Source organism: Arachis ipaensis, chromosome B4 (assembly GCF_059453495.1).
Source record: "Arachis ipaensis isolate K30076 ecotype BB chromosome B4, ASM5945349v1, whole genome shotgun sequence".
Lineage (NCBI taxonomy): Eukaryota > Viridiplantae > Streptophyta > Magnoliopsida > Fabales > Fabaceae > Arachis > Arachis ipaensis.
Genome location: NC_142439.1, coordinates 134,683,504 through 134,827,682, shown reverse-complemented (window position 1 = coordinate 134,827,682; position 144,179 = coordinate 134,683,504). Strand labels below are relative to the sequence as shown.

Below are 144,179 nucleotides of genomic sequence, written 5' to 3'. Positions count from 1 at the left end.
AAGAGATAGAGAAGAGTTTTCATTAGAATGTAGAGATCTTTTGGAAAAAGGAATTATAAGATTAAGTAAAAGTCCTCATGCGGCTCCAGCCTTTTATGTCGAAAACAATAATGAAATTAAAAGGGGAAAACGAAGAATGGTTATTAACTATAAAAAGATGAATGAAGCAACTATTGGTGATGCTCATAAACTTCCAAGGAAAGATTCTATTTTAGAAAAAATCAAAGGAGCAACTTGGTTTTCATCTCTTGATGCAAAATCAGGATATTGGCAGCTTCGTTTAGATAAAGAAACAAAGAAATTAACTGCTTTTACTTGCCCAACAAAAGAATCAACAAGTGTGTTACTCTATGAATGGAATGTATTACCATTCGGATTAAAACAAGCCCCAGGTATTTACCAAAGATTTATGGAAGAAAATCTAAAAGAGTTAAATGAATTTGTTTTAGTGTATATTGATGATATACTAATTTTTACAAAACAGGATAGAGAAGATCATCTTCAAAAATTATTAATAGTTTTAGAAAGATGTAAAGAAAAAGGATTAGTTCTTAGCAAAAAGAAAGCAAGAATAGCAAAACAAGAAATAGAGTTTCTTTGATTAATTCTATCTACTCAAGGAAAGCTAAAACTTCAACCAAATGTCCTAGAAAAGGTAAATTTATTTCCTAATAAAATAAAAGATAGAAAACAATTACAAAGATTTTTAGGATGTATAAATTATATTTCTGATCAAGGATTTTTAAAGAATATAACAGAATACACTAAAAGCTTATTTCCAAAAATAAGTACTAAAAAAGAATGGAAATGGGATGAAAAAGATAGTATGCAAATTCAAAGGATTAAAGAATTATGTGAAAAACTTCCAGAACTTTATATTCCAGAAGAAAATGACTTCTTAATAGTAGAAACAGATGCTTCAGACATAACCTGGTCAGGATGTCTAAAAGCTAAGAAAGCTATAAAAAGTTTGGAACAAGGAAAAGAATCACTAGATTCTAAAGATTCCCTAAAGGAATTACTTTGCAAGTATATTTCAGGGACTTTTACTCCAACAGAACAGAGATATACCACTCATGAAAAGGAAACTCTAGCAGCAATTAAATCTCTTAAGAAATGGAAAATTGATTTACTACCAAGAGAATTTACATTAAGGACAGATTCAAGCTACCTAACAGGTTTCATACGATATAATTTAAAAGTTGATTATAATCATGGACGATTGATACATTAACAAGAGAATGGAGTTCGTCTACAACGCATTAGATCAAGAAATTCAAAAATATGAGCAAGAGCTCGAAAAATGCAAGCATTGTCAGCAAATAAGGACACAGATCCAATCCCTCAAGAAGGCCATCAAAGCAATGAAATCAACACAACAAGCAGAAACATCAGAGTTCAGCCAGCTAAGCATGGTGGACAAATCAGGTGAAGAAAAAATTTCAGAAAATAAAACAATTGCTGAAATCATTAAAAAATCCACCCAAGATAAAAAATATTATGTAATTTATAATGGCCCCATGAAAGGAGTATATGATGCCTGGGAAAAAGCAGCACCATTCACACACCAGTCAAAGATAATTCATAAAGGAGGGTTCCTAACACTGGAAGAGGCAAAGAAATCCTTCAAGGAATATGAAGCTCTCCATCCAGAGCAAACCCTAAAAAGAGCAGATAAAGCTCCAATTCAAACCCAGAGAACAGGGATAATAAGAAACATTCCTACAAGGGCTGAAATCAAGGAAAAGAAAAGGGTCTGTAGATCTAATCTCAGAGAAACCCTTAACATAGTCCTGAATTGGACTGAAGAAAAAAGGGCAATTTTGGGATATTATCCTGTTGCCAAAGAACAGCTAACAAAGCTGGTTATATTTCCAGATGCTTCCCCATCTGACACCTATCAGTTTTTCCAGTATGGATTAATTGATACAATCTTAATTTTTAATGATCTAAAAATTATTAGTGAGTTTCCTGCAGGATTCGTTGATGCAGTAAAGAGATTTAAAAATATGATTGACAATGTAAATCCAAGGGATATATCCCTAAAATTTACAAACAGTCAACCTATTTTTAATGAAGAAGAAGAATGCTTGGTTCCAGCACACCAAGTAATATTCATGTCCGTCTTCCCAGGAAATTTTCAACCAATTGATCAAATTCAAGATTTAACAATTTACAGTCATGAAGGAAGGCTAGCCAGCACATTAGCAAGGGTCTTTGAAAGAACTCAAAAAATAACGAAGGAATCTCACACAAGGATTAATTATAAAAGTAGAAATACTCTGCTTGTGTCCAGTAAAAGAAATGAAATTGAAGAAAGAGAAATGAGACTCTTGGTAGAATTTGAATCAGCATTCTACAACTTATCTGGACTTTTAGAAAAGCTCCCTGAAAGGATAAAGAGGAATCTTTGCTATTTGATAAAAGACAGAGAAGACCACAAGTGCCAGCTATGTGCCTCAGAGTTATCTGAAGAAAGCAATAATGAAACGGAATCAACTCACATGATGAAGGAAGAAGACAATACATCTGACGGTCACATGATAAAAGAAGAGGACAGCACATCTGAAGCATCTCTCAACATTATTGCATAGTGACGTAAGCACTTAGGTCATAGAGCACCAACAATGTAGCTGGTGAAAGAGAACAAACAATGACGTAAGCAATGACATCATAAGAAGGGTAAGGATGGGAATTGTCCATCAAACCCAACTATTATAAATAGGCTGCTTAGGCAATTGTAAAGGCATCAGACAATAGGAAGCAGGAGGCTAAGAGTACTCATATGCTAGGAGAGTAAGGAGGAAGCTGCCGAGGCGATCCTATAGTCTGAGGAAGAATCCCCTTAGGGAAAAATAGTTCTAAACTCCCATTTGGAGTTAGTATCTACAATCTCTCCTCTGGAGATAAAAACCCCTTATGTAAAATATACTGAATAAAGGAAGTTTTTCTCCAGAAAGGTACATCTTCATTCTAGTCTTTCAATTATGAATTATTTAGAAAGTTTAGAATTAACAGAAGAATCTGATTATTATAGATTAACTGCTTTATTAGATAATGAAAAGCAGGCTGTTCTAAAAACAGAATTAAATCTCAAATCAAATGAAAATTTTAATAAACAAAATCTTTTAAAAGAAGTTTTTAACAGAAAAAATATAATATACTATGGAAAAATTCAACTTGAAGCTCCTATAAAAATAAAATCTGCCAATGGAGAACTTGAAATAGCTTTGATAAATAATGAAGAATTGAGTAAACAGATTGAGAAAATTAAGGATCAACAAAAAAGATCTAAAATTGGATGGATTCATATTAGTACTATACAAGTCTTAATTAAATCTACGTATATGAAAGGAATTAATTCACCAATAAGTTTAGCAATCTGTGACAAAAGAATTACTGATGACCCAATAGATCAAATAATTGGAATTGTTCATGGAAATTTGGCAAACGTAAATGTTAAATTTAATGCCCATCTTGGATATGCTATACCTTTATCAACTGAAAATCTTGGAAGATCTGTAAGTTTAGCTTATAAATTTCATAGAAAGAATCTAATGGAACAAGATGATGAACCATTTTCAATTACATATGCAATAAATTATGCTTTAACAAATAGCCATCATAGTATAATATTTAAAAACAGAGAAAGAATTTATGTCGATGAATTATTTCAGAAAATTGTAAAAACAGAAATACCAAAATATAAAGCTATTGAAAACTCAGTTCTATTACTAAAAGAACCATCAGGAAAATTGGTTTCATCAAATTTTCAAATAAGAGAATCTAAAATTAATAGTCCCTTAAGTTTATCTAAGTTAAAGATTAAAGAAGAAGATTCTGAAATAAAAGAATTAACAAAAAAGGTCGAAAAATTAAATGAAACCCTAAATACTAAATTATGACAATAAATAAAGAAGAAATATATGTAACTTATCAAGATAAGAAACAAGAGCTCTTTGAAAGAGAAAATCGTTTGACAGTTCTCTGAAATAAATCAAAGAGCATTTAAAGCTCTAAAAATAATCTATGACAAGTTAAAAAGAGAAGTTGAAGAGTTAGAAAAATTAATAGAATCTCTAGAAAAAGTGATGAAGCAATGATAGAATTTACAGAAATTCTAAAATAAATAATGAAGCATACAAAAATTGAAAGACCAGAAAATAAAATAAAAAGAAAAAGAGCGAAAAAATTAAAAAGTAAAATAAAGGAGTATAAAAAGAAATTAAATAATCTTCAGATCGAAATTGATGACCTTATAATAAAAAGGATAGAAATAAGAATAAATATAAACAAGTTGGAGTTAAACTTAAAAAATTTATAAATGCCTGGAAAACCATATTATGACTTAAAAGAATTAAAGCTGTTAAAAGAAAAAATGGAGAATGAGGTTGAAAAATTAAAAAGATATTTAGAAACAACGGAAAGTGTAGAAATAAAAGAAGTTTTTGAAGATTTGAAAAAATATATTAAAGAAAAAGACAAACAGATAAAAGATTTTATAAACAATAATCCATGCAAAAAAGAATATTATAAACTAAAACAAGATTAAAAAAACTATAAAAATGAAATCAGAATTATAAATACTAGTAATAATAGAAATTTTCAACATCTTCAAATCTATACACATTATAAACATAAAAGAGTTAAAAAATTTTCAACATCTTCAAATCTATACACATTATAAACATAAAAGAGTTAAAAATTGGTATCAGAGCCAAGTTAACGATTAAGGGTAACACTTTCTCTTTAAGCAACACTTTTAGTGATACGCTTTTAAACCAAATAAAAAAAAAATCTGTAAATCTGTACCAAAATGCATCTGTACACTAGATGGACCCATCATATAATGGTATGAATACACTATTTTTAAGCACAAATCAATTGAAGTTATAATTGTCGAAAACTGAAGAAGTGTAATAGTGTATCTTAATTTTTAAAAATATTTAGATGATCCATATTCCGACAAACAATGTCATCAACATAGTAAAATAGTTGTTTAACAGAGACATAAATGGAGCTTTTGATGCCTTCTTAACTACTCTTATAGAACATCTGCTCTAGTGTCTTCTAGTATGCCTTTTGATGCAGAAAACTGGGATTTTTCCTTTTTATATTTGGTGTAGTTTGAGCAAACCATTAGTACTTGACAAATGAGTCAAACAATGCATCAAATTCATATTTAGGCATTCATCAAATTGAATAGAAACAAACATTGCATACACTTATACAAGCAGGACCTAGATTCAGTTAAACATTGTGGGAAAACAATCTATTCCACACTAATTATTTAACAAAAACAATAACAACGTTACCGTCTTGGATCCATACCGTAGAATTTCTGTCAAAGTTTATATCCGGTTGTTCACAACCTAACTAAATTAAACACTAATCATAAGTTAATACGAGTCTTGCGAAACCAGTAGCTAGACATCTATGAACTAGCCGGTGAAAACTCAAACTCACATGAAATTAATAGTTAAAAGTGGTCAAATAATTTGACTGATTTGATTAAATTTTTATTTAACAATTATCAGTTATTAATTTCAGGTGAGGTTGACTGTACCTGAGTTTTCACCCTAGAAATTGGTTATTTAAAATAGTAAAATGCAGATATCATTCATTCACATCAAACAAGAGTAATAGAAGCTCTAGAGATTCTAGGAACCTTGGATAAATCTTGTAAGATTTTGAACCTTGCTTCTCCCACTAAGTATCTTATGCTGCATATGGCCATTTTCAGTAGAACTCTTGCATTCTGCCTAAAATTCATAAAAGATTAGAAGATAAAACAACATTTTAAGAGAAAAAAATACCGGAAAAAAATCATTAATCTCCACAAATCAGAGTCCGAAGCAAAGGGCAGAACCCGAGCAATCTTACTCACAAACCCCATTCACAATCAAACTCAGAAAACTCCATGTGAACTAGATTGTGAAACGTGACGAATGTTCTAGAAACATATTCCTATGACATGAGCCATGTTGGGTATATGAGTAAGAGAAGATGACAAAATCTTATATTTATGTAGTGGTTTCAAGGCACGATTAGATCGCTTTCTTTAGAGAGATATTTGTCCCCACACTTAGTTGCTATAGGGTTGATGACAATACTCTCCCAGGATACAATGAAACCTAAGAATTTCTTAATTAGCAATAGTAAGAAATTCTCAACTCTCTTGAACAAAGAAAATCTCTTAATGGTTGAGTAAATTGTACACTTAGTACTTTTTTTTCTGAAATAGTGGATAAGGACTTATTTATACATATTGTACGTAGCAATTATGATTAGTTACGTATACAAATGGTTGTGTCTTTTCTATTGCCAATAGATACAATGTTTTGAACATATACAACTCTTAAAGAGTTGTGTCCCTTTAGCCAATAGATACAATATTTTGAACACACACAATCCTTAAAAGGTTGTGTCCTTTCAACCAAATGGTACTAAACGGCTAGTAACCGTTTATTAATATTAATAATATTAATAATAATATCAATAATATTAATAATATTAATTAATCAAATTTGTAAATACCCTTCAATCCCTCACTATTTACAAAATTTAAATGTCATACAAGTATATGCATAAAGAATGTGTCGCTAAGATTAAACATTCTTTTAGTGTAAATTTTAAAGTTCTAACGAAGTAATAGGTATCTAATCGATTAAACCTATACTCCATATGCTAGTACCAAAAATCACACACATTACTTATACCCTCCAAGTTCAAGAGTTTACAATTTTAAGCACTTATATGGCCTTGTGCTCATCCCGGTTTCATGAATATTTACGAGAATAAAACCTCTAAAATTCTCGATTAGAGCGGCACCACTCTTATATTCATATAGGTGGAATCTTTTGATAGATAATATTATCATTCCATTAAGAGTTTAAACTCACCCTCCTAATTTATTGTAAATAGCACTAAATCCTATACCTTAGTGCTCCAATTGCTAAATAACTTGTTATTACCCATTAAACCTTGAAACTAGTGGTCTACTAGAATAAGGTTGGGTTCCCATCATTTAGCAATAATAGGTTTTAATCCCATTTTAGCAGTAGTTTCTTTGATTTTATCCCTTGACAAACCTTTAGTCAAAGGGTCTGCTAAATTTCCTTGAGATCTTATATAAGTAATGGTAATTACACCATCATCTATTAGTTGCCTCACAAACTCATGTCTCAAACTTATATGTCTAGACTTTCCATTATAAACCTTGTTATATGCTCGAGACATGGTTGATTCACTATCACAGAAGATTGAAATGGCTGTCGTCTGCTGTGGCCACAGCTTTATATCATATAACAAATTTCTTAACCATTCCGCTTCTTTACCTGCGGTTGATAAAGCTACAAACTCAGCCTCCATAGTAGAATGTGTAATACATGTTTGTTTCTTTGAGGCCCAACTTATTGCTCCACCACCTATGGTGAAAATCCATCCTGAAGTGGATTTGTTATCACTAAGATTTGTAATCCAACTTGCGTTGGAATAACCTTCTAAAACTGCGGGATAATCACTATAATGTAATCCCAAGTTTATGGTTTTCTTGAGATAACCAAGAACTCTTGTTATAGCTTTCCAATGTTGATTGCTAGGCTTTCCTGTAAACCTTGATAATTTGCACACAGCAAATGCTATATCAGGTCTAGTACAATACATTGCATACATTAAACTTCCTATAGCACTAGCATATTCTAATTGTGCTATAGGTCTTCCCATGTTTCCTTCTAATTTAAGATTAGGATCATATGGCCTATTGGATTCTTTAATTGTGAGATGATCAAACTTTTCCAATGCCTTTTTAATATGATGAGATTGACTTAAAGTAAAGCCAACTTCATTCTTATGCACCTTTATGCCTAATATTGTATCAACTTCATTCAAATCCTTCATCTTGAATTTAGAAGTTAGATACTCCTTTGTTATACGAATTCCTTCTAAATTTGTTCCGATGATCAACATATCATCAACATATAAACAAATAATTACTCCATAATCTTTAGTAAATTTTGAGTAAATACATTTATCCGCACTATTATGTGAGAAGCCATTTGATAACACCACTGAATCAAACTTCTCATGCCATTGTTTAGGCGCTTGTTTTAGCCATACAAAGACTTAATTAATTTGCAAACTTTCTTTTCATTTTCGGGTAGCACATAGCCTTCCGGTTGCTCCATATAAATTTCTTCATTAAGATCTCCATTTAAAAAAGCCGTTTTAACATCCATTTGATGTATATGAAGCTTATGTATGGATGCTAATACTATAAGAGCCCTAATAGAAGTCATTCTTGCCACAGGTGCGTAGGTATCAAAATAGTCTAGACCTTCTTGTTGTCTAAACCCCTTGGCCACTAACCTTGCTTTAAAGGTTTGTAATGAACCATCAGTGTTATACTTTCTTCTAAATACCCACTTACATCCTATAGGCTTTGATCCTGGAGGCAAATCAACCAAGACCCAAGTACTGTTAGATAATATTGAGTCCATTTCATCGTTTATTGCTTCTTTCCAAAAAGCAGAATCCCTTGAAGCCATAGCCTCTTTGAACGTTTGAGGATCACCCTCTATGTTCATCACAATAGGAATCTTGTTTGTTACAGAATTCCTAGTTCCTTCTACCAAAAAGGTGATAGCCTGAGAAGAAATAAAATCTGGACCCAAGTCCTTTTCTTTTCTTACTCTCAAGCTCTTCCTTGGTTCAATCAACTCTTTGTCGTTTAGACGTTTATTATTTTGATTATTTATTTCTTGTGAAATATTAGTATCATTTTGGAGATACTCTGAATTAGAAGTTGAATCATTGATAAATTTATTTTCAATAAATTCTACTTCTCTTGATTCAACAACTACATTAGACACTAAGTCTAATATTCTATATGCTTTAGAATTTTGAGCATATCCTATAAAAGCGCCTTTTATGGCTCTTGGCCCAATTTGGTTCTCTTTTGATCGGGAACTCGATAAAAGGCTAAACACCCCCACACTTTAAGATAATTTAAATTAGGTTTCCTTCCTTTCCAAATTTCATAAGGAGAAACCTTTCTATATCTTGATGATATCCTATTATGGATATGACATGATGTCAATAATGCTTCACCCCACAAATTGTAAGGCAATTTTGCATTTAGTAACATTGAATTAACCATATCCACTAAGGTACGGTTTTTCCTTTCCGTCAAACCATTTTGTTGCGGAGTATATGGAGCGGAAGATTCATGCACAATACCATGTAATTCACAAAAGTGATCAAATTCATTAGAAAAATATTCTCCACCTCGATCACTACGAAAAACTTTTATTTTCTTATTATCCATATTTTCTACTTCCATTTTATATTTCTTAAACATTTCAAAAGCTTCATCTTTATTTCTAAGCAAATACACATAAGTAAATCTAGAACAATCATCAATGAAGGTTATAAAGTATCTTTTTCCTCCTCTAGTAATATTGCCATTTAGTTCACAAATATCACTATGAATCAATTCTAATAAATGTGTATTTCTTTCAACCTTAGGAAAAGGTTTCTTAGTAATTTTGGATTGTATGCAAATATCACATTTCTTATTAAAATCCTTGTTACTAAGATCAATATAGTTATTCTTTTGCATATATTCAATTGATTTGTAATTTAAGTGTGCTAATCTACTATGCCATAAATCACAAGAATCAACAACATACAAGGAAACATTGACTTTATTAATACTAAGTTTAAACATGCCTTCAGTACAATATCCTTTTCCTATGAATACATCATTCTTAAGCAAGATCACTTTATCGGATTCCATTACAACTTTGAATCCTTTCTTACACAAGAGACTAACAGAAACTAAATTTTTTCTCAAATCTGGAACATGAAGTACATTTATTAAACTTAATTTCTTTCCAGATGTAAAATTTAATTCCACACTTCCTTGACCACAAACTTTGGCTGAGTTATCATTGCCCATCAAGACTTCTCTATTGTTCACTTCTTCATATGTTTTGAATTGGTTGCGATCATTGCAAACGTGAACAGTAGCCCCAGAATCTAACCACCACTCAAGTGATTTTCCTTGTGTTGCTATGTTGACTTCTGTAACCATGCCAATATGCATGTTTTGTACTTTTTCTACAACCATAGCAATTAGATCCTTCTCTTCCACTAAGTTGGTCTTTGATGCTTCCTTTTTCAGAAGTCTACATTCTTTGATATAGTGTCCTTTCTTGTGACAATGATAACACTCTCTTTGTCTCTTCTTATCTTGCTTTGAATCTTTAGAGAACTTTCTTTTCTTCTTATTGATGTTATTTTCATCAATATGATTCACTTTAGAACTTTGAGAAAGATACACAGCATCACGTTTTCGAGTTTCCTCCTCTATACGTATATGCCTTAGTAATTTCTCAATTGTGAAGTCCTCACCAAGATGTAAAAGTTTCTTCCTATAACCATTCCAAGATGAAGGTAATTTTGAAATAATTACTCCAACTTGTAATGATTCAGGGATCACCACTTGTAGATCACGAAGTCTACTTACAAGGATTTGTAATTCATGAATTTGATCCATGACAGGCATAGTATCATTCATAATAAATTCAAAATATTTCATCATGATAAACTTATCTGTTCCTTGTCGTTCGGTATTGTACTTTTCTTCCAAAGACTTCCAAATCTCTAATGGTGATTGAATTGACATGTAGAGATCATAGAGTCGGTCGGATAAAGTGTTGAGGATATGACCTCGACATTCGAAAGTATCTTCATCACGTTTCTTCTTCAATTGAACGATCTTTTCTTTCTCTTCCGGTGTGACGTTTTCAGCGGCATCGACAATTGGTGTAGTCTTTGGGTCAATCACATATGCAAGATTGAGAACCGAAAGAAGAAACATCATCTTGTCTTTCCAACGGTTGAAGTTCGTTCCATCAAAGCGATCTAATTTGACAAACTCTTGATTCATGACCTTGAACGTAGTGTTTTGATCTTGTGCCATCTTCAAGAAATATCTCTCTAAAATTATTGGGTATATGAGTATGAGGAGATGACAAAATCTTATATTTATGTAGTGGTTTCAAGGCACGATTAGATCGCTTTCTTTAGAGAAATATTTGTCCCCACACTTAGTTGCTATAGGGTTGATGACAATACTCTCCCAGGATACAATGAAATCTAAGAATTTCTTAATTAGCAATAGTAAGAAATTCTCAACTCTCTTGAACAAAGAAAATCTCTTAATGGTTGAGTAAATTGTACACTTAGTACTTTTTTTTTCTGAAATAGTGGACAAGGACTTATTTATACATATTGCACGTAGCAATTATGATTAGTTACGTATACAAATGGTTGTGTCTTTTCTATTGCCAATAGATACAATGTTTTGAATATATATGACTCTTAAAGAGTTGTGTCCCTTTAGCTAATAGATACAATGTTTTGAACACACACAATCCTTAAAAGGTTGTGTCCTTTCAACCAAATGGTACTAAACGGCTAGTAACCGTTTATTAATATTAATAATATTAATAATAATATCAATAATATTAATAATATTAATTAATCAAATTTGTAAATACCCTTCAAGCCACATATTGGAAAATACAGAAGCAAAAAGGAAGAACGGAACAGGTGCGAGTTGAAGAATAGGGCAAACAGAACCATCTCTGATTTGCAAGGAGGAGGAGTTGATGTGTCTGTTGAGGATGGTGAACGGATATTCCTGTGGAGGAGGAGGCTGAGACCCCGCAGCAGCCTCGACGGATTTTGCCTTCGGAGCCATGTTTCAATGAATCACGACGCTGCGATTGCTTTTGATTTTAGCTGCTTAGTGTTTCAATGGAACATAGTTGCGCCTTCAAACTTCGGCTCGGGTTGTGGATCTCTTGGTTGATAAGTAGTTTTGAAATTCATGTAAAAGTTTCCTTTTTATCTTTAATATCAAAGATGTAGTTTTTATATTAATTTAATTTAACTTTTTTATTTTATATTTACTCTTTTTTAAATTAATTAATTTTTACTTTTACATAATTATAAGGGCAAAAAACACAATTAAGCCAAGGGAGGAAACAAATTACATGAATCAGTCAAACTGAAAATAGCTTCACGAATCAGCTAAAGCACGTTACTATGTAATTCGAACTAGCTGGATTCGAACTACATTAACATGTAATTCGAATCAACATAACTCGAATTATAAAGGAATACGTGATTAACCTAATTCGAATCAACATGGTTCGAACTACCAGCATAATTCGAACTAGGTTAGTTCGAATTACACCGTGAACGCTTCTCCAAGTAATTCGAACCTAGTTGGTTCGAATTACTCACAATTTGCCTCAAATAGTAATTTGAATGGGGCTGGTTCGAATTACATAGATTTCGGCTATATAAGGAGTTCGAATCAACCTCATTCGAATCACTTTTCCATTCTCATACCCCACCAAATCCCAGAGAAAACGACCCAGATTCGATCCGACAAAGACTCGAATAGAATACTCAGCCGATGGGGACGATCCGAAAAGGCTATATCGGTTGGACGGAGTTGCTCATATAGTCGGGGTCATCAATGACGAGGTTAATAGATAGAAAATTTTGTGCTAGCGGTTTATCTGAGTTAGTGGTTTTGCATGCGGTTTTAGTAGCGGTTTATGTTAGCGGTTTATCCTAGTGGTATTGCAAGTGGTTTATTTTAGAGGTTTTGCATGCGGTTTAGTTGGTGGTTTATGTTAGTGGTTTTTATTAGTGGTTTTTGTTAGTAGTTTTGTATGCGATTTTGTTGATGGTTTATGTTGGCGGTTTATTTTGGTAGTATTGGAAGTAGTTTATTATGTGATTTTGTGTGCGGTTTATGATAGTGGTTTTGCATGTGGTTTTCGTAAGTAGATTTGTATGCAGTTTATGTTAGCAGTTTAAGCATGTGGTTTTGTTGGCGGTTTAGGTTAGGAGTTTTTAGTTGTGGTTTTTGTTAGTACTTTTGTAACCGGTTTTGTTGATGATTTATTTTGGCGATTTATTTTGGTGGTATTGGAAGTGGTTTACTATGTGGTTTTGTAAGCGGTTTATGATAGTGGTTTTGCACGTGTTTTTCATAAGTGGATTTGTTTGTGGTTTATGTTAGCGGTTTAAGCATGTGGTTTTGCTACTGGTTTGTTATATTGGTTTTGCATGTAGATTCTGTTAGTGGTTTCCATAAGTGGTTTCTGGTGTTAGTTATTTTTGTCACTGGTTTTCTAAGTGGTTCTAATAATGCTGTCCATGTAATGCGCAGCCACAGCGATGCATCAGGAGCATGCAGCGGCAGCAGGGCATGCGACTCGATGAGCGGTATGTTCTGTACTTGCAGATGACCGGATTATACCATCTTGCGAGGCTGAACTATAGATGGTTCTGGTTAGATGAGCCCCTTGTTAGTGCCTTCGTCGAGCGGTGGCGTCTGGAGACGCACACCTTCCATATGCCGTTCGGAAAGTGCACGATCACACTTCAGGACGTGGCGTACCAGTTGGGGTTGCCAGTGGACGGACGTTATATCAGTGGTTGCCTTACAGATTTCCAGATATACATCCAGGGTGGCCGTCCAGCTTGGGTGTGGTTCCAGGAGTTGCTTGGAGTGATTCCTCCTCCGAGCCAGGTTCAGAAGTTCGCAGTTAACTGCACCTGGTTCCAGTAGACTTTTGGAGAGTGCCCCGAGGGAGCCGATGAGGAGACTGTGCGGCGCTTTCTTCGTGCCTATATCATGATGTTGTTGGGCACTCAGTTGTTCGAACAACCACGATCCTTCGTTCAGCCAAACCAACCAATCTACACCAAGACCCTTGAAAGGCGTCCATTCGGAGGGACGGGAGCTAATAGCGCCAAGATCATGTAGGAGCTTAGGCATAGAGTACAAAACCTTAAAAAGGAGCTGGCAGCGAGGAGTCGGTCCCACAGGGACGTCAGCCGGTCCCGCGGAGACGCCAGCCGATCCCGCACCCGCTCCCCCTCCCGAAGATACGAGAACCAGGAAAGGAGCTTGACAAAGCGCGAAGACGAAGCGCAAACACAGGCAACCTCACAACCTACCCAAGGTAGGTCCGAAAGCCGTGGCGAATCCCAAAAGGGAAAAGCCAAGAAACGGCTAGAACCCGTCATCATGGGAGCCACCCCTTTCCACCCCTCGATCTTCAAGGTCCGGCTTCCGAAAAATTTCGACAAGCCAACGGACATGAGATAGATGGGACTAAGGACCCTCAAGAGCACCTCACAACGTTCGAGGCGAGAATGAATTTGGAAGGGGTAGGCGACGCGGTCAGGTGTCGAGCATTCCCTGTGACGCTAGCCGGCCCGACGATCCGATGGTTTAATGCTCTGCCACAAGGATCCATCACGGCTTTCACGGACATCTCCCAAAGCTTCCTAGCTCGGTTCACGACACGCATAGCCAAGGCAAAACACCCGATTAACTTGCTAGGGATTACCTAGAAACCCAGAAAGCCGACCAGAAAGTTCCTAAACAGGTTCAACGATGAATGCTTGGAAATCGACGGCCTTACGGACTCGGTTGCCAGTCTCTGCCTAACGAACGGCCTGCTAAACGAGGACTTTAGAAAGCACCTCACCACCAATATCGTCTAGACCATGCAGAAAATTCAAAAGGTGGCTAAGGAATACATCAATGATGAAGAGGTGAGCCAGGTTGTAGCAGCCAATAAACGGAAGCTCTCCAACACGTCAGTTCGGCAAGCCCCTCAGGTCGATAGATATAAGGAAGCTCCCAAGGACGGGACCTTGGCCAAGCAACCCAAACAACCCCCACGAGTAGGGAGGTTCACAAACTATATGCCACTCATGGCGCCCATAGTGGAAGTCTACCAGCAGATCTCGGACAAGGGAATCCTATCCAGACCTAGGCCGTTGAAAGAGAGAACGGGAGGCAGCAAAAGCCTTTACTGCGATAATCACAAGGGGTTCGATCACAAAACCCAGAACTATTTCGACCTCAAGGACGCGTTAGAGCAAGCCATCCGAGAAGGAAAGTTGAGCGAGTTCTCCCGGCTCATCAGAGAACCGAGGAGACGGGAACGAGAACGTTCCAAAGAAGATCGTAGCCGAACTGTCAAGGCAAGATAAGAACCCATAGAGAACCCCGACAACCCCCCAACTTTCGTGGTCAACATCGTGGTTGGGCGCGACAATCCCCCCAAATCCAAATCAGCAGCAAAAAAGGATTCCTGGATTCTATCCATCTCGACAGGAGGTCCCGCTGCCCCAAGTAGAGGTCCTCCCATGATATCCTTTGGTCCAGAAGATCAGTAGTTTTATGATCTCCCCGAAAACTTCCCATGGTAATCACGGCAATGGTCGGGACGGGGTTAGTCAGACGAATTCTCGTTGATACAGGAGCCGACTCCAACATCCTATTCAGAAACGTATTTGACGCCATGGGACTCAAGGAGTCTGACCTCAAAAATCACCAACACGGGGTCATGGGGCTAGGAGATAACTACATAAAGCCCGACAGGATGATCTCTCTCCCAATTTGCCTAGGAGCCGGTGACACCAGGAGGTCGGTTATGGCGGACTTCGAAGTCCTCAGAGACTCCACAGCCTACAACATCATTCTGGGGAGAAAGACCATCAACGAGTTCTCAGCCGTAATATGCACTAAATTTCTAACAATGAAATTCGTAACGGACAAGAGAACCGTTGGCACCATTAGGGGAGACTTAGAAGCAGCGGTCGCCTGCAAAAACGCCAGTCTCTCTCTAAGGAAAGAGTCTAAGAAGGCAGCCAGCATATTCTTAGCAGACCTGGACATAAGGATGGAGGACAAGCCGAGGCCAGAACCAGAAGGAGACATGGAAAAGTTCCAGATTGGAAAATCGGCAGAGCAGTTTACCTTCGTAAATAGAAACCTGCCTCAGGAACTCAAAGGCCCCCTCATGGAGGTTGTAAGGGCAAACGACGACCTCTTCGCATGGACACCGTCAGACATACCGGGCTTGGATCCCGAAGTCATGTCCCACTGGCTAGCCGTCAAACCAAATGCCAAACCAGTAGCCCAACAGCGAAGAAAGATGTCTAAATAAAGGGCTAATAAAGTCGCCAAACAAACAACAGGGCTACTAGAAGCTGGGTTCATCAAAGAACTCAAATACTTGACGTGGCTGTCCAACGTCGTCCTCGTCAAAAAAGCCAGCAGGAGGTGGAGAATGTGCGTCGACTATTCCGATTTGAACAAAGCATGCCCTAAAGACTTTTTTCCCTCCCCAACATTGACACCTTGGTGGACTCGGCGGCAGGGTATCGTTTCCTCAGCTTCATGGATGCGTACTCCGGCTATAACCAGATCCCGATGCACCGATTTGATGAGGACAAAACAACATTCATAACACCAGGAGGCACCTATTGCTACAAGGTAATGCCATTCGGATTGAAGAACGCAGGGGGCACCTATCAAAGACTAATGAGCAAAGTCTTCCACGACCTTATCGGTAAGACAGTAGAGGTTTACGTTGATAACGTCTTGGTGAAAACATCAGAACTGAGCAGCCTTATTGACGACCTCCAAGCTGTCTTCAAAGCACTAAGAAAATTCAAGATGAGGCTCAACCCACTCAAATGCGCATTTGCCATGGAGGCCGGAAAATTCCTTGGCTTCATGATAACGCAAAGAGGGGTAGAGGCCAACCCAGACAAGTGCAAAGCCATCCTCAAAATGACAAGCCCTGGGTGCGTCAAAGATGTGTAGCGACTCCCCGGGAAGCTCACGGCTCTATTCTGGTTCCTCGGAGCCTCGGCAGAAAGGGCCATCCCATTCTTCAACCTAATGAAGAAAGGAATCACCTTCGAGTGGACCCCGGCATGCGAAGAAGCGTTCAACCATTTCAAAACGATACTCTCAGAACCCCCGTGCTCAGCAAACCAAGAGAAGGAGAACCTCTGTACTTATACCTAGCGGTGACCACACAAGCCATGGCGGCAGTCCTTGTCTGAGAAGAAGACAAGACTCAATGCCCAATATACTTCATCAGCAAAGTACTCCAAGGGGCGGAGTTGAAGTACACCAAGTTGGAAAAATTGGCTTACGCCCTACTAACCTCGTCTAGAAGGCTAAAACAGTACTTCCAAGGGCACGTGATCATCCTAAGAACCAACCAGGCCATTCGGCAAGTCCTCCAGAAACCCGACCTTGCGGGGAGAATGATGGCATGGGCAATAGAGCTGTCCCAATATGACTTGCACTATGAACCCTGGCAGGCAATCAAAGCCCAGGCGATGGCAGATTTCCTGGTAGAGGTCACAGGAGAGGCACCCGACATACCGAACACACGGTGGAAACTCCACGTTGACGGAGTGTCCAACCAAATGTTCGGAGGGGCTGGGATCATTCTCGAGAGCTCGGTAGGAGTAGCGTACGAGCAGTCGATCAAGTTTGATTTCCCAGTCTCCAACAACCAGGCAGAGTATGAAGCATTGATAGGAGGATTAATCCTAGCTAAAGAGGTCAGAACGTCAAGGATAGAAGTTAGTAGTGACTCTCAGATCGTCACATCCCAGATAAACGGCAGCTACCAGGCCAGGGACACACTACTACAAAAATACCCAGAGAAGGTAAAAGAACTATGCAAAAGCTTTGAGGAAGTCGTAATCCAGCATGTTCCTAGAGAAAGAACGCCCGAGCAGACCTCCTCTCCAAGCTAGCGAGCACCAAGCCTGGGACGGGGAACAGGTCCCTAATCCAAGGGCTGGCAACTGAACCAGCAGTCATCTTATGCGCAACCCATACACCAAGGCCCCCCTCATGGATAGACCCTATCCTCCGATACCTGGAGCACGGCGAAACACCCCAAAACGAGAAGGAAGCACAAGCCACCAGGAGGGAAGCCCCCAAATATATGATCACACAAGGACAGTTGTACAAGCGAGGGCTTCACCAACCCCTACTCAAATGCCTACTCCCTGACCAGACGGACTACGTCCTAAGCGAAGTCCATGAGGGGTGTTGTGGTCACCATATTGGAAGAAGGTCGTTGGCGAGAAAGATCATCCGGGCAGGGTATTACTAGCCCACAATGATGTCGGACGCTCAGGAGTTCGTCAGAAAATGTAAAAAATGCCAAGAAAACACTAACTTTCATAAAGCTCCACCTGAGGAACTTAGTCTGATGATGGCACCCCGACGGGAGTCGACCTCTTAGGGCCATTCCCACCCGGGTCAGGACAAATAAAATACTTGATAGTAGCCATAGACTACTACACCAAATGGGTAGAAGCCGAACCGCTAGCCAGCATATCTTCAGCAAACTGTCAAAAGTTCATGTGGAGGCAAGTAGTTACCAGGTTCAGAATCCCAGAATTCGTCGTATCAGATAATGGGACACAATTTACCGACAAGAAGTTCAAAGAATTTCGCTCAGGACTAGGAATCAAGCAAAATTTCTCCTCAGTCGAGCACCCGCAAAGCAACGGCCAGGTAGAAGCAGCCAACAAAGTCATCTTAAAAGGGCTAAAAAAACGACTTGAAGGGAAGAAGGGTTCATGGGCAGACAAGCTAGGCTCAGTCTTATGGTCTTACAGAACCTCCCTCCAATCATCTACCGGCAAAACCCCCTTCCGACTTACATACGGGGTCGACGCAGTCATCCCAATCGAAATAGGGGAGCCGAGTCCAAGATTACTTCTTGGAGGAGGAAACGAGGCAATCGAGAAAGACCTGGTTGACGAAACAAGATAGATGACACATCTGACAGAGACAGCAATCAAGCAAAGGATAGCCCTAAGGTACAACGGCAAGGTACTAAAGAGAAGCCTCGGGGAAGGCAACCTGGTCTTATGACGCAACGACATAGGACAGCCAACCCCGGGAGAAGGTAAGTTGGCCGCAAACTTTGAAGGACCTTACAGGGTAAGAGAAGTCCTCGGCAAGAGTGCATATAAGCTGGAGAGGTTGGATGGAAGCGAGGTGCCAAGGACATGGAACATGGCAAACCTAAAAAGGTTTTACTTATAAGAAAAGCGACCTCATGACCTGATGACCCCGCCACAACCACTAATTTTCCTTCCATTTTTCTTTATTTCTATTTCTTTTAATTATGTATTGCATCACTCCTTTGTTTTATGTTCTACATATGCATATACAATAACTTTGTATTTTGCAAGACATACGCCAATACGACAAAATGACGAGCGGTCGACCTAACAAAAACCCGGGACTGATCACCCCGGGAACCAAAGGGACCCAAAAGCTAAAGCGCAACTTAAAAAGCAACAAGCGACGAAAATGATAAATACCATAAAAATGGTAAACCAAACATAAAAAAAAAAGGCCACGACGGCCCGGATAAGCAAAAACGATAAAGTAAGCAAAAGCCACGACGGCCCGAGCAAGCAAACAATAACAACCATAAACGGCTTAGTCAAAATAAAGTACCAAAGTATTCATTACAATCAAAAGGCGCCTTAAAAAGGCCCAAAAGTAAAAGCAAGAAATTACAAGAAGCAAGGCAAAGAATACAAAAGCTGAAGAGAGGTATCCATCTCAAGGCTTGAGGATATCAACGGTCTTCCCGTTCTCAACCGTCTTGAAAGCCCCAACCTGAGAAAGATCGAGGTCGGGAGCCAACACAGCCACCTGAAACTTAATCCCCACATTGGTCAGCTTCATGGCCTCCCGGGCCCCCTTTGCAATCTTCTTGTTTTTCTTCTTCAGGGTGGCTACATCCTAACGAGCAGTCATTGTCGAGCTCTCTGCCAACTTCAGCTTCTCCTCCAAATCCTTGACCTTCTTCTCAGCAGCGGCAGTCTCAGCACGAGAAGCATTCAAATCTTTCATCAAGGTGAGGTCCCGCTCCACCAGCCTATTGATCTCTTTAGCATCCTCCTCAGCCTTTTCCTCCTGCTCAGTCAACTTTGTCTTCAGAGACTCCTCCCGAGATCTCGAATCTGTCAGATCCTTCGGAGAGTTTCGAAGTTTCCCTTCCAAGGCATGAATATTTCCCAAGACAAGTTCCACCTTCTTGGCGAAAGTGGCAACCCAGAGAAGACTGCGATAGATCCACCTCGCCTGACCTACAAGGTCGGCATTCCGGAAGAACTCTTCAGTACCATGAAGCAATTGGGACTCAATAAAATCCCCAGCATCGAAGTTCTTTTCCATAACAGAAAGGGCCTTCCCCGAGTCCCGCTTCCTCTTCTTCGGGTTGCCAACAATCTGCAGGTCGTCGTCGCCAGACCCCAGATCCTCCTCCCCAAAGGGGACCTCCTCCTCCACATTTGGGTTCCCTGGGGTGTTCTCAGGAGGAACCTCAGCTGTCTCCACCTGACCTTGGTCAGCCCCGTCGACCCGACCACTACCCTCCCCAACATCTTCCTGACTATGATCAGCCGAAGGAGTCACCGAGGAGTCCTCATCACCACCCTGAATGAGGTTCATCAACTCAGCCATGGTAGTCTTTTCGCCAGCCATGGAAACTGCAAGCAAAAGGCAAAGATGTGAGCAATAGAAAAGTAAAACACTAAGCAAAAAGTGCAAGAAAAGTGAACTCACCAACATATGACCGACCGGTCTCCCGATCCCCCATAACCATATGAGGATTAAGATTTTTCTCGTCAAAAATGGCCAACAAGATGTCGGCGATATTACGCTCTTCCGAGCTCAACCAATCATAGGATATTTTTATTAAATAATCGGACCCCGTTCCAAAGCTCCAGTAAGTCGAGATCCGCCTTTCCCCCTCGGCAGTGAGCCAGAAGGGTTGATGGCCCTCGACTGGTTTGACCTTAAAAAAAGTTGACTTAAAACCATGAAAGGAGTCCTAAAAAAGGCCAAAGATCCTGCGACCTTGTTGAGCCCTGAAGGACATATACCCCCTTATTCGTCTTCCCCTCCCGAGAGGGGCTCGTAAAAAGCAAAAAGTAGAGGAAAACGATCACAGAGATCGGGAGCCCCAGATACTCACAAACCATCTCGAAGCATCGAATGGCAGCCCAACTGTTCGGGTGCAGTTGCGACGGAGGAACATCACACCGATTTAACAAACCCATGACAAAAGGAGAAAAGGGTAAACAAACTCCCAAGATTGTGAACATGGGTTTATAAACCCACAACCAGTCAACAAATCGTGGAGATGCCAGGTTCTTTTGACAGACATGCTCCCGATCAGCAGGAATATAAACTTGGTACAATGCTTCCTCGGGACCACCTCCACACAAGAGCCCAGCCTGGCGCAGATCCTGGAGGCTCTCCCGGGTGACCTTGGAGGGGGTGTCCTTCACATCGGAAGTAACCCAGGCATAATGGTCAACGAAATCGGCTAGCGGCTGTTGAGCCAGGTTTGGAAGTACGGGGCATTCAGCCATACCTACAGCGGGAGCACCACTTAGTCAACACAGGAGGTCGGGAACCCTAAAAACAGTAAAAACAAACTACAACTCCCTAAACCACCCCCTAGGCTCCCCTACACTAACCCAGAGCTTAGGTAAAAGATAAGAAAATACCCAGTGGCGCCCCTCTAAAAGAAGAAGAAGCAAAAGCAAACAAAAACCCAGGCATGCAAAAGGAAAAACGTGCAAGGGGAAATACATAAGAAGGCTGTGGCGATGTCCGTGTGCCACCAGCAAGGTCGATGCCAGTGGCGCGCATCTGGGCTTGGTACATCTCCATCTGAGCCTCCATACGCAGCATCTGCTCTAGCAACTCCCTAAACTCCAGCCTGAGCTCATCCGTAGAGGTCACGCGGATGAGGGTTGCACTGGTAAAGGTTACGCTAGAGCTCCTACACATGTAGCCTCAAATCCACGCCTTCCTCGGGCTGGATGGTTTGACTGGTGGCGAAGCCTGACAACGGCCTCAACGTCGAAGTGCAGAGGTTGCTGGCGAAGAATAACTTCATCTCGTATACGCAGTTCTTGTATGGGACTAAGGCAGTCTTGCGCCAAACCGCATCGGAGTCGACGACTAAAGTCATAGAGCCATCGGCGGCGTCCTCCCCACTTTGTTGAGATTGCTGAGTCGCGGCCTCTAGTTTCAGTATATAGGACTCCTGTACAATTAACATAAGTTACTGTGATTAATAAGACAGATATACAATTAATCTCTAATAATTTTATTGCAGAAGATAATCAGATGTATGTTTACTCACATAATGGTCCTCACACCGCTACTCAGCAAATCTCACTTTGTTCTCCTTTAGTGTGTGGGTGTACTTGAACGTCTCCGTCAATGTGGCCTCGTGGTCCAATGACTTCGACTACACAAGTTGAATTAAAATACAAAATTATTAGAATGCCTAGTAATGATATCCAAAACAAATAAATAACGAAGTTATTAACAATATTAAAGAAACTACATACCAGCTTGGCCTTGGTCTTCATGAAGGTTGCCGAGCCATCGGTGTACTTGGACGACCTAGTCGATGCCCTCTTAGCTCTGTTAGTGACAAGCCGATATGACTAAACCCCGTATCGGTCTCCCAATGAGCTAACAGGCCCTTCTTTACCTCTAGTAAGAGCCATCCCGTCTGGTGGTCCCGCCTGTGACGAATATCATCCAGCATCTGCTGGAGCCGCCGACCTATTCTATGGTTGAATATCTTTCAAATGACCAGGTTGTGCTCTGCATCCTAAATGAAATGCAGCTGCAACAAAGAAACTTTATAATTAGTTAAGCAAGATAGATGATATAAACTAGTTAAAATGGTTTGAAACAGAAACAATGAAAGTAATTACCGCTCATTTCTCAAACCAGCATTTCTTGGTCTCAGTGGTGATCTTCATGCAGCTGGGTCAGGGCTGGTCGTACATCAGCTTGATGACATTCGTCATCTCCTGAGTACACACGTTTAGGTAGGGCAAAAACCTAACAACAAGAGGAATCATAATCATTAAAATTATAAAACAATAACCAACAATTAACACTTAAATCAACTAAACTATAAATAATTTAAGCACTTTCAGCGGTAACTATAAACAGGAAATATATGAGTATTGAACGTGTTACTTACCCGTGCCACCATCAGGCCAAATACGCAATCGTGTGGTGGGAGGTGGTGGAGGGGCACCAGCTACTGCTTCCATGGCTGAACTCCGGGGCTGCAGCATCTGTCGCTTGAGTTAGCGTTGGCGTGGATGTGGGCTGCTGAGCAATCGGAGGCGGCATTTCCGCCATGGTCGAAGGCACGTAGTTAGGGTTAGAGACCAAGATGAATGACTGGTCTGTTAAACCCGCAACATGTGGCATGACCGGGGTGGTTGGAGTAAAGGGAGAGGATCTAGAAGTCCCGGGGATGCTGGAAGAAACCCTCCTTCTACCCCAACCACGACTACAACCACGACTAGAAGCCTGATCAGCAATACCTCTTCTTGTCGTCATGTCTGCCTATATCAAATTACTAAACAATTTCAGCAAAAATTTTTCCATAAAACAGTTATCAACACAACAATTAACAGCAATTAACACAATTAGATAGTTTCAAACAGTTCAAGTAGTCAAAATCTAATGTATTGGATCAAACATAACTTAATCAACCTAAATATACTAAGATTTGAAAGCTAACATGAACTAACTTCGAAACTAATTCAAAACTAAAATTATAATTCTACTTAAATCAAAACTAAATTAAACTAAAATTTAAAAATTATCAAACAATCTCAGCAACAATTTCTCAGCAAAATAGTCATCAACGTAGTAATTAACACAATTAGACAATTTCAAATACTTCAAGCATTCAAAATCTAATGTATTGAATCAAACATAACTTAATCAACCTAAATACACTAAGATTAAAAAACTAAACTGAACAAACTTTGAAACTGATTAAAATTCTAATTCTACTCAAACCTAAATTAAATTAAACTAAAATTAAATAATTATCAAATAATCTTAGCAATAATTTCTTAGCAAAACAGTCATCAACGCAACAATTAACACAATTAGACAATTCCAAACACTTCGACTATTCAAAACCTAATGTATTGAATCTAACCTAACTTAATCAACCTAAATACACTAAGATTAAAAAACTAAACTGAACAAACTTTGAAACTGATTCAAAATTAAAATTGAAATTCTACGCAAACCTAAACTACATTAAACTAAAATTAAATGAACTGGAAAAGAGTTGTTCATTGAACCTGTAATGAAGAACAACAGAAATAAGGAAAGACGTAGATGTTGCAGTGGTGGTCGTCAAAGTTGCTATGGCAGCAGATATTGGTGACAGGAGATGGAGGTGACTGCAGACAGTGGTGACGATGAAGGAGAGACAGAGAGAAAGAGGGGGCAGGGGAAGAAGGAGAAGACAGAGGGGCTGGCAACGACGGAAAGGGGGGTGGCAACGACGATGCTCTTGGTGGCGACGAGAAGGGCAGGAAACGGAGGTGGTGGCGGTGATGAGAGATAGAGGGTGGAGATGAAGAAAGAGTGTGTGAAATTCGAAATGGGGGAGATGACGTTCGCACTTTCATTTAGGGCACTATTACCGTCAGATTTACCGTAGGATTAATCTGATGGTAACGTTTTTCATGTGTCCAAAATACAGCATTTCACTAAACTTTGTTACTGTGGATCTTCCCGCCAGTAAATCCGACGGTAGTGGGTGCACCAAGAATTTCTTTTTTTCCTCCAAATATTACCGTTGACGTTACCATTGGAAATGTTATTCCGACGATAATATTTTAGGGTTATGAATCTGCTACCTAATCCGACGGTAAATCCGACAGAAATCTCGCCGCTAACATTTATGCACTATTTTGGGATTAGGGTTATTATTAGTTAGGGATTAGTTTGACAAAATTTTGTAAAGCTTTCATGCTGGCATCCAATTGAGATGTATAGGGGTGTGTTGACATGAATTTTAACGTGCTAGGTCAGCTTCTGTTAATCATTTTCCAGTGAAGTAATGGAAGGACTAACGTGACTAACTTAAAATCTTTTAGGGATGAATTTGATTAAAAATATCTTTCAGGGACTAAATTGGAGATCGTATAATCTTTTAGGGATCAATTTGACTATTCACTCATATTTTGTATTCTAACATATATTTTATACTTGTAACTAATTTTAGTGTATACCTACTACCTAATATAGTTGAATTCTAATAAAAGAGAAAATTATAAAATATATCATAAGTCCTCAAATTCATCTTCCTTTCTTATTTTAAACTCATGGATACACTACAAGAAAAATGTTGAATATTATTGGATTTATCATCGGATTTAGCGTCGGATATTAGCGGTGATTTTATCAACAGATTTACCAGAAAATTTGAGAATAAATTTGTCGGATAAAAAAGATACCATCGAATTTGATTTTCTGATGATAAATCTGCTGGTAATAAATGAAGGGAAAAAAATAAAAAACTGGTGCGAGCATTACCGTCGGATTTACCAAATCCACTTGTAACCTTGATTAGTGCAACGATGCGTTTTGGCCAATCAGAAAGCATTACCGGTGGATTTATGCACCGGTAATCTTGCTCTAAATTCAAATCGCAAACCCACCCCCAGCTCTCTTGCTCTCACTCCCACTCCCACACATAGAGGCACAGCGCCGCCCCTCTCCCCCAGCCTTCTCACTCTCACATCGGTTCACTGCCACCACACGCTCGCCTCCGTTGCCATTCCTCTCGCCGGATTCACCACATTGTGTGCTCTCACCAGATCCACTGCACGCTCGCGTCTCGTCGCACCTCCTCTGCTTGTCGTCCCTCGCGTGCTCGTTGCTAGCTGTCTTGCTCCCATTGTCTCGTATTCTGCTCATCCGCCATCATTGCACCCAACGCCTGGTGAGTGCTCGCGTCTCACCACGTCCCCATCCATCCCTCGCCTCTCTTCCGCGGGTATTGATGCCTGCACTACACTGCTTGATTCTGCAGCTACAACAATAGTCAATATGTAAGTTTTTTCTAGTTATTCTAATATTCTATATTAATTTTTAATATTTAATTCATCGATTAGAATATGATTTAAGAATCTGATTAGAATATGGAAGAAGTTAAACTTAAAATGTTTAAATGGTTGAAATGTTATTGTTGTTACTTTTATTGTTGAATTAGGTTAGAGATTGGCTTTGCTGACTATGAATATGCTGATTTTGTTAATTATTGAATTGGTTTTGCTGATTATGGATATGAATTGATTGCTCTGGACTCGAGAAATTGAACAAGATAATGAAATATGTGGTTCAAATGCCGGTCCAAATGCTAGTGCACCTTTTACTTTGTCAAAACATAAGGATAATGAAGTGGTATGTCTTATTTACAATTCTGACTGTCAGTGAATTTATGAATTTGAATGGTGTAGCATATTGTGATATTGTCTTTAAAACTTAAGTTACTATGCTTTCGCAATTGTACTAGTGAATTGAGATTATATGAGCAAGTGCTCATTTCAAACGATTGAAATTATTTAAATGCAATATTTTTCTCATGATCATAATTAACTATTTTTGTTATTTCACTCTTAGGAGTAAAAGATCAGTTCTGATCCTCAAGATAAATATCCTATTGACAGTAAAATTCAGGCTATTTATAGTGAAGATGGGGAATGGTATATTCAGCAATTAATTTCTTTCGATGTTTTATTAGAAGCTGAACGAGTTATTGAAACTATAAACGAGGCTATCAAATAGAAAATTGCACAAGCGGCAACTATCAATGTTCAATCACCAAGTTTACTAGCAAAGCTTCGTATAGAACCGGATGACCCTGAGGATGTGGTAAGTTATTTAATAAGATTATCATTTGCTAATGTTTCCTCCTTATCTATAAAATTTATTAGTTTTTATACATAGAATGTTTACTGCCAATATTAATGGTGTGTTTAAACTGCTTTTGCTATCTAGATAGTTTTATATTTGTCTCTTGCTCTCTCTATCACTTTTGATAATTATTTTCTGGATGATTACCAGATTGTACGAGGGATACTATGCAAAAAAGGGGGTCAATATTATTAAAGGAATAGCCAATCTATTAATATATAATGGTTAACTAGCCAAACAGTGAATTCAGACACTATTTAGCACTGTTAAATGATGTCTGAGAGAGTGACAACTGTCCTATGTAGTTTTATTTTTTTCCTCCTCATAATAGGATGTTAAAACTAGCGTGAGTGGACGATGGAGGCTGAGAAGACGGATGAAGCTTTGTTTTGCACAGAAGACTTCCAGGTAATTCAAACTTTGTGTATCCCTAATTCCGAAATTCCAATTATCCAAATACAGTTGATAATCGTAGCATTTGATTGGCTGATAACACCATCACATGAATTGCCTTTCGTTGATCAGCCAAATGCTTTGATTTCAAATACTAAACAAAACTCATTAGTGGGAATTTTCCCGAAAAAAAATTTGAATGAGTTTTAAAGTTTCAGTCTTCTTCAAAAAAAATTTCGAATTTATCATTTCTCTCTCTCTCCCTCTCTCTCTTTCCTCAATTTGTTTCTCTCTCAATTCAATCTTATACACATGATTGATCGATGGTGAGGAATCGGCACTAGAGATGGTGATGCGAAGCGCGACGGCGACGCGCACAAAGTATGTTGCAGCGACAACCCAACCCCACTGTTCTGAATCGGACAGCTTTGCCCAGGAAAGGCCAAGTCGTGCAGCAGCTCACTCCACCCCAAATGACTTGAAGTTTCTCTGCTCAATGTTTTCCACTAATCTTTTTATGTTTCTGGTGTGTAGGTATGGCGAGTTAAAGATTTTGGACCTTTTTGGAAACATTGATGTAGGGTGTAATCTATAATGTAAGTTACCATTTTTTAGTAGCACAACTTAAGTTTCAAAGGCAAAACACAGCTACTAATGCTACCAATTTAGATTCTGTCCAACTATTTACTTCTAGCCTAAAATTATTTCGTTGTTATCAGTTTTTTCCAATCTTTTCTTCTCCTCAATCACTGTAATACTGGAGCAGTAGTATCTTAGGGATGAAAATTTTGGTTAAATTCTATGTAAACCTAGGGAAATTAAAACAGTTTCATTTCATAAATGATGGTGTAACTTAGATTATTCGCTTTATTAGTTGTAGCAGCACAGGTTCTGTTAACAATTCACATGCTCAAAGATGAGGTAATGTAGTTATTTAATTTGGTGTTTTTATTCTTTGTATCTTTACTTTTGCTTTTTGGAAGACAATGAAGCATATCATTAGTGCACCAAGCTAATAATCCCTTTTGCATTTGTAATATTATAAAGAAGTCATCAGAGAAGCTTTCAATACTATGAATAGATGCTGTGAAGGAGTCACACATTTCTAACTTACTTGGACCAGTAAGTTCTATAATTTAACTGCCAATGCTTCCATAAATTATATAAATAAGATTTGCACCAATAGTGCTCGCTGATTAAAATAAATTTGAGTTGCAGCTTAATGCATTGCAATATAGGAGGATGGATTTTGATGAGTTTTGTGCAGCTACACTCAGTGTTCATCAGCTTGAAGCAGTTGACCAGTGGGAGCGACATGCACAGTGTGCCTATGAACATTTTAAAAAGGGTAGAAATAGCTCTACAATCATTGAGTAGCTTTGGTATGCTTAATTTGACCATGCTCATAGCTTATGCATACATATCTTTATACAAATAATATGAACATGCCCAGGGACGGATGCATGTGTATAAGTGTAGGGGCAAGCGCCCCCACTACAATTTGAAAATTTTTTGAGTAGTATATGATAATAAAATTTATTTGCCCCCACTAAATTATTGATTTTGACCCCACAATAATTTTTACTTAATTTTTGGTACTTTATAGTCAATTTAAGAATTTTATATTAGATATTGTTAGAATGATTAATTCTCAATTTAAATAAAATTTATTATTTTTTCTTAGAAATCAACTCGAAAGAGTATTATTTATCTTTTTTATATTAGTTTTAATTTTTTTTCTGTAACAACTGTATTAATTGAAAGAACTTTTTAAACTATGAATTCCAATAAAAATTGCTTCTATGTAAGAGTAATACTACACATTCAAATTTTTTTATGAACTAAGTCTAATCAAATTAAACAATAAGACTTTGAATAATGTTAGTCATAACTAATTTTTGTTATCTCAGACTAATTTGGTTGGACTTAATTAACAAAAAACTTGAATATGTAGTATTATTCTACATAAAAAGAGAAATATTTCGATTGTATTATTAAGAAAAAGATTATTCAATTTTTTTAAAATATAAAACCTAAATAATAAAATTTTAAAGGATATAGTATATTTTTTGTCCCTGAAATTTGACAAAAGTTTCAAAAATACCCTTAAGTTTTATTTTGTTTCAATTTTGTTTCAAAAGTTTTCGATTTGTATCAAATATATACCCCTGACGGCTAATTTTTCAAAAAATTTAAGACTAATTCAACAACAATTTGATAAGAACAACTCTCAACACAAGCAAATCAAGCATAGTTTTCATGCATTATTGTTAGATTAGTCTTAAATTTTTTGAAAATTTAGCCGTCAAGGGTATATTTGATGCAAATAAAAAACTTTTGAGACAAAACTGAAACAAAATAAAACTTAGGGGTACTTTTAAAATTTTTGCTAAATTTCAGGAATAAAAAGTATACTTTACCCAATTTTAAATTATATGTTATAATTTAAATTACTATTTTAGTGTTTTAATTTATAAATTATATATTTTAAAGACTAATTATATTATATGTACATAAAAAATAATCACATGTATACATATTGAAATAAAAAATACAAATTAAAAATAAATTAAAAATACATATATTTATATATAAATATAACGATTAATGAATAATTTGATAACTAATTTTTATGTATACTTAATATTTTTATTATAAAATTTTTTATTATATTATATATATTTTGCCCCCACTATCAAAATTTTCTGGATCCGTCACTGAACATGCCGATGATTTTACAATTCATAATATTTACTGTATTTAAAATATTTACAAGCTATACAAAAAATGCTTGATAGAGGACAAACAAACTCTTTTGTGAAGCTATTTTATCACTATGATGCAAAATTTTGAAGTGGATATAATATCTTAGTTTATATTTTATTTCTTTAATGTTTGGACAGTAGTCTGATTACACACTCTAATTGATTTGTATTTGAAGAGGACAGAATTGACCATATTAGAACAAATAATATAGTTTGCATGAACAAATTTGTATGTAAAATCAGTTTGAATATATTGATGTTGAAATTTGACTGAATACATGGACTATTTTTTGGTTGCTTTTGAGGTGCTTGGTTAGTTGCCATTTATTCAATATCAAACTTTGTATATTATGATGATTATTTTACTCTGCAACAAATCAAGATATACAATGGTGCTGCTTTAGCAGGGGATCTTATCAATTTGATGTGTCAATTTGGTGCGACAGAGCTTCATGATGTGGCTGCTTTGGTTGGTGGAATTGCATCCCAACAAGTCATCAAGGCTTTCATTTTCGCTCATCTTATATAACTTTATTACATACTTTTCTCTATGGTTATTTGCTTCTAAAGATAACATTTTCTATATGAATTTATAGACACTACTTTTAGTTCAGTCATTTTTTTGAGTTTGAACAAGCTTACAGCTGTGGAATGTTCACATAAGAGAGATGTCAAAATATGTGCTTTAAACAAATCCAACAAAACATGGCCATTTTTTTGTTTTTTGCACGGTCCTGCTTCTTGCCTCTTATGACTTTAGAGTGCATAAGCTTTTATTACCTTTGCTTTTCCTAAGAAAGATCCTTTTTCGAAGGGGTTTATAATTGTAAGCATTGCTCTACATTAATATGGAAGCTTGACACATGCATGGTAATCTAAGTATATTTTCATTAGTAGCCACTTTTATTTCTTAATAACTAATTTAAAAAAGCAAAACTATACAAATTTCATCATTTTGCATTTCAAACTGATGGAGAAATGAAAATGGGACATCAAAGAATAACAGATATGTTATTTTAAAGAGGTTAACTATTATACAAATGACAGCATTCTCAATTAATTTTTTAGCATTTTTGTTTTCAAGCTTTTGTAATAGACAAATGAAAACAAATTGACATCTTTTGAGATTGTAAGGTTCCTAAGACGTCATAAGGATGCTTCTTGCTTCCACTTATTGTTGAGTAAAAAACTTTCTGTAGTAAGGGACCTGCCATGGTTGTCAAACTCGCGAGTTAACTCGTAAACTCGTACGAGTTTACGAGTTTAGGTAGTAGAATCGAGTTAACTCGGACACAAACTCGTTTCTGGGTAGACTCGGGTAGACTCGGCTAGACTCGGACAGAATCGGTCAAACTCGCGAGTTTGAGGGCGAGTCAGCGAGTTTGATTTAGGAGCCCATTTTCACCAAAACGACGTCGTTTTGGGCCAAAAAATGGGAAAGGGCTTCGTTCATGTAAGGAAACCCTAATCCCAAACGACCAAACCACACTAACACACAGAACAGAGAAACACTATCTTCTCCAAGACTCCAAGCCCTCACTCTCTTCTCCAAGCCCATCGTGCCGCCATCCACCATTGTCTGCGCCACCACGTCGGAGGCTGGACGGATCCCACGCCATCTTCTTCCTCGTGGTGCAGCACTGCCACCATCGTGCATGTCCACTTCTCAGTCCTCACTTCGTCGGTGAAGCTGAAGGCTGACTACGATGCTGAAGGTTCCTCAACGCTTCACGGCACTTCTGTTCTTCCCCTCGTTCCTCACCTTTGGTTTGTGTTCCTCGCCCTCTGTTCTGCCTGAGCTGAAGGTTGCCTGAGCTGCCTCTCTTCTTCTTTGGTTCTATCTGAGCTTCCTTCTCCAAGGTAATTTTGTTCCGCAAATTTAAATATCAATAATTTCGGTTCTGCCTGAGCTTTCATCGGTTTTGCCATTTTGGTTCTGACTTCTGATATTAATAGTTTAATTTTTTAGTTTAAATTCTGGTTATATGGTGTGATGAATAATGAAATTGGTTATTGAAATTTGATGGAAAAAAAAATTAAACATGCTTTAATAAGTTAATAATGTATCAAAAATTAAACTGATGCTTTAATAGTTTAATTAGTGTTAGATACTTAGACTGTTAGTTATTTAATTAGTTATTTTTTGTTGAAGAATTTGAATATCTGAAACTGAAATACTGAAATTCTGAAATGTTAGGGTTAGTTTAGTTTGTTTTTAATAGCTGCTTCTTGTAATTTGTATTTTGTTACTTGTTTTTCGATGTCCATGTTGTAAAGTTGGCTCATGATTTTGAAAGCTTTGAGCTTTTCAATATTTTAACTTGTTTATTAGCTCTTAACCTTGTTGGGGTGTGCAAATTTGACTGTGCTTGCACAATGGTCCTTCCAAATCCAATTGGTTGAGTTCTTAGATAATGTTTGTCTCATATTCCTTATCATTGCACTCATCATGCTTCTAGTTGCTGAATTTGCTTTGCTTTTATGGAAAATGAGGTGGAAAGAAGAACTTTATTTGGAGGATGCATAGATTCGTGTTTAGAGTTTAGATGCCAGTTTGCTTTAAGTACAGTTGCTCAATCTTTTTACTTGTCATTACTCATTCCCAATCAAAGCATGTTTGTGTAACTCATATAACTGATTCTATGTAGAATCAGTTTTACAAAAGCATACTAAAATATGAAGGCTCACGTGCATTTATTTTCATATAAAATTCATAACTAAGAATTGTTAGATAATTTGACAAGTTTAACTAAATTTTTATTTACTGATTCTCAATTATTAATTTCACATAAAAATAACTGTTTATAAGTTTCTACCTTAAAAATATACCAAGTTTTATATGACTTTGTTCCTTCTGTTATGGAATTTATTTATTTTTGAAGTTTCTCTTTTCTTTTTTCTTGTGAATTGATATGCTAAGCTATGCTTGTATTGCAGGTTGTCAGTGCACATGCCTCACATAGATGCAGATGCTAATCCATATAAGCATCAATTGTTGGTAGATAGTTAATGATTGGAAGGAAGCTAACATGAATTGTATTATATTACAATACTTAAAAGAAATGAGATAGTTTCAGCTAACATCAATTGTATTATATTTAATTTGTAGTTTAGTTTGTTTTTAATAGCTGTGTTGGTTATAAATTTATCAACTTTGATAGTGGACTAGTGGATAACTTGGCAATTGAATCCTGAAATCTGAATTTGTTATTTATCATTTATTCATTTTATCAACTTTGATAACTTTGCAACTGAATCTGAATGTTGATTTAGGGACAAAAATACAAAATATCTGATGAAGATGGTGAAGGTGATGATGTTGATGCCATGGAAGATGAAGATGTTGGAGGATTTCAGTTTTAGTCTTTTATTTTATTAGAACATTTAATTGTTGCTTTGTTATTTTTTTTTGTTTTTTGGTTGTGTTATATGAAGTTTTGATTGTGTGATTGTGTGTTTTATGTTGAACTAGATGCATATTTGTGATTTGTGAAGGATTTGAATGTGTGATCTAGAGTACTTGTTATAATTGTAGTATTATGTTAATTTATTATGTTAAAATTGTTAAGTTTGAGTGCCTATATTTGAGTAAATATATATATTATACATGATATATATATTTTTTATAAAAAATTTATAACAGGTAAACTCGTACGAGTCTACGAGTCGAGTTTACGAGTCGAGTCTAGGTCAGCTCCACGAGTTTACCTAGACTCGCGAGTTTGACAACCTTGGGACCTGCTTCATCTATTTTCTCTTAATGCTCTGTCTTAATGTGAAAACATTTTCAGCATAAGGATGTTCTCTGTTGCATGATTAATATATGTTATTGTGATTGATCTTTAAAGTTATTATTTCCTCTCTTTTCTTTGTTTTTTTGTTTTGCATCTAAATAAAGTTCTTAAGATTTCTTCCCTTATTTACTACCTTTCAAGTGCTCTTTGAAATTAATGTTTCTAAAATTGTATATATTTTACTCCAGGCACCTTTAGTGATGCTAATACAAAAGATAATGGAATGATTGATCAAGATGAATAAAAAACATTCGTGTCCAAATATGCTTCATTGTATGTGTATTTTATGCCTATTTCTCTTAATCCAAATGTCTGGAGCAATAATAGAGATTTTTGAAACCAAATCTTCACAACAACTTGAGGTCACATGAGTTCATAAGTTTGTTGTGGATATTTCCAATAGTACTTCTGCAAATCTATCATTAAGCTCATGTATTTAAGTGTTATAGATTACATAAATCTATAAATTCGTAGCCTGTTTCTTTCTTAGGTACTATCATTGAAACTTGCCATATTCTTTCTTTAGGTATCTATGTGGCTGTGAATATTTTGGCTCAACCGCATAAGAAACACCTAGAACTATGCAACAAATTTGGTGGGCTATGTAGAATAGTTATATTAGTTGTAGGAATATATCTATTTGTATATCTTAATTTGTATTTATATGACGATGTCTCATCTCTTTCATTTCTCTTTCTGATAAAATCTTTTTCTATAGAAGAAAATAATAGTTATTTACTGTTTTGTATGTGTGCTATGCAGATTGCAAATCTTTTGGATTGCACTTCATGGTCAGGGGCTGGACCAGGGCTGATGGACGATGTTACTCAAGGTGCTCTTCAAGTAGGACCAGTTGGTGGATTCAAGTTTTAGTCATCTGATATATCTTTGCCATACTGATTTAATTTATGTCCTATTAAAATAGAAATTTATGTCCTATTGTAATGGCTTTTTATGTAAATGCAGCTTATTGAAGGAGGATGTGAAGCTCCAATCCACACGGTAACTCACCTTTCTTTATATTTATTTTAGACTAACTATAAATTGTGCATTTGTTCACTCTGTGCTTACATCTACTAGAAAAGGTTGCTATGTCTATCTTTAATTACTTAATACTTTAAATTAGTAACAATATTTTTTTGGTATGTTATATTAATATTAAGTAACATGTCTTGAGGCAGCACTTTAATGGCTTCAGAAGTTAGATGATGTATATAGTTTTAAGTTCTCTTTGAATAGTTTTAAGTTTTGCTAATAATATTCTGATGACTTTTGCAGAACTGTTGCATCTGTTTCATGAGCATCTTGGAGCTGGAGTAGAAGATGTTGTCCTAGAATGCATTTAATAATAGCAATACTTGCTGGGAGGAGCTGGAGTAGAAGAGAAAGCATTGGCAGTTACTAGTCATCATGGTTGCCATTAAGCCACATTAAATATTAATGATCTTGAATAGACTTAATCTTTGTTTGAGCAAACAATTCAGGCTATGCTTGGAAACAAGAATAAATTTTGATGCACATCCAGTAGGATATACACAAGATTGTATCATTGTATTGCTAACTTGAATGTCTCACTAAATTAAAGCTAAATCTTAAATGCCATTACATTATTTAGCACTGTGAGTTTTATATACTTAAAAAATGTTATGTTGTTATAAATAATATTATACTTAAATTGTCTACTTTTGTTTGATGGCTTATTTTAAAAAAAATACGATTTCAAATTTTCTTATTTTCATTTTTTTATTGATTTTTTTCATTTATTCTGGCTAACATTGGATACAAAAGTTATTGCAAAATTGTGTGTATTGACTTTGTTTTATGTTCAATATATTACAGCGAAAATTATTAGCTAATTGTAGAATAGATGCATGAATTTAAGTTTTCTAAAAGCAAAGAAGGATATAGTAGAATGAAAGGATAGTTTTTTATTTGTTCTTATGGAAATATATATTAACAAATACAGAAAAGACAAAAGCATTCCTAAAAAAGAGCATTTTTTCAAAAGCCAAAATTTTGGAGAAAGTCTAAAGAAAAATATCTTTTTAAAGTCAAATTGTTTAGCTGCTGTAGTAGATGACATCAGAGAATAGTATATAAAAAATACAGTCAAAAGATGAGTCTTCTATACAAAAAAGATGTAAATGGATATATATCTTTTTTTATTAGCAGTTATGATTCCTTTTTAGTGCATAACTACATGAAGTCAGTGTTTCCACATGTTCTCCTACGTATCTTAAGATTTTATGTAATCATCTAGGCGAGGCAATGAAACACCCCCCTTCAAATTTTTTTCATAAATTGTATATAAATTTTAGTTTAGTCTTCTTTAAAATTTTGATTTTACTCTTCTTTTATTACAAACTTAATTTTTTGCCCCTTCCTAAAATTCAATATAGCTCTCCTCCTAAAATCATCGCTTAATCCAGTTGATAAACAATAATTAGCCTTTATAACTAAACTTTCTAAACATACAAATTCTTCTGTCAAAAGAGAAGGACTGGATTATTTTCATAAGGTCATTTGTGATTTCTATTCTTTGGACAGATGTGCAATATTCATGTAACTTAAGCGGACTCATACATGTTGATAACTTTGATTCTGGAAGTGTTCCCCACAGTCGACAAGAAGGAGGTATTTATCAAAAGTCTTTGTATCTATTAAATTAACTTACTACCTTTCAGAACAAACAAGTAACGGTATTGTATGAATGTTTTTGCAGATATAGAGGATGAGGATAACAATATTAATCATTTGCAACTATCAAACCAACTCCCTGATGAAGGTTAGTTTCAATTCATCGATATCTATAAAGAAATCATTTCTCATTTTCCATCCGTATAAATAATACACAACCCTAACACCAATCTATATAAATCAGAGCAATTGGATGAGAATAATAATACTACAAATGTGATTCCGGCAGGTAAAACTTTAGCAGATTTACTTATTTCCTTCTTTAACTAACATACATGATAACTCATGACTATAATATTTCAGCTCTAGCTTATCTAGACTTTGGGAACCCAACATATCAGTGTCAGCATTGTGGTTCCAATTTCTGGTATGAAGAGCGTATCGACAAACACTTTAATACTGTTAATCCAAAGTTTACGTTATGTTGTCGCCAAAGTCAAGTTCAATTTCCTTTTTTACAACAACTGCCCAACGCACTTAATGATCTATTCTTTGGTAATAGTGCTAAGGCAACCCATTTCCAAAAAAAACACTCGAACATACAATAGTATGTTTGCATTTACTTCGTTTGGTGGCAAAGTAGATAAATCAATTAACCAAGGCCGAGCACCCCCCACGTTCATCTTACACGGCCAAAATTATCATCTCATGGGCAGTTTACTACCAATAGAAGGAAGCACTGCAAAATTTGCTCAACTTTACATTTATGACACGAAAAATGAGATAAATAATCGAACATCAGTTGTGAGGTTAGTATTGAATCTTAATCCCTAAATTTCCATCTTTTCATTGCTGCAAAGTATTTAAAATATTAATCACAACTGTCATGTTAATTGCAGCTCAAGCGAAAAGTCAAACCCGTTGAATGTCGAGATAGTTTCTGATCTAATCAACGTGCTAGATATACATAATGTTCTTGCAAAATCATTCCATATGCTAAGAGAAATGGTTAGAACTAATCCACAAACAGATATCAAACTTCGACTGTTTGGTAAAAGAGGTAGAGATGGAAGACGGTACAATCTACCCTCTGTTAGTGAAGTCGCAAGTTTATTTGTGGGTGATTTTGATGGACACACCAAAGAAAGAGATATTGTAATTGAAACAAAATCTGGAATACTTAAATGGATATCTGAATTGAATCCTGCATACTTGTGTCTGCAGTATCCACTCCTTTTTCCATTTGGGGAGGACGGTTGGAGAGAAAAGATTCCATTGAACAGACTACCTAAGAATATGACAAGTGAACCAGGATTTATCAGCATGAGAGACTTTTTCGCATACACAGACCTTGGTGTGAAGGTGTTCTGATTTACTCTCGACGACTTTTCCAGCAGCTTATAGGTGATGCGTTCTCAATGATCGAAGCTGCTAGATTGAAATATGTATACTTCAAGTAAAAACAGTTTAGAGCTGAGATTTATAAAGGCCTAAAAGATGCAGTTCTTAACGGTGAAACACAGGCATCTACACTTGGCAAGCGAATTGTTCTACCAGCAAGCTTCACCGGAGGTCCAAGATATACAATTCAAAATATCAAGATGCAATGGCAATATGTAGAGCAATCGGATATCCAAATTTGTTCATAACCTTCACTTGCAACCCACAATGGAAGGAGATTGCAGATTATTGCAAAGATAACAAATTGAAAGCAGAAGATCGACCTGATATAGATTACAGAATGTTCAAACTGAAATTGGAAAAGCTCATTAGAGATATCGACAAGAACAATATATTTGGTAGATCACGAGCAGGTAATCTCTTACACTGTAATTTCTACTACATTTTGTTCTTTCAACAATTACACATATTCTAACGAATTGAATGGAAATTTTTTTCAGTGATTTACACAATTGAGTTTCAAAAATGAGGATTACCGCATGCTCATATACTTTTATTCCTTGCACCAGAACACAAGTTTCCTACTCCAGATGACATTGATAAAATCATCTCTGCAGAGATTCCAGATCCAACAACTGATCATGAATATTATCAGGCTGTAAAGAGTTCAATGATGCATGGTCTATGTGGATCAGCAAGGAAAAACTCACCCTGCATGGAAAACGGCCGCTGCATTCGTCATTTCCCAAAAAAGTTTGTTCAGAACAGTACTATCGATCAAGACGGATATACAAGTTACAGACGTCATAGCAATGGTCGTACAATCGAGGTGTTTGGCATTGATTTGGATAATCGTTATGTTGTGCCACACAATAGATTTCTTCTCTTAAGGTATGGTGCCCATATAAATGTCGAGTGGTGCAATCAATCAAGGTCAATCAAATACTTATTTAAGTATGTCAACAAGGGAACTGATCGCATTACAGCTTCTTTCTATTCAAAAAGAAGAGATGAAACTTCAGCCACTGCTGTTGATGAAGTTAAAATATTTTATGATTGTCGATACGTTTCTCCATGTGAATCTACTTGGATGATATTTGCATTTGACATCCACTATAGAAGACCATCAGTTGAACGATTAAGTTTTCACTTGCCTGATGAACATACAATTCTTTTTTAGGATGATAATGCATTGCAAACTATTGTTGATAAAGCAACTGTCAGAGAATCAATGTTTGTGGCTTGGTTTAAAGCTAACAAAGAATATGCTGTTGCAAGGGAATTAACTTACAATGATTTTCCAACAAAATTTGTTTGGAAGCCATCTCTTAGGATTTGGGAGCCAAGAAAAGCTATTCTATTATTGGGAGATTATTCTTTGTTCCCCCATCATCTGGAGAATTATACTACCTAAGAATGTTATTGAACATTGTAAAAGGCCCCAAAAGTTATAAAGATCTTAGAACCTATAACAATGTTGTATATTCATCATTTCGAGATGCATGTTATGCCCGAGGTTTATTGGATGATGATCGGGAATATAATAATATATTGATGCTATTGAAGAAGCAAGTCATTGGGGTTCTGGATATTATTTGCGTAAGCTATTTGTCACACTACTATGGACACATTCAATGATTAGACCAGAAGTAGTTTGGCAAAAATGCTGGAGTCTCCTATCAGATGGAATACAACATGATCATAGAAACATGTTTTGCCTACCAGGTTCACTCCCATCCTCTCTTTTTCGGTTTTTGATTTATTTTACATATCCTAAGATTAATTTTAAATGGATATTTATTCATTTTTTCAAATTTCCTTTCATATTGTGGCCTAAAAGTTTTTAATTACTCAATATCAACAACAAAAAGTTTACATACTTACCCTTATAGTTTCTTACATACGTACAATTGATTTTCATCATGTAGATTTGGTTTTATCAGAAGCTGAATTGTTGCAACTTACTCTTCTTGACATTGAGAAAATTCTTAATAGAAATGGAAAGTCACTCTGAGAATTTCCAACAATGCCATTTCCTGATGTAGATGACACTCAGTTCACAATGGAGCAAGCCTCTCAGAACAAGTTAATATTAGATGAGCTTCGTTATGATCGTGCACTGTTAGCTTAGCTAAACAACACAAGCAATTTCTATCACAGATGAATACAGACCAAAAGCATGTTTATGACAAAATAATAGCAGCTGTCACATCAAATTCCGGTGGGGTATTCTTCTTACACGGTTATGGAGGAACAGGAAAAACTTTTGTTTGGAAAACTCTTTCCGCTGCTCTTAGATCAAAAGGTGAAATCGTGTTAACGGTTGCTTCAAGTGGAATAGCATCGCTTTTGTTACTTGGTGGAAGAACTGCACATTCTAGATTTGCAATTCCTCTTACTCCAGATGAATGTGCTACGTGCAACATCAAACAAGGAAGTCCATTGGCTGGATTAATTTCAATAACGAAACTTATTATTTGGGATGAAGCTCCTATGATGAATCGATTTTGTTTTGAGGCACTGGATAGAACAATAAGGGACTTATTGCGTCATACCAATGATGCAAGTTTGCACTTACCGTTTGGAGGAAAAACAGTTGTCTTAGGAGGGGATTTCAGGCAGATTCTTCCAGTCATAACAAAGGGTTCTAGACAAGACATTGTTGATGCATCAATTAACTCATCATATTTGTGGGAACAATGTCAAATTTTAAAATTGACTCAAAATATGCATTTAAACTCTATGCATGAGGATCATAGTGTTAAGGAATTGAAAGAATTTGCAAATTGGATTCTTGCCATAGAAGATGGTAAACTAGGAGACTCGGATGATGGTTGCAGTATCAATGTTAATTAGAGCTATTTATGCTGATTACTTAAATAATGTTTGCAATCCATTACATCTCCAAGGTCGAGCTGATTTAGCCCCTACCATTAATGTTGTTGAAGAGGTCAATAATTACATGCTCTCTTTAAATGGGAATGAAATGAAAACATATGTGAGTTCTAACTCAGCGTGCTTTAAAGACGGAGCTAACAACACGTTTGAAAGCATACTCACACCGGAATTTTTGGCAACCATTAAATCATCCGGCCTCCCCAGTCATGAGCTACAACTTAAAAAAGGTTGTCCTGTGATGCTTATACGAAATATTGATCATTCAGCGGGTCTTTGCAATGGAACTAGATTGATTGTCACAAGACTTGGAAATAAAGTTATCAAAGCAGAAGTTTTGTCAGACAATAATATTGGTGAAAAAGTTTTCATACCAAGAATGACTCTAACCCCATCTGATGCAAGATTACCTTTTAAGTTCCAACGCAGACAATTTTTCTTGATGCTTTCATATGCCATCACAATAAACTAGAGTCAAGGACATTCTTTGAATCATGTAGGATTACTTCTTAAACAACCATTGTTCACGCATGGACAACTTTATGTGGCAATTTCACGAGTTACCAACAAAAGTGGATTAAAAATTGTAATATCCCATGAGGAATCCAACAACTCAACCGAAACACAAAATGTGGTATACCAAGAAGTTTTTAGAAATCTCTCAAATGATACCGGTATGCACTACTCTACCATTATGATTAAAATTTTGCTATTACTGTTAAAATTGCTATTATATTCCTATCGCAACTATGTGACTTAAAAAATTATATTTTTCTACAACTCCTCAATCATGCCTCCCCATGCATGCTAACACAGACAATTTGAAAGGATAAGTCATCTACCCCAAAATGTTATTTTGCTTTGAAATGGGTAACTTTTCTTTTTAATCACATTCTAACGGTATGAAGTACTCTTTATAAAAAAAAGAAACAATGCTCCCGTCTTTTAATATTTCAATTTACCTCATTAATATCCTGATTTCTCATGATGCATAATGTTTGAAATCAAGTATTATCTGCCTTACCTTCTTTGCCATAATCAATATTCCATGTTGCTAAACTTCACTTCCAATATACTTTAAATTTTCATAAAAGTCCCAATTACAATAATATACTAATTTAAAATAAACTACTAAAACAGTATTCTATTTGTATCATTTAACATGCATGTGCATCTGTTAGTTGATTAAAACAAATTTACTTATATTTTCTCAGCAATCTATGCAGGTCCATAACGACAAACCTACAATTACCATCATTAAACAAGGAAAAATTCTCTTTCAGCATTAGGAAATTTACTTTTTAATATTTTTTCCTCTTTTAATTACTTGAACAAGTTTAAAACTGTTCCTTTCAATGTATGTTGCACTTTTCTGCTTTAAGAATAGGAAACATGAACAAAAACCATATTGTGCTCTGACAAATAAATCTTTATTTAGTATATTAAACTCTTTTCAAATCCTATTAACATGATTTCTTTCATTTTATGCTGTCTTGGTTGGATTGCTTTCAAATATTTTAAATTTCTGTTAAATTATAATCTTTCTGTGTATTTATATTCCAACTTGATGCAAAAATGAAAAAATGTTACTTAACAAAGCAGTGGATATTCATACTCATATTTTTCTCCAATTTTTCATTAGAGCATAGATCTAAATGACTGTGTCAATTTCTATCATCTTCCTATCTTTTATATTTCTTTTGTTTATTGTGTTTCTTTTATTCTTTACACCATTTTTGGAACCTTGCATTTTTAATTAGAAGGAAGTACATAGTAGATAGTACAACACAACTAAAACATTCAATGACTCTTTTCTTTGTGTGTTCTCTTTAATTTCACACCTTATCTATCTAATATATAAAGGTTAAGTAGTCCACTAAACGAAGCACCACAGTATTCCCACCAAAACTAAACTCTCTCCAGATCGACACGTCGCAGGCAAAAAATAAACTTCCCTCCAGACTCCAGTGCGGCGAAGCGGGAATTTTCCCGCACAAATCCCTTCTGGAAATCAAATTGCTTTCTTCCTTTTGACTTTTATCGACTGAAAATTAAAAAGCTAAAAAAAATTAAGAAACTTAATTTTTTTCGTGATCTCACCATTCCCACCACCCCCACATCCTCTTATCCTCCTCTTCCTCCTCATTTTTTCTCTTCATGTCACCAGCTGGAAATTGTGTTTCAAGTCACCATGATCGGCTGGGCAGTCCCGTTCATCAAAATAGAGTTGGAAGTTGCAAATGTCTTTGTCTATGGCAGTGAGGGAAAGCTGCGTGTCGAAGGAGAAAGCACTTAGTGAACCCAGATGAAAAAGAAGGTTTAGCAGCAGAGACTATGAGCACAAGGTGAATAGAGCAGCGGAGGGTATCCCAGCAACCAATAGGGTTGAGGTTGTAGCTGAAGATTTGGAGTTTATCTTAAATGTACTAAATGGGAAGGGATATTTCGGAAGTCCAGAGAAGTAAGAGGCAACCTAGAGATGGAGGAAGCAGGATGGGGAAGAACAAGGATATTCAAGAACGTCCCACCGCAGCAATAAACAGAGATTGGAGAAGTGGCTATCGGAAAAGTGGAATGGCGTTGGAATCTGCTGCATGTCACGCGCTTCAAAGCATGAAAAGATTCTTCCATACTCTTCTTTTTCCTCCAAATGCATACTGTTTTTACTGTTAGTTATTTATTCTAAGGTGGGATTAACACTATTGGGCTTCAGGTTTCAATATTTGAGTTCTTTTCTTTTGCGGATTATTTCAAGTATTCAATTTTTTTTGTTTTGTTTTTGTTTAGGATTTCGGACATATTCAAATGAGTTGCAACTTAAAGCGTTGTCAGAAATGGTTCTATAATTCACAGGTAAGCATAAGATTCTTGCAAAACTCAAGCGCCTCGATCATTACATCAAATTCCTTCAGGTTGATTCTTTCTTTCTTTTTTAGGTAAAAAAGAAATCAGTAATTGCTGATATATGATATGAGAAGAATGTTGAAATTGATTATGAGATCTACTAATTATTGTCTCAATTAAAAGTTCACGTGGTTCTTATTTTTATTAATTATTATGATATTGGTATAGCTTAAATTTTAGATTGCCGCTAAACGTGGAAAGTATGGTATAGTTGTACTTTTAAAGGAAGGAATCCTTGGTTTCATTGTTAAAGATTGTTCATGAAGTAAGGTTGAATTTGTTGTTTGTGGTATCACTTGGATCATTTAAATATGAGTCTGTGACAAATTTATTAACTTATCTTTATATTATCCCAATTTGAAACATTTTTATATATAGTTGTGGTTGTTTTGGAATATTGGGTAATCACTAAAAGTACTGCAGTATCTGTGGAAATACAGGACTAAGGTAATTAGCAACTAAATTGTTTGAATATTTACTTTTCTAACATTATGTATTGTTACTTCTGAAATGGAGCTTCAACTGATAGTAAGTTAGAGGTCTTCCGTTACCAGTCTTTATTCAATGAATTGAAGCACCATATATATTTTGAGTACATGTATTTTTTTTTCTGTTTAATCAAAATGGTTTACTTAACCGTGCAAATAGAAACGTTTACTATTTCAATATTACTTAACAAAAGCATTAAACATGAGCAATTCATACTACCTGTACTCTTTTGTTTTTCTATAAACTTAATTGAGGGGTTTTGTTTTATGTTTCCAATTTACAGGTGATGATGAATTCGATGAATTTTACTTCCAAAAGAAGTACATTGAAGGTAATTCTTCATTATAAATAAATAATAAAATTGGATCTTCTAAGTTTCTCCCTCTTTTTAAAGAGGACATAGTAATGTCTCTCCCTTAAAAAATGATGTTTTCTCTATGCTAGGAAGATGCAAAAGGATTCAGATCCACAGTAAACGAAGCTCCGCAGTATTCCCTTTAGGTTTGATCGTTATATCAAATTCCTTCAAGTTCTTTCTTTCTTTCTTTTGTTGGGTAAAAAAGAAATAAGTAATTACTGATATATAAGAAGAATCTTGAAATTGATTATGAGATCTACTAATTATTGTCTCAATTAGAAGTTCAGGTGGTTCTCATTCTTATTAATTATTATGATATTGGTATGACTTAAATTTCAGATTCCCGAAAAACGTGGAAAGTCGGGTATAGTTGTACTTTTTAAGGAAGGAATCCTTAGTTTCATTGTTAAAGATTGTTCATGAAGTAAGGTTGAATTTGTTGTTTGTGGTATCACTTAGATTCTTTAAATATGGGTTTGTGACAAATTTATTAACTTATCTTTATGTTTTCCCAATTTGAAACATTTTTCTATAGTTGTGGTTGTTTGGAATATTGGGTAATCACTAAAAGTACTGCAGTATCCGTGGAAATACATGACTAAGGTAATTAGCAACTAAATTGTTTGAATATTTACTTGCCTAACATTATGTATTTTTCACTTCTGAAATGGAGCTTCAACTGATAGTAAGTTAGAGGTCTTCAGGTACCAGTCTTTATTCAATGAATTGAAGCACCATAAATTTTTGAGTACATCTATTTTTTTTCTGTTTAATCAAAATGGTTGACTTAACTGTGCAAATAAAAAAGTTTACTATTTCATGTTTATTTAACAAAAGCATAAAACCTGAGCAATTCATACTATCTGTTCTCTTTTGTTTTTCTATAAACTTAATTGAGGGGTTTTGTTTTATGTTTCCAATTTACAGGACGATGAATCAATGAATTTTATTGACAAAAGAAGTACATTGAAGGTAATTCTTCATTATAAATAAATAATAAAATTGGATTTTCTAAGTTTCTCCCTCTTTTTAAAGAGGAGATAGTATTGTCTCTTCTTTAAGAAATTATGCTTTCTCTGTGTTAGGATGATGCAAAAAGATTCAGATCTTCTCATGTTTTAAGTTGTGTTTCAATCTCTACCATTAAAAGATAAACATTTAATTTTAATCAATGGCCAGGATTAAAACATGACCACCAACATGAAAACACAATAGCATGAGAAGATCCAAATGCAACAAAACAAAAAATAGAAGGAAAGGAAACAATAATGTGTACTAGAGTGTTCTAAGTGTAGCACCTGTGTTGCATGAACGTGATAGCAGCGAAATAATTGAAAACTTTTGAAGTGGTTATCTGGTCATCTTTGACATATGCTTGATTCCTGCATTTTGATTATTATACCACCCACAAATTTGGACTTAAGAGGTGCCTTTTAGCATTATTTCAATTATTACTTTAATGCATGTTGGCATGTGTGGTTTAGATGGGAAAAAATGAGATATTGTAATGGGGAAAATGGTAAATCGATAACCATTTATAAATTTGTCAAATAAAGGTTAGTTCTTTCCTTTGTAAAATAGTGTACAGAGTTGTTGTCCAAGATGTCACCTTCTGTTCCAATTTGTTCTTTGTTTTTTGATCCACATGTTAATAAATTTGAATTCTGAAACAAATTAGAGCATAGAAAATGCTATCTTTTATGAGTAGCAAGTGGAACATTGACTGTACAACTTGAACTATTTGTAGTTGCTAAGTCGAATAGAGATAGAGCTTCTTTGATTACTTGCTTTTTGGTGTTACTTTTAGTGCTAAGGTTTCACATGGATTGAGGGCTACATTAGCTGTTTGCTTACTCATTTACTCTCTACAGTGTTGTGCAAGTATAGTGGTTCATTATTTTGTATTTTTGATGAACGGGTTGTTTTGGTGATGCAGATGGAGCATATATAGAAAAGGTGATTTTGATGTCAATAATTATGGTGAGGAGGATGAGGAGAAACAAGAAGAGGAAAAAAGTGAATATGAGGAAACAGTTGAGGAAGACCAAAGTGGATGGAATAATGATGAGATGAAATAACTTGAGAAAGTGTATAAGGATCTTCATCACCAGGAGCTGTAAGAATTATTAACCTTTTATTCTTAAACTTCAAATTAGTTTTGGACTTTTTTTGGTTAGATATTGTTCTCTTCAAGATATTTAGTTCATATGAGGGATTGATGCATTAGCACATAGATTTATTTTCATAATTTTATACATAAAGTCATAAGTCTGTGGCTACATATTTTTATTCATTCGTTCATTATTGATAGAGGGGATGAGATCCCTTTGATTGAGTCCACTTTAACTAATTGCGCATAAATTGTCTGCTCTATAAAATTAATAAACAATTTGATTTAAGTTTTGAAATGATATAATTTTCAACTTCATGATATCCTCAGGTGTTGATTTTAAATTAAAGAGATGGAAATTGACTTGAAATAGCATCCGTCTTTTGTAGCTGGACAGGCAAGGTTTAGGACTCTGGTGAGTTCTTATTACAAAGGAGTGCAAGAAATCATTCTTGGTAAATGCTAAATTGATTTATACATGACTTAATGAAAAATTTTCAAATTAATAATTAGCATTAATAAACTCTGAGTAACTCCATACTTACATGGATGTTCTTTGCATTTTTTAGTTTAAAAGGATGCTATATAAGAAATTTTAAATTTAGAACTAATTAGGAATTACATGTTTATTGTGAAGTTTGGTGGAAAGTAGTATTAGCCCTTGGTTGTAGAAAAGAGTAAAGAAATTGGACATATTCTTAATCTTTCTTGTGATTTGTTATATCTATTGTACTGTTAGCATCATTATTGTAAAGTCTAATGTGATCATTATTATTTTAAATTTATTGTAATGAAAGCTATTGCAAAACTATAAAACAGGAAAAGTTAAAAATTGAATGTAAGCAACATAACTTGAAAATTATTTACACTTCTGCTATTAAAGCAAAGTTTGTAATTACTAAGTTTCTTCTTGCAATGTCATTTCATTTTAGAAACCTACATTTATGTCACTTTGAGTGGTAAAATTATTGAAAAATTAGAAAAAATTTAAAAATATTGTCTTAAGGTTTGCGTAAGTTTTATTTTATGATAAACATTTGAAATTGGATTCATAGAATTTGATGAGGTTGACTTGAATTTTAAATTATAAGGTTCGCAAGACTGTACTAGGTAAGCATTCTGTAATTCATGATTCACAATAATGTTTTGATGTTCTTTTGAATATATTTTTTTCAAGCTTTTCAATATTAATTTTCTAGATGAAACTGTCCTTTTCCATTCCTTCTTTGTGTTTATGTTCATTTGAAGCATTAAAAAATAGAGACTAATAATCCAAAAGAAGATTGACAATGTATAAATTTGGAACTAACATTTAAATGAAGATTTATCAATATTTTTATTTGAGGTAGAAATATTAGGTATAAAATGCTATGCCTTGTATTAAGGACAAAAAACATTCAGTAACAATGTAGTATGGCCAATTGTAGAGCTAAGATGTTATTTTTTTATTAATATTCTTAATTACGGCTAATATCGTAAGAATAGTTATTATTGGAAGCTTTTAAGATTTTTCAAAAAAGATGCACATAAAAGGAAGTTTTTTAGATCCTTTATGCATACAATTTTATTAAAAACATGATCGGGATCATGAACTATTTGTTAAAGTAATTATAGAGATTTTTTTTCATTTTGCTATAAAATGCAAATTATTTGTTAAAATAAATTTAAGTAACTACAATAATTTATTATAAGTTTATAATTAAAAATATATACTTTAAAATACAGAATTTTATCTTTATTTGGCCAAATCTACAAAGTAGGAATAGTTAGCATTTTATTTATGAGTTGTAGCATTTATTTTTATTGTAATTCATTAGACATATTAGTAAGATGAGTTTAGTTGCAAGTCATACTATCTTCACATTAATGGATATTTGTTGTCAATTTCAAATACTTTAGAAAATGTTACAATAGATCCAGAGTCAAACTTAATAGGAGGGATTAATTCGATAGTTGATCTTAAGTGATGATCACAAATTTTTATGTGAATTATGTACATGAATCAATTCTTTGATATACTCTAATTAGTGAAATAATTATTTTATTGCTTTTTTAAATCTTTGAAGTCTATATTACTATTACTTTAGTTGACATCCATCATGAAAAGACATACCACTAACCCAGTTTAATTCAATCTAACCATAATTGAATTTTCTAATTTTGATTATTTTATATAAGATTTTGCTGAAAAATACTTTGCTTTCCAAAATTGTTAGAGCTCACCAAAGATGTTTATCAGGTGCAAATATCAGTATATAATTTTGTCTTTGAATGAATAATTCTTAGTTCTTTAGCTTCATTTAGTGATTTTATTAAAGGATTTAGGACAAATATCCAATTATAATTATCTCACTAAATTTTTAACTTTTTATTATTTTTGTTTTAATAGTGTTTACCATAGATGTATTCTTATTAAACTGTGGATTTTTATTCTTATTAAGCTTTATGCTTGGCTGTTTATGACAACAAATGAGGCATAGAGTATTGTTGCAAGAAATTGTGTTCCTAAACTTCTAAATTTGTCGATATTTTTGAGACACCTAAAGAGTTTTTTGTTTCTAATTCATCACATATATGGGTTTCATGTGCTGATTTTAGATTATTGTCAAGTCTTTTTTTTTTCTTTTTGACGTACTAAACAAAATTGTGTACAGTTTAGAAGGAAAAAACTTTAGAAGTATGATCTATGTCAAGCATGGAAAATATCTGAGCGAAGCTTAGCTAAAGAAAATGTAACACATGAACATATTTTTTTCAAAGAAGATGAAAAGTGAAGGAAAACTGTTACTCTAGATTGTCTTTGTCTACACTTTCCTTTGTTTTCAAGTTAATATTTGTTTAGTGCAAAGTTCGTTAACAAAATTTTTTTGTAAACTATGAGCTAAATTCTAAATGCCATTACATGATTCATGTAGTGAGTTTTACTTACTAGGAAAAAGGTTATCCTCTTATGAATAAAATTGTACTTAAATTGCCTATTTGCTTCCATTTATATATTTGTACTTAAATTGCTTATTTTAATTGTAATTCCCATTTTTTCTATTGATTTGTTCGTTTATTTTAAAATTATGTGTATTGACTTTGACAATGTCTAGCATGATAGTAAAATTGTAAAAGTTATTAGCCAATTAAAGGATAGACATGTAGATTCAAGTTTTCTAAAAGTAAAGAAGGATATAGCAGAATAAAGAAACATATACATATTCATTCTTATAAAAATATATATTAACAAATATAGGAAAGACAAATGTTCCTATAAAAGAGCATTGTAATTCCTCTATATCTTAGTAAAGGAGATTTTTCAAAGGCTATAATTTTAGAAAAAGTCCAAGAAAAAATATCTTTTTAATGTTGAAGTGTTTAGCTAAAAGAAAATATACAAAGAATAGTACCAAAAAATAGGTCTTTTATACAAAAAATGTAAACGGATAGATATTTTTTTTAGTAGTCAGGATTTTTTTTTATCATTTTTAATTTAAATTTATGCTCTAAATGATGTATTTGTTTGAGTTCATAGAAGCAGCTCCTGAATTAGTCACTTTTATTACTTTTATTATTATTGATATTTTTTTTTTGAATGTGTTACTTTTTTCTATCTACATTTGCAATTTATTCGTGTGTGTGTGTGAGAGAGAGAGAAACCATTGTTAGCAAAATTGGATTGGACTGGCCGGTTCGACCAAAAAACCGGTGAATCGAACTTTAAACCGGTTCGGTCCGATGATCTGACCGTATGAGGCAATGAACCGGTGCGAACCGGTCAAATTCGAAATGAACCGGTCAAAATCGATCAAACTCGATAAGACTGGTTTGACCGAACTGATTGAGTTTTAAAATTTTTTCAAAATGTTGAAGTTGGGTTTGAACTCCCCTCATCAAGAAAAATCAGAAAATCGCTGAACCGGACTCTAAGCCGGTCCAGTCCGATGATCTGACCACATGAGGTAATAAACCGGTGCGAATTGGTCAAATTCAAAATGAATCGGTAAGACTGGTTTGACCAAATCGATTGAGTTTTAAAATTTTTTCAAAATGTTGAAGTTGGGGTTTGAACCCCCCTCGTCAAGAAAAAACATGATTCTCATAACCAACAAGTTGTTATGTTTGTTATTAATATATATGCAAATTAATATATATATAAATATCTTTCAGCAAAATCGGTCAAAACCGATCAAACTCGGTAAGACCGGTTCGACCGAACCGCTTGAGTTTTAAAATTTTTTAAAATGTTGAAGTTGGGATTCGAACCACCCTCATCAAGAAAAAACATGATTCTCATAACCACCAGGCTATTATGTTTGTCATCAATATATATGCAAATTAATATATATATATATATATATATCTTTTAGCAAATAATTTATTTTTATTTAATTTATTTTAATTTTAGTTATAAACTCATTCATTCTTAAATTAATTATATTTTTATTTAACAATAATTATAAACTCACTTATTTTTTTATAATTATATAATATCTATTAATATTATTTTTTAATAAATACTTAAAGTATATAATAGTATAATAGATATAAACCAATTAATAAATTATTAAAATTTAAAAATAATAGTTATTTTAATATAAAAACAAAATAAAATATTTATGACAGAGTAAAATTAACAAAATACTTATTGTTCCTGTTTCATATTGTTTTAGAATAGTTAGATATTTTTAAAATATTAGTGAAAATATGTATTTTAATTTTTAATTTTTAAAATTTTGACTATATTTTCTTTTTTATTTGCATAGGACCGGGTTAATCGGTTCAACCAGTGACCCACCGGTTGAATCAATGACCCAATGACCCAGCAACCTGACCGGTTCGATCACCGGTTCGGTTCTGACAACTATAAGTGAAACAAAGGAAAAATACAATTATGATGTGAATGTAAACTATATTTAAATTGTTAATTAGTGTGAAAAATAAAAGAACACTATTAGTATTTGAGAAAATAATGTAATGTAGTTTAATATAGATTAAGTACTATTTTAAATTCTAATGTTTGGATTAAATAGTACAAAATTTAGTACATCATTTATATTTTGATAGAATCACTTATAAATAACAACGTAACAATACTTCATAGCATTTTTTTTAAATAGTAATATTTTCGCTCTTCAAGACTTTGCAATGATACTAGATTGATAATTACAGGACTTGGAGATAAAGTTATCGAGGGAAGATTATTAAATTCTGACAATGTAACGATAAGGTCTTTATTCCTAGAATGACACTCACACCATCAGATGCTAGGCTACCATTTAGATTTCAAATGAGACAATTCCCTCTCATGCTATCTTATGCAATGACCATAAACAAAAGTCAAAGACAATCATTAGACCACATCGGATTGCTACTAAAAAAAACCTGTTTTCATACATGGCCAACTATATATTGCCATTTCAAGGATCACTAACAAGAAAGGATTAAAAATTTTAATTTGCTCATGATGAAAACACTGGCAAAACAGAAAATATTGTTTACCCAGAAGTCTTTAGAAATGTATGATAAAACTTTTAACATTACTTATTTCTTAATTATTATCTCATGTATACATGTATTTTCGTTTATAAAAAACTTATTTTTTCTCAGTTTACATTCAACCAACTTTAATAATGCATACATGATTTTTATATCTCAAAATTATTGAATAATTAAATATTATTTTTCAAAAAGATTTATTTTTTGGGTGTCAAATTTCATAGATTTCACTTAAAAAGAATAAACTGGGTCACAAATTTATTTTTGCTGATATGGCATTATATAATTGAATATACGTGTAAAACTACTTTACACTGATAGTGTATCAAAATTAAATTCTAAATTAATACAGACAATATATTCTACTTATATCCAATTCATATACTTTATCTTCTTTATATTCCAATAAAATTACAAATATCTTATTAACCTAAATTTTTAAATCTTAACAATATTTTTACAAAACTAAATTTTCATTTCAAAAATCATTATTTTTCAAACTAAGCTTTACTTTTACATGATCATTCTATTTATTTCTCTTCCCACGCATAGCGCGGGTATCTTGCTAGTTTATATTATGTTTTATTATTCTGTGTTCAAATCGGTCAAAAGACTATTATATATATTACATACAATATTAGTATTCAATCCAATATTTTAAGCAAAATAGTTATACCATCCAAACACTACTATTACCCGCACGTATGCGTAGAGACTTCTGCTAGTTCTGATGAAAAGGTAATAAGTGACCTCTTATGCTACTGATATGATTTTCTTTTAAATTTCAAATCTAAGTTTGACATGATTTTAATCTACCATTCACGTGAAAGAAGTAAAACTAAAGGATGGCAGATTTCTAGAAGCTGATATCATTGTTGTGGTGTTGGAGGAAGGCCACAAACAGCCTTATTTAAGGGACACGTTGAAAAAGAAGAGGGTGGAATAAGGTTAGTCATAAATTCTGCAAAGCCATCTCAGTCCAGAAATCACTATAGCGGTTTATGGCAGTCACTCAATTCACATAAACCGCTACACTTATAGTGATTTAGGTTCAATTTTAAAATTGCTATTCTTATAGCAATTTCTATAAATATATAAATATTGCAAATATAATTTTAAATTCTAAATAATTTAATTAAGTAATTTGTCCTAATTAAAATCCTTTAAACATGAAACAAATAATCTTTATTGAAATCTTTTAAACATCCCATGTCAGCATATAAATACCAGCTCCTCATGCAAAAATAAGTGAACAGCTTGTAGAGCTCCTTGAAACTAGAGACAAATACCTCAGCATTTTGAACTTAGTATCTATGTTTAAGAAGCTGGCACTGCGTATCACCATTCTCCGCAACACTCTTGCGGTAAGCATAACATACGATGCAAATTGAATATCCTGACTTGACCACAAACCTTCCAGAACACACTCACTGAGCCTCATGGAAACGCATTGAGGGATGAACAATTTTGATGAGTAAACAAATTCACTAGCAATTGTACTAGTTACCTGACAAATAAAGCAATAATTCATGAAATTAATTAAATCGGTTAAATGAAATTGGAAATAACGAAATAATAGATAGTAGATACATACTCACCGTGGCATTTACAACAACGCTTAGAAATTGAAGCTTGGGGCAATACTTGAGCAAACCTACCAACAAATGCCATTTACAAGAACGTGTAACAAGCAGCTGCATTCGAATTAGATTATGAAAGGTGCATTCTGGAGTAGTAGGGAATTCTGCCTGCACAAGTTACATATAAAAAATAATATCATAAACGGGTAGAATTACAAGTTCACAGGTTACTATTTTACAAATAATGTTCTTATATATATTTTTTAACAAAAATGCTATTTGTATACCAAAATTAACTACTAAAATCAGCCACTAATGTATTTGTATATAAATACATGTGTGGTTTAATTTATTTTCAATGTGTATTTATATTCTAACATATATTTTACATTGGTGGCTGATTTTAGTGTACACGTAGCATAACTTATTTTTTAAACATAATTTGAAGCAAGTCCTATGACATTATCCGTTATTAGAAAATTTATTCCAATTGAATCTCAACTTCTATCAAATAATAATAAAAGCATGTCAATTGTCAAAGATATAACTGTATCAAGTTTCAATTTAATAATAGTGTAAGCTATGTTAAATTGTTAATACAATATAATGTATTCTCAGGCCATAAAGTATCATGATTCTCACACTTTAATTTAAATTTTAAAATAATTTAACTTTTATGTATTATTTTCTACATTTACCACAAAATTAAACTCATAAAAATAAACCTAACAAAAACAAAAATTTTGACACCCCAATGGTAGCAATGATATGATGCACTTTGAAAGAATTCATACCACACAAATAGAGAGAAAGTTGACGTTATAAAACTTGGCAATTGGAATCCAAACACTCATAACATCTGCTTTGACCAAGTTGGGGAGGTTAAATTCCGTCACAAAAGGCGGTTGACTGAACCAAACCTCCAGTTGACCGATCCGGAGATCCTCAAGAATTGGACAGCCCGATAGCAGCATCTCCAAGTACCGACTTTCAGTGAAACGAACTTCGTCGATAAGGTGCAAAAACTTCAGTGCAGGCAACGAAACACTCCGTACATTATCCACCGTTAATCCTCTTAGCGTCAGTGACACGAGTTTCGTGCTTGTGAGAGCCGTTGAAGGCAGCTTGGCAGTAAGTGGCAGCGAAAGCTCCATGGTTTCAACGCAGTGTTGTATGGCAGTGTCGATCCAGAGATTTAGATCCCAAGGGAAGCAAGAGAGAGACGATTGGCATTTAAGGCGGAAAGTTAGGATTGGCTGCGTGGCGTGTAGCCTAAGCATGAGTGCGTATGCGACGTTGGCAAAGGGATGGTAGTCTCCAATGTGAAGGTAGAGTGAGTCATCGAGATCGATGGCGGGGACGGAGTGCCAAATATTCCTCCACCTGTTTGATAGAACGCTTGTGGCCACTGCTGTCTTGGATGGCACATAAGAAAGGATGTGACAAAGAAGAACATCGGGTAATGTGCTGATCCTATCAATTCCTCCCATTGTTTTTGTTTCCCTTAGATAAGCCAACGCACGTGTTTATATTTGACCAAGAAAACTGTTGAATCCCAAACATCTTGCTTTTATGTTGATGGGATTGTGAGAAACTAAATAAACCGCCCAAACACAAAAATCTTTATCTTTAAAGATTAGCTCAGATTTATTTAAATTTTAAAATATTAAAATAAATTAAAATTAAATTAAATCTTTTTATCAATCCTAATAATAAGTTAAATTTAAATATAATTAAATAATTTTAAATTTAATATTAAATTGATGTCTTTTATTGAATTTTAAAAAAAATTGAGTTTTTGATGTTCCTATTTAGTCTAATGTGCCTTTCAATTGTCAGCATCATTATTTTTTAAATGAACTCTTAATTTCTTTAATGTGACATAGTTAACAAGAAAATAAAAATAATATTAAAAGAAATAAAAAAATATATTTTGAATTTGTTATTTTATATGATACAAGAGTCTTCTTATTTATAGAGATATTATCAATTAATCTCATAAATATTTATCTATTAACTATTAACTCTCAACTACTCAAAAAAAATAAAAAAAAGTATGTGTTGAAATAAAATGTGATAAGAATGAAGAGAAAGTTTGGTCATGTATCCTGGACCTCTTTGTCAGCAAAGGATTAAATGGTTCTAGAACGTTTGGACAAGTAAATAGTTTCATAACAAAAACATATTTTTTAAATTTTTTAATAATTATTAAATAATTATTTTTTAATTTTAATTATAAATTAATTTCTATATTTTATTTAATTATAAAAACTATTTTTTATTTTATAAATTATTATTTTATTATTTATCTATTATGTTTATTAACAATAAAAAACAAAAACAATAATAAATTAGATCTTCCATTAATCATAATAACCTTTTAGCAATCTCAATCGATTGACTTCTCACAAATTTTCTCAATCAACCCACCCGAGAATTTTCTCAGATCCGAGATACCCAGAAAAAAAAGATTCAAACTTTGGTGATTCCAGAGCTTGCTGGTGAGAGATGTGTTGTGGGGCGAGAATATGCATGCTATGCACGTGCCTGGTTCTTGTGGTGATTGCCATTGATTTTCTCTTTGGCTTCGGAGTTTTCAAGCATGGTTGATTTTAGGCTCCCCTTCCTTTTCTTCTTGGCTAGCTATGGCGCGTTAAAATCCCCTGCAAACACAAATGTTTGACTATATTATTTGTAAAATTTGATTATATATATAACTATTTTATCATTCTATATTTTAATCGATTGGATGTAGATAAAAACTTATTTACGTTACATTTCAATCGATTGAATTGGAATATGCCATTAGTCACATACAAACTTCAAAACATAACCAATCGATTGGGTAATATGATCAATCGATTGATTTTTGGGCAAACCATACTGTCTTGCAACTTTCAATCGATTTTTGTGATAACCTGAAGTCCAATCGATTGAATTATGAGAAACCTGAAATTCAATCGATTGTTTTGTTAATCCAATAATCGATTGATTTTCTAAGAAACACGATTTTACAATCCTCGACGGATGTAACGGATCAAAGATAAACTTTTAAACGATTGGGATTGTCAAAAAGTTATTACAATCAATGGAAAATCTAATTCATTATTGTTTTTGTTTTTTATTATTAATGAACATAATAGATGAATGATAAAATAATAATTTATAAAATAAAAAATAGTTTTTATAATTAAATAAAATATATGAGGTTAATTTGTAATTAAAATTAGAAAAGGACTATTTAACAGTTATTAAAAAATTTAAAAAATATGTTTTATTATGGGACCATTTAATGGTCCAAACGTTTTGGGACCATCGAATCCGGTGCCCTCTTTGTCATTTGGTTGTGCGTGAGCTGATGATTCATTTAATATATCCCGCAAACTGGAGGATGAAATAAGTAAAAAATTTCCAGTTTAGACAATTTATTGTGAAATGCTTGAGTTAGAAGTGGTTTAGTAAAGATGTCTGTCAATTGTTTGTTCTGATGAAGGAACTGGAAGTAACTTTATTTTGAGTCTTTTGTCGAACCAAGCAACAATGAACTTCTAAGTATTTGGTGCGTTCATAAAAAACAGGATTGACTGCAATATGGAGGACACTCTGATTATCACAGAATAGAATTGGTGGCTTAATGCAATCGACACAGAAAACTGTAAAGATTTAAAATTCATAACAACTCGTAAGTGGTATTGGTATGAGCTCGATATTCAATTTTGGTGGATGATCTAGCCACTGTGGTTTGTTTCTTTGTCTCCCAAGACACTAAGGATTCTTTCAAAAAGAAGCAATAACCCGTTATAGACCGGCGAGTATCTGAACAACCTAGAATCACTGAAACCACTGGTTTGAAGAGTGAAATATTGTGGAAAAAATAAACCCATGCCTAAATTATTTTTCAAATATCGTAGTACACGAATGACTGCTTTATGACGTGCTTGAGTAAGGACAGCCATGAATTAATTTAGCTGTTGGGTGGCATAGGTAATATCCGGATGAGTTGTAGTAAGATAGGTTACTCGGCCAACAAGACAGCGGTAGACAAATAGGTCATGTAAAGGAGAACTATCATCCTGATGAAGACGGGTGGTGCTATCCATTGGAACACAAGTGGGTTTGGCACCAAGTAAACCAGAATCAATCAATAAATCAAGACAGGACTTATGTTGAGACAGAAAAAGTCAACAAATCAAGATAGGATGATGTTGAGACAGAGAAATTCCACTAGTAGAATGAGTGATTTCAATCTCCAAAATATACTTCAAGGTTCTAAGATCTTTCATTCTAATTTTTTATTCTAAAATTAGAATCAAGGGTCTTTTTGAGCTGTCATCTCAGAAACAGAATTTTCTATAATGACGATATATATCATCGACATACACTAGCAGTATACATATCTCATTTTCCATAATCTTAAAAAACAAGCTATAGTTATAGATGGTCTGTTGATACCCACAAGATAAAAGAAGAACAGATAATTTTTCATACCACATTCTACTAGATTGCCGTAAACCATTCAAAGATTTGAGAAGCTTACAACACTTGTTAGAATCCCGTGTATTGAGCACGAGAGGGAGATCCATGTAAACAGTTTCATTCAAATTCCATGTAAAAAAGCATTGTTGACATCGAACTGCTAAATAGGCCAATTCTTGATGGAAGCTAAAGCAAACACAATACTGATAGTCGCCGATTTAACTACTGGTGAAAATATTTTTAGGAAATCTACCCCTTCAGTTTGTATGAAACCTTTTGCCACTAAACAAACTTTGTAACGCTCAATTGAACCATCCGGTTGTCGTTTAATTTTATAAACCCATTTACCCCCGATGGGTTTCACATAAGGAGGGCAATTCTCCAAAATCCATGTTCTGTTTAGTTTAAGAGTAATAATTTCCTCCTTCACGGTCGTGCACCAGTTAGAAAATTTATTGGCTTTTCGAAAAAATTTGGGCTCATATTCAGAGTACAAGGATGAGAGAAAGTGACCGTGAGGAGGTAAAAGAGAAAATGAGAGAACAGAAGAAATAGGATATCTAAAACTTGAATATACAGAAAGTTTGTGGTGCATGAGAAGAAGCTACAGACATAATCAGAAAGGTGAGATGGAGATCGGGTTGGCTGACTGCGGCAGAAAAAGGGGGTTGGATGGAGGTTCATTTGGTTGTGTGACGGAATAAGGGGCTTCTCAATTACAAAAGGGGAGGGGGGAGAGGAGGAATGGAGATTGAAGGGGATGAGGTGAAAGTATTTCGATAGTGGTAGGAGAGGTTGGAGAAGATGACGGCTGGGTAATAGAAGATGACAGAGGATAAGGGTGGCAACTGGCAACACTACCTGAACCCGTGGGTACCCATCCCATAATGGGGCGAGTTCTTGGGTGGAGCAAGGCGGGATCGGGTTTAGGTTAAATTCGCCCCTATATATATATATATATATATATATATATATATATATATATATATATATATATATATATATATATTATAAAATAATTAGTAATATAATTAATAATATCGTATCATATTTAAATTTTTACTTTAATTTATGTTATGTATATAATGATGATTATATAAATTTTAAAATTTAATTTTATTTGTTGAATTTTAATAATTATAGAGGCGGGTAGTGGCGAGGTGGGTACCTGCAGGGATGGGTTAGGATTTAACTTTTTACTACTCGTAGATAGAAATAGGGCAGATTCGATGCAGGTTATTGTAAGGCAGAGCGAGATCGAGTAGGACAAAAATTCGTTCCTATCCACCCTGTTGTCACCCCTAATGGAGGAGAGAGGCTTTCGGTGATGGAGTTTTCTGGAGTGTGAAGTGATGGAATGCTTGGGAGATATGCAAGAGGGGATGAACAATCATGTGGAGGATGGAAGGATGGGTAAGTGAATGTGAATGGCCCGTTAGGGAGGTAATGAGTATTTGTGGATAATGGACTGATTGTGTTTGGGTTAGGCAAAACTTTTAAAAAATGTTGGGTTATATCTTTGGTTAAAGGAAAAACGAGCTTATAAAAAATTACATTTTTGGACACTAAAATTTTTTTCTCTTTTACAAAATAAATAATATATCCTTTAAAACTATGTTAATAATAAAGAAAAAAATAGCTTTACGAGTTCTTTGATCAAATTTAGAATGATGAGAATATAGTAGAAACAAAGTATAAACAACTAAAAATTTTTAAGTCATTAAAATCTGGTTGTTTATTAAATAAAAGTTCAAAAGAAGTTTTTAAATTAATAATAGAAGATGGAACTCTATTTATTAAATACACTACATGATTGATTGCAAAAGACCAAAAATTAAGAGGGATGTTTGATTAAACATAATAGCATGGACAACATTTAAAATGTATTGGTGCTTGCGCTCGACCCTTCTATTTTGTTTGGGAGTTTCACGAAACTTCATTGATGAATAATGCCTTTTGATGAGTAAAATTTACTGAAAAAAAATTCATGACCATTGTCAGAATGAAGAATTTTAACTTTTGATTAAAATTGAATTTCTCCTAAAACAATAAAATTTTTAATGTGTTGAGATACTTCACTTTTTTATTTTAACAAAATAACTCAAGTGAATCGACTAAAATTATCAACAATAGTAAAAAAATATTTATGATTATTTATAAAATATTGTCGAAAAAGATCCCATATATCTAAATATAATAATTCAAATGCAACACTTGTTTTGTTTGTACTACTCAAAAAAAAGTTTTCTTTGTTTAGAAAAATAACATACATCACAAGTTTTATCTTGGTGCAAAGAAATAAAAGGATATTGTTTATGTAAAATATTAAGATGTCGCCCAAAAACATGACCTAAATAGAAGTACCGTAGGTTTGAGGATATGATGGGTGTAATATTTGTGGCATTGATAGGGACTATGGGTGGTGAATTATCAGTGGAAAAAACTTGATCAAGAATATACAATTTTTTTCTTAATCTACCCGAATTAATCATCTTCAAGCTGGTCGGATCCTACAAAAGACATGAATATTTTGAAAAAGTGAGCTCATATAAAAGTATGGAAGTGATTTTAGAGATAGAAATCAAATTAAAATAAAATTGTGGTAAAGAGAGGACATTAGTGAGAATTAAAGAAGACAAAAATTGAACAACATTCCTATAAAAAGCTATAGCATGAGAATCATTAGGCATATGAACAATAATTGATTTAATTTTAAAATAAGAAATAAAGCAAAAAAATATTTAATGCTATGTGATCAGTGACACTTAAATCAATTATCCAATGATCAAAGAATTTAAAATTTAATTATGTATTATGCAAAACAAAAAATGTATATGAAGAACATAAGCAATGACTACTCAAGTTTGGGTTTGAAAAATGCCCAGTTTGACTGGGGACAATGGCCTTTGTCTCATCCTTAACATCTGAATGATAGTCTTTAGCACTTTAAGCCAAAAGAGCCTTATGTTGTGCTGGGCTTAAATTCAAAATCGGGTCTGAAAGAGAACTCGATGCAACCATCTCCTTTGGAACCTGACTCCGTTGAAGCGTGGCTTGCTTGGGTACCGAAGATGCCCCGGCGGGTAGCCATGTTTGCCATAGCACACGTCAATCGTGTTGCACTGCCGCCCACAATAAGTGCAGAGTTCGGAAGAATTACTTCCGCGCCCGGTGCCGGTGGAAACTAAGCCGCGACCTCGGCTGTATAAAGGGCGGCAAGGATCGATGGTAGTGGCAAGAATCTGCTGGTTGGCTATATTGATTTGTCTTTCATGTTGTATTACCAAAGCAAAAACTTTGGTGACCAGAGGCAAAGGATCTAGGAGAAGAATTTGTGACTTGACAACTGAAAATCGCTCGACCTTTCAAGAAGCAGATAATTAAGTCTTGAAGGCGGTAGGTCTTTGTTGGACAACTACAAGCAAGGAGAGACCGAGAGCTTTCCAATTCCTCCCACAACGTCTTTAAAGAAGTGTAAAATTATGTAACAGAGAGAGCACCTTATTTTAGGGCGTATACTTCCTCATAAAGCTCAGCAATATGCAGAAGATCTTATTGAGAAAAACGATCGTGGAAATCTTCTTTTTTCATTATTAAGAAAGGGTAACGAAGATAAAATGCGAGCTTGTTTTATAACAATCATAATTAATCGTTGTTGTTTTAAGGTCAAATTATTCACCCGTCTAGATAATATTTTTCCTTGTTCACTAATAAATCGACTAATTAAACTTATGTTTTTATAATCAATTTGATTCCCCGATTGGATCGGGGGCAAACGCCTATGAAAAGATCATTTGCATTTAAGAAAGAGTCGCTTAGATTTATCCATGCTGCATATGAATCACTTACGTATTCCTCTGAATTATATGTATCAATTATTGGAAATATTCCTCTAATGAACTCCTTGAGAACTTCTATAGTAAATGAAATTTATAGAATTGTAATCAATCAAATATTGGAAAGCTTGGTATCTATTATCGGTCAGAATTGGACCATAACGAAAATTTTCGCACTATAATATTGGATGGGGGAGGGAGTTTAGAACAAGACATTGATAGAAAAGTAAAGATATAGACTTGTGTTAGTAGGAAACAGGAAATATCTATTCTAGTTCTACTATCAACTATGGGTTTGAATTTAAACGAAAGGCAAACAGACAAAGCAGAGGTAAGATAGATAACACTTTGTGTGATTGAGGGACTAAATCTCCATTTTGGTCTCTAAGATTCACGCGATTACCCATTTTGATCCCCGAAATTCAAAATTACCTATACTGATCCTTCAGATTCAAGTTCGGGCACTAATATGGTCCCTCGACTCTTTTCGGCGATGACTAGACAAATGGAATGTTGAGATGGCACCCTCCCTACCATGTTGGATGATGAGTAAACAACTTCGTTTACCCTTGTGAAGGTTACAGAAGGCTTAGAGAAGGGGGTTGAATCTATGGGCTTCTTTTTCTTTGATTCACAAATCCTTTGTCACTCAACTTAAAATTGATTTCAGTTTGAACTGTACAGTGAAAAATTTAAGAGACAATTTCTTTTTGTCTCATAAATATAAGAAAACAGAACAGAGAGAGAAAGGAAGAAGTTGACACAGTCATGTATCCTGGTTCAGTTGCCTTGTGCAATGCAACCTACATCCAGTCTTCACCATAATATTGGTGGAATTTTTACTATAGTCAAAGTATTACATACACCAATTTCCTAGGGTTCACATAATCCTATATGGGCTCCCAAGTTTCTTCCTAAACTTGACTTGGTTATGCTAATACCTAAACTCTTTATACTAAGTGCTTACCCAACTAGCAAGGGGTACTTCACAGGTACTTGACACAAGACAGAAAATTACAACCAAAGGAAATCAGAATCCACTCTTGACTTTTCTCTCAAGTGTTTCACTCAACTTTTTTACTCTTAGGTTTTTTCTCAATGTCTTTCTCTTAGTCTTTTACCTCTCAAAGAAAATACAGAAAGACATACATTGAAACTGAAATACAAACTGTAAAACATGAAGGAGATTGATGCATAACAGGTTAAACACTATGAACCGAACCCAACAACATATCTCAGGACTTCATTATTCATCTTGGCGGAGTGTTCCCTTTAGTGTAGGTGCAATGCTTCCAAGACTTCTAACTTAGTAGTGAGATCTCACATTCAGCTCTCTATTCGGATTCTCTCTCCTTGCTTGACTCAGAAACAATTTTTTTCTTTTTGTACCTCTTGCAGAGTCACCCTTTTGGATTTCTTCTAAGTAAACTCTTTGAACTGTGTGCTTCCTAAGCTTGTCATCTCACTTTCTTCAATTAATCCCCAAATTAAAAATTTTAAAGTTGGTTCTTTTGCTTGACCGAAGACCTCAGAGCAGCAAACAGAAATTTTTTAGTGGTAAACCCAAATCCAAACCCTTGAGATAAGGAGGGTGCCATCTTAGCACTCTATTTGCCTAATCATCGCCGGAAAGAGTCAAAGGACCATATTAGTGTCCAGACTTGAATCTAGAGGACTAGTATAGATAATTTTAAATTTTGGAGACCAAATTGAGTAATCGCATGAATCTCAATGACCAAAATGAGGGATTTGGTCGTGATTGAGGGTAACATTTTGTGTGATTGAGGGAGATATTGAGTAAAAGAGCTTGGAAAGTACTAGGTTATTGCATCTTTCCCAAGATGAAGAGAGGGGAACATCTGTAGGAGGAGTTGGAATTGAGTCTATCAAAAAGTTATATTTGTTCTTAGATATTATGGCCATGGTGAAAGCACGTGACTAGGAATGGTAGTTGTTTGCAGTGAGTACTGGAGAAATAAGAATTGATGTAGGACTCTCACTTGGATATATATAACAAGGACTGTTTGAATTTTGAGAAGAATTTGGAGTGTTATCATCCATTGTGAAAACTTTGGTACTGAGATTTGAGGTTTTCACCATTAGTGCGTATCAATAGAAAGTGTTCTGATACCATAACAAAAAAACAGAGATAATATTAAAGAAAATAAAAAATATGTATTAAAGTTGTTTTACATGATACAAGAATCACCTTATTTATAGGGATATTACTAATTATCTTTTTAAATATTCATCTACTAATTACTAACTCTCAACTACATAAGAAAATAAAGAAAGCATATGCTAAGATAAAATGGGATAAGAATGAAGAGAAATTTTAGTTTGTGGAATATAAGGGGTTTAGGGGGTGTTGGAAAGTGGAAAATGGTAAAAATTTTAAGAGTAAAAATAATGTGAATATATTAGGATTGATAGAGACAAAGAAGGAGGTGATTTCTGAGTTTGATGTAGTGCAATTTTGGGGTAATGATGCGGTGAGTTTGGAATTTGTGGGATCGGAAGGTGCTTCTGGAGGTTTATTAATAATGTGGGATGTTATGATGCTTAGGTTGAGTAATTGTTACAAAGGGGAGAGATGGTTGTGTATAGAAGGGGAATTGACAAACAATAATTTTATTTGTGCTGTTTGCTTGGTGTAAGGTGCGCATACAAGGGAAGAGAAGTTTGCAGTGTGGGAATAGTTGAGTTTTTTATCGGAAATATATCAGGTTCCTCTTTGCTATATGGGTGTCTTCAATGAGGTTGTGCAGTTAGAAGAAAGAAAAGGTGCTAGTGTGTTAACAGCTTATAGAACTGGTGGATATAGAGCTGAATGATCGTAAGTTTACGTAGTTCATGGGGTCAATCGTGCAGTCAAATTAATAGAATATTGGTGAGTTTGGTTTCATTGTTATCATTTGGAGCACTTGGTTGAAAAGGAATGACAGAATTTTTAGGAATCAAGAATCAGGTGTTGCAGGAGTAGTTAACAGGTCGATTAAGAGTTACAAAGAGTGGAGTGATATTTGATCTTTTGGGTTGTTGACGGATTTTGCCGAAGATGATTAGGAATTAATTTATTTTATCTGTTTAGTACTTTTCTGTTGAGATGTTGATGCTCCACCTTATTGTGTTGAGCTTTTTATTTCAAAAAAAAAAAGAATGAAGAGAAGGTTTGGTAAAGTATTTTGAGTTTCTTTATCATCTCTTTATTATTTGGTTGTGCTTTGACTCATTTAATAATAGTATAATTGTTTTAGTATCTAGAATCTTAAATATGACAAGATTCTTGGATTTTTTATTTAAATAAATTAAATAAATATTTTATTTATTGAAATAAAAAATTATAAAAATTATCACGAAATTACATTTTTTATTCTTATCTCGTTTACCGTGTAAACGAGATATATGTATTTATAAATATAAAAATATAATTTTTAAAAATAATAAAAAATATTAATAATTTAAATTGGACCAAATTATTAAAAATGGAGCGTTCCAAAAAGATGAACAATTGGTCATTTAAAATCAATATATTATTTTCTTAGAAACCAATCCATTTAAACTAATAATAAAAAATTTACTATTAACTTGCTTTCTTTTTAAGTATATTTTATTAATAAAATATACGTTAAAATTTAGTTCCTAAATTAATTACGGAATATTTGTATATATTTATACATATAATAATTAAATTGTCGTAATAAAATAAAAAATCGTAATAAATAAATAATCTAAATTGCTTATAATAATATTATAATGATTTTTTTATGAAATATTAAATATATATTTTTCTATAGAATGAGTAGTAATTGGTTTTATTATTGGCATTGTAACGTATTATTTTGTGAAATTGATTGTTTTATTATGAAAAAAAATAGACATGATCGCATGAAGGAGATGTTGCGTTAAAAGAGGGAGGTGTAATAAAGTGATTGAGTTGAGTCAGTTACAAATTTATAATAAAACAGCAAAACAGCTTCAGAAATTTCGATATAGCCTAAAAATTCGATTTATTTTTTTATGTATTATTTTTATTATTATTTTAAATGGGCGATTTCAAATTACGGAATACTACTAATCACTTATTAATTAGTTAGATAAAATTGCTTATTTTTCTATTAATTTAAAACCACTCATTTTTTTTATTATTTGAAACCGTCTATCTTCTCTATTATGTGAAACGTTTTATTTTTAAGAATTTGACTTAATTTAAATTATTAATATTTTTTATTATTTTTAAAAATTATATTTTTATATTTACAAATACATATATTTTATTTACACAGTAACCGAGATAATTATATAAATATATTTTAAATTTTACCTATCTCACGAGATATATTTATAATTATTTCGTTTACTTAAACGATATAAAATTGAAAAACGTATTTTCGTAATAATTTTTATGATTATTTATTTTAATAAATAAAATATTTATTTAATTTATTTAAATAAAATATTTTAAGATTATCATTCTATTTTTTATCTTTAAAATGACAAAAATACTTTCTTAAACACGTATCAAAATACTTCAACAGATTCAAGTGACTTGACTTGGGCTGATTTTTTAACATATGATGCAGCGTTTGGTGTAACGCCCGGTTATGGACATGGGAGGTGTTTAACAGAGTTATGACGGCGGTTAGTTGACGGACTGAAATCGGACGGTGCGATTTCGTTCAGGCGTCAGGGGGCACAAATCGGACCATCCGATTTGTGCGTGGTGTGATCTCGTGCATGGTAATCGGACCGTGCGATTTCAGGCGTGGGGAGATTTTTGTTTTTTGGCCCAAAGAAATCGGACCGACCGATTTTTGGCCTGATTCAAAAAGAGCCTCAAATCGGACCCAGCGATTTCTGGGTTTCAAAAATTTTTGGGCGGGCTTTTTAGTAATCGGACTGTCCGATTTTTTTGATAAAAAAATTTCGAAAGAGGATGCAAGCGGTCGGACGGTCCGATTTGAATGTCATATATATACATATGGTCGTTCGCAGACTGAGCATCTCATTTCATTTTCTTCTTCTCCGGTGTGACTGTGTATCTAAACTTCTTATCTCCGGATCTCTTCTTTTAGTTTGTAGATCTGCTCTTTTCTATTCTCATGGATGATAGAGTAAGATTAAAAGTGTATTATCATGGCCAAATTTTATTACAAACATCAGAAGGAGTTAAGTTTGTGTGTGAAAATCCGTTGGATATTATTATTCCGTTCACACTTTCATTTGAAGAATTAAAAGATGTCATTTCTGAGAAGATAGATTCTCAAATATCTAGTAGAGTGTCGTGTGTTCTGTACAGATATCCTGTACCTGTCTTTGGCGGGTTCGTGCAATTTCAAACGAAATACGTGACCGACGAAGCGAGCATGCAAGAAATGTTTTCAGTGTATCTTGAAAGTCGGTCGCGAATATCATTCATCGAACTGTATGTCGAGTTCGAGCAATCTGCAGTGGACCGAGACATTGAATTGGAAGATTACAACAGTGATAGTGAAGAAGAGTTCGAAAGTAATTACGAGGTTGTTGATCCGGGTGCAGACGAAGATCAAGCTGACGAGGCTATGGTGGCAGATGTGGCAGATGTGGCAAATGCACTAGCAAACCAGCAGCCTTTTGTGGAGCCGAGTTTCATGCGGTCGTTGGATTTGGAGGCTATGCATGCGCCGGAGTTTCCTCAATATGTAAATGCAGGTGAGCCATCAATTTAAATTAAGATTTGTTATAGTATGATTTGAGCATGAGGTTTGAGTTTATGAGAAACAGTAGAGACAACGGTAAATAGGACAAATATAGCATGTAATAAGTTAGTCCTCTGTTTAGTAAGTCAGCCGGACCTGGCGGTTCAGCCGGACCGACCGGTTCAACCCGACCGACCGGTTCAACCGAACCGACCGGTTCAGACGGTCCGACCGGTTCAGACGGACCCACCTGTTCAGAAGGGCCGATCGGTTCAGACGGACTGACCGGTCCAGCAGGGCCGATCGGTGCAGCCGGACTTACCGGTTCAGCTGGACCGACTGGTTCAGCCGGACCGACCGGTCCAGACGGATTGACCGGTTCAGCCGGGCCGACCAGTTCAGCCGGAGGAACGACATCGTTCTGTGATTATTAGTTTATTAGATTATCACTTCTGACAACTCTAAAATTTGTGATGTCATTGCAGCAGAGCTTCCGCTTATGCCAGATGGCGAGTTTACTGTGGGAATGGAGTTCAGTTCTAGGGAGGCAGTAATTAAGGCGATGAAAGACTATACAATCCGCAGAGGTGTAGATTATCGGGTGTATGAGTCAGAACCGACGACATTCTATGCTAAATGCACCCAGTATGGTGCAGGATGTGATTGGCTGATCAGGGTGACCAAAATGTCCAGAAAGTTCTGCTGGGAGATAAGGAGGTACAATGGAAGTCACACCTGTACTAGGGCCACCATTTCTCAAGATCATGCGAAGCTGGATTCCAACACAGTTGCGGAAGCAATAAAGCCATTGGTAGAAGTTGACCCGTCTATAAGGGTGAAGTCAGTGATTGCGGAAGTACAGGCAAAGTTTAACTACACCATAAGTTATCGCAAAGCATGGTTGGCAAAACAGAAGGCAGTGGAGTCAATTTTCGGTGGGTGGGAAGCTTCTTACGAAGCCTTGCCGATATGGTTTGAGGCTATGTGTCACAAGGAGCCATCCGCAGTCGTTCATTTTGAAACGATGCCTGCGTATCAGGGAGATGACTTGGTTCCTAATATTCGTGTACTACACCGAGTCTTCTGGAGTTATTACCCTTGTATTAGAGCATTCAGACATTGCAAGCCAATAGTGCAGGTAGACGGAACTCATCTGTATGGAAAGTACAAGGGTTGTTTGTTGGTTGCAGTCTCACAGGATGGCAACAACAACATAGTGCCGATTGCATTTGCGATAGTTGAGGGAGAGACATCTGAGGCTTGGCACTTTTTTCTGAGTAACCTCAGACAGCATGTTGTGACACGTGATGGTGTCGGCCTTATCTTCGATCGGCACGATTCCATTAGAGCTGCTATTGCTCGTAGTAATGGAGCTTGGTCTCCTCCAAGAGCATTCCATATGTTCTGTATCAGACACATAGAGTCCAACTTTCTCAGGAAATTCAAGGCTCCGTATCTGCAGAAACTAATCGTCAACATCGGTATGGTAGTTATGATTACATTTACTCCTGAACTCAGTTATTATGATGAGCTTTTTTTAAACGTGGGGTTTTTTTGATTTGACAGGATACTCGCGAACAGTTCGCGAGTATGAGACACGTTATCAGCGTTTACGCGAGCGGGGTGAGGCTTATACCGACTGGTTGGATCGGATTCCGCGTGAGCAGTATGCGTTAGCGTTTGATGGGGGATATCGATGGGGTCACATGACAACGAATCTAGTGGAATGCATCAACTCGGTTCTGAAAGGGGCTCGCAATCTTCCAGTCACGGCACTTGTTAAGGCAACGTTTTACAGGCTTAATGAGTTGTTCACCCGGAAAAGAGCCGAGGCCGAGGCTCGAATTAACGCAGGTCATGTGTTCTCTGAGCTTGTAACCTCCAAATTGCATGCGAATCAGCGGGCAGCAGGTAACATCCAAGTTAGTTGCTTTGACCGACAGAACGAGGTATTCGAAGTGCGTGAGTTTCCCAGTGGGGTGGAGTATGTCGTGGATCTCCGTCGTCAACGGTGTGACTGTGGTGAATTTCAAGTGGACCGGGTTCCGTGTCGACATGTGTTTGCTTGTTGTGCAAACCAACGACTGGATTGGCAACTGTATGTACATGATGTCTACAAGATGGACCAGGTTCGACGAGTGTATAGGGCTAGGTTTAGGCCCCTCGGGAATCCCACAACATGGCCTGTTTATCATGGACCTCGATTCGTAGGTAATCCATTCCTTAGACGGGTCTCTAAAGGTCGGCCAAGGATGACCCGTTTCTTGAATGAGATGGATACTCGGATGTTGCGTGCTCCTAGGCGATGTAAGCAGTGCGGGGCCGAGGGCCACAGTCGTAGTAGATGTCGTCAACGTGGTGGTGCAGGTAATCCGGGTGCGACAACCCAATAGGATTCCAGTTTTAGTGTGACTTTCAATATTTTATGTATGGTATGACTTTCATATGTGACCTTATTGTATGACTTTGATATGTGACCTTATTGTATGACTTTCATATGTGAACTTACTGTGAGTCCAACACCTGAAGCATAAATAAGTCATCCAACACATAATAAACAAGTCCACTGAATGCACAAGTCCAAGCTGATTCTCTTCCGTGCTGATTCTCCTGTTGATTCTTGTTGATTCTCCTGGTTAATCATAGGATCACCGTGCTGATTCTCTTCCGGTCCGAGCTGTGACAGATGCAAGTGGTCACTATATGTACGCCGGTACCAATGCAAGTAGATATCTAACTGATTCTGTGATGGCACCGTGTCTTGAACAAGAACATGACTAAACCGGTTCATCCAATGCATGACCCAGGCTGAGTGGGTTCCAGACCAATCTTGATTCTTCGGACCTGTTAGAACTTGGCCGTGTGCTTCACCTAGGTCACACTCTTGAGGAGGAACGCCTTGAGTCAAGCCAAATTGCCTCCTCACCCTATCAGATGCATGCCACTCAATACATTCAAAGGATATAAGCGGAACTGTGGCACTCCAAATAGCCGAATGCTGACGGATGTCAGCAGGAATCACGTCTGGATCGGTCCGACCTATTGCATAAGGCTCCCAAACAAACTGCACACATTATGCACGTAACCAAGGATTACACAATGAATAATAACACGGCTAATTGAAAACAACTACGTATTTATTACAACAAACCTTTCCTTCTTGCAGAGCATCCAGGTTTCCCCTCAGGTGCTCGAGTTTCCTCAATCTGTAAGGCCAATTCTCACGTTCCCAGTTATGCCACCTAACATCATGCACTTCGTTAATTTACATTTATCAATTCCATTTAAGATACACTATTATAAAGCGTTTAGTAATTAAATTTACCTATTTGCAATCGGAAAGATTCGAGGATTGCTAGGAATCGGCGCAAGGAACGGTAGGCGGATCCAAGCCCAGGCAAGCAAGAGTGTCAACGGACCATCAATCTCCTTACAGTCGACACGAGTTGCCCTACACAACGCTCTGTACAGGTGTGCCAGGCAAGCCGAACCCCAACTAAACTGTATTATCCCGGCAAAGTTACGGAGTAATGGGAGAAACTTCCAGTGCACCCCTGCTCCAGACTTATCTCCAAATATTACGGTCCCAAACAATAACATTATGTGGCACTTCACGTACCTCTGAATCTGGATATCATCAGCCAACACTAACCGATCCTTCAATGCTCGAAACCACGTCAACTTGATGAAACTTCCCCTACAGTCTGCCTGCCTAGGTGCAACACCAAACTGATCCAAGCATTCAGCCTCTAACGCCTCATAACTACTCAGTGTCGGTCCCGTAACTGGCAAACCATTCGTCGGAAGACCATAAATTAACGCCACATCCTCTAGTGTCACAGCACACTCACCAACCGGAAAATGGAAGGTGTGAGTCTCGGGGCGCCATCTCTCAATCAGAGCATTAACCAATGCAGCCTGACATTGGACAACTCCAATCTGTGAAACATAATAAAATCCGGTGTCCCGTAAAAACCCCTCCACTATTGGATTGTACCGATCCGGCGGCATGTAGTGGTCACATTGCAACATTCTAGATCCCTAAACAAATACAATAATATTAATAAATTAACAAATTAAACTTAAAAGAATCGAACTTTCATTATCAAATAATCAGCTACACATAAAAATCAATAAATATATTAATAACAACAATATTACAATACTTTATACAAATAACTATTATATTATCCACTAATACTCAATTAACTAACCACTCTATTTTATTCTATTCTAACAGCAAACATACAATAATAAATCAATCACTAATCCTTCATTAATTATTTATATTAAACCTATAACATAAATAATAATTAAACAATTTTTAATTCATAATATTTATTTACAAACCACTACTAATAATAAAATATGAAGTAACTACAGATAAATTATTTATTACTAACAATTAAAACTACTTAACTTATTCATATTCACATACACGTACAGCACAGTACATTAGCACTACTATGTGTGTTCTATTTCTACTGATAGTTAAATTAAACGCTACTAGCAGTAATAATTATTATTATTACAATAAGCGTTATAACAATTAATATTAACATTACTTATTCTATTTATTTATCATACATCCAAGATTTTATAATAACCGTATTATTATTGGTAACAATATTATTATTGTAATTATTCTATTAATAACAATAATTAATTTATAATTAATTTATTATTATAATGTAATCTCTGAATAATCTCTAATATTATTTTAATTAAACTCAAATATCTAAATATTATTACTCCACTAATTCCTAACTAACATTATCATTATAATAAACTATTACTAATCTCTAACATTATAACTATTATTTTAACTAAAAAAAAATTTTGGATTAAAAACTTACATAATTAGGATGATCAAGATAATTAGCAATATGGAGCTCTGGACGATTCACATCTTTTATTTTTCTTCTTTTAGGCATTCTGTGTGGTCCAATTTTTTTGAGCTGAAGCCTTCAACAATGGAGTACACTACGGCTTGAGGCTTGGGGGTGGGGTATATGGGAGAAGAGAAATGGAACAAACTGAAAGTGAAATGGGAAAGGGAAAGTGAAACTGGTTTAAGGGAGCTCGGATGGTTGGGATTTGATCTTCGTTCTGGACCAACGTGCATGTGCGACACGTGGCTAGGGGGGCGCAAATCGGACCGTCCGATTTGCGTACCTTCCCAGCCTAAAATCGGACCATCCGATTTCAGTCCCTCAAAACGGACCGTCCGATTTCTTCGATCCTAGCCGTCACACTCCGGTAATGCACCATGCAGTCCCATATCGTTGTTATACACCACTTCTCTCCCAATATTAAAAATAAAAAAGTGCTTGACTTGGCATGGTGAAAACATAAATGACTTGGTCAAAGAAGATAAAATCACTTGAAGGATCTATTTGAATAATATTATTCAATAATATGGTAATGAATTTAATTTGAAATAAATGTTCAAACGTTTAATAGTGTAGATAGATTAATAAAAATAACCGATTTTCAAAACTCAATTCAAACATTCATTTAAATTAATTAAAGGTAGGAAATTGACAATTCCCTTGATTGGATTTAATTCCTTGGAAATTCTTAAAAGATATTCGATTTGTTTGGACGTCGTTGAAAAAAGATTTTTTTTAGCGTGTTAAACAAATTTTAGTAGTAAAAATAAAAATATTAGAAAAATTAAAAAAAAAATATCTTTTTTGAGAAGTTACAATTTAAAATTTGTTTGGATAAATTTAAAAAAAAAAAGATCTTTTTTTGAATTATCTTTTTTTAAAAGATCTTATAGAAAAGTAAAAATAATTTTATGTTTGGATATCTTTTTATTTATCAATTATATTTGGGTATAACAATATAAAAGTACTTTTTTATTTATTTATTACATGAAAAACATATTTTTTTAAGGAAAAAAGATCTTTTAAAAAAAGATGTAAATTACAACTTCTCAAAAAAAAATTTTTTTTATTTTTCTAGTGCTTTTACTTTTATTATTAGAAATTTGCCAAACACACTAAAAAATAAAAAAAAAATCTTTTTTCAAGATCTTTTTTTATCAAAATAATGGCGCCCAAACAAGCACTTATAACTTTTTTTAAAAGATTTTTTTCCTTAAAAAAATATGTTTTTCATGTAATAAATAAAGAAAAAAGTACTTTTATATTGTTATACCTAAACATAATTGATAAATAAAAAAAATTTACTATATCCAAATATAAAATTACTTTTACTTTTTTATAAGATCTTTTAAAAAAAGATAACTTAAAAGAGATTTTTTCTTAGAAATTTACCCAAACAAACTCATTATAGTATATACTATATAGTACTTTTCAGTTTCCAAATAAAAGAAAACGAAAGCATGAATAATATATGAGAAAAGAATAAATAGGTCCTTGATTGTTTTATTCGTAGATATTTAAATTTTTAAGAATTTGAAAATATATTTAAGTCTCTAACTTTTTCAAAACCTAGACATATTAATCCCTCATATTCATTTGGGTCTGTTAGACTCAACGGAAAAATCAAACGTGAGTCTCTTGTACTGACCTGATTGATATGAATGCACACGTGAAAGAATTTTTAAAATTGGACAAATTAGACTCAGGAACCGATATGTCCATATTTTAAAAATATGATAAACTTAAATATATTTTTAAATTTTCAAAGACTTAAATATCTACGAAACAAAAAATTAGGATCAATTGATCCTTTTCTCAGAATATATATATATATATATATATATATATATATATATATTATTGTAGGTGAATTATATGCCGTAAAAATAAAACTTTTTTTACATATGAAAAAATTATCGTAGCATAAGTTTAAGAGTGACACTTATCTATTGCTATTATTACTTTATTCAGATCTAGCAGATAAATTCATTAAGTTCAGATTTTGTCTTTTCTAATTAAACACATTGATTCTAATAAAATGTTAATTACATGTATATTTTTGTTGCATTGGGCCAATGAAAAGCAATAACTTTTAAGCTGTAGTGGATAGCTATTAAAAGAACATAATTTTATTGTGTTTACTTTATCAATAAAATTTATTAGTTTTTATTAAATATTCTAAATACGTGATAAAAAATGTTAAATACTATAAACAATAAATATTAAAAAATAAATATTTAAATTCAAAATTTAGTTTTTAAATTATTGTGTATAATATTGAATTTTTTTGACATTTTGCATAAAAAACTAATAAGTGTTATGTTTTATTTTGTGAGAATAACTTTAAAAATTTTTGTCATTTGATTTATGAATTGCTGCTTTTTTTTATATGGAATTATTGTTGTATTATTTTCGGAGAAGTGGTATATTTTAATTTAGTATAGAAATTAAAATTCACAAATAGGAGGATTGATTTTGTGTAAGTTCACAAATCAGAGGGTCGGAATTAGTCCATAAATTATTTATTTTTTTCAAATTAATCTATAATATTTGGATTTATAGTATGAATGATAATTTATTTAAAATTATAAATATAACAACAAAATTAAATTTGAAAAGATGAGAAAAAAAATAAAATTAGAGTCTGTAACATAACTAAAATTATTTGGTGTGTATGAATATTTTTTAAAATGTTCAATATTTAAAATTATTTGGTACGTATGAATATTTATTTATTTATGTTCCAGTTTTGCGTATGAATATTTTTTTATCTTTTAAATTTGACTTTGTTGTTATATTTGTAATTTTAAATAAATTATCATTTTACTATAAATCAAAATATTATAAATTAATTTTAAAAAATAAATAATTTGTGGACTAAAAATTTTTTTTAATTAATTCATAAATCAAATGACAATTTTTTTTATAGCTACTCTTACAAAATAAAAATAACACCTATTAATCTTTTATGTAAAATATAAAAAAAATATAGTATTATACACAATAATTTGGAGACTAAATTTTAAATGTTTATTTTTTTTAATATTTATTATTTGTAGTATTTAACATTATTTATGGCATATTTAGAATATTTAATAAAAATAAATTTTATTGATAAAGTAAACACAATAACATATGTTTCTTTAATAGCAATCTATTACAGGTCAAAAATTAATGTTTTTCATTGACCCAATACAACAAAAACTTACCTGTAATTAACGTTTCATTAATTAGAATCAATGTGTTTAATTAGAAAAGACAAAATCTGAACTTCATGTATTTGTCTATTAGATTTGAACAAAACAACAATAACAAGAAATAAGTGTCACTCTTAAACCCATACCACGTTAGCTTTCTCATGTGTAAAAAAAAAATTATTTCTACACCATAAAATTCACCATTATTGTAAGCTTCATCAAAGACCTGCCATTAATTAACAATTTCTGCTACAATAGGATGGATAGTAAACTGAATTTGACAATTTTTTGTTACAACAGTATTGTAACAGCTATGTTGATCCATGTAACCCCACAACAAATCAAGCCTTGTTCTAGTTTGTATATGAGCTCACATGAAAACCATTAATCAACTGCCACTGGCTGCATCTTTGCAGCTTCATCACGAAGCTCTTGGAACAGCACAGACGAAAGGTATCGTTCGCCAAAACTTGGATGGACAGTCTGAAATTCAAGAAATCAGTCATCAACATCCTATAATACATCAACACTCTGACATGAACACGACACGAGATACGCAGACACGCGAATTTAAAATTCTTATAAGACACGGCATATATATAAAATATAAAGTATTTTTTAGATAAATTAAAATGATATTTTAGTATTTTATTGATATTAAAATATAAATTAATTTTTAAATTATTTTTAATATATTTTTAACTATATAAAGTATTTAAATATATTTTGTTTTAATCCTTAATAATATATACTATTTCTAAACTCATTTCAAGAATACATGTTAAGAATAAGACTGGACACACTCTGATATGTGATGATATTTAGGTGTGTCCAACCGGGTCCGAAAAAGAATTTTTTAATTTTTATTAAGACACGGTTAGACACAAAAGACACGCGTGTCGGACGAATATCGATGTGTGTCGTGTTCAAAATGTGTCCGACATAAGGACACCACAAATAAAAAAAAAAAAAGTGTCCGTGCTTCATAGTCAACAACCAATACATACAAGTTTGCTGCCTAAAATCGTGGTGCTAAGCATTTTTAACCACTATATTAATGTCTCTTGTGATGGCACATTAATCAAGCTCTCTTAATGTTATTATAGTTTTAAAGGAAAATTTCATTACCACAATAAGTTTGCCTTTGTTCTCAGGCATACTAGCCAATCTTAGAGCTGCAACTGTATTAGCTCCGGATGAAATACCAACCTGCAAATAATTAGGAACAATAAAAAAAGAAGTTAGAAAATCAGTTACGGTTATTTAAAGAAAAGATGAATGTCTTGGACTGAACAAAATGGTTGAATGAATAAAGTTTGAAACATGTCATTGATTCTAATTCCATGAAGTATGATAAAATGTCATTTGAAAAAGTTACCATGAGTCCTTCCTTCAAGGCCAGCACCCTGGCCATGTTGACTGCATCTTCACTGCTAACCTACCACACATGTTTCAAATGACAGTTAGGAGAAGCATAATATTTTCAAGTTAGGTGAGCAAATTAAAGCAGTGTTTTTCCATTTACCTCAAGAACTTTCTCCATTACATCCATGTCCAATATGTCTGGTTTGAATCCGACCCCATTGCCAGTAATATGATGTGGACCTATATAGAGGAACAATATCAAAGTTAGTGATTCCATAGATTTGAAAAAAGAAACAATAATAGATAAAGATTTCCCAACATCCTTTTAGATCCTAATTTTGATTATTTTTTACATTTACATTAGTTCATCACTACAATGCTAGAAATCACAATTAAGTATTGAGTATTGACATTGAACTCAACTCCTTATGAAGAAAGATGACTACTCGCATAAATGGTTTGACATGTATCTGTGAACATCTTAGCTATCATCGTCACATGAAAACATCTTCATGTAAGCAATCACCACGAAAAAAAATAGGTACGAAATCGTCACTGAGAAAAAGAATACTGAAGAAAAAAGAGCATGATCTTTACCAGGTTTACCACCATTTAGGATATTGCTTTCAGCTGGCTCCACTCCATATATCTATGCAGTGAAAAACATTTCCAAAAATTTAATGAGCTTATCTAACAAACAGAACAATGTTCAATTTGTAGTTTGAACTGTGAACTGAGAACTAAGAACATCACCTTAACATTAGGATTTTTGGATTTAAGATATTGTCCAACACCAGAGACAGTGCCTCCACTACCTATTCCCATAACAAATATGTCGACTTGTCCATTCGTATCCTCCCATATCTCAGGACCTGTGGTCTCAAAATGCACCTGATTCCCAGTTTCTAAGTCAGTTATACTCAAACTCACTATTACAAATAATGCCAAGGACTTCAGAACTATCCAACATTAAATTTGAGAGCAACCAAGCATAGCATTATGCAACTTTTCCTAAGTAAGATTCTGCTTTTTATCGAATTGATTCTAGGTAGAACTGATTCTGAAGTAAAGTAATTTATGTTTGGTAGTTCCTCTATGAGTGATTCTTACAGGAAGCAATTTTTTTTACCTATCCCATGATCAGATTCTTAAAGCGAAAAACAGACATCCTTAAAAACAAAAAAGGATTCTAATTTTGAAGTACCTTGGTATTGGCAGGATTTGAAAACTGTTGCAGCATGAAAGCATTTGGCGTTTGTTCAAGAAGATCATAAGCCTTCTTTACCGTTCCCCCCATTCCTTTGGTTGGATCAGTTAGGATCAGATCGGCTCCGAAAGCTCTCATTGTCACCCTTCTCTCCAAGCTTGTGTAAGAGGGCATGGTCAATACCATCTTGTATCCTTTCATAGCAGCCATAAATGCCATGCTGATACCCATATTCCCAGATGTAGGCTCAATCAAAGTTGTCTACACCATAAAATCAATGTTGTCTACATGTGAATATTCAACTAGGCAGATTCAATAACGATATTATTCCTTCTGTTTCAAAATAACTGTCATGTTTGTCGAAATTAACAGTTATTCTTGTAATGGGGTAGCATCTTTCTAAAACATGTTCCTAAATCCTAATTTTTGAACAAAGAAAACGTTTAGACTTTTTTAATGTTTTCAAAACATTGAATGCATGCCAACATTTTTTTGTTTAGAAATCAGGAGAATAATTGGGATAAATTTTAGAGGCTATACCATTGATTAAGGGAAATTGAAGTCCAAAATCAAATTCAGCTAACCTTTTCAGGGGATATCAGATTCTTTTTCTCAGCATCTTCAATCATTGCAAGTGCTGGCCTGTAGGAAAAAAAGAAGACATGGGTTGTTTCTGATTACTGTTAACTTGTTAAGAATGACATAGAACATGATTAAATTGAAAATAGAGACAACAAAAAAATATAAATAAAAAGAAAAAAAGGGTCAACTAACCTGTCCTTGATGCTGGCAGTAGGCTGCATCATTTCTTGCTTGACAGCAATATATGCCTCACATCCTTCACTCACTTTGTTCAGATAAACAAGTGGGGTTCTCCCAATAAGCTGAAAATTTCATGAATTTTGGAACACTTTTAATGATAATAGTAATAATAATAATCAAATTAATAAACATTATCTATATGACTATATCACATAGCATAGCCTAGTATTCTTCATCATCTACCAAAAACAACACACTAGTTTAGTTAAAAAATATAGATAAAAAATGTTAAAACAAAAAAAGCAGTAAGCAATTTTCCTTCCACCTTTTGAAGGTGAAGAAAGGGGTGGACACGTGGCACGAAATGAAGTGAAATTCGAAGATATATAGATACATATATACATACCTGGGAGACATGTTTCTTGATGTTGGTTCCAGGAAGATCCTTAGGCAAATCTCTGAGTCTCTGAGCAAAAGAAGCAGAGGAAGAAGAACCAGCAGCAGCAGTGCTTGTTGAGAAGAAGAGGTTCCTGATAATGGAATTGTGGTGGCATGGAGCAACACCATATGACCTTTGCTTCAGTAAGGTCCTTAGGGAGGCCATTACTAATCTACTACTAAGAATGTTGAGGTGAAGATGTTCAAAGTGAGCTCCATTCTAATTTCTATGCAACTTTATATTATATACACTTTCAGTTTCTTATTTATTTATTTATTTATTGAATTATTGTCAATTATCAAAATGTCCGGCTCTTTGTGCTAGAGAAAGTTTAGGTTGTAGGGATGCTACGTAACTTAATGGGATTTTTAATAGGTAAACTATTTATAGTACCCAAAAGTTTTGAATGACTACAACAATATTAAAAGAAACGAACAAAAATTTAAAAATATAATAAAAATAATATAATATAATATTAAATATATTTAAAACAAATTATGAGCATCCAAATTTTGATAATTTTTTATTAGAATTATTAGTAGCGAGACATGATTATCATATTTTGTTTTGATTTGTGTGTGTATTTTTTTAAATAGTTATCCAAATAATTTTACAAAAATTCAAATTAAATATACAAATTTTTATTAAATAAAAATTATTTATCACTTATAAAAAAATATATTATCTTTTTTTTGTAGTATTTTAAATTATTCAGAGTCTATTTATCGTTCATATATCTTAAAGATTCTTTTATAAATAATATAAAATTAAAATTATATTATGTTAAGTTGTTAACCTAGTAATATTTTGATATTTGTTTTAGTTATATTTAATTAATATTTTAAAAACTTTTTCAATCATTAGTTTTAGTTATATTAAAAATTTATTATTAACTAATAAATTATTACATATGACAAATTTTGAATCTCAATATTTGTTTAAGCCAACAAAAAATATCATCATTTAAATAACCCAAATTAGTTACTTTTCAATCATTATTGTTCGTCTATTTGTTAAATGAAGGTAGAGAAAATCGAGATTTTACGTGAAATCGAAAAAATAAATAAAAAACGTAAAACGTAAAATCTTAACAAGATTTAAATCGTAAAATCGTCAGACTTAGTACAAATTTCGTAAAATCGATAAATTCATTTAAAATCGTAATATCGGAAGATTTTAAGAGTTAAATAGAGATTCTAGCTACTATGGTTAAATCATAGGTTTCTCTTTAAAATTTTCTTTGCCATCAAATACTATTTGTTATGAACTGTGTTTATATCTATCAACTTGTTTAAAAAATTTTAATCATATATATGGAATTGAATTGAATTTCAGTATTTGGAGTAAATTAATAAAATTATAAAATTAAATTTTAGTGTGTAAAATATTTATTAAATAAATTGAAATTTTATAATGGATATAATTTTTATTTTTTATTAATATAATATCATGTTTAAAAATACTTATTTATTAAATTATATAAAATAATTAAAAAGAGTTGTATTTTTCAATTAAATTTTTTTCAACTAAAATTTGCTTAACTCTTTTAAAAAAACAAAAAAATATTTTACATCCTTAAGTAGTGATCGAAATCTACAATTAATAAAAATGTTGACACAAAAATAAAATAAATTATCTATTAACAACTCATAAATATTTTAATTTAAAGTTTAATAAAAGTAAATTTATGCAACATAAGTATTTGTTTGTCAAAATAAGAAACACATAATATTTCTCAAAGTCTACTTCAAAAAGCACATGAATTTTGTGCGACTATTAAGCATGAAACCAACCTAACTTGTTACATAATATCTTCTTAAACACAACTCTTTTGGATATCTAAAGAAAATATCAATAAAAGTAGAATTCTTAACAAACTACTTAATATAGCATCAAAAAGGTTATGATCTTGTATACCCAAGTTATGAATTGCTTCAAATAGCTTAAAAATCTTCTAACGTTGATGCTTAAATTTTATAGTGATAATAACTTGTGCAATTTCTTTCATTATTGCAAAAAATTTTAATGAATTTTCATCACTTACTTTTTGTTTTTTACTCTTGGAAGATGAAGTATCAGTAACATATGAAGTTGCGGATGGAACTTATGTAGTTGGAGTTGTTGCAACATGGCCATTTTTATATTCAAAAGTATTGAAGCTCTTCAAATGAATTTTATTATTCACTTACATCTTATCAATATCATTAAATATTAATATTCAAATGAAGTACCCAGACATTCGGCTGAAAGGGGGTCCGCGAGGGTTGTCTGATCACTGTCCGTTGATTGTGGAAGGTACAAGATTAAAAGGAGGCCCTAGACCGTTCAGAAGCTTGGATGCCTGGTTTACGCACGAGGGGTTTCTGCGTATGGTGAAAACTGAATGGAGAAATTCGGGAGATGCTCAGCTCATGGGGAAACTGAAGGCACTAACAGGCCCCCTGCGACAATGGCACAAGAATACCTTTAAGGAAATGGAGAAGAGTCTGGGGAGGTTTGAGGAGGAGATCACAAGGCTGGACAATTTAGTGAGTAATGGGATATATGATGGTACAACGGAGGCGAGAAGGAAGGCACTGGTGAGCTTCTGTGAAAAATGGTACGTCAGGAAGGAAATCCACTGGAAACAAATGTCTCGATCCCAGCATGCGGCAGACATGGACAAGAACACCAGGTATTTTCATACCATTGCCTCGGCCAGACGAAGATCTAATAGGATAGAGGCTCTGATGATAAATGGACGCCTTGTGCGGAACCAGACAAGGATTAAAGGGGCCATTAGGGGGTTCTATAAGGAGTTGTATCGACAGGAAGCTGCTCCGAGAATTGGTATTAGGGATGGGTTGGTGAAACAGATTAGTGGAGAGGAGGCTATAGCGTTGGAGGGCATGCCGTCAGAGGAGGAAATTAAGGAGGCGGTGTGGGACTGCGGATCGTCCAAGGTCCCAGGAAGTGACGGGTATAATATGAACTTCATCAAGAAATGCTGGGAAGACATTGGTCCGGACTTCACTGCAGCTGTATTAGGCTTTTTCCAAAGTGTTCAGCTACTTACGGATGCGAATGTAACTTGGGTGACACTAGCACCAAAGTTTGAAGGGGCAAAAGAGGTAAAGGACTTTCGACCGATTAGTATGGTGGGCTGTTTGTATAAAGTGATATCGAAGGTGTTGGTGAGAAGGATGAGGTCTGTGATGCCGGGGCTGGTAGGTGAGACTCAGACTGCGTTTGTAAAGGGTAGGAAAATTCATGATGGGGCACTCATAGCCTGTGAGACAGTCCATTGGCTGAAGGCGAGGAAAAAGACAGCGGCTATCATTAAGCTCGATTTCCAAAAAGCTTATGATAGGGTACGATGGAGTTTTGTTGAGGTAGTGTTACAGAAGATGGGATTTGGCCAAAGGTGGAGGGCTTGGGTGAAGGAGTGTGTTACTACGGCTACGATGTCAGTTCTGGTGAATGGGACACCGTCAAAACAATTCAAGATGGAAAGGGGACTAAGACAAGGAGACCCCCTATCTCCACTTCTATTTGTACTCGTGGTTGATGTTTTGCATAGGATGCTGGGGGAAGCTGTCAGGAACGGGCGCATTGCGCCGTTAATGGTAGGGAGAGATCATGTGGAACTGTCACACCTACAGTTTGCTGATGACACAATCTTATTTTGCCCGCCAGAGACGGAAACAATTGTCAACTATAAGAGGCTGCTACGATGTTTTGAGCTGATGTCTGGGCTAAGTATTAATTTTGATAAGTCAAATCTGATACCGGTGAACTGTGAGCAAGGCTGGATTGATCATGCGTGTGGCCTGCTGGGGTGCCAAAAGAAGGAGTTGCCCGTTCGATACCTTGGGGTTTCCTTAGGAGCTAATCCACGGTTGATCAAGACGTGAAAACCAATCATAGATAAGGTGGAACAGAAGCTCAGCTTATGGAAAGCGAAGGTTTTGAATAAAGCAGGTAAGCTTGTCCTCATAAAATTGGTACTTAATAGCTTGCCCATATACTACCTAAGCTTGTATAAGATGCCAAGGGCGGTGGCAGATAAGTTGATTGCTTTACAAAGCAACTTTATGTGGTGTAAAGAGGACGGCAACTATGGCATTCCGTTGGTCAAGTGGGAGTTGGTCCAGGCTCCGAAAAAGGTTGGGGGATTGGGGGTGAGAGATGCAGTGCTTAGAAACACAGCACTATTATTTAAGTGGTGGTGGAGGTTTTCAAAGGAGGAATGTCCGTTGTGGAAAAAGATTGTCTGCTCTTGCAATAAGTTGTCCCCTAATGGCATGCTAGCAACTCAGTCTCTACCGGTCAAAGGGGGGCCTTGGAAGGATATATGCAAGCTAAATATCAAAGAGCAAAGGGTGCGAGATAAACTGGTGAGTGGTCTGGCGATGGAAGTAGGCAATGGTAGGCAAACCCGGTTTTGGGAAGATAATTGGATTCAGGGGGTCCTCTGAAAAGGAATTTTCCACGACTCTTCTCTATTTCAAGCCAACAAGGATCTGTAATTGGGGACTGCGGCTTTTGGGATGGATTAGATTGGATTTGGAATTTTCAGTGGAGGAGGGAGCTGTTCTAATGGGAGCTTGAACTTGTCCATCAATTGCATGAGCAGCTAAGGCCAGTAAAGCTGTCATCTGAGAGAGAGGATAGTGTAGTGTGGATATTTGATAATGCAGGGGTCTTTTCCACGAAATCCTTCATGCAGGTAATCCAAACGGAGACGTTGTCGGAGGAGATCACAAGCTATAGCTTCACAAATGCTTTATGGAAAGGTCTGGTACCCCCAAGGATTGAGCTTTTTGGTTGGTTTGTGCTAGTTGGTAGAATTAATACCAAGGAGAGATTGATTCGATTAGGAGTTGATATTCATAGTGATAATATATGTGTCCTGTGCCACAAAGGGGTAGAAACTGTTGAGCATTTATTTATCAGGTGTGAGGTAACATGGCAAGTGTGGTGCTCTTGGTTGCGTTTCTTTGGGAAAGATTGGGTTATTCCTGGGAACACGAAAGCTCTATTCGGAAGTTGGATTGGCATGCACAACAGAAGACAAGGGCAGAGAGTATGGATGACGGCGTTCTTTGCAGTGATTTGGAACATCTGGTTGAAACGTAATGCTAGAATATTCAATAATAACATCGCCAGTATTGACTTTATTCACACCAAGACAGTGTCAAGCTACAACGAGTGGACTGGAGGTGATTCTTTAGGTGATGAATAGCATATTGGAGGTGCTAGGAGATAGTTTCTCGGTCTGCAGGGGTCATGTTTTTATTGTCTGTTTTATGTTTCGTTTTATGTTTGTGTGTTTTGCTCCACTTTAACGTGTTGAGCTTCCTATGTTTCAAAAAAAAAAAATTTTTTTTTAACAGTCTCACTTTGATGTCTAATTACTATATTTTTTTTTATATATCTCTCCAAAAATATTTAAATGATAAAAAATTTTTTCTTTAACCTGTCTCAATTTAGGATTATACTAAAAATAAAAAAATAATTATAACCTACTGTATATATATTCAGAACATGTACATACAAATGTTAACAAAAAATTAATATTAAATAAAAGTGTCATATATATCTTTATTAAATTTTTTATACTTCTAAAATAATTTTAAATGTCTTAGTAGTTTTATTCCATCCTATTTTATTTTGTATTCTAATTCTTTTACTTGTATTATTTGTTCTATAAGAATCTTTAAACAATTTTGGTACTTTGATTTTATTACTCAAAAAAAAAAATTCATTGATTTCTTGTGCTGCTTTTCTATAAGCTTTTGCTGAAAATGCTTTATCTTTCTTTTGTCTCATATTCTTTTGGTTTTCCGAAAATTTTAAATAACAAACCGTACTTCATATCCATGGTACATCTAAAATATATGCATCAAGTTCATTTTCTCCTTCAACATCAGTATTTTTGAGTATTCATATTGTTATCCGTAAAAAAATTAATATCATAAAATAAACTAATAATTAAAAATATGAATTAAAAATAAACGTCAAACGATACATAAACTTAGGGTCATTACATAAATAAATAATAATTCAAACAATACATAAAACTTAAGTTCAATACAAAAAGTTTTAATAAGAGTCTCTTAAAAAGATATAGAACTCATTCAGTAATATAATTATTTTACATTTGTGCGGTTATAAAATCTCTTAAAATTTCTTCCGTTTGTTCATCTTCACCTTTAATAATTTTAACATTTATAGAATGTTCAGGCATACTATTAATGAAATTATTTTTAATTTGTGCAATAAGTTTTTTGTTTTAATCAAAATTTACTAAGAAATTATCCAGAATGCAATAAACTATAACAATTTTATTTACAGTGTTTGTATCATATTTAGTTATCACTCATTTTTGTTATGATAAAAAATTTATCTTTTATAATTTCAAAAGCTCTTTTAATTATATTGCGGAGTAATAAATATTTTAAATTGAATAATTTTTTTGAATTTTTAAAAGAATATTATGAATATTTTTTAAATAATATCGAGTATTTTGATATAAAATAATAAAATTAGTTCCCAGTATATATTTCAGAATTTACTAAAAATAGAATTGATGCCAATAATGAACTTCCTTTCATTGGTTCTTTCTTCCCACTTGCACAAGGCTACAAGAGTCCAAGTTAAAGTTGGCTTGAATTTGGGGTGTGTGACTTGAGAATGATCCAATTGAATTGCAATTATGATATGATTCACTATTTTCGGAAATGGGGTCACCTTTGACACCAATCTCAACATATCCATCATCCATCGGATGAATCTATCATTCTATTGGATCCTAACGAGCTAGTAATTAAAGAAATATAAATTTAATTTTATTATAGCAGGTTTTGAATTATTAACTTTTTATAATCTTATCAAAAAGTAATTAACTTAATTAGCTGATGACCCTTTTGAAAATTTAAACCATTAATACAAAATATAAAAAATAAAAAATTAATATGTATATATAATATTCAAAAATACTATTTATACATTAAAATTAGTCATCAAAATTAGTAGTCAAATATATATAAATACATATATAGTTTAATTTATTTTTAATATGTATTTTATATATACTAATAACTGATTTGATGTACGCCTAGTATGATAATATAATATTATATCAAAATATTCAATTTACAAGCTCATTTTTGTTACCAATTTGATCAGATCACATTTTAATTAGAATTCTATTTCACGTAAAGACTATTTTCACTATGTGAGCACTAAACAATTTTAAATCTTTAAATTTGTTGAATGAATTCAATCTTCTTACGCTCCTGCGGTCCTACCTCATATAGTTACATACACTTATTACTTATATATGTATATATGGACCACATGCTGGGTTATGTCAACCTCAAGCTTAAGATAGAGTAATTTGTATATAGACATGGTTTGGTTCATGCATTTGTGTGATTGAAAAAGTTTAGCCTTCACTACCAATTACGTGGTTCTCCGCATGCGCCCATTGGAGTGGAGGCAGGGCCAAATTAAAATTCTGAAAATAATAATAATAATAATAATAATAATAATAATAATAATAATAAACTAAATTAAATTTGTGGAGTGGTCAACTTATTCATTAGTTTAAGCAAATATCGAGAATTCAAATCCTGTTTTGTGTATGGAACAACTCATTAGCCAGCAACAGATTCTTAAACGAAGTTTAAATTCGCAGTGGATTAATCTTTAGCCTGTCAAATTGAAAATAGTGTGGTCAACTAAATAATAATAATAATAATAATAATAATAATAATAATAATATATTAATTTATTTATATGTTTTTCGTTTAAAAGAGCATCTTCTTGCTTTTGCAGCCCTCAAAGGCTCAAAGTACAAGCTGACAAAGAATGATAAAATTGAATGGTGAATATGATTGTGTTAATGTTACATTACATCAACAACATCTGTCGCTTGCATATATGCGGATACTATACATCTATATACAAAGAAATTTAGACAAAAATCTCAAAAATAATAAAAATTAGTCTTGATCAATACGTTTGTTCTAAAAAAGTAATATATATTAATAGATGTTAAAATGAAGTTGACCTTTGATGAATTTAAAACAAAAAAAAAAACCTTAAATACCATTTAAGAATTAAAATTTTTGAGTGAACTAAATCTTTTTAACAGCATAGATTAAATTTTAGATAATATTTTTACCAGTATAAATCAGGAATAGGAAATTTAATTTAAATATGGAAGCAAAGGAAGTGTTGGACTCGCGTATGGGGAGGAGGGGTGCTTCACCTCGTTGTGTGGGATCAAAGGAAGTAGAACTCGGACCCTGTGAGTTGTGTCCCTCAAAATATAAAAAAAAAATTGCCCAGAACAAGAAAAACAGACTGTCCGAATTCCACGTTTCAGATTTTAAATTCCTATCAGCTGCAAATCGGACCATGCGATTTGTGAAGCAAAATTTCATGACCAAAGAACTCGCATGGTCCGACTTGTGTACTCTGAGTTTCCCTCCGATTTGTGTACTCTGAATTTTTTTTAACTTTTTAAACACAAATCGGACCCTCCGATTTGTGTATTCCCACAATTTTAAAAAACACAAAAAATTATCATTTTAAAGTATATCACTCATTTTGCTTCCATATCAAAATTTTTTAGCCTCGGGAATACCGTTCTTAATATAGAGACTAATTTGGAGGATATTATTTTTATTAAGACTAGCTAGTGTACTAATGCACTGCCGGCTAATCAATCCTTTAATTTATAAATATAGATAAATAAAAAGTATTTTAGAAATAAAAATGTGTATATTAAATTAAAATGTTATCTAATTGCTATTATATATAGTAGATTACTGATAAAACCAGTATCGTTTTCATTTGTGCCATTTTTTCATTTGTGCCATTTGGCTTCCAATAATTCTATAGTCCCTATTATGTCACTTGTGTGCATCATAATTTGACTGTATTTGTCTTTGCATCATAAACCATTTCGAAAATTCTTTTGTCAATTTGACAAAGTCGGACAGAAAAGAATATTAGGCTTAATATGCTATATAAACTTATTAATTATTAAATTATCATATGGCATATATTAAGGTATGTTTAGCTTACGGAAACGTCTTTTATTTGTATTTGTATTTTTACTTTTTAATATTTTCTACTTTTATAATTTTGTCCAAAAGAAAAAAATACATTAGCGCTTATTGATCAATTCATCTTTTTTTTTTTGTCAAAAGATATAAATTATTCATTATACTTTATTTGATCTAACCTAATGACTAATTTTTAATCTCATCAGAGTTTAATTATTTTTCAATGGGTAGGAGATTGGTCATGTAACATGTTATACATATACATCACCATTAAATATCAAAATTGGGAGATGATGTTTATTGTTTAGGGTGTCTTTAATTTAGAATAAAATATTTTTTATTTGATTTTATTTTTATTTGAAATGAATTGAATTGGGCTGTGCCTCACTTGCTCTTATTTTACGTTGTACAATCTATTAATTAATGGACTACCTTTTCTTAATTTGGGGCCTTTGAAGCTTTATTTTTTTTGTCCATACCATACTTCCATAGTTAAGGGTATTAAATACAAGGAATTAATGGGCTGGATTTTGTTATTCTATACTTTATATATCTTTTTTCATTAGACCAAAAAAAAAGATACTATTATACTGGATACAGAGACATTTTTAATTGGCACCTCTAATAAAAAAAAAAATGAGACAATTATATAGGAAGGATGAATCTACGAATATATTGATTATTCTATATACAAAGAACTCAAATTCTAGATACTTTTGGTTAGGAGTAAAAAAGTATTGATAAATATAACCCATTATATACCAATTCAATTTATTGTGTTTGTAATTTCAGATTTGATTTTCTTTTTCTGGCAAATCTAGACTAAACCAATCCTATTAAGATTGAGTTGATTAATGATTTTTTGTTTAGGAAAAAAAAGCTTTTATCATTATTGACAGGGAGAATTCAATCATTCTAACTTCAAGTGTGAAATTATCATTATACTCATGCCCTCTACATTATTACATAGGGTTCATATTCATTTGAATCTACTTTTCCTTCAGTGTTTTCATCTCTATCTATCTTCTTCTCAAATATTCTCAACTTGCATGGATCCAAGTGAACACAATGCAAAGAAGTGGTTTTCGATAATTAGCTGTAGTGTAGTATTGATCATAGATAGTCTCATGCATTGATAAAATACAATCAATCATGCCAAAATGGGATTAATTTTACAGGGAATTGTATGAAGAATTTAGAAAAGACTTCTGTAAGTTCTTGGAAGCTTTGATTCTCAAAGACTTCACTAAAACACACAAGCTTGATGAAAAGACTCAGTGCTTAGAAGTATTCTTGATATCTCCCCATCATTTTCACTGCAACAAACCATTGAAAGGTGATCTTTCTTAACATTTTATTTGATGATGCACATAAATACTTTAAATACTTTAATAAAAAATGTATTAGCTAGTGTTCTGCATACTGCATTTGAAGTTGGGTTGCAAATTAAATATACAAAGTACCAACAAGGTAAGTGTAAAATGCCCCCAATTATATAGCAATTTGTTTGACTTTGTAATCCTAGAAAACAAGAGGGATGTATGTGAAGAGGAATTGTTATGATTTTGGTTGGCAATAATGGTGTGCATGAGCACTACAAAATTAAAACTTGGTGGTTATTATGCTTGTAATAGTGTACTTAGACTTGCTACCTATCTTGCTATTATATGCTAAGTGTTTGCAAACTTATTGAGTTATATATATGCACCTTAGCAAAAGCATCTATGAAGTTTTCCTTACATGGATATACATTTTTTCATTTAGGTGATTTAATTTCAAGCTGAGCTTGCTAGGGATATGGGATATGTATGCTACTCCAGGATTTGCGTTAATAATGTTCCCTGAAAATGTTCATGAACCAACCTTGATTAGTTTTACTGCAATTTTCGGATAATTTTGTTGAGTTGATGGTTGGTTGCTCTCCTATATATAATATTGTTTTCTAAACTTATTTAAACTTCTGAAATCTTTCAAAGTTTGAATTCTTAATCTCACTGCAGCCTGCTGGTTTAATTTGGAGCTAGTGGATATAATGGTTGTGTATCAAGTAGGAGATTATTTTATTGCTTTGTCGAAGTGATTACTACAATTGCGAGATTATTTTATTGCTAGTATAAATGTGACTATGACTATGATGACCTCAAATGGACTCTTTTTGTACTGAAACACTGTAACTAGATTTTACTAATAACGTATTATTTTTATCCCTAACATTTCAATCGTTTTATTTATATTCCTAACATTTTAAAATCATATCAATATTATTTTCACACCAATTTTGTAGGGGCAAATGCGGATCGGATTAGATATGGACAAAATCTCAATCCGATCCGCACTAAAATTATCGGATCCAATATCCACAATTTTTAAGCTTTAGATCCGATCGGATTAGATCTCGGATATATTCGCAAAATATATAAATATTTTAAAAAATTTATTTTTATTTAAAAAATATCAACAAAATACTAATTTTTTACTCTTTTAAACATGTTTACTCTTAAAATATTATTAAACATACTTTTCTTAAATAATAAAAATAAAATAATACAACATATATGATAATTATTAGTTGAAATAAAACATAAAAAGAATATTTATTTATTTATTTTTGCGGATTCGCGGATATGCGGATACCCACATGAAATCCGCAATCTGACCTGATGACGTTGCAGATCCGATCCAATGACCTTGTGGATCGGATTGATATCCACAATTTTTGGATTGGATTTGGATAAATTCGATGGATATGCGGATCGGATCCAATCCATGAATACCCCTACAATTTTGTTAAAATTCTTTAATGGAAAATACATGTAGACAAAAATATTCTTTTTTGGGGTACGTTGGGATAGGTCAAAAAAACCTAACCCAACATCCCCAACTAATCCGACCCACCTATCTTTCCTAATTGATGCTGCCTGTTGCGCTAAAACACCACCAATACTTCCTCCTTGTTGCTGGAAATGTCCTTCCTCTTCGCAATGCGCTCCGGCGATGCCATCGACTACGATGATGGAAGATAGTTCGTCCCGTGTCACTTCAAGAATGCCGAAAAGATCTTTGTCACCACCAAAGAGCTCCGACGTGAATCCTTTGCATAGCAGTCTTTGTTAATGCCAAAGACAAAGGCACCATGACATGGATCAAAAGAGGTCGTTGCAAGAATATTTGACCATTGTCCAAATACACAACCCTAAGGGACGCTTCCGCCGCATAGCTCCCCAAACCTAAGTCCAGCAATTCTTGCCGGCCAAATTGAAGAGTCCCTTGCCCCCCATGACCTCCTTCTTCCAATCCTCTGAAGAGGAAGCTCATCGCCAATGCTTTTGTTGAAATCTTAGTCCCACTAGATTCTCTAAACTGTTTCTTTTTCTTGTTCCTGATCTTCTTATTATTCTCCTTGATGATGAATTTTTGCATCCTCTGTCACATGGCGGTGTTCGAAAAACTGTTCTCCCAGAAAGGGATCGGCGGCGCAAGTTCCATCGAGTTCTGCAGATAAAAGCACTTTTAGAGAATGCGATTGGGGAATTAAAAGAAGATGAGAGTTTGTGATTTGGGGTTCGTGATTGGTGCTGCTTCACCAGTGGGGGTGTATATTTTGTATGGTAATGGCATGATGGTAGAATGCGAAAGAGAGGAGAAAGGGGTTTTTTCTGCTAAGTGTTCAGAACTTCGCAGATAGAATAAAGAGTTGAGAGAGGTTTTTTTATTGTTAAAAGTATTTTTAAGAAGATTTTTAATAGAGTTAATGGTAGACTTAACAGTAGGATAACATTGATACGATTTGTCGATTTTAAAACGTTAGAGATACAAATAAGATGATTAAAACGTTAGAGACAAATTTAAGACTTACCCCAAAAGTTGAGAACAAAAATGATACTTTACTCTACAATCAATTATTGATTATTAATTATGTTATCTTCTTTAACTAGTTAATTTCACAGCATGTATATTAATAATATTAAGTCTATTTTCTAATGCAAATATGTTAAATTTGATAAATCATCGGCATGAGAAAAAAAGGGTGCAAACTGCATAATTTTCACAATTTTTTTTTAATTAGGAATGGTAGAGGTCATTAGAATTTATTATTTTTGACTACTATTTTTAGTCATCATCTCAATTCTTTTAGTTTATTAATGATTCTCTAATATTCTTCCTTTTTAATTTCATAATGGATTGTGACGGTATTAAACTCCTAATTTAAAAAAATGCACTAAATTGCGACAATTTTAAACCGCTACAAATCAGTTTATTATTTAGTGACAGTTATGCTAATAATTGCTGGTAACCACCGCAAATCCTAATATCCGCAACTTAAAGGTAGCGATCCTTAAGCAGGTGGTAATCATTTTGCTAAAACCGCCACAAAACCCTAAAAAAATCATCATTAATTCCTGCCTCCCATGTAGTGATAGGTAAAAGTGTAAAACCCATATACATGCACATGATTGAAGGCGGAAGCCCATCCCTACGCAATAAAGATTCTGCCACATACTTTGACTATCACAATCCCTAAGTCTCAAGGCAAAATTCCATTCCTAACAGATAATCCGATCCATGCACCTCACGAGCTTAGTGTTGTTTTTTAATTTTCTGGTATATAAAACATGCATCTCAAATATCAGACATGTATTTATGATTTATTTTTTAATTCATTTTGAATTGCTCTACCCATGATACATATATAATCAGGTTCTGCACCTAATAAATGGGTACAAATCTACTAGCCTACTGCCCAACTACTATAAATTAATCTTGCAAATGGTTGGAACACATCCATTGGTGCCATTTTTCACAAAATTGTCACATTAATAATCTAGCTTATGAAAGATTTCAATATAGTTTTGTCCTATAAAATTAAAATTCATTTTAAATAGTTTAAAGTTAAATAGTATATATTATATATAAATATATAAATAATCACTCACATAATATAAAATTATTTAATATATTTGACTAAATTATTGTCCTTAAACAAAAAATATATTCGTATATGTAGTCACTATAAGATTAACGTTAGAAATAATGGAGTCCCATTGTTGAATTCTTAAAAGTAAAGAATCTGGTCACTTTTGGGACGAGTAATATATAATAAAACCACGTATTCAATTTTGCATGCAAGTATATGGATTATTATGGAGCATAACCTGCTTCCTCTGAGGTATCTGTGAATATCCACGTGCTCATAAATGATCACTAAATAAATTTCGCTAAAGATCAGATTCAACTAAATATTAAAATAATAATTTTAAATATTCATAAAAAAATTTCAAAAATAAACAGAATTTATTATTTTTTTATTAATATTTTTAATTATCAATTTAAATTTTTTAATCTAACCATCTAATAATATAATTTTTAATATATATTTTTAAATGTTATTAATTAATTATTAAAAAAATAATAAATAAATTTACTAATTTTTTAATATTTCTTTGTTCCTAATTAATATAATAAGCCGACGCACCAACTACTGTTACTGTTGCAATTATTCAATTCACAGGGATATGTGTAGATGTGGAGGATAATAAAGAGATCAGATAGCTAGAGTGCTAGAGAGATAAATAAAATATAATGGTCTTTTTTTTATATTGATTAAAAAAAATTTCATTATATATATATATATATATATATACTAGTACTAGTGTTAGTATATATATAGAGATTACTCTTCTGAAGAAAGTCATGAGAAGAAGCAAGTAGTAAGAATATTATTATATGGAGGATTTGAAAGAGCCGGTGAGTCCAACGGGACAATTTTTGGAGAGCGATTTTCTGAATTTATACATTATTGGTGTCTTAGAATTTCAAGTTCCAATTCATAATTTGCCAATTGTGTCTCTTGTTAGAGATGCTTTTCATTGCATTCCTCGCTTCACCTCCATAATGGTCAGCTCTCTCTCACACTCAAATATATATACATACATACAACTCTAAGTTTTGTACAATTATTGATGAACATAATTTCAAGTTGATATATATTTTTATGACAAATGTTATATAGGGGCTATTTTTTTATTAATATTTTATTTTTGTATTATTAAAATTTAATATTTAATATTTAAAATTTAATATAAAAATATTTTTGTTAGTAAAAAATAATAAATTTTATTGATCATATAATATTGTTCATATCTTATGCTTGTCATCTCACAATATTTTTTTATGGATTTATAATTATCTTTCAAAATTATTTCTTAACAAAGTTAGTTTAATTACTATTAATTTTTATAATTTCACTAATTTTTTATTAGATTCTTATAATTTAAAAATTTATAATTAAATCTTTATACTAAATAAAAATTTATGATTAGATCTTTACTGATTGTTTATTTCTTAGAAAAAAATAATAATTTTAGAATATTCTATCATTCATTGTACAAACAAAATTTATCTTTTGTATATATATATATGAGACCATACCATTATAATAATAATGTAGGTAGAAATTAAAAAATTCTAATATTATTATTGGTATCCAAATTTACATAATTTGCAAGGCTTATTAAACATTTAATTCTTAATTAACCTTGTTTGAGTACACATATAGGTTGTTGACCAAAAAGGAGTGAAGAGATGGAAAAGAGTTGAGGTAAAATTTGAGGAACATATAATTGAGCCAAAGTTTAGTGATGCCATGTCAATGGAGAAGCAATATGGTGAGTACTTATCAGGCATAGCAATGGAGAAGCTTCCAAAAAACAAGCCATTATGGGAAGCTCATATAATCAAATACCCAACAAAAAATGCTGCCGGAACCGTAATCTTCAAATTCCACCATGCAATTGGAGATGGTTACACTATCATGGGCCTCCTTCTTTCTTCCCTTCAAAGACATGATGATCCTTCACTCCCATTATCATTTCCATCAAAGTCATCATCATCCTCCAATAAAGATTATAATAGTAACAAATTGTTCTTACTTAAGATATTGCCTAAGCTTTTCTCTATCACTTTCAATTCCATTGTTGATTTTGGATGGAGTGTGATGAAAAGCACTTTTTTGGAAGATGATGAGACACCAATAAGGTCTAATGTTGAAGGAGTGGAGTTTCTACCAATTACCATATCACATATCTCATTTTCTATTCATCATATCAAAGAGATTAAATCTAAACTTGGAGTGGTAAGGATGGTTAATTATGTTAATTCCTTTTCCTAATTATTTATTTTGTTTTTCTTAAATATTCAGATTTTCTTTTTTCTTTCTATGAGATCTATATAGGGTTTCTTATTAGCTTCCCTTCTAACATATATAGTAATCTAATGTTTGGGTAGATAGATGGGAATGCAACATATTAGGTAGTTATTAATTAATGCATGCATGGATGATTTATTTTAGAAAATGAATATATAAGAAACAAATATTTTATTGGACAATTTTTCTAGTGTTAAATTTTTTTTTTTTACTTTTACTGTTTTAGAAGATTTAGAATTTAAAATTTAAATTATTTTTTGGGTTTGTTTGGACGTTATTTTTGAAAAAATATTTTTTTTAAATGATATTTTTTTAAAAGATTTTTTATAAAAATAAAAGTGATTTTATGTTTGGATATCTCATATAAAAATATCTTTTTATTTATCAATTATATTTGACTAAAACAAAATAAAAATACTTTTTTATTCATTTATTATATAAAAATATCTTTTAAAAAAAAGATATAAATTATAGTTTTATAAAAAAATATTTTTTTATTTTTTAATTTTATTTTTATTATTAAAAATTTGTCAAATATACTAAAAAATAAAAGAATATTTTAAAATTTAGGATTTAGAGATGAGAACTGAGGAGAAAGAAGATTATAAATATAAGAATGAAAATATAATTTCAAAAAAAGTTGGCTAGAATTGAAATGTTAGTCTATAGAAAGTTATTTTCTAGTAGAATATTATATATATATTTATCAACAGAAATACTAGCTAATTTAACATAGTTAAAGGCGGCGGTTTGAAAAATATTTTTATATTTATAATGATTATAAAGAATTTAATTGACTTTTTTTGTTTAACATAATATTATTATTATTGCAGACTATAAATGATGTGATCACTGGAATAATCTTCTACGGGATCCGATTATACATGCAAGATATGGATTATAAATCAAGAAAATTGAAATCAACAGCAATGGCAATAGTGAACACAAGGAATGTTAAGGATTATCACACAGTGCAAGATATGCTAAAGACTAATGCAAAGGGTGTTTGGGGAAACCATATTTCTTATATGCATGTTTCAGTGCCAAAATTACAAGACTACCCAATTTCAAACCCACTCCAATTTGTTAAGAAAGCACACAATTCCATCAAGAGGAAGAAGAATTCTTTTGCTACTATTCTAACTGAAAAGCTTCTTCGGATGGAACATAAATTAAAAGGCTCAGAGGTAAGCTTAACTTTTTTTTTTTAAATATATTAAATTTGATGATCCTAAAATCTTATATATTATTATTGAAGTTTATAACTAAGTTATGAAAAAATATAAAGAACTAATTTTTAGCCAATTAATTTTTTTAATTGTAAATTTTTTTTTTATTTTTTGAAAAAAAAATTAAAATTTATAATTTAGAATTTAAAATTTAAGTTAAATATAATAATTAAAAAAATTATTAATATTAACTGAAAAGAAATAATTCTGTAACATTACTTTTAACTTTTAAGTTATTATCTATCACACATTTAGATTGAATCACATGCAATAAAATAAATGTTCTTATTTTTTCTAATGGATTTTATATTTATATATATACTAGCTAGTTCAATAATAGATTTATGCAATTACCTACCTAACCAAATTAATGACCATGTTGCTCCATCATTTTAATTAATGTGTCGTGATAATATAATGTTACAGGAAGTCTCTAAAAATATACATAGGACACTAAGAAATTCAAGCTTATTGATTTCCAACATGGTTGGACCAATGGAGCAAATGGCTTTGGCTAATCATCCCATAAAGGATTTATTCTTTACACTCTGTGGTTTGCCTCAGGTAACTTGTATATACTAACTTTCTTCCTCTCTATCAAATAACAATGAAATCTTAATTATATGGAAATTGACAAAATAGAAATTTATATAACGATGATCTCACCTTAGGTTAAATAATAATAATATCTAAATATGTCATATAAGATAAAAACTCAGGTGCAGTCGACTTCACGTGAAGTTGATAGCTGAGAGTCGTTAGATGAAAATTTAGTCAAATCAGTTAAATCATTTAACGGCTCTTAGTTATCAACTTCACGTGAAGTCGAATGCACCTGAGTATCCACCGTCATATAATATTGTATGATTTAAAAAGAGATGTGTCGGTTCACATATCGATTAAGAAAAATTTCAGGTATTTCTAAAATATCAATGTTTTAATAGTTTTACTCTATTTAGTCATTAATCTCAATTATAAAAAAAATATATAATATATATTAATTAAAATTAATAATTAAAATTATTAGAATAATATCGGTATTCTAGGAGCATTTAAAATTTTTTCTATAATTTATTACTTTGGCTAATAATTATATAACTTATAAAATAATATAATAATGCTTCATTGTAATAAAGGAAAACCAACCCATTTTTTACAAATAAATTGTATCAAGATAACAAATAAAATAATCTTATATATGCATGCCCTGAAAAATGTTATTATTTTTGCAGAGTCTTGTAGTGACAATTTTGAGCTATATGGGGATGTTAAGAGTGACACTTGCAACAGAAGAAGGGTTCATAGATGAGCGAAAACTTGTTTGGAACCTCAACAAAGCCTTTGAGGAAATACTTCATGAAGCAGAAAATGTGTAGTATTCCTATAAGAAGCACCAAGCCTTAATTAGAGAGACTCAATAATCAATTAATTAATGACACACATATGTGTGTGTGTGATGCTATATATATGATTATTCACAAAGAGATTTTCTATGTGTCAAAGTACTTTAAGGAAAGAATAAAAAGGATACCTAGGTTTGGACCACAGTTATATTATTTTACTAGTGTTTTTTCTTAATATATAAATATTTGATATATAAAAGGAAATTTCACTTCTTTCATCTGTTGCATTCCATCATCTTTTATATATATATTCTACATGAGTAGTAATTGATTTTTAGTTCGTTTCATTTTTTCAGCTTGTTGTAGCTAGCATTTACCATTAGTTTTCTTTTTTATCATTATTGTTTCTAAGCAGTATTGTTGAGTAATATATATAATTCCGTTATGAGAAATAGAAAAAAAAAATATTAGAAAGATAAGAATGTGTTAGGGTTGGATTTTATTTTTAGTATTTTATGATTTTCTATTTTTAAAAGTTTGTAAAAAAAAAAAGTAAAATTAAGAAAATTTTATTTTTTATTTTTACATTTTACTTTTTCTTTTCTCTTAATGAAGTTTTTGAAATAAAAAATATTTAAAATAAAAACAGAAAATAAAAATAAAATGAAATAAGTTTCCAAAGATGATAAAAGCATAAATTTCGTTGAACTTTGATATAACTGCGGTTTGTTTAGATGTCATTTTCAGAAAATATATTTTTTTAAAGATTTTTTTAATAGATTTTTTTATAAAAATAAAAGTAATTTTATGTTTAGATATCTCATGTAAAAATATATTTTTATTTATTAATTACGCTATTAAAAAAATACATAATTGATAGATAAAAAGATTTTTTTATATGAAATATCTAAACATAAAATCACATTTACTTTTGTAAAAAATCTCTTAAAAAAATTATTTAAAAAAGATATTTTTCGAGAATGAAACTCAAACAAGTCTAATATTTAGGTAAAATAAAATAAAAATATTTTTTTATTCATTTATTACATAAAAATATCTTTTTTTAATACTTTTATTTTTATTATTAGAAGTTTGCCAAATATACTAAAAATAAAAAGTGATCATTTTTCATTAAGAAATATTTTTTTTATCGATTTAACGCCTAAACAAGCACCTTTTATTTTTAATCCTTTATGAATACTCTTTATAAGACACAGTACTGACAAAATAATTTCTTTTATTATTATTATTATTAAGTGATTGATTCAATACGATTACTAATTTATACGTATCAGTATAATATAAAATGTAGAGAAATGAAAATTTGTCGTGTAGATTGTATTTAATTTTAGAGATTTTATTAACATTTATTTTTTATTTATTTTTAAAAATTATTAGATTATTATATATACAAAAACACCTTTATAAATAATAAAAAAACAAATATATTTTTATAATTATTTTTATTAAATAATTAAATAATTTTTTTTATATGATAACAATATCCTTCAATCAAAATTAAAATAAAATTAATTTAATAATTTCAACAAAACAGAAAAATCAAAATCAAATCAGTTTGTGTTTGTTCTTCTTCATTCAGTATCAAAATTCATTGTTGCACCAAAAATATAAACCAAACCCTAACCAAGCAAAAACTTAGAACCATTCCACTTCTCTAGATTATGAATTTTAAACCCAATTTAAATCAAACCATTTAAAAAAAATAATTTTAAACCAAAAAAATTCAAACCAAATTATATCAATTTTATAGTTTGATTTTTTAATCCAAACTATTTAACCAATATAAATATCCGGATCCGATTTAGGATTTAAAATTGGAAAAATCCTAATCTGAAGTCACAAAACCTCTTCGACTCTTTCTCTTGGTTTTCTCATCTTCTGACTAGGACTGACAATTTATACTCTACTTGTGGGTAACCCAACCCGGTCTAATCCGTTCGGGTAGGGTCCTACCCGCTACGGGTAGGGTAGAGTACGGTCCGGGTATGTCTGTGGGTAGGGTAGCGTACGGGTTTAAGGTGTACCCTACCCTACCCTATCCGCACCTCAAATATAACACATATTTTATAAAAATTAGGTATATAGTGAAGGAAGTGAGAGTTAAACCCACAACCTCTCTTATGTAATGACTTACAATAAGTGAACAACCACTAAATTAGTTAGTTAATTTAGTAATTTAAAGCATTAGCTTGTTATTTTTTATGTTATTAATATGTATAAAATTTAAAATGATTGAATTTTATATTTACTTTCAAAAAATTTGATATTTCTGCGAGTAGGGTAGTGTAGGGTTTAGAACTTTAGGGTGCGGTTAGGGTCGAGAGATTCTCAACCCGCAGGTAGGGTAGGATAGAGTTTTAATAGAATTTTCAACCTGCGGGTAGGGTTAAACCCTACCCTACCATACCCATTGCCAACCCTACTTCTGACTCTTCTTATCATCTGAACTCGGCTGCCGGCGCTTATTGTCTGCCGCAGCCGGCTCTTATTGTCTCAGCCGCAGCTGGCACCGGAGCAGGCAGCTGGCACTGCAGTTTCGTATCTTCCGCCGCCACCACAAGTGTGTCTCGTCTCTGGTCGTAGCTTGCGCCTCTTTGGATCGTAGTCACACCGCCGCTCTGTTCCGCCGTCTTTTGTTCTGCTGTCCGCCTTTCTTTGTCTTGACCAGCTCTGTTCTCTGGTACCCTCGCCTTTCCTCAAGGTTCTTCTCTGTTCTCTGTTCTGCCGTTTTCTGTTCTTTGCATTTTCTTTTTGGGTTCTACCGTTCTAAGGGTGTAGAGAATTTGAGTTTGCATATGTGATATTAGTTTATGAATCAAGAATCCTTATGTATGGTTCAATAATGCTTAATTGGTTTTGTTTGTCTTGAATTTGAGTTGGATGTTGCATGAATTCGAATTTGTTCCCTTTCCATTTATATGCGAATTATATTTTCTTTGTTGAGACTATGTTGAGTTGTGTGATTTATTACAGCAATGACACAAGGACGAGGCTTACATTTGTCACATTGAGAAAGTTGAAGGGGAGCTTTTCATTGGAAGAAGCCAAAACCAAGAAACAAGTATAAATTGAAAAAACAACATTTGCTGCACCCAAATCTAAGGGAAGCAAAGGTTTTTTTTTTTTTTTCCAAAGTTAGGAGTGGACTCGAATCTGTGAACCTCTAGGTGAGTATGTGGAGTCATTTGATCTATAGCTCGTTGGCCTGCATCTAAGTTTTTGCTTGGGTTAGGGTTTGGTTTATTATTTTTGGGGCAACAATGAATTTTGATACCGAATGAAAAAGAGCCAACACAATCTAATTTGATTTTTATTTTTTTTGTTTTGCTGAAATTATTAGATTGATTTGATTTTAATTTTGATTGAAGGATATTTTTGACATATAAATAAAAAGAATTATTTAATTATTTAATTAAAAAATTATTTAATTATTAATAAAAATAATTATAAGAATATATTTATCTCTTTATTATTATTTATAAAGATGTTTTTGTTTATATAATAATTTAATAATTTTTAAAAATAAATAAAAATAAATGTTAATAAAAATAAATATAATTCACCTGGCAAAACCGGAGAAGATGAAGATGAGAGAGAGCTGGAACTCTTGGTGGGGAGGAGTAGGTAGCGCAGGTAGGGAGAAGACTTCCTCCGGCATCACAAAACCGGAGAGGGTTAAAGGAGAGAAAGACAGTAAGAGACACAGACGCTAGATCAAGAGAGAAAGGAAGAGGAATGAGGCGACAACGGTGATGGTGGCCATCGCCGCTGTTGGTTCCGCAGTCCTCCGTATAATGGCTTCGTAGTCCTTCCTTCGCGGGCGGCAGCAGGTTCTGCGAATGCGATGACCCAGTTCCTTACGACGGTGTACTTCAGTGATCTGGACGTGCTCCTATGGAGTTTTGATTCTGATGAACATAGTAATGCTTAAATATTTTGTCCTATATATTTAACAGAAAATGCCTGTTTTCAGCCAAAATTTGAACTAGACTAATATTTTATTTTTGTTTCAGGCAGTGCTTCCATAGCAATGCTAAGGAAATTGGCTTCATTAAGGTATCTTTGTCCCTAAACTTGATCTTCAGTCAATTTATTTATAACAAGTGGGCTTGGGACTATTGATTGCAAGGAATTTCTGATGACCACTGACTTCTCTACACCTTTTCTCTCAATCTCTCCTCTCTTACACCAGGGTCTCCTCCCACGTTTCCATCAAAGCAGAGATGAAGAAAACATGACGGTGAAGAGGGGAAGCACGAGAGAAGAAAGAAACATCCTTATTTCAGTAATTGATTGTAGGTTTATTTTTTTCTCTCCTTTCAAATGATCATAGATAAAATCAGCTAAGAAGTGAATTGTTTTAAGGTAGAGTGTTTGGATTGTGTCAAAAAAAATTTCAAAGTTACTATCATCGTGTTTATCAGTACAAGAATTTAATTTTTCGTTGTTTTCCATTTGTTTTAGTAATCTGATTTATGTGGTGTGTTTTCTAAAATTCTTTGTCATCATGGATGGAACCCATATTCTTCACAATTACTGTCTTATATATAATTTGCTTTGGTTTGATGATTTGTAGATAATGATGACATTCTTTATGCATACAGTTATGGAATGTCAGCTTAAAATGCAAGGAACATTATTGGTATCAGATTATTGACATATAAAATGCCACACTTGCATAAATTTCCACTCTTTAATTTTAGAGGTTTTCAATCATATAAGGAAGCAAAGTTTCTTTTTGACATTTTTTTGGGAATAGCATTACTTATTTGGCATCCCTTTGATCCTGCACATGGTCTGACCAATGGTGTTCTTCTAACTGATATTGAAAGGGATTGAGATGCATTCTTACATGGTTTAACCCTATATATCAAGGCTTTACTCTTCCATATTTGATGGGATATTTTATCCCAATCTAGTTTTTATACTTTTATACATGTCAAAAGTTTTCTCTTCTTTTTTAAACAAAAAGTGCTCTCTTCATTCATGTGATGGTAATGTGTCTTTGTGAGAAAATTCTAGCTCACATATGCTTTTTCTTTCTTTGGATGCATGTAGTATTTTTACTTCTACGTTGAAACGTACTATATATTTAAGTTAAGATGTTATAAGTTTGTTGGTGCAAGCATTATAGGCACAATTTTAAAACAGTATTCTAGGCTTAGAGAAATTTCCAAAGCAATGATGTACTCAATTATGTGCAGGTCCTTGACAATTATGGTAATGAAATGTGATATATATGTTTTTTTTCTATAATATTCAGTTTCAAAAGTTTGCTAGAAGATGCTACACTTAACTCTCTTTTTGCAGGGACTTCATGCTTTCATGCCTGAGCCAGCTCAAGAGGAGATCTTCTCCCTTTGGGAACAAGTTGTTGTTGCCTGTATGAAGGTATGAAATATGTATCTTAATTTTTTTAACTTCATGAAATTAAATGAATTTATTTGGATGCAGTTTGTTGAATTGCAAGAAATTTAAAATTAATATAGCTAATCAGTTCTCAATTTTTTGAATTTGTTCTTCATCTGGTTAGAATTATTTTAGAATTCTAAAATATTGGTCGATCTACCATAATTTTTTTTCTTTCAAACGAATGAAGTGGCTTTAGAATTAAAGAAATAACTAATGAGAATTTTAAATAATTTAAGGTGGCTTCTTTAGGAATTTAAATGAGGTGTTACTTTATTTAGTTTCAATATGTGTGTATGTTTGAATTCCTTAAGAGGCTTTGCAGAATAAAAGGACATCTATTTAGTATTTTAGGGGCTTTAAATTACTTTATTGTAAGCTTTAAACTACATATGTGAATTAAGTGATGATTTTGAAGTTTAATTCTGCAAACTAAGATCAAGGAGAAGCTAGTGGAAGGTGAAAACAAGATCAAGTGCAAAATGAGGACTTTAATTGTAAGTTCTGGAGAAAACTTATGCTGGTAAGTGAAAGCTTTTTAGCCATTTTTTAAAAATTTTGTAGTACCTATTTTGTTTTTTGGTTTTTCCCACGGTTTAGGTGGATTGTGAAGTGGATTTTCTGTTGAAAATTAAAATGTGAAAGTAAATGTTATGGTGCTGTGCTTTTTTTTGGTTCAGGGGAGGCTTACCCTTTAGAAGCAGTGCAAGGGAGTTATTTTGATCATACTTTCGAGTATGGTAACTAAGAGCTATATTTCTCTCTTCTACTTCTGTATCAAAAAAATTAAAGAGAAAAAATAAACAGAGAAGGCTCTATTTTGAACATTCTTTCTAGATTTACTACCATACCTATTATTCATTTGTTCAGTTTCAAGTCTTTCATGTTTGATAAATATGTGATTCAATTATTTAGGGCTTTTTCTTATTGGAAAAAGGAGAAGTTAATGGATCCATGAAGAAAGTGGGTGAACATTTTTTTGAATCAGCCAAAATTAAACCCTAAGAATGGAAGAAATTCTGCAACAACAGGGTATTACTTTGGCTTACTATTTCCTATGCTTCCATATATACTATGTGATGATATAAATTATGTATAGAACAATTCTATCATTTCTATGTCTTACATTATCAAGTATGAGGAAATTGAAAATTCTGCATTACTCGAGTGACTATTACTGAAAACCCTTGAGGATTCTGTGATCTTGTTCTTTATTTAAAAAGCAATTAGCATGTATGTTTAGTCACTTAATTTTTTCCAGCAATTCAGCTGTAGGTAACTTGAGAAATCAACATAGAGTCATAGACTTCTACAACTTATCTTTAGTTTCTTATGTTCCAACTTATGATTAAGGTATCATTGTTTAGACAATACTTAGCAACAGATGATTAGAAGGCACTAATCCTATCTAAAGAAGACCATAATGTCATCTGTAAAGGTAATAATTTTAATGTAATTATGATATGAGTTGTGAATGTTGTTGTTCCATTTTATCAGTGAAATTTTTTGTAAATTGTTATAGTTACTTCCATTGCATTCCATTCCATTTTCTCATCAAATACTTCATCCTTACATTTATTGATATGCTATTCATTTCGAATTGGATGATGATGCCAATGGGTCATGTAACAATTCATCTTAGTTCTCTTTTCCTTTAATGTATTTTATTTATTTATTTATTTTGCATTATGTGTTTATCATTGAGTAGAGGAAGATGGTCAGTATTTATTACGTGCTTTCTGTATAAAGCATATGGTTTTCTCTTTGTTTTTAATTTTCTTTCTTAGCACGTATATATGTTTTTTTATTTTTTATTTTTTATTTCTAACAAGTTCTTTATGTTTGCTGTCATAATATTTTAATCTGGCAGTCATTCTTAAAATTCCATTCATTCTTATGATTGGGAGTACCACAATGAGCAGCACTGAAGCATTAAAAGCAGGATTATGTGAAAAGGCATTAATAGTAACTCATTATTATCTTGATTTGCGATGGCCAGCATTAGCACTTTAATTAAGGTGAGGAGATAGATTTGCTGTTAGATAAATGTCTCATACAATGATCTTTGCCTTCCTGAAAGCATTTTATGGTGGCATTAACACTCTTTAAATTGACATTTGTCATTTGAATTTGATGTTTTTCCTTTCCTTTAACAATTCATAAATAATAGATGAGACTATTGGACATCAAGACCAATCTTTGGTCTAACTTTTAATTTCTGACATTAAACGTTTCGTAAATTAATTAATACTTGACCATCTATAATTCATTGTTCAATCTTATTTGGTAACAAAGGATACAAAGAGTGGCGTGTTCTATTGTTCTAATAATTCCACCACTTTTTCCATGTCATTACATCCATAATTATATTGGCGGCCGTAGAAGATTTGCTTTATTTTTTTCTTAGTAGATAGTCGACATTGTTTATTTCCAGGAACCAATTCTAATTGCTCAAAGTTATTATTTGTTTTAATTTCTTTTTTTTTGGTGTTAATTGTCTGTTGTGTGATTGTAAGAGATGTGATTTAGTGTTTCAGTGTTACCATTTTTGTGTATATGCAAAATGGCATGAAAATCTATGTTCATTAGTGATGTTTTAACTGGACTGAGTGAAAAAAAAAAAAAGAAAAAGAAAAATAATTAAGCTCTTTCATTTTCTTTTTTGCAGCTTCGATGCTTCTATAGGCAGCCATCACTATGTGGAAACTTAGTGCATAGTGTGCATAATTTAATTATAAGATTTTCTTCCTAAAATTTATGCAGGTAATTTTGGTTTTTTCTATGCTATATATATTTTGGGAAGATGTTCTTTTTTACTTATTTTTTTTAAAAGAAAATAATCTTTTTTGCCCCCTCTTGACTTGTGCTTTATGCATTGTCTCAATTCAAGATTGAATTCCAAATCTAAATGCATATAGTATTAGATTACATTAATTTTGTGATAGTGTGATATTATTGGTATTTTGATTTCTTTTTCCTTTGTTAGTAAAATCAAAATTAGTCTTCTAATATAATTCCTTCTTATGGAGACAATATGTCATCACTTTATGGTTGGGGACAATATTTTTTTTTTTTTTGTTTTTTTGTTTTGTTTTGAGTTTATTTTTCTTTTTCCATGATTACTTTTAGATGGGGTGTCATTGGTGCAGTATGAGTACTGCAAATGCACTTGAGTGTGATACTGTGTTTCATTTATATGTTTATATTTATTTCTTAGTAAAGTACCTTGCTTTAGTTAGGGTTTTTCGTGCCATTGTGGAATCATTTCTAAGCTTCACTCTGTCGTATTTTTTTGAAGCTGCAGTTACATTTGGTTTAGACAATTCTTAGGCCTGTTATAGAACTTCAACGAAACTACTTGGATTATTATGCTGAAAATAGAGAAGAGAAAATGCTTATTCCACAGGCTGTTATTTCTTTCCTCAGGAATATCCGCAGGTCAGTTTTCTCTTATATTAAGGAAATATCCTCTTATATTTATGTTGTGTTTATGTTAAACAAACTTTCAGCAAAAAAACGCCACCATGAATCTGTGAATTTTCAGGATCATGTGTTTTCTCTATAGGGAATGGAGTATGTGCTGCATGGAGTCATTGCTTTGGGGATAATGGCTGCTGGTGGTGTGCTCTCAGGAGGGAATCCAGCATCACATGTTTTACAGATTAAGAAGCAAGGTGATTCTGCTGATGCCAAATTAGTTGTCACACTTTAAATTATGACAAGATGATTGTTTTAAGTATAATTATGTAATTCCTTTTTTTGTTAAACAAAATTTTGGCAATTGTCTAAAGCATGATTTTTTTTAAGATTCAATTTCTGTAGAAACTTTTTTCTTTTGGTTTAAAAATATTTTAAGAGTTTAGCTAAAAAAGTGTATTAAAGGTAGTTGTTAAATTTACAAGTACTAAAACTTAAATTTATTTTAATAAATGTATTACAAACTTTAACGCTTTATTTGTCCATAAAGATTATTTTTTGTCACCACCTTAACATTTAATATAAACAAATTAATTGTGGGATCAAAATCAATCTTGAGTTGTTTTTGTATCAAAATCTGAATAAATATGATAAATGACATGAGATCCAAAAAATTTATTAAATATTTTTGTATTTTGGTTCACTTCAATAAACGACTATAGAATTTGAAACTTCTTGAGTTTGAAATTTGATTTTAGCAAGTTTAAACTCTAACCTATTATGACTGGAGTTGCTCCAGTAGCACTAGAAGTCTTTTTTTTAGGTGGTTATTAATGTGTTATTGTCCAAGAGGTAAATATATGATTTTTGGTTCTACAATTTTGCTAATTTATTAAGATGGTTATTATTTTGACAATCTAAAAGTTTTTCCAATAATTTCTGTTGTACTAATGTAAAAATTCTTCTTATTCTTTTAAATTAATTTTTTTGTGCACATTTTCTTAGTGTTATTTATCTGTGACGTGTGTGTGTTTGATATGCAAAGTATCATGGATGACATCAACTACTTTCCCATAGATGCTTATTCTGAACTGTGAAGTCCTTGCTAAATTTTTAAGAATGCAGCCTCATTTGGAATTTCACCGATGTTACTCTTATGTTCTTCAAATCTTACAAAGTTAGATAAATAAATAAAAAAAAAAAAAGAAAACTATGTTAGATAACACACATATTATGAAACTAAAGAATTTAAAAAAAAAAAATACCCACCTATTTTTAAATTGGATGACATTTACATCTTCAACATTGAAGAATACCCAAAAAGTGCACACTCCATTATTTTTCTATATCAAATAGAATGTTTAATGTTAAATATATTTTTTTATAACAAAATAAACAAAAAATAATTATAACTCAAAAAGTAATTACTAATAAAATAACATCAAATAATTAATTATTTTAAATTTGTAAGAAACAAACCACGAAAAGAATGCTTTTTATTATTTTTTTTTTAAATTTGAATACTTTTTTTTTCAAAATTAATCCGAAGCGATTTTTTCAAAAAATTTAAATACGTAGACGTTTAAAAACGATGCCTTTGAATCCAAAAAATTATAACGAAGCTTAATGTTAGTTAAGATACATTTGTTACTTATTAATAATATTAATAAAAATATTTATAATAAAATAAATTAAAATAATAATTTAAAAAGATGAGATTATAAAAAATTTTATATTTATAAAAATAAATATATAATTATCCATAATCAATCTTTAATTCAATAATAGTGTACTTGGTAGATTTGTCATCCTTTTCAAGAGTTCTCTTACTCCCAATTCCAAAATATCCTTCAAGAGTTCTCTTACTCCCAATTCCAAAATATCCAACAACATCTGAAATGATTTAAAATAAAAAAAATTATTATCAATAAATTTGTTAAAAAAAAAAACACAACCGAAATTATCAATAAAACAAATAAATTTATAAATAAATTATACTTTTCTAAAATAACAAACTTACTAACTAAATACATACGTGCAATCATACCCAAGAGCATCGAGAGTGTCAAAACTCACAAACTTAAATCTATATTGTGAGAAACTTGACGATTCTGGAAATCTGTGCACAGTACGCCTGGTAATTTCCGTATGGCAATGGAGAATTTCCGTAACTTGGTAGTGTCCATAGCCGTATCACTCTATACGTACATACAAATTGTCGATTGTAGGACTGATGTCTGTAATTTTGTGAATTCCAGCCATTGGAATAAGTAGAGAGATTTTGGATATATGTAAAGAAAGAGATTGATGTACTTTAAATCGTGGTACTTTACATCTCTCATGACTTATACTTTTATAGTTGATTCATAACTTAAAATTAAAAAATAATAATCTAAGAACAACAATCTAAAATTTAAGAAATAACAACTTAAATAAAATAATTTGAAATTTAAAAAATAAAAACCTAAGTAAAATAACCCAAACAAATAAAATAATTTAAAATTTAAAAAATAACAACCTAAGTAAATAATAATTTATAATTAATAAATATAATTCTAAAAATTTCTAGTGACGACACCTAAGCAAATGAACTCCCAGATTCAACGTATGAGCGCCACGTCAGCATATGAGCTCCCCATTTGTATACTATAAAAATTAATTTCCTAAACTATCTAAACTATTAATTATGTAGAGTATTAAATTTGATATTTAATTATATAGAGTACTTGATTTGATATTTATTAATTTTTTAAATTATATGAAAAAAATTAATTAACTTAATATTATTCGTTTGTCATATAATTTTATATTACTCAAAGTATAAACTGTAGTAGCCAACAGGATTTTATATAAATTAATCTTTTTATAAATAAACTATATAAATACAATAAAATAATTATGCACACATAACAACATTGGGGTCATTGAATCGGAGTAATAATACAGTATATATAATTTATGTTTTTGTTTTTCACTCATTAGATTTGATACTTATCTAGTTATTATTACTATAGCAGTTGATGAAGAGCATGTGATGACAATAATATAATGCAATCCTTCAAACATAGCTATATATTATTTTTGAAATTTTATAATAATTAAATAAATTTTCATGGAAAAATTTTTTATCAGAAATTCAGTTTTGCATATAAAATTATAAATGTTAGCAGTTATTGGGTTTGAATCAACTTATTCAGCTGCTGCATCATGCATGTCATCGACCTTCCCTTCTAACTTTTCTACAAAGATTTGATTCCGTTGTCATTTGCGTCACGCAAATTATCTAAACATGACAGTACTAACAAGTTTTGGCTCTGTCTAAAATCAGCTCAAGTCTTTTGAACTTATCTGGTGTATCATTTAATTTAAAACATTAGATTAAATTGATAAATGATCTAACGATTTATATTTAATTTATTTAAATTTATTAAAAATTACATCAAAAAATTCAAATTTTTTGATAAGAAATAACAACTTAAATAAAATAATTTGAAATTTAAAAAATAAAAATTTAAGTAAAATAACTCAAATAAATAAAATAATTTAAAATTTAAAAAATAACAACTTAAGTAAAACAACCCAAACTTAAAATTTGAAAATAACAACCTAAGCAAATAATAATTTATAATTAATAAATATAATTCTAAAAATTTCTAGTGACGACACCTAAGCAAATGAACTCCCAGACTCAACGTATGAGTGCCACGTCAGCATATGAGCTCCCCATTTGTATATTATAAAGATTATAAAGATATAAAGATAAAGATAAAGATAAAGATAAAGATAAAAATTTATTTAAATTTATTAAAAATTACATTAAAAGATTCAAATCTTTTGATATTTTAAAATTTTCCCCATATAAAATTTGAGAACTAAATTATAAATTAGTTATTGTGCATTTTCAAAAAGCTCAAAAGAGTTGAGCTTATTAAAGACAGACCCGATAAAAAGATCTTTTTGTATGAGATATCCAAACATAAAATTATTTTTACTTTTTTACAAGATCTTTTAAAAAAAAGATAACTCAAACAAAGATCTTTTCTTAAAAGTTTATCCAAACAAGGTCTATATAAGTCATAAGATATGAAGCAGAGAAACCGTAGCCTACAACACCACGCAACTTCTCTGTTGGTTTGGTAACAATGGAGAGTCCATGGGACACTGTGATACGAGACATGGATCTCTTAACGGAGATCCTTCTCCGATTGCCAGTGAAACAAGCGATTCAATGCAAATGCGTGTGCAAGAAATGGTTGTCAATCATCTCCAACCCCAAATTCCGTTATTCACACACTTGTCGTTTATATTCCAAGTACAATAACAAACCTCCACCCACTGCTCTGTTGGTTCAGAATTTCGGAGACACGAAGGCCAAAAGAGCTTCTATTGTTCCCTTCCACACCAATAATAACAACGCCAACAAAATCTTCTTCCACCTTGATCTTGATCGACGCAAATACATGTCTTCTACTATTATACACTCTTGTAATGGTCTATTACTATGTAATGTTACACCCACACCCAATTCTGGTTTAACAACTTTTGAGTCTTTTATAATACGACTAGAATCCCACTTTCGCATATGCAACCCAGCCATCAGCAATGACCACTGCGTTTATCTAGATTACCCCCTTGGCGATGTAGATTCCCCATATAATGAAGATATCTACATATTTGACCCTTTAGACTTGAAGGCTTATCTTGTTTTCGAACCTCTAAAACAACCTCTTTCTTACAAAGTTATTTTATTTGGTGAAATGGAAGCTCCGTATGGACATTATAGTCGTCTCAATCAACTCAAACCCCGAATTGGGATTCGTTTGTATTCCTCAGAGACGTCTTGTTGGAGTAGTGTTGTTTGCAATCTTCCTAATGATTTACGTGTCCCAGAGGGAGTTTATTGCAATGGTGCTGTTCATTGGTTTCGTTTAGATGATGACAATTCCGTTTATTTCGATGTCAATCGGCTTTGCTTTGATAAATTGCCTGCAGTCCCTGCATGTGTTGACTCAAATTCAGAGCTCTTGGGTGTTAAGTATTTAGGAGAATGTAAAGGGAGGCTGCACTTGATTCTATCTGATAGTTTGGAGTTTGATATTTGGGAATTAGAGGAAGATTACTCTTCATGGGTTGCCAGATACCGTGTCAATCTTAATCGCATGCATGATGGGGAATCGGCCTTGTGCTGGAATCTTTCAAGTAATCCATTTTGTGTGTTAAGTTTTGTTCTTCGCCAAGAAGAAGAGGAGGAGGATTCCATGCTTGTGTTGTTCCAAGATGGTAAAATAATGTCTTATAGCCTAAAAAATTATGATTTGAGGGTTCTTTGTAAATTAGATAGAGTGCCTAGATCTGTTCATCACTACTTTGAGACTCTGTTATCTATTGGAAATTAATAGAGTTCGATGTAGAGCAAGTGCATTATTAGTTCATCCAACATTGGAGCAGTGATAGATGTAAAACTTCTTCCGTATGTTCTTCAAATAATAAAAAAATAATTTTAAGGTGGTTTTTGTTCTATTCTTTAAATGTAGAAGTAATCGGTGTTTCTGTGTGTTTCTCTATGCGCTTCAATTTATGAGCACAACACTTATTACGCAATGAGCTCCACTACCACCCTCCTTCTTCTTCTACTACTTCTGGTGCTGCAAAATTACGAATTTGCCCATGGAAGAAAGCGCAAGGTGCACATCAGCGATGACCTTGATGACGTGTACGATGACGAAGAGGACGAGTCTTGGAAGGAATGGGACAAGAAGAAGGAGCCATCTTTCCCGCCCGCCGATCTGTCGAAAATGGAACCGTCTCAGATCAAGGAGGAGATGATGAAGCGCCACACCGGTCCCGTCATCGGCTTCGTCAAGCTCCGCTTCGGACTTCGCCGTACTCCGGTCAGCCACATTTCTGTTTCTGGTTAAGGCTATTCTTATCTTGGTGTAAAACAGGGCTCCAATTTTAGCTATGATTTTATGGGGAAATTGGCTGTTTCTGCATGTTTATTGGTTTTTGATGAATTTCAGCTAGAATTTTGGTTACATTATATAATTTAAAACTTCTTGAATTTGAAATTTAAGGTTAGCACGCTTAAATTCCTATAGGTCAATGTGGGATTATAAAGGTGAGTAAGTTTGAAGTAATTTTTAGTTATAAAGACGAGCGTCTTATTAGTAGATCTTAATAAAGAGTTTTTGTGAATTATTTTGATTAAAGATGAGAAGTATGTCATAGAAGAGAACACTTATATACCAAATCAAAAGGTTCATACATAGAGAGCAAGCACAAACATAAAAAACTTATTTAATAACTTATATAAAGAGATTCAACACTTTTTTTACACTTACTTTTGTTTGAGGATAATTAAACTTTACATATAAGTTTTAATTAAACAAAGATATTAAAGGTTAAATTTATGATTGTTTCTTAGAAAAATAATTGTGATATATATAAATTTTAATTAAACGAAGATAACATTTTTTTGTTTAACATAAGCTAGGTGCAAGTTTGTGGTGTATTATATAAAGTTAATTGAGCTTAAATATAGTATCCAATTATTAGGATTTGAACATTTCGTAAATAATATAAATCTCTACATTAATTTAATGTATTTTTTCGTTAAGAGGGGTTATCATTGTATACTTAATTAGAAATTTAAATAGATAATAGATTTAATTAAATAAATATATAACACTAATTAAATAAGGTACCAAAAATATATTATTATACTTTTTATACAATTTACGTATATTGAATGAACAATTATAAATAGGATTTTAGAATTAAATGTTTGTTGCAAACTATTTTATTTAAATTATAAAATAATTATGGAATTATATTTTGTCAATTTTAAAAATATTTTAAATTGAATTATTACTTTGTAAGGAAGCTTAAAAAAAATGTGTTAGGGTTGGATTTTATTTTTAGTATTTTATGATTTTCTATTTTTAGAAGTTTGTAAAGAAAAAAAAAGTAAAATTAAGAAATTTTTTTTTTTTTTTTTATTTTTATTTTTTATTTTTTTTCTTCTCTTAATGAAATTTTGAAATAAAAAATATTTATAATTAAAACAAAAAATAAAAAATAAAATGAAATAAGTTTCCAAAGATGATAAAAGCATAAATTTCGTTGAAAGTTTCCAAAGATGATAAAAGCATAAATTTCGTTGAACTTTGATATAACGGCTTTAAGTTTGTTTAGATGTCATTTTCAAAAAAATATTTGTTTTAAAAAAAAAAGATATTTGTTTTAAAAAAATAGTACTATGTCTCTTTTTTTATCAATTTAATGTAAAAAAATTATTTTTTTTATCTTATTAATTTGATGTAGAAAGAAAATGATTTTTTTTATTTGATATATATTTTTATTTTTTGATATATTTTTATCTACTAACAATTGAATGAAAAAAATTCTATAAATATTTTGTTAACTTATTTTTTTTAAATTACTTTATAATAATTATTTTTATTTTCTAAAATATTAATTATATAGAGTATTATATTTGATATTTGAGTACATAAATATTTATTTTGAAACTAAATTAAATTATTAATTTTATCTAGTACAATATTATTTGTTTTGAATATTCTAGCTTTTCTACAAAGAATTGATTCCGTTGTCATTTGCGTCACGCAAATTATCTAAACATGACAATACTAACAAGTTTCTGTGTTTTTCTCTATGTCGTTCAATTTATGAGCAATATATAACAACTCCTCACAAATTCGCAACACTTATTACGCAATGAGCTCCATTACCACCCTCCTTCTTCTTCTACTACTTCTGGTGCTGCAAAATTACGAATTTGCCCATGGAGGAAAGCGCAAGGTGCACATCAGCGATGACCTTGATGACGTGTACGATGACGAAGAGGACGAGTCTTGGAAGGAATGGGGCAAGAAGAAGGAGCCATCTTTCCCGCCCGCCGATCTGTCGAAAATGGAACCGTCTCAGATCAAGGAGGAGATGATGAAGCGCCACACCGGTCCCGTCATCGGCTTCGTCAAGCTCCGCTTCGGACTTCGCCGTACTCCGGTCAGCCACATTTCCGTCTCTGGTTAAGGCTATTCTTATCTTGGTGCAAAATAGGGCTCCAATTTTTAGCTATGATTTTTATCAGGAAATTGGCTGTTTCTGCATGTTTATTGGTTTTTGATGAATTTCAGCTAGAATTTTGGTTACATTACTGATTTTGTCCGGTCAATTTCGTTTTCTTGAGTGAAATGTAAGCTGGAATTGGAGTTTAGTGAAAGTGACCTTCTAGAGTTTTAGTGCTGAGTTTTACGTTATTGTTAGGGTTTCTTTTTAATAAAATGAAATAAAATATGTTTTATTTTATTTTTTGAGTTGTGGTTGTGATTATTTCAAGCTGTGGTTTTTTGTGATGGATTTTGGTGGAGGATGATTGGCTCTTGCACATGTATTGTTTTTGCTCATACTTCATTTAAGGGGAGAAAGAAGTTAAAAAAATTAAGATATAGTTTGAGTTGAATTTGTGATTTAATGTGATCAATTGATTCTGGTGAATTTCAATGAGCACATTCGCTCATGGCCATTTATTAATTTTTGCATTTGAGCTCTAGTTGAGTTTAAGTTTTGGTTACTCTGTTGGATTAGGGTCCTTTAAGTTTAAAGTGAACAAACTTAGTAAAGTGATAAAGTGAGGAGTAACCGCTATTGGATTGATAACTTCTATTGCAATGGGTCTTATCATTGGGATTTGCTTCCCTTGCTATGTAGTCTTCAAGTGACTGCTGTAAAAGTGATGGGTAATTGAATTGTCGGCCGTCGAGCATGTTAAGGTTGCTTCAGCATTATGTTTGTTTTATCCATTCTGGAAACTGTGTTCTGGGATGGGGAATATGGATATCTCTGGTGCTTTTTTTTCTTTGGATAGTTTATGGTGCTTTCTTTTGGTGGAGCCTTATTTTCAACTTCTTCTTAGTAGTTTATTTGATTTATCAAGATGGTGTTTGATTATCAAATTGGTCCTTATTGGCAATTTTCTTTGTGATTGAAGAAAGAGTTTTTGGTTTGAACATTTTTCGTTAATGTTAATGCCCTTAACTGATTGCCATGCTTGATTTTAGGACATGGTAGCGGAAATCGCCATGAAATGGTCACAAGTTATGAGAACTGGAGGCATTGGTATAAGGTTCATGGGTGTTGATACAAGTACAATCATGTTCAACATGGAAAGCATCAAAGGCATGGATGAGGTACGCCTTTGCATTTTACCTTCTTTTCCCTCTACTTTGAAATTTTAAAGAATGAAGAATGGAAGCGGCTTGGCTTATCAATTTTGACAACAACCCTATCTATCTGCTATTATGTTCATCTCCTGCCTTCCCATTTTATGATTTACTATAAATCATGTTGAATTATGATCCTTGTACCTTGCTTTTATTCTCCTTTCATTCAAAAAGCAGTTTTAGATTCAGCCTTGAGATAATTGTTATTTGTTAGTGATGATTTTCTGCTGATATTACAGTTGAAGGACTTTATCTTTGACCAATCAGAGGCATATGAGATCAAAATCGGGAATGATGTTTTTCGAAGACCTGGAGATCCACCTTTAGAAGAGGTTCTTCAGAACCTTCAGAAAGAAAAAACCAAAGCGGATAATGCTGGTCAAGAGGAAAATGATGGGGATTTGAGAACAGAGTTGTAATTCATTTCTAGGGATATGATTGTCTTCCAAGGTTTAGTAACAGTTTTGTGAATTTTGTAGTTTGACATAAAAAAACACTTTCTTCCTCCTCATTTTAAGGTGATGAACTGCTTCTAAAGGATAATGTAGTAATCGCCTTTTCAGCATTTGTGTAAACCAAGAGAAACTCAAACTACTGCATTGATGAGACGAAAGAAACAAAGATATTCAAATTCCCCTTGGTGAAAAGTGAGTCCCCTAATAACCTATCAAACCATATATGACTATTCTACTTTATCTTATCCTATTCCTTCCTTTCGTTTCAAAATAACTATATTTTCACCGTTTTAGTACATTGAAAAATATATTTAGACACAGTTGTATAATTGTGTTTAGCAATGTTGATTTTTATCAAAGTTCAAGTGACATTTATGTTAAAATGGAGAATATACTACTATTTCTAATCACGAAAGATTTGAATGTTGATAATGCTAACTATATAAGATATGAACGAACTAATACATGATTAGAATTGTAAGTATTCAAATCTTTTATGGTTGGAAATGTAAAAAATTATAGTTTATTCTAAATTGGAGAGAAACATTACAATTATAAATATGATGATGCAAAAGCTTAGAGACAGAAGGAATTTACCATTGTTTTGCATTAATGGAATGTAATTAAATGAAATGATATAATACAATGATAGACAATCTAATGAAGTGGAACTACTATTTCAGCTTCTTACTGAAGTCAGACAGCTCAAGAAGTGTAATCCTGGGGCTAGCTGCTGCTTCATCTCTCTCTTTCTGAGTGTTGAACCCCCAATTAACTAATCCAAATCAACCAAATTTAGCAAATATGTTATTCTAAAACAAACAACAATACAGAAGATAGAAACTCCAAAATGTATAAGATTGAAGTTATAGGACAACTCTATGGTCACATGCACTAACATGATTCGATAGTGTAAATCTTCTTATAATTTTAGCTTATACATCAATAATTTCTGTTATATTCATACCATTGGATGATCTTAGTGTGAAAATAAACTTGGTGCACTAAAAGAGACACGGAGAAAGAAAATTGCTACCTAGATACAAATTCCAATTGTCCAACTCTGGTTCTTTAATGACATTTTTTAAGGTTGCAAGCCTATCTTCCACAAAGCTGCAATTTTAAAAAAAGAAAAATATTAACCTTAGTAATTTCTCTTAAACCATGTTAACATGCAAATACAATGTTCTTAATAACCTGAAAGGCAAAATCTTACTGTAGGGTCAGTCCTTGGTGCTCTGGCATCTTTTGAAGCTTCTTTAGCACTTCTACCTTAGGACTTCATAGAAAAAATAGTAATAAAAAGATTTTAAAAAACACTAACAAAACAAAGAAAGTACATTTGGTTGTTAACAAAATATGGGTGTCAAAATAGTGTCTGCTATAACATGATTTTGATATTCATACAAGATACTAACCCAGTTCCTAAACCATATATTCTTTCTGGTGGTAAAGTGATTCCAGCAAGCTCTTTCAGTAAAGCATCAGCAAAACGGCCCTATAGCCAGAGAAGGAAAAAAATGCAAAGTAAGAAGAGAACATAGCAATGTGAAATTTCATATAGGACTAGAATTATGTATTCTTAAGGATTATTACCTGTTTTGTGGTGACAATGTAAACTTTTGAGCTTGCAAATCTTAGTGCATCAGCAGTACCAGGATAGAATCTATAGGTATAAAAAATAAAACACAATCACCAATAAGCAAGAGTCCAAAAGTCAAAAACACAATCGCGCGCACATTTTTTCTAAAATCCGAATATCTAATCTCAGTTGTTCTTGTCTGGTGTTTCGAATGGTACGGATATACATGCATCAAACCTTAAGATCTTAACATAGTTTTCGACAGATAACTTCTATTAAATCTATACTGTTAGATAACTTCTATTAAGACATTCCCTTAATTGAACTACCTGTTTGCTCCCATCCAACCAGAGAAATCATTCTGCAACCAATCATCTCTGACCTTTCCAAAAAGATCTATCAGTTCATTTCTATTCTCATCCCATTCTTCCATCACAATAGGCTTTAATTTGATCCATGTCTCCAATATACCCTCAACTGTGAGCCCTTCTGCAACCTTTCAAGAAGAACTATGACATAAATCAAGTGATACTACACTTGTCAATTCATAATAAAAAGGTTAAATTACACTGACAGTTCTTCATTTAAGTTATAAAACGCCTGGTGTAAGCATGATATTACTAAATCTCAGAATAGGTTAGTGTAATTTAAGATGACAAAAATCAATGTAATTTTAGGCTTAATATATACAGACCGAAGATTTTCGAATTGATGGAACTCTGGTCTCAAGCAATAATCTCACAAGTAAGAGAGTCTCATATCCAGTTTCCACCACTGGCCTCACCTGACATGAAAATACTACAAGTTCATAAGAAAAGTAGTATAACTCAAATGTTTTATGAACACTGCAGAAATTGTGTTGAGATTTTAGCTTTGCAATCATTTCTTAAGTAGCAAACCAGTCATTGTTAAAACAAATAACTAACATTTGAACATCTATTCATTAATTTAACCAAGTGCTTCCTTCGTTTAATTTTATCTGTCACTGTCATTTTTTGGTTTACATACATTGATCCAATAATATGCCAAGAAGTTATAGTGACATAAAGAAAGACGAACGAGCACTTCGTAAACATAAATTAAGCATTGATAAGTGAGCATTGTTTGTTGAGAAGTGTAATTAATTAACAACTTAGAAGTTAATTATTTACTGTAATCATCTGTTGAACAATCCAATCTTCAACGGTTGGATCCACACCATCAAACAATGCTGGCCATCTCAACTTGGCTGCCTACAAATTTATCGAAGTGATCACAGCTTAAGTTTAATACATTATACATTATGACATTAGAATCTTATTGATATTTTCCACTAACTGGATAACATTAACAGAAAATTTGAAACATTAGTAAAAGAAGATAGAAATCCTAGAACTAGAAGAACATATATACAATGAAAATGTTGGAAATACTGGGTGTATTTCTCTTCAATTATTTTAAGAGAGAGGGAGGAAGAGAGAGCATGAACCTTGACGGCAGAGATAGCAGTCTCTCCACAAGTATCACACAGAACTCCATCAAAGTCTAATGCATAAAGATGACCCATTTTTCCTAAGTTCCTTTCAATCTTGCAATGTCTATCTATATGTATTTTATACCAAGATAATAATATAAATTTGCATGGTACACAATACCCGCCATCCAAAACAGGATTGAAAATCTTTGGGGCCTAGCTTCCATTAAAATTATGACACGTGAATGTCTATCATTTTTTTTTTGTTTATTTTTCATTTTTGTCTATTTAATAATAATGCCAATAGTTTCTTTCTTTTGTCATTTAATCTAAGTTTTTGTAAATGACACTTTTAATACACTTAACATGGTTGTAATTTTTATGAATTATGTCTGTTCTTTAAAAACTTATCTAAGTAAAAAAAATCGCCTTGATGCCCTTGAAAAGGTGCTATGCTTAGGTGGCTTAACAAATTCCAAACTAAACACACTTTAACAGTGTAAGATTACATTTTTTGGTTTGCATGTTAGATCTTTAAAGGAAAGGCCTATGGTAATATCTAAGTTTGAGTGAAAAGAGCTACCGTTACCTTATTAATTAAGCTCATCTACAGCATAAATGAATTTATTATAGACATGATATATAACTGAATATAATAATATTGTTTGATCTATATAGTCGACTTTATTTTGATGGAATTTGTTATTTAAGTTTTCGTGCATTACAATATAATTTTATCTATGCATTAATATTTTTACCATTTTGCATAACTTTGATGGAGACCAAACCTGCCTTCTAAGATGGAAGATGTGTAGTAAATCCTCGAAATATTTCAGTACCTTTTTTCAGCGTAGTATTACCACAAATAATATTTGCTTTCGAAATAGTCATTCACATATGACTATGAGTGGCGTCATATTTTTTGGAATCTTCCACATTGATCTTGCAGCTTCATTTGAGGCACATATTTCCTCTATTTATTTCCACATTGTGATAACTTAATATATTTAGCCACCCAAATAAAAGCAAACTCAGTTATATATGTGTAAACTCAACACATTGCCTTCATCCAAGAGTGTAGATCTATCTTTTCTTATTGAACATAACACTTACATAATGAAAACCAGTTTTGAGTTTCAATAATCAACTGTCAATTTATTGTGTGTATATATACTATATTACTATGTACTGAAAAAACATTTCTCTATATAACATTAGAGGATACAGTTACAGCAGCCATTTTAAATAGAAAGATTGTGGTCACAACAAACTGAATAAATGAGATGGTAACAAAATGTTCAGTTCAATGCTGACGCCTGAAAAAGTGAAAATTCAATGAAGGCAACAAACAATCATTTCAACTTCTTACTGAAGTCCGACAGCTCAAGAACTTGAATTCTGGGGATAGCCGCAGCTTCTTCTCTCTCTTTCTGAGTGTTGTAACCCCAGTTCCCTGATCCCAAAAACAATTACACTTATCAGGCACACTCGACCATACGTATCACGATGTCATGTAATATTTTCCCATGAGAGAATCCATTCCAATTATAAACTGGTTAAGAAATACAAAAGGAAGCTACCTAAATACAGATTCCATTGATCTAACTCAGGTTCTTTGATGACATTTTTTAAGGTAGCAAGCCGATCCTCAACAAAGCTGGTTAAAAGAGTTAATTTCATGTAAGCAATAATAGAGTTCCAGTAGAAATAACAATAACCAGAATGATGTATAATTAGTTCTAGTAGCACAATATCTTACTGAAGTGTGAGTCCTTGGTGCTCTAGTCTCTTTTGAAGCTGCTTCAGCACTTCCACCTTAGGCCTACCGGTAAAACCAAAGATGGTGCAAGGAAAGTGAATTTCCTTTCAAAAAATAAAGCAAGAGAAAAGAAAAGAAAAACAATAAAAAAAGAAAGAAACGTTAAAGCATCACTGGACATTATTTTAGACGAATATATACTACACTAACCCAGTTCCTAGACCATATATTCTTTCAGGTGGAATTGTCACCCCAGCAAGCTCTCGGAGTAAAGCATCGGCAAAACGGCTCTAAAATTACAAAAGAAATGATAAAGATACAAAATGAACAGGGGACATGATGTAAAATTGCAAAAGGTGCATAAGTCGTATTAGGACAACATTATCTTCCTTTCTCTCTTACTCTTTCATTCCAAAATAATTATCACCTTGAAAATTCGGTGCATTAAAAATTTTATATATTTACTTGCAATTTATATCAAGATACATTGACTTTCGAAAGTAAAAATATTATGGAATGGAGTATTTTTCATTAATACTTAGACAAAAGTTTCTGTTGACAGGATTATCATCCCCTAGTTAGGGTCAAAAAGAAGGTTGGATGCTGACCTGTTTTGTGGTGACAATGTACACTCTCGAGCTTGCAAATTTTAATGCATCAGAAACACCAGGATAGAATCTATAGACAAACATCACGAATTAGTAGTAGTAGATCTCCTTCATGTGATATAAATATGCTAAACTAATCACAGCTCAGAAGATTTAATTTGGTTACCTATTTGCACCGATCCAAGTAGCGAAATCCTGCTCCAACCATTCATCTCTAACCTTTCCAAAAAGATCTATCAAAGTTTCTCTATTCTCACTCCACTCTTCCATGATAACAGGCTTCAACTTGGACCAATTTTCCAATATACCCTCAACCGTGAGCCCCTCTGCAACCTTGCAAAAAAAAGTAGGCATCAGTCAAAAGCAGATGCAAATTCCACGGATAAATGCTAAAGATCAGAGATAAGACATTGTACTCACTGAAGACTTCCTGATGGAAGGTATTCTGGTCTCTAACAACAATCTCACAAGTAAAACATTTTCATATCCAGTTTCTACGACCGGTCGGACCTATAACACAGACAACTATGGAAGTTCATCTTCTAATGAAAATTGGTCTATTTATTCACCATATTCAAAGCAATGTTTTTGAAAGCTCAATATTTTTGAGTAAAATATTCACAACATCATATGCAAGTAACTAAATCTTTACAAAAAAAAAAATGATTAAAACCGGAAAATGTTCATATTTTGAGGGAATAAAACTTGATTAACAATAAAAAAAGGCAACAAAGTTAGCGAGAAACAGTGTGTTGTTTAATTAGCTTAGTTTTGGAACAATTTTATAATCAAAGTCCTACTGAAATCTTAGAGGAAAAATCAATTACTTCCTCAAAGAAGTGAGCTTGACACATGCATTGCACCTCATAATGGTACTCTTCTAAAACAACGAAATTTATTTGAAAGCAAAATAATTTTGTCTCTGATTCCCTTTCTATAATTTGAGGCCTCTGTTGTTATTTTCAAATCGTATAAGTTGATAAGCAGTTAACAGTTATTCAGAACCAAAACACATAACATCTAAATTATAAAGCAATTTAGCAAAAAACAAAGGCATAAACATAATAATTAACTAATTGATTAAAAAAATGCATAAGAAGTAAGTAGTGAATATGAGATTAATTACTGAATGCATCTGGTCAACAATCCAATCCTGAGTGGCCGAATCCACGCCATGAAACAAATAAGGCCATCTCACTTTCGCAGCCTGAAAGGTATCCTAGTTAATGAAAAAGTGAAAACTTGAAATGAAAAAACAAGAGAGAAAGGAGAGAGCATACTCCTTATGAGAATCATGTTTTGTTCTCTGACCTCTGAAATCAATAAATGCAGAGGTGAATGCCAATGCTGACCCAGCCTGAATTGCGGTTTTGATGCTCCGTTACGGGAAGGAAGTGTCCAAATGAGTGAAATCAATTCAGTATTGTAGATGAAATACGGGGCACTGGACGTGATACGATGAGTTCACTCCAATGGCAAAGTTGAAGAGATCACCACCAATGGCAGAGTTGAAGAGCTCACTACTCGGACCATCAAGGCTGCTGACGTCATGAGAGCTCATCCTAACCATGTCATCAAGAAATATTCATCCTCCAACCTCTTCATCGTTCCTCCCCACGCTGACTTCCATCGCGGCAACATCTACCTCCTCGTTCCCCTCCTTCCTCCTCCCAACCAACACGCTGCAGCAGCAGATCAGCAGCTCTCCACCCCCACTCACACAAGCACCAGCAGCAGCCGTCTTACTCTCTGGAGGCAGCTCTGGAGGCAGACGGCTGCTGCTGGTGCTTGTGTGAGTGGGGGTGGAGAGCTGCTGATCTGCTGCTGCAGCTTGTTGGTTGGGAGGAGAGGCAGGAGAACGAGGAAGTAGATGTTGCCGCTACGGAGGTCAGCGTGGAGAGGAACGATGAGGAGGTTGGAGGAAGAATATTTCTTGATGATATGGTTAGGATGAGCTCTCATGAAGTCAGCAGCCTTGATGGTGCGAGTAGTGAGCTCTTCAATTCTGCCATTGGATGATTGGAGTGAACTATTCGTATCACGTCCAATACCCCGCATAGTAGGATGCATGATATGCATCTCCTTATGCTCTTCATTATTAAAGCTAACGTTGGAGAAGAAGATGGGGTAAAAGTGGAAGTTTGTGTTATTATTTATGAGAAGAAGATGCAGACGTATATATAGAGAGTAGAGTCGAAGCAAATGATGAAATGGAAATGGGAATGGCCGAATGGGAATGGGAATGGAAATGGGAGCTTCATTCTGCTTTTCAAAGTTTTAAGAGAAGAAGATGGGGGTAAAGCTATAAGAGAGAATCTGCGCGCATTTGATGGCTAGGTTGGAGAAGAAGATGTAACCTTATACCTACAAGAAGATGTAACCTTTACATTTCAAATATTTATTGAAATAAATTACCAATTTTTTATTAGCCTTATAACTAATAAGTAATATACCTGAATATCACCATTTTTTGCTCTATTAATAAATTAATTTCTACTAATAAGTTAGCTAGCAATTTTTTAATTAAAAGAAAAGGGAAAAAAAAAAGAAAAAGAGTTAGCTAGGCACGAAGGTGAAAGAGAAAAGAAGGAAGGAAACATAGTTTGCAGAAAGAGATGTGTGGGTCACAGAAAGAGAAAGAGAGAGTGAAGGGAATGGGAATGGCCGAATGGGAATGGTAGCTTCATTCTGCTTTTCAAAGTTTTACTTTTACTCTTTTGTTAACATCCCATTCTGTGTTACCCATCCTATAAACTATAAAGTTTTTATTGCTTCCATCACCCCACATTTACACCATAATAATAATAGTACTATCCTTTCAATATTAATATTTTATACACATATTAACACCTTACTTTATATTCCTATACATTTTTCGTATAGAAAATTTTTAAACATTCTTAAAATATTAATATAATTTTAATTGTTAATGTCAATTAATAAATAATGTATATTTTTTATAATTAAAATTAATGGTTAAAATTGTTAATACATATATATTTTAAAAATATTTAAAATTTTTTCTCTCATTGTTGAATTGTCCTCAATAACCTCTGGTGAGTGGTGACACATTCCTTCTCTCATCACAAGATAAAGGAACCTTAATTATTTTCCCCCATAAGCCAATGGTCAACGAAAAAAATAAATTGAAAACTAATTATAAATAGGGGTATGGTCCCAAAAGCATTCCCAGTTTAATAGAGTGATAAAAGAAAAAGAATGGTCCCAAGAACATTTCCTGTTTAATCTATCATGATTAATGATGAGAATCATTTCTGGGTCAACTTGCACAAAGTGCATACATAAAGAAAAATGGTAGACAAGACAAGGTGTATAACATCATAAATTAGTGGACATAAATTTTTGACAAGTATATCATCATAATCTCCAGATCATGTGCTTGCTTCTGTAATAAAATTAACGTAAATTATATATATACTTTAAATCTAGCTTAAGCTTATGTTAAAATTAAATTATTTATTTATGTTAAAGATATAACAATTTATATGTCATTTTTTATCAACTTAAGTTTTGAAAAAAATGGTATGACGAAAATTTGTTACATTATTTCCTCCCTGTACATTTTTCATCATGTAATATTCTCTTCTTCATATGATTTTTTATTTTCCTTTTGTGCACATGCTGTATTTTGGAGTATATAAAAGAAAAGTGATTATATCTTAGCTTCTCGTGCTAATTAGTAGTTCATATATACATTATTTCTACTATTGATCATCCATATTTAATTAGTATATGCAGGCATATGTGCACATATTTCATCACATTATTTGTCTGTGTCTTATTCATGTAAAATTACGAACCATGAGAGGATACTAGTATAGGCCGAAGTCCCCCCAAAAAATTTCAATAACTTAATATAGATCCAAAAAATTTTGTATAGTATTCATTTTATAAAAATAGTATTGTATTTATTTTGGTCTTGCTTTGTTGCTTTAATCATAGATTTTTTGGGCGTTGAACTTTTGCATGCACAAGCTAAGGTTGTAATTTAAATATTTAATTTTCCAGAGCTTATCAATTGACGCGACTTTTCTCTCTTGCTAAGATTGCTAAAATTCTCACAAATTTAAACAGTAAGCTTTGATTTAATCAATATATGCTTAATAAAAAATAGCATGGTTTCTATTTTAGTAGAAAAAATTTCAATACCCATAATAAATGAATGCTTGCACAAAAATAGTCCTGTGTGATTTAATCACAATATGCTTAATTTATCTTTAAAAAAAAACGGATTATATTATATTGGAGTGAATATTTCTTATCCTATCGCTTATTATTTGAGTTATTTCTCATCCTTTGATTTTTAATCGTGTAGCAAAACATTATTTGTTTATTTAAGCGTGACTATTTGATAGTCCATGATGACGTGTGAAATTATAGATGGGGTAAAAGCTATAAGAGAGAATCTGGTTGCGCGCACGTTGGAGAAGAAGATGCAGACGTACACACCTGACACTCCCAATAACCTACACAACCCCCTGGAATTTTTTATTTTTAATATTAGAGTAGTAGTGGTGTTTTTTTAAATGTGGATTTTTGGGGTGTTATACTCAAATGTGGAATCGTTTAACTAGAGAAGCAGAAATTGGACTGTTCGATTTATTGGAGGTACAGAAATCAGACCATCCGATTTCTAGAGGTACACAAATCGGACCGCCCGATTTGTAGAGATACAGAAATCGGATCGTCCAATTTCTGATAGGTACACAAATCGGACCATCCGATTTGTGTTAAAAAAAATAAAAAATTTTAAGTACAAAAATCGGATCCAAAAATTTGTGTACTTCCACAGTTTTAAAAAATACAAAAAATTACAATATTAAAGTATACCACCACTTTTACTTCCATAACAAAAAAAATTAGCCTAACCCCTGACCACACATTTAATTCACTCCACTTGCATTATTAAATCACCATTTGGCCCCACCCTTCATCTCATCTCATTATTATATCGTATCACAATCATCAACTCTATCACGTGATACAATAAGTTCTCCTCTCCTCTTCTGCTCTTCTCTTCGTGGCAAATTCGCAATGGCATTCACCCGTAATATTCTCCAAACTTCAGAGGATCAGAAATCTTTTTTAGCATTATGGGCTGTCTTTTTCCAGGAAACAGGCCACACCTTTAATCCGTTGCCTAGGTTGTCCCTAACGTACACTACCCTATTCATACATACAACTCCCTCTTCGTATTTTAATACGACATGTAATTATTTTTATGTATTATATGTAGTCATAAACTATTTTTTTTTACTATATTTTCTTATTTTGTATATAATTATTTCTTTTTTTTTTTCAAAATATTCTACATATTTATTGAAGTTGCCATTTTTTTCGCTACATGTTGTCAAAATTATTATTACATTTTTTCCTAGAAAGTAAATATTAGATATAAAAAAGATAGTACTAATTAAATAGCAAAATTATTTTAACATTCTTACCACTATTGCTCCCATTATACTAGCTAGTACTAGTATTAATATATATAGCTATATATTATTACGTTTAGATCCACTCAACAAAAAAGGGATATCACGTTTCTCATGATAGTGATAAACTCTTTAACGCTAGAATAAGTGTTTACAAAACTCATCCATAATTGTGGTTGAGAAAACTTTAATATATCTTCTCCTTAACAATAATATTGGATGAACTGTTCTTTAATTTTTATTTTTTTTTTGTGTTATTTAAATGTTTCAATTTTATTTTTATCCTATTCATATTATGAATAAAAAACAATATGAATTTTATTAATGAAAATGTGTTGATCATCATATGTATATGTAATTATATATATTGACATATGTGTGGCATTTCTTAATCCAAACTTTTAAATTCCGTGAGTTGTTTTGTACCTTTTTTTAATAACTAAGATTCGATTTCATGCTTTCACGGTTTTAGGTTTTGCTGTAAAGACCTTAGAAGTCACGAATCCTAATTCTCTCTACGGCTACATATTATTAGTATTATTACTACAAACACTGACATTATCCATTTCTTAACTACTATGCACAAATAGCACCTGCTATTATTAAATAAGCATGATAAAAACTTGTCTATTTAATTTGGATCATTAAACAAGTAGAGAGAAATTATACCAACACTATTAGAGCTAACATTCAACACTATATTAGGTCTCTCCCCCTCAATATCTAACTTAATAGAGAAGTAGAATTAATGGGTTTATTGTACAGAATCTTTGCAAGCGATCCTATCCATTAGAAAAGAGGCAAGACACAGGCTACAAAGTTGGGCCCTCACATATGGTACAGCTTATGATAATGCATATCCACACATGACACTCCCACCACGCTTCATTCATTCATGCTTATTGCTTTGGATCACACGTGTACACTTTTTGTCTCAAAAAAAAACTATATATTCTTTGCTTCGTAGATATTTTCTTTTAATGTTATTATGTAAATAGGTTTTTAAATAGTTTGATTTTTGAATTATTGTCTTCTAATTAGTCATAGATATTCTCTTATTACATCATATCAATCAACATCTTGAACTTTAATACCCTGTGACTTAAATACTATATATGAATGTAATTGTATTAGAAAAATACTAGTATTTTTATTAGTAATAATATTATAGAATTATAAATTTTTTTAAAATAAATTATATTCTAATATTTGATTTTTATTATAACTTAAAAATTAATAATATTTAATATTCTTATAATAAATATTAAAAAATTTATTAAATAAAAAAATATAAAATTTGTGTTCTACTTCAATATTTTTGTATAATGAATAATTATGAATTAGTATTTTTTTATAAGTACTTTTTGGATAAATAATTTTCAGTTAGGATATCGAAAAAATAATAAATGTGATTGTAAAAAAACAACCACATATGAATAAATAGTTTAAAAATAGTGGCATGTTAGTAAATTATAGTATACTGTTTAAAAAGTCAAAAGAAACAGAGTGACTAAATAAAAAGAGAGAAAGAAAAAATTTTATTTAAAAAAAAATTATTTCAAGTACAATAAAAAAAATATTATGTGACACATTTTGATTATCAAATTAAAAATATATAATAAAGAAGTTTTAATTATAATAAAAAATATTATGTGATATATTTTGATTGTTAAATGATCAACTAATAATTAGTAATAATATATAAAAGAGCTAATGTGAGTAGAGAGAGAACATAGAAAAGAGAAGAGGAGAAAGGAGAGACTTTATTGATTTGTAAAATTTTTTTTAATTAAATTGCAATTAGAAAGTGTTATATATATATATTTTGGTTGTAAAATTAGTCATATGTAATAGATATAATAAATTATTAATGATATATATAAGAGATAGAGTGATAAAGGAGGAAGAGAAATAGAGAAATAGAAAATGAGAGAGGTCTTGAATTTAAAAAAAAAAAATATATATATATATATATATATATATATATATATATTTTAATTACAAACAAAGAATATTATGTGACATGTTTAGATAATAAATTTTAGAAATTGTGGCATATTGATTAAAAACCTAAAAAAAAAAAGTGAAGAAAAGAGGAAAAATTTATTAGTTTTGAAAAAAAATATTATTTTAATTATAATAAAATAGAATACAATGTGATACATTTTGATTGTCACATTAACGATATATTTTAATTTTAATTGTAATAAAAAAATATTATGTGTTATATTTTGATTGTTAAATTAATAATTAATATTAATATATAAAAAAATATGGTAGATGAAAGAGGATAAAATATAAAAAAAGATAAAAGAAAAAAAATCTCCTTAATTAAAAAAAAAAGAAATTTTTAATTTAATTACAATAAAAGTGTATCAAGTATTATAGTTTGATTATAAAATTATTATTTTAATTACAAAAGCTACTATATAATTATTCTATAAGTCAGGTTTTACTTTAATTTGTTCTTCATTTTGTTTTTTTTTTTTTTAAAAGTGCTCTTCATGTATTTAGTGTGTGGCAATTTTGACTAGAGCAGCAAATACATTCTCTTACTCAAGGTAGTTGGGCTCAAGCTAAGTTTTAAGCCAACCCTATAAGACGTGTGCATTTAATTTGCATAGCACATCAAACAATTTTCTTCAGGTAAATACATATCCCTTTATTTTCTTGTGTTGTTATCTTATTTAGATTTAATAAAGTTTGTTTAGGATTGAATCAAGAGTTTTTTATTAGAATATATTTCATTTATTAATTATATAATAATCATATTTTATATTTAAATATTTTAAAATAATTTTATTGTGAAATTATAATTTTATCTATTTTTTTCTTTTTTTTTTCCTCTTTCAGCCATTTCATATTTTTATACTGAAACAACTATTATTACCGCCATAAAAAAAATTCTCTTCTCATCACTAGGGTTAGAAGTGAATCAAACCAGCTCAGGAGCCAACTCGAGCTCGACTCATTAATAGTTCGATAAGTTGAAATCGTGAGCTGGTGAGCTGAGCTTGAGTTTAAATTTAAACTCATAAATTAAAAGAGTCGAACTTGAGCTTGAATAAATTCAGTTCATTAGCTCGTGAACTCACTCGAATATATGTCGCGTAATACATATTGATCTTTTCACTTTAGTAATTAAAAAAAATTAATCTTGATATATTGTCTATAAAAATAATTTATAGATGTATTTAATTACATAATACTATGTCAAAAAAATTATGTTTTATATTAACGGTATGAAAATGATTAAAAAACGAATATAATTAAACGATTATATAAAATATTTTACACTATTATAACTAGATAAAAATTAAATTCTTTTTAAAAATCTTAATATATGCATTTCACACAACTATTTAGAAGTCTTACCATAAAAATGTCGAGTTTAAGACTTTGTCATAGCTTTGGAGGAGCTGAATCCACTTTAACTTGTATTATTGTTTCAGCAATGCAAGGAAATAAAACATATGGTAACAATACGGTTTTTTAGGGGGGTTTGAAGCTTTTCCTGCCCCTAGTTTTATAAGTCCTTGAATTGAAGTTTTTAATTATGGGAAAAAGTCCTTGGCTTGAACATAAGTAATATTTCTAAAAGGATAATTTTTTTAATGAAATTATTATCTATACTTTGCTTTTTTTTTTTTAAAGGAATTTAACATTCTTCATGTTAAGGTATTATTGTCAAAATAGACCATTCAAAATAGAATAAAAGTAAGAATTTAAGCATTCAACATAAATCATAATAAAATTTAAAAGTAATAATACAAGTGGTGATCCACCATATTTAAGTGATTAATTTTTGGATTAATTATTCTGTTAATTTTTATAGTTTTATCAAATTTATAATTAGATTTTTATTTTTTTTTCAATTGATTTTTTATACTCTTTTTAGTTTTATAATTAGGTCATTCCTAATATAAAAAATATTAAAATTAATTGAATATTTTTTATAAATTAAAGATATTTATAATTAAAAATTTAATTAATTTTTAACTATATATTTTTTAGAAAAAATATTTTGTTAATTTTAATTTTTTGACAAACTTAAAAAAATATAAAAATCTAATTAAAAATTTAATATAATTATAAAGACTAATAGAATAATTAAACCTTAACTTTTTTTTTTAAATATATCCATGAATATCATATATTGATATCTACTAAAATCTAAAACTATTTTATATTATCAATAAATCACATTAAAAATTTTGAATAACCTTTACATAATAAAATTGAAAATAACTATAACAACTAATATGGTAGTATATAAATAAATTATACCGTAAAAGTTTTATTCCATAAAAGTATTCAAACTAAAGCATGTTTACATCATTTTTCTATCTATTTTGATTTCTTTCTTTTCAATAAAAAATGAGTTAAATGACTAGTGCAAGTGGGAGGCTGGACCACAAAATCGTACAACAGCGTGATGTATCTTTAAATCGATAAAATAGTGTACGACTTATTCTTTTTTATTTGAGGCTACTCTAAAAATAATTAAAAGATAAATTTAGATATTGTTACTTTTGTTATCTGTATAAAAAGGACTTAAGACTTAAGAGTTAAATTTAGATATTGTTACATGATCTTTCTATCTATGTAAGTGTACCATTGTTGTAGATTTTTTTCATCATAAAACCTATGTGCAAGTTTGACCAAATTCCTTGCATCTTTTGACTCTCTTAACTAAAGTTCAACACAAAATCACGATGTCATTGCTTTAATGTTGGAAATAGAGAATTATGATGGTGATGGGCCATTGATGATGAATTTTTTTATGAGATCTTTATTAAGAGAAAGTATATCAATCACACAATAATAACTCCCCAAATTGAATACTGTAATTAGAAAAAAAAAAAATGGAGTAAGTATGATGTTGAGGATTATGTAGTAAAGTGATATGATACATTTGAATACAGAATAATTTATATAATTATATTTATAATAAAATATAGCAATAATTGAGTTTTTGTGTTGATAAAATATTTAATTATTTTACTTTAAAAAGTTTATTTATTCTGCTATGAAAATTTTGATTATTTTAAAGATTTAACTAAAATATATCTTTAAAGAGAAATATTATTTGTACACCAAAATCAGTCATTAAAATTAGTCATCAATGTATTTGTATATAAATATATTTGTGATTTAATTTATTTTTAATGTGTATTTATATTTTAACATATATTTTATACTGATAACTGACTTTAGTGGCTGATTTTGGTATATACTTTAACATAACCCAAAAAATTTCATGTTAAATTTAATAACAAAACCATATATGTTATGAGTAATTAATTCATTTTATATGCTATTAGTCATTGGCTCATTGTAATTTCGTTATTGATTCATTTTTTATAATAGACACTAAAAAAAATATTTTTACTCTAATTTTTTATAAAGTAATTCCAAATATAATTTCTTTGCTTTGTATATTTTTATGAATTTATAGAAAAAAATAACATTATTAAAATAACAGTGACATTATTCATTTTTTAGACATTATTTTAATATTAGTATTTTTTAATAATTAATATGTATTTTTTAATTAAAAATATTCGAAATATGTAATTAATTATAATAATAATATTTTTATATATTTAGTATACAAATAATATAATAACTTAAATTCCTTGCAGTACCAAGATACTTTTTTCATGAAATTGAGTGAAAAAGATGTTAGAGGGGAGTTAGTGTGTTGGCTGAGGAGAAAGAAAGCATGAGTTTTATGAAGCTTGAACTCCACGCACACACAAAGCTCGTGGCCGACCCACAGCAAAAATTCTAGTTCAACGGTTACCACGTGGTGTTTTCTTCAAATTAAAAATAAAAAATTTATTTTCATAAAATTATAAGTAATTATCTTGATTAATTACTAAAACTTTTAAAATTGGATACTAATTTTTAAAAAATTTAAATTTAATGTATTTTTAATGTAAAAATTATTTTACATATATATTTAATTATATAATTTATTATTAAAAAATAATTATAATTGTATATTATATAAAATATTTTATATTATCAATATATTAAAATTAAATTTATTTTTTAAATATCAAATATATAAAATAATTTTTAACAGTTATTTTTATTAGATAATATTATTTTTTTTTCAATTTGATTAAAAATAACATAAAAAAAATTTATAAAATTTTAAAATAATTATTTTAATTAAACAAATTAAATTAAGAAAATTATATTATTTAATAAAAATTAAATTAAAAAAATTTATATATAAAAGATTAAAATATTTAATATTAAAAATTTGGGAGACTGATGTAAATCGAGTTAAATCTCAATTTGTCCCCTGAAATCTAGTTCGATACTCAAAATGACTTCACAATTTCGTTGGCCCCAATTAGAACCTCCAAATCTTTGTTAGCAGAATGTTGATCTGATGCAATTACATGACATGGTAGACACTACTTAAACGACGACGCATTGGTTTCGTGCCCAAACCCTTTGGAAACCACGTCGTTTCAGGGTTAAAACTCTTTTTCTTTCCACTAGGACGATCATAAGTTGCAAAACATCAAGAAAAACCTTACACTACGTGGTTTCCAAAGGGTTTGGGCGCAAAACCAATGCGCCGTCGTTTAAGTAGTGTCCACCATGTTATGCAATTGCGCTAGATCAGCATTCCGGTGACGGAGATGATCGCAAGGGTAAACTGGAGCTACAATTACAAATTTGAGGGTTGTAATTGGAGTTAACAAAATTGTGGAAATCATTTTGAACATCAGACCAAATTTCAGGGCCGAATTGAGATTTAACTCGATATAAATTACTCTAAAATTATGATTAAAAAACCTCGCATTTTGCAACAAGAACTGTTACCATTCTCTCTCTTTCCACCACCCCAACCCCAATTCTTCATCTTTTATATGCTGTACCTTCTCTTCTTCCATTTTCTCTCTAATTTCCTCCAATTGAAAATGCAAAAGTACAGCATGAGGGGGCAAGAAATGTAAAGGAAACACATTAAGAAATCGCCAGAGTTTAAGGGCTCCAACACAAGACAAATTACATAAAGCACTAAGCAACTAGCACAATTATGTATGACAAATGCAGTTGAATGGAAACCACATGATGGACAACCAAAAGTTTAACCCTTCTTAGGTGAAACATCACTTTTTCTTTGATGAATGCCATTCGATCAATAGAGTAAACTAAAGTACCAATGTTTGATCTGATTTAGCTAAGCACAAGTTTAATGTTTTATCTAGGTCTCATAAAGATGAGGAATAAAGATAGATTCATGATGGTAAAACTTAATTTATGATGTTTTTTATTATTAATTTTACATAAAAGTAATTACAAGTAGATTTTTATTAAAAATATTATAATAATAAAAAATAAGAAAATGATATTGTATCTATTTTGATTGAATGTCAAAAATAAACAAAGTTATTTCACTAGTGTTGAATGTGGTATTGAAGTGTTAGTTTATCATTTTAGTCACTATCAAAAAGGTATTACATGGGGATGCTACATCTCGATAAATAAGTGCGCTGTACAAAAATTGGACCCTAACTTATTAGTTATTATATACAAGTAGGATAAGTCACTATTGGGGCCAACATTAAACACCATGTTAGGTCCCCGTCCTCTCAATGTTTAACTTAATGGAGGAGTAGAATTTAAAAGGTCTAATTTATGAAAACTAGTGCAGTTCCATATTCATGCAAAAGGTCTAATTATTTAGTGTCAAATTATTCTTATTCTATTTTATTTAATTGATTTAAAATGACAGCAATGCTTTATTATGTTATTAAAGTGTTTACTCTTGCAACTTGCAAGTGTTCTGTCATATAAAAAGTGAAACACAATTTGAAAGATATTATTTACATATCAAAATTAGACTATACTTTTTTTTGGAATTAATGAGAAAAAAAAAGCATAATAATTAATAAGGCTTTGCTTAATTAGCATATGATTATAAAATGTAAGTCGAAGGCCTTGTTTGTCGGCATGAAATTTTAAGCTTTTTCTTCTAAACACTAACAAATCATTAAAAGAAAATAACAAAATATAGACGCTTGACAAATTTATATTGGAACTATTTTATAAGTGTAGCTTGAGAAATTAATTTCAAGAGTGAAGAACATTTAGGACTATATTATGTTAAGACTATTGTATAAATGTATCTGCGATTTGAATAAGTAATTCTGTCAATAAATTTATAATACTACAAAAAAATAATAAATTTTGGAGTCAAGTAAATAAATGGAGAGAGACGTAAATCAGTACCCAATATTGAAAGGAAGTAGACTCTAACCCAATATACTTAAATTAGTATATTGCTAAGGTCACGGGATATGCAGCAGCAGAAGGAGAATCAATTCCTTTTTTGTGTACCCTTTCCAAAAATAGCTTAACATGAAAAAGCATGCAAAAAAGAACTTTGCATGAAAATAGAAAGAAAAAAAATTGACCTTCACGCCTTTTGTTGAAGCCAGTTGTCAAATATCCAAAACAGGAGTGAGAGTGTCTTGAAACCTGTATAGATATATCTGAAAAATTTTGTATAAACAGTTGATGAATATCAAGCATGATAACATGGCCTCTCTGGTTGCTGCACTTGACGCCTTCCTAGTTGCAACATTAAACCCACCTTTTAGAGAAAGCAGAGCTCGTGACTAGAAATATGCCAAACTGTTACCATTATTAATGGTGTTCGTATTTGGAGAGCTCATGACTAGAAATGAAGAAGAAAAACAAAAAAAAGAATATGAAGACAGAGTACATTTCTTAGTGGAAAAATATGATTAATTATTAGTTTAATTTTAAAATATGTGTCCTCAATTAGATTTCTCCTATGTATTTAGCTCCTCTCAATGTTCAATATTCTTACTTAAATATCCGATAGATTATAATGTGTTCCAATACTGTGCAATGTGGTGGCCGAAGTCTGAATGTTTCAGATAATTTATTCATTAATTTGATTTGATCTTGATGTTAGTTTTTTACTTTATATTCCTGCAAATTACTGTTCTAATTATTTAGTGTCAAATTATTTTTGTTCCATTTTATTTAATTGATTTAAAGTGACAACAACGCTTTATTATGTTATGAAGTGTTTATTCTTGCAAGTGTTCTGTCATATAAAAAGTGAAACACGGTTTGGGAGATACTATTTACATATCAAAATTAGACTATACTTTTTTTTGGAATTAATGAGAAAAAAGCATAATAATTAATAAGGCTTTCCTTAGCATATGATTATAAAATGTAACTCCAAAGCCTTGTTTGTCAGCATGAAATTTTAAACTTTCATTTTTCTAAACGCTAACAAATCATTAAAAGGAAATAACAAAATATAGACGCTTGACAAATTTATATTAAAACTATTTTATAAGTGTAGCTTGAGAAATTAATTTCAAAAATTAAGAATATTCAGGGCTATGTTATTTTAAGACTATTGTATAATTATTTGCGATTGAATAAATAATTCTGTCAATAAATTTACAATACTGCAAAAAATTAATAAAAATTAATGAACTGATTCTACATGTCTGATAGTATCCAACAGAAGATAAACCAACCAATAACACTGCGTAAATAAAGCACAAGAAGCAACATTCAAAATACTAAATGTGGGTTTGGTTTTGGCCGATTGCTACAAATAAATATGTACCGGCAAGAGAATTTACATAGGAAAAAAAATAAGTATTGTAGAAAAAAATAAAGTTAAAATTTGTAATTTGTATAGTATAATTCAAAAAAAGGAAGAATTCAAAGACTCTCTCCACTTATATTACGTCCCTATCAATCTCTCCTTCTAAGACTATTTTTACGAATTTTAATCCTTTTTAATTCCTCTTTCTTATATATACTTTTTTCTTTTTTTTTTATATTCTAATATTGAAAATAAAAATATATTACGTATAGAATAAATTAAGATTTTTAACGCATAAATATAAAATTGCTAAAAAATATAATCATAAAAAATATAAAACATTGGAGTATACCAAAAACAAAACATTGGAGACTTGAACAAAAAAATCATAAACCGTTAATTGTAAGCACATTTTTAAAGTGGCTAAAAAAAGTGCTAGGTCCGTCAAAGTTCATTCGTCAGATCGAACATGCCTATGAAATAAATATACTAAATATCTTCTTTTATTTACCTTTATTATTTTATGCAGTAATTTTTTTAATTTAATTTTAGTATAGAAATGGTATCATTTTTATTTAATTATATTTATTATTTTGAACCACTATTTAAGTGATCAATGTAAGATAAATAATCTTATATATTATATAATTAAATATACGTATAAAATTATTTTATATTGATAATATTTTAAAATTAAATTTAATTTTTATGCATAAAAAGTTAAAAACCCAAAAAAAAAGGTGAGATTTATTTTGGGGGAAAAACGTTTGACATTTAAGTTTGTTGTAATTATTGTGAAAGATTTTTGTCGTAATTGTTCAGGGATGGAGCAATAATTGAAGAGCGTCAAAAGATGCAAGGGGTTTGGTCAAACTTAGAGTGTCAATGTGAAAGAGGAGGGAAATGATGTTCTATAAAATACACAGCTACATAGGTTTTATGATGAAAAAAATCTACAACAATGATGTACAACAACTTAGACTATTTGATCATCATGTTCATCATGCATATATATATATATAACCAAATTATTTAATTCATGCAGTAATAGTAGGGCTAATTTTTTTTATATTGATTAAATATATGTGTAATACATTGTTATTGGAAAATTAGGTGTTTTTTTATATGGTGTTTTATACAAATCGGATGGTCCGATTTGTTTAATGAAAAAAATAAACTACAAATCGAAGGGTCCGATTTGCTTGAAGGAAAAAATAAATTCCAAATCGAAGGGTCCGATTTGTATTTTTTATTTTTTTTATTTGTTAAAATAAAAATCGGATGATCCGATTTTAACATTAAAATTTTTTTTATTTTTTTCTAAACTCAAAACGGACCATCCGATTTCTACTAAAACACTACCGACACCACATGTATGGAAAACTTCTCTCATCTCCATAGTGTTGTATCACTCAATCCTCTCCCCCATATCAAAAATAAAAAGTGTAATAGCTAGTACTGTAATTTATAGATATAAAATAGTATACAGTATATGCATTACGTACAGTACGTATAGCAGTAGAACTACTTAAAAATTAATCAACCTTAAAATGCCAGTTACTATTTTTCATAAAATAAAAAATTATTTAATTTTTCAAAACATTAATAAAAAAGATACAATTAGTCTTTAATTAACAATGTCTAAAAATTATTAGTGCTTTATCACATTTAACCGGTCTTTTTATAATTAGAATAATTTAAAGGCCAAATATTATAAATTTATGTTTTTTATATGGAACTAAATAAAAATTTCGAAATTAGAATATATTATCTTGGTGCTTTAAGAACCAACTTTAAATTTTTTCACAATAGACAATAAATATATATATATATATATATATATATATATATATATATATATTTTAATATTCTAATATTGAAAATAAAAATATATTGCGTATAGAATAAATTAAAATTTTAAACATATAAATATAAGATTGCTAAAAAATATAATCATAAAAATTATAAATTAATTTAGTACTTACTAAATATTAAATCATTCAACAAAATTGCTCTCTAATAGTTCTACCAAATAAATATAATTTTGTCGTCAATTAATTATAACTCAAATGGCATAATTTTTCTATATTTACTTAGAAGTTGTGGGTTCGAATCTCCATATATTTAGTAAAAAAATGATATAATTTTATCTAACGAATATTAAATTGATTTTTTTTATTATTAGATATCTTTTGTAATATAAAAATGATTTATTCTTTTATATGTATAATGTAAATATTGTAGTTTCTTTCCCATTTAATATTAGTGAAATGTAAATCTTATTTAAATTATTAAACATAGCTAATAATAAATGAGAGATGAATTATTAACACATGAATTATCACACAACAATACACACAAAGGTCATAAAAATTAAGATATAATATTTGGTAATGATATAGTATACGTGTAGAAAGGAGATGCAGATGTGAGATCTGGGTGAAGTTTTCTTGGTTCCCCTAAGAACAAGACACAAAGGCTATAAAGTTGGGCCCTCACATGGTACAACTTATGATAACGCATATCCACACATGACACTTCCACCACCCTTGATTCATTCATGTTTATTGCTTTGGATCACACGTGTTCACTTTTTGTCTCAAAAAAATTATATATTCTTTGTTTCATAGAGAATGGCAAACATGCTGGGGTGTTTACACGCGCCATGTATGTGCTTGCTCAATGTTCCCTTTCCAAAAAATAGTGTAACATGAAAAAGCACGAGAAAAAGAACTTTACGTGAAAATAGAAAGTACCTATAACCCTAATACCCCCTTTCCCCCCACCCCAACCCCCAAAATTATTTTTCTTTTTATTTTTTGATCGGAATTTTATAAAATGGTAAAAACTTAAATTATTAAATAATTTAACTAATTTTATTAAATTATTATCTAATAATTTTTTACATTAATTTTATATAAAAATAACTATAAATAAATTTTTATTAAAAAATATTATGATAAAAAAAATAAGAAAATAATGTTGTATCTATTTTGATTGAATGTCAAAAACAATAAAAAAAATTGTTTTATTGGTGTTGAATGTGGTATTAAAGTGTTAATTAAAAAGATATCACAGAGAGATATTATATCTCGATAAATGAGTATGCTGTACAAAAATTGGACTCCTAACTTATTATATACGAACGTGACAAAAAACTTATTATTTTTTGGTTTGTTTTATTTAGATCATTAAACAAGTAAATTAAAAAATAGCTTGTTTTCTCGTCAAAATCAAAGTAGGGTACGTGAGGTTATACCGCAAAGAAGCATTATTGGGTCTAATATTAAATACTATATTAGGCCCCTTCAATTGTTAACTTAATGGAAGAGTACAATTTGAGGGTCTAGTACATGAAAACTCGTGCAGTTCCATACTTCCATGCTCTGCAAAGTTGTAATTGTAGGGCTATGCCACATTTAGATATCCTATATATGATTTAGGGTGTCACAAATTTCAACCAAGAAATAGGAGGCCATTTATTTTTTCCACTCCTAATGTTTCAATGAACACAAAGAAGATTTCTGTAATCTTTATCCAACATGCATATGAATCATTATATTTTTAATAAATTATAACATATATGTATTTTTATTTTTTGTGGAAAGAGATGTAGAGGAAGTGTGTTACAGTGACGTAGAGTTACATATTTCAAGGGAGCAAGAACTCTATGGGAGATAGAGAAGGGTCAATTAACTAGGTACTCCACAAATGGCGGGGATACTGGAATAAGACCCTGTTTCAGCTCTATTTTTGAACACAACACAGGCTTCATACTTGAAACTTGCAACTACTCTAGCCTATTAGGATGGTCCATCCCTGTAAATTTTCTTTATGTGTATAAAAATAATAATAATGCTTCTTTATCATATTGGTACGCAGTATATTTGGGTGAGTTAGGACCACCCTAGTATTAATCATCATATATGGTAGGATTACTGCTAGTTTTGTTAAATTAAAAAATTTCACAAAATAATTAATTTTTGTTAAATTAAAAAATTAATTTATTTAATTAAAATATTAAATTAGTTTTTTTTATGATTAGATATTTTTTGTAATATAAAAATGATTTATTCTTTTATAGGTATAATGTAAATATTGTAGTCTCTTTCCCCATTTAATACCAGTGAAATGTAAATCTTATTTAAATTATTAAACATAGCTAATAATAAATGAGACATAAATTATTAACACATGAATTATCACACAACAGTACACACAAAAATCATAAAAATTAAGATATAATATTTGATAATGATATAGTGTACGTGTAGAAAGAAGATGTAGATGTGAGAGCAATGTGAAGTTTTCTTGGTTTCCCTAAAAAGAAGACACAAAGGCTACAAAGTTGGGCTCTCACATGGTACAGCTTATGATAATGCATATCCACACGACACTCTCACTCCCACCACCCTTCATTCATTCATGCTTATTGCTTTGGATCACACATGTACACTTTTTGTCTTAATAAGAAATAAATATTAGATTTTTTAATTATAAAAATTTTAATATTATGTTATAAAATTATTTATTATAAAAATATAAACTATCAGATAGAAACATATAAATAATTATACAATAACACCCTAAAACTCAATATATATAACCTGTATCAGTGGATAGATTATAATATTATATAAAATATATCAAAGACACGAAAATAAAATAATGGACAAAGCCTAGGCTTAACATTCACAACTTATATTGTATTTTGAACTCTCTCTATATATAAAATACTGCGCGATGTGGAAGTCTGAATGTTTCAGATAATTTATTCATTAATTTGATTTTATCTTAATGTTAGTTTTTTACTTTATATGCTTGTAAATTACTGTTCTAATTATTTAGTGTCAAATTATTTTTGTTCCATTTTATTTAATTGGTTTAAAGTGACAACAATGCTTTATTACTTGCAAGTGTTCTGTCATATAAAAAGTGAAACACGGTTTGGGAGATATTATTTACATATCAAAATTAGACTATATTTTTTTTTAGAATTAATGAGAAAAAAAAGCATAATAATTAATAAAGTTTTCCTTAGCATATGATTATAAAATGTAACTCGAAAGCCTTGTTTGTCAGCATGAAATTTTAAGCTTTCATTTTTCTAAACGCTAACAAATCATTAAAAGGAAATAACAAAATATAGACGCTTGACAAATTCATATTGAAACTATTTTATAAGTGTAGCTTGAGAAATTAATTTCAAAAGTTAAGAACATTAAGGGCTATATTATTTTAAGACTATTGTATAACTATCTGCTATTGAATAAGTAATTCTGTCAATAAATTTACAATACTGCAAAAAATTAATAAAAATTAATGAACTGATTCTACATGTCTGATAGTATCCAACAGAAGACAAACCAACCAATAACACTGCGTAAATGAAGCACAAGAAGCAACATTCAAAATACTAAATGTGGGTTTGGTTTTGGCCGATTGCGACAAATAAATATGTACCGGCAAGAGAATTTACATAACAAAAAATACATCTTAGTTCTATGCTCCCACAATGTTTAATATACGCTATAAGATCACTATGTATCAAATCAGTGTTAAAGCTAACACCCCTATGTTTATGAGCTTGTTAAGTCCTTCATGTGAAGAAGTGCTACCACTTAGTTCTCCAGCATTCACATATTGACTTCTTCCAGTGCCAGTATTTGCAGACACATTAACTGACCAACCATCTATGTTAAACAAATTTTAAGGCTGAATAAGCATTACAATAATAAATAACATAGCCCCAAGCAACGAAAAATACAGCTAACTTTATCATGGCATTCTATAATTCTCATTCTTTCCACCAGAAATTAATTAAAAGAAAAGTTTCAATTAGTTAGCAATAAAGGTTTCATTTGAACTACAGTCGCTAACAGATACATTATGCTTAGGCCTTAAGCTATGGCTACAAGACATTGTGGACTTTAAGAACAAGAAAATTTCTTGGTTGGAATGGAAAACGAACAACTTAGGAGCTTCACGGAAAAATAATGAAAATAAGGGAATACAACTAAATGTCAGCGAAAAAAAAATAACAAAAGATAATAAAATCTGGAATTTAGTTTCTATATAAAGAAAAATAAGGTTCAAGTTCACATAACATCAGCTATCAAGCAAGTATTATTGGATCTGAATGAAACAGATCACTGAAGACAGCAAAAAAAAAGGGCACAAATGTCACTTTAAGCTTCTGTGATTTCAGAATTGACATTAAGGATATGAATAAAAACACATCGGACCCAAACACAAATCATAAAGAAACAAATATGAAAACTCACGAATACACACAAGCAACTTGAAAAGGAGGAGGAGGAGGATTTTGTTGGTGGGGGCACACGCACACACAACATTCACATACAAAGGAACTGGATTTCCTTATATGATACTTCACTATCACATCTAATTAGATTATAGGGGAAAGCCATCAAAGCATCATTGAGTTCTGTTCACCATTTTCATCGACAAATCAGCGGACCCGTTCCATAAGTGAGATTTCAAGATATAGATTTAACATATATATGCAAATTATGGTCTAACAGAGATAAAATAGTTTGGAGCAAAAGACTACCTTTGTAACCCAGAACAGTTAACAGTTAACAGTTATTCAGAACCAAAACACATAACATCTAAATTATAAAGCAATTTAGCAAAAAACAAAGGCATAAACATAATAATTAACTAATTGATTAAAAAAATGCATAAGAAGTAAGTAGTGAATATGAGATTAATTACTGAATGCATCTGGTCAACAATCCAATCCTGAGTGGCCGAATCCACGCCATGAAACAAATAAGGCCATCTCACTTTCGCAGCCTGAAAGGTATCCTAGTTAATGAAAAAGTGAAAACTTGAAATGAAAAAACAAGAGAGAAAGGAGAGAGCATACTCCTTATGAGAATCATGTTTTGTTCTCTGACCTCTGAA

The 144,179-nt window shown here is 32.0% G+C and overlaps 12 protein-coding genes and 1 long non-coding RNA gene across 16 annotated transcripts; 8 read left to right on the top strand and 5 right to left on the bottom strand.

The window, feature by feature from the left end:
• The first annotated feature begins 11,773 nt into the window (after positions 1 to 11,773).
• LOC110271603 (serine/threonine-protein phosphatase 7 long form homolog) lies at positions 11,774 to 13,657 on the top strand. Its single transcript, XM_021122601.2, has 3 exons — positions 11,774 to 11,873; positions 13,159 to 13,163; positions 13,256 to 13,657. The coding sequence occupies exons 1-3, from the start codon at positions 11,774 to 11,776 to the stop codon at positions 13,655 to 13,657; spliced, it is 507 nt and encodes a 168-aa protein (XP_020978260.2).
• Positions 13,658 to 15,323: 1,666 nt separating this feature from the next.
• LOC148569329 (uncharacterized) lies at positions 15,324 to 16,055 on the top strand. Its single transcript, XM_088484994.1, has one exon. The coding sequence runs from the start codon at positions 15,324 to 15,326 to the stop codon at positions 16,053 to 16,055; it is 732 nt and encodes a 243-aa protein (XP_088341120.1).
• Positions 16,056 to 39,131: 23,076 nt separating this feature from the next.
• Positions 39,132 to 40,571, top strand: LOC148569328 (ATP-dependent DNA helicase pfh1-like). Its single transcript, XM_088484993.1, has 2 exons — positions 39,132 to 39,314; positions 39,876 to 40,571. Exons 1-2 carry the CDS (start codon positions 39,132 to 39,134, stop codon positions 40,569 to 40,571), a joined length of 879 nt encoding a protein of 292 aa, XP_088341119.1.
• Positions 40,572 to 53,136: 12,565 nt separating this feature from the next.
• Positions 53,137 to 55,022, bottom strand: LOC107637152 (F-box/FBD/LRR-repeat protein At4g26340-like). The gene is made up of 3 exons (XM_021121830.2): positions 54,327 to 55,022; positions 53,551 to 53,700; positions 53,137 to 53,459 (listed from the first exon to the last, which is right to left on the bottom strand). Exons 1-3 carry the CDS (start codon positions 55,020 to 55,022, stop codon positions 53,187 to 53,189), a joined length of 1,119 nt encoding a protein of 372 aa, XP_020977489.1. The 3' UTR covers positions 53,137 to 53,186.
• Positions 55,023 to 66,946: 11,924 nt separating this feature from the next.
• LOC107637153 (uncharacterized) lies at positions 66,947 to 69,915 on the top strand. The gene is made up of 3 exons (XM_088484992.1): positions 66,947 to 67,535; positions 68,011 to 69,003; positions 69,089 to 69,915. Exons 1-3 carry the CDS (start codon positions 66,947 to 66,949, stop codon positions 69,913 to 69,915), a joined length of 2,409 nt encoding a protein of 802 aa, XP_088341118.1.
• Positions 69,916 to 70,061: 146 nt separating this feature from the next.
• LOC148569327 (serine/threonine-protein phosphatase 7 long form homolog) lies at positions 70,062 to 72,501 on the bottom strand. The gene is made up of 4 exons (XM_088484991.1): positions 72,379 to 72,501; positions 70,848 to 71,563; positions 70,656 to 70,764; positions 70,062 to 70,586 (listed from the first exon to the last, which is right to left on the bottom strand). Exons 1-4 carry the CDS (start codon positions 72,454 to 72,456, stop codon positions 70,062 to 70,064), a joined length of 1,428 nt encoding a protein of 475 aa, XP_088341117.1. The 5' UTR covers positions 72,457 to 72,501.
• A 3,313-nt stretch (positions 72,502 to 75,814) lies between these two features.
• On the bottom strand, positions 75,815 to 79,742 carry LOC107635094 (bifunctional L-3-cyanoalanine synthase/cysteine synthase 1, mitochondrial). Its single transcript, XM_016338468.3, has 10 exons — positions 79,352 to 79,742; positions 78,958 to 79,067; positions 78,768 to 78,825; positions 78,181 to 78,444; positions 77,730 to 77,867; positions 77,574 to 77,625; positions 77,137 to 77,216; positions 76,990 to 77,049; positions 76,740 to 76,820; positions 75,815 to 76,094 (listed from the first exon to the last, which is right to left on the bottom strand). The coding sequence occupies exons 1-10, from the start codon at positions 79,547 to 79,549 to the stop codon at positions 75,996 to 75,998; spliced, it is 1,140 nt and encodes a 379-aa protein (XP_016193954.1). The 5' UTR covers positions 79,550 to 79,742; the 3' UTR covers positions 75,815 to 75,995.
• A 14,425-nt stretch (positions 79,743 to 94,167) lies between these two features.
• On the top strand, positions 94,168 to 98,252 carry LOC110271601 (wax ester synthase/diacylglycerol acyltransferase 4-like). Its single transcript, XM_088484990.1, has 5 exons — positions 94,168 to 94,338; positions 95,000 to 95,575; positions 96,481 to 96,834; positions 97,303 to 97,440; positions 98,109 to 98,252. Exons 1-5 carry the CDS (start codon positions 94,168 to 94,170, stop codon positions 98,250 to 98,252), a joined length of 1,383 nt encoding a protein of 460 aa, XP_088341116.1.
• A 3,562-nt stretch (positions 98,253 to 101,814) lies between these two features.
• On the top strand, positions 101,815 to 107,474 carry LOC107635097 (uncharacterized). Of its 3 annotated transcripts, XR_015881076.1 has the most exons (12): positions 101,815 to 102,160; positions 102,254 to 102,296; positions 102,433 to 102,535; positions 103,551 to 103,631; positions 104,087 to 104,172; positions 104,330 to 104,384; positions 104,565 to 104,681; positions 105,017 to 105,087; positions 105,520 to 105,667; positions 106,318 to 106,412; positions 106,954 to 107,087; positions 107,215 to 107,474. It is a non-coding gene; the product is annotated as an uncharacterized LOC107635097 (long non-coding RNA). The 3 variants fall into 3 exon arrangements; XR_015881077.1 differs by lacking the exon at positions 105,017 to 105,087; XR_015881078.1 differs by lacking the exon at positions 105,017 to 105,087 and having other exon boundaries at positions 104,330 to 104,389; positions 106,948 to 107,087; positions 107,194 to 107,474.
• Positions 107,475 to 111,208: 3,734 nt separating this feature from the next.
• Positions 111,209 to 112,462, top strand: LOC148569326 (F-box protein At5g07610-like). The gene has a single exon (XM_088484989.1). The coding sequence runs from the start codon at positions 111,209 to 111,211 to the stop codon at positions 112,460 to 112,462; it is 1,254 nt and encodes a 417-aa protein (XP_088341115.1).
• A 2,211-nt stretch (positions 112,463 to 114,673) lies between these two features.
• Positions 114,674 to 116,958, top strand: LOC107635098 (uncharacterized). The gene is made up of 3 exons (XM_088485589.1): positions 114,674 to 115,094; positions 116,150 to 116,278; positions 116,551 to 116,958. Exons 1-3 carry the CDS (start codon positions 114,804 to 114,806, stop codon positions 116,728 to 116,730), a joined length of 600 nt encoding a protein of 199 aa, XP_088341715.1. The 5' UTR covers positions 114,674 to 114,803; the 3' UTR covers positions 116,731 to 116,958.
• A 277-nt stretch (positions 116,959 to 117,235) lies between these two features.
• LOC107635099 (uncharacterized) lies at positions 117,236 to 119,964 on the bottom strand. 2 transcript variants are annotated; one of them, XM_016338470.3, is made up of 9 exons: positions 119,817 to 119,964; positions 119,500 to 119,580; positions 119,043 to 119,132; positions 118,678 to 118,844; positions 118,363 to 118,432; positions 118,185 to 118,264; positions 117,983 to 118,045; positions 117,803 to 117,879; positions 117,236 to 117,541 (listed from the first exon to the last, which is right to left on the bottom strand). In XM_016338470.3, exons 1-9 carry the CDS (start codon positions 119,892 to 119,894, stop codon positions 117,441 to 117,443), a joined length of 807 nt encoding a protein of 268 aa, XP_016193956.2. In that variant the 5' UTR covers positions 119,895 to 119,964; the 3' UTR covers positions 117,236 to 117,440. The 2 variants fall into 2 exon arrangements, 1 of the variants encoding a protein (XP_016193956.2); XR_002361839.2 differs by having other exon boundaries at positions 117,504 to 117,541; positions 117,964 to 118,045.
• Positions 119,965 to 121,062: 1,098 nt separating this feature from the next.
• LOC107635100 (uncharacterized) lies at positions 121,063 to 123,369 on the bottom strand. The gene is made up of 8 exons (XM_088484560.1): positions 123,295 to 123,369; positions 122,589 to 122,678; positions 122,335 to 122,501; positions 122,169 to 122,238; positions 121,771 to 121,850; positions 121,561 to 121,623; positions 121,382 to 121,458; positions 121,063 to 121,254 (listed from the first exon to the last, which is right to left on the bottom strand). Exons 1-8 carry the CDS (start codon positions 123,301 to 123,303, stop codon positions 121,154 to 121,156), a joined length of 657 nt encoding a protein of 218 aa, XP_088340686.1. The 5' UTR covers positions 123,304 to 123,369; the 3' UTR covers positions 121,063 to 121,153.
• Between the last annotated feature and the right edge of the window lie 20,810 nt (positions 123,370 to 144,179).

Excerpts from the sequence above, each read along its gene's own strand:
- LOC110271603 (XM_021122601.2), top strand. The coding sequence starts at position 11,774 with ATGAATCACGACGCTGCGATTGCTTTTGATTTTAGCTGCTTAGTGTTT.
- LOC148569329 (XM_088484994.1), top strand. The coding sequence starts at position 15,324 with ATGGTCGGGACGGGGTTAGTCAGACGAATTCTCGTTGATACAGGAGCC.
- LOC148569328 (XM_088484993.1), top strand. The coding sequence starts at position 39,132 with ATGTTATTGAACATTGTAAAAGGCCCCAAAAGTTATAAAGATCTTAGA. Across the intron at positions 39,315-39,875 it reads GGGTTCTGGATATTATTTGC|ATGAATACAGACCAAAAGCA; the intron begins GTAAGCTATTTG and ends TTTCTATCACAG.
- LOC107637152 (XM_021121830.2), bottom strand. The coding sequence starts at position 55,022 with ATGGGAGGAATTGATAGGATCAGCACATTACCCGATGTTCTTCTTTGT. Across the intron at positions 53,701-54,326 it reads ACTTTCTCTCTATTTGTGTG|GCAGAATTCCCTACTACTCC; the intron begins GTATGAATTCTT and ends TAACTTGTGCAG. Across the intron at positions 53,460-53,550 it reads GCGTTGTTGTAAATGCCACG|GTAACTAGTACAATTGCTAG; the intron begins GTGAGTATGTAT and ends TTTATTTGTCAG.
- LOC107637153 (XM_088484992.1), top strand. The coding sequence starts at position 66,947 with ATGGATGATAGAGTAAGATTAAAAGTGTATTATCATGGCCAAATTTTA. Across the intron at positions 67,536-68,010 it reads TCCTCAATATGTAAATGCAG|AGCTTCCGCTTATGCCAGAT; the intron begins GTGAGCCATCAA and ends TCATTGCAGCAG. Across the intron at positions 69,004-69,088 it reads GAAACTAATCGTCAACATCG|GATACTCGCGAACAGTTCGC; the intron begins GTATGGTAGTTA and ends TTGATTTGACAG.
- LOC148569327 (XM_088484991.1), bottom strand. The coding sequence starts at position 72,456 with ATGCCTAAAAGAAGAAAAATAAAAGATGTGAATCGTCCAGAGCTCCAT. Across the intron at positions 70,765-70,847 it reads ATCTTTCCGATTGCAAATAG|GTGGCATAACTGGGAACGTG; the intron begins GTAAATTTAATT and ends GCATGATGTTAG. Across the intron at positions 70,587-70,655 it reads AGGTTTGTTGTAATAAATAC|TTTGTTTGGGAGCCTTATGC; the intron begins GTAGTTGTTTTC and ends TAATGTGTGCAG.
- LOC107635094 (XM_016338468.3), bottom strand. The coding sequence starts at position 79,549 with ATGGCCTCCCTAAGGACCTTACTGAAGCAAAGGTCATATGGTGTTGCT. Across the intron at positions 77,217-77,573 it reads CCTAAATGGTGGTAAACCTG|GTCCACATCATATTACTGGC; the intron begins GTAAAGATCATG and ends TCCTCTATATAG. Across the intron at positions 76,095-76,739 it reads ACAAAGGCAAACTTATTGTG|ACTGTCCATCCAAGTTTTGG; the intron begins GTAATGAAATTT and ends CTTGAATTTCAG.
- LOC110271601 (XM_088484990.1), top strand. The coding sequence starts at position 94,168 with ATGGAGGATTTGAAAGAGCCGGTGAGTCCAACGGGACAATTTTTGGAG. Across the intron at positions 96,835-97,302 it reads ATAAATTAAAAGGCTCAGAG|GAAGTCTCTAAAAATATACA; the intron begins GTAAGCTTAACT and ends ATAATGTTACAG. Across the intron at positions 97,441-98,108 it reads CACTCTGTGGTTTGCCTCAG|AGTCTTGTAGTGACAATTTT; the intron begins GTAACTTGTATA and ends TTATTTTTGCAG.
- LOC148569326 (XM_088484989.1), top strand. The coding sequence starts at position 111,209 with ATGGAGAGTCCATGGGACACTGTGATACGAGACATGGATCTCTTAACG.
- LOC107635098 (XM_088485589.1), top strand. The coding sequence starts at position 114,804 with ATGAGCTCCATTACCACCCTCCTTCTTCTTCTACTACTTCTGGTGCTG. Across the intron at positions 115,095-116,149 it reads TCGGACTTCGCCGTACTCCG|GACATGGTAGCGGAAATCGC; the intron begins GTCAGCCACATT and ends GCTTGATTTTAG. Across the intron at positions 116,279-116,550 it reads GCATCAAAGGCATGGATGAG|TTGAAGGACTTTATCTTTGA; the intron begins GTACGCCTTTGC and ends CTGATATTACAG.
- LOC107635099 (XM_016338470.3), bottom strand. The coding sequence starts at position 119,894 with ATGGGTCATCTTTATGCATTAGACTTTGATGGAGTTCTGTGTGATACT. Across the intron at positions 119,581-119,816 it reads CTGCTATCTCTGCCGTCAAG|GCAGCCAAGTTGAGATGGCC; the intron begins GTTCATGCTCTC and ends ATAAATTTGTAG. Across the intron at positions 118,046-118,184 it reads ATATATGGTTTAGGAACTGG|TCCTAAGGTAGAAGTGCTAA; the intron begins GTTAGTATCTTG and ends TTTTCTATGAAG.
- LOC107635100 (XM_088484560.1), bottom strand. Across the intron at positions 122,239-122,334 it reads ACTTGGATCGGTGCAAATAG|ATTCTATCCTGGTGTTTCTG; the intron begins GTAACCAAATTA and ends GTTTGTCTATAG. Across the intron at positions 121,459-121,560 it reads CACCAAGGACTCACACTTCA|CTTTGTTGAGGATCGGCTTG; the intron begins GTAAGATATTGT and ends TCTTTTAACCAG.